The sequence below is a fragment of the Polyodon spathula genome, chromosome 3 (genome assembly GCF_017654505.1).
Source record: "Polyodon spathula isolate WHYD16114869_AA chromosome 3, ASM1765450v1, whole genome shotgun sequence".
NCBI lineage: Eukaryota > Metazoa > Chordata > Actinopteri > Acipenseriformes > Polyodontidae > Polyodon > Polyodon spathula.
The window spans coordinates 58,577,269-58,721,447 of NC_054536.1; the positions used below are offsets into that span (position 1 = coordinate 58,577,269).

The 144,179-nt window shown below is 37.9% G+C and overlaps 2 protein-coding genes and 1 long non-coding RNA gene across 5 annotated transcripts in view; 1 reads left to right on the plus strand and 2 right to left on the minus strand.

The window, feature by feature from the left end:
* Positions 1-8,537: 8,537 nt before the first annotated feature.
* Positions 8,538-102,440, minus strand: LOC121313246 (neurocalcin-delta). Of its 3 annotated transcripts, XM_041245584.1 has the most exons (6): positions 102,209-102,440; positions 94,897-95,032; positions 46,230-46,282; positions 17,908-18,304; positions 11,889-11,994; positions 8,538-10,914 (listed from the first exon to the last, which is right to left on the minus strand). In XM_041245584.1, the coding sequence occupies exons 4-6, from the start codon at positions 18,283-18,285 to the stop codon at positions 10,817-10,819; spliced, it is 582 nt and encodes a 193-aa protein (XP_041101518.1). In that variant the 5' UTR covers positions 18,286-18,304; positions 46,230-46,282; positions 94,897-95,032; positions 102,209-102,440; the 3' UTR covers positions 8,538-10,816. The 3 variants fall into 3 exon arrangements, with proteins under 3 accessions (XP_041101518.1, XP_041101519.1, XP_041101520.1); XM_041245585.1 differs by lacking the exons at positions 46,230-46,282; positions 94,897-95,032; positions 102,209-102,440 and adding exons at positions 35,034-35,140; positions 35,968-36,071; XM_041245586.1 differs by lacking the exons at positions 46,230-46,282; positions 94,897-95,032; positions 102,209-102,440 and adding an exon at positions 35,968-36,070.
* On the plus strand, positions 65,248-81,386 carry LOC121313248. Its single transcript, XR_005949958.1, has 3 exons — positions 65,248-65,389; positions 78,639-78,716; positions 80,041-81,386. It is a non-coding gene; the product is annotated as an uncharacterized LOC121313248 (long non-coding RNA).
* Positions 102,441-128,431: 25,991 nt separating the features above from the next.
* Positions 128,432-144,179, minus strand: part of LOC121313249 (E3 ubiquitin-protein ligase UBR5-like) — a 91,047-nt gene continuing 75,299 nt past the window's right edge. Inside the window, exons 49-58 of the mRNA XM_041245587.1 lie at positions 140,162-140,306; positions 139,941-140,071; positions 136,278-136,338; positions 135,160-135,338; positions 134,820-134,904; positions 131,297-131,452; positions 130,831-130,944; positions 129,735-129,879; positions 129,510-129,595; positions 128,432-129,379 (exon numbers count right to left, since the gene is read on the minus strand). Of these exons, the coding sequence (XP_041101521.1) occupies positions 129,167-129,379; positions 129,510-129,595; positions 129,735-129,879; positions 130,831-130,944; positions 131,297-131,452; positions 134,820-134,904; positions 135,160-135,338; positions 136,278-136,338; positions 139,941-140,071; positions 140,162-140,306 (1,315 nt within the window). The 3' untranslated portion in view covers positions 128,432-129,166. The remainder of the gene's footprint in view (positions 129,380-129,509; positions 129,596-129,734; positions 129,880-130,830; positions 130,945-131,296; positions 131,453-134,819; positions 134,905-135,159; positions 135,339-136,277; positions 136,339-139,940; positions 140,072-140,161; positions 140,307-144,179) is intronic.

The following is a 144,179-nucleotide window of genomic DNA, read 5'->3' on the forward strand; positions in this document are numbered from 1 at the left end:
GAAAAACGCAATTGATGGCTGAATGTAACTTGTGTTTAAACTAATATACTGTTTTCTTTAGATGTGTTTATTTATTGAGTTTGTTAATTGGGATAAGACAATAGAGATGTAACATCTCATTAATAAAGTCTTCCTAGAGGCAGAAAGCTACATTGATTGACATAAATATACATTTTCATTACAGTATCCTCCTTTGTATAACTGTTTTTCAGCATCATTCTGGATAATTATTAGTACACATCACATGGTTTAAGACCCTACTGTACAAGGCTGGAATTTTGCATTATGGTGCCATGCATAAACCATTCAAGCTTCACTCTCGTGGATTTAGTGTCACCAGAACGTCATGATAAAATAACAACCTTATCATTTGCAGCTTTATTCCTTATTTTAGCTCCATGGTAGATGGCCATAATTCAGCAAGAATATGGGATTCCTGTTATATACAGGACATTGCTTTCCTACATGGAGTTGAATTGTTTCACTAAAGCAGGTACTAAGTTCAGGAATCAAAGGGTCAATTCAGGAATTTAATCATTGAAACAAACTAGATTGCCATTGGAGTGAGAATCGAGTACCACTGCCCTGCTAACAAGAAAGTACCAGGTTTAGCAAAAGAGGAGCATCTAATAAATGTATCGTCACCAAACCTATAGTCAGGGGTGAAATTCTCAACAAACAAGTGCAGGTACTCATATGCACAGCCGGGTGTAATCATTTAAAACATGGAGACAATTTAAGTGCCAATGAAAAATAGCTTATCAATTATAACCAATTCCCCATAAACACAAGCTGAAAATACTGAAAGCTTAATGACAAGCATTAAGAAATATTACACTATGCAGTAACTGTTGTAGTGAGGGAGTTTTGCTTCAAGATATCGAAGGAGGCGAGGAACCGTCCTGTCCTTTGTGTTCATCACCAGCAACATTAAGGCACGTTTTGGCAGGATGTAAGACAGGTCTTAGCCAAGGACGGTTTACTTGGCATCATGACCAGGTGCTGCACTGTTTGGCCTTAGCATTGGTAGAGTTAACAGTGCCATGGGAGGATGCTGTGGATGAGGCGTATGAGAGGAAGAAACGGTATGCTCAACTAGCTGCTGAAGCGGAACAGTGAGGATGGAGAGGTAGAGTTTACCCAGTGGAGATGGGTTGTTGAGGATTTGTGGCACACTCTACAACCCGGTTTCTCAGAGACGTCGGATTCTGTGGTCACAAATTGTGCCGCACAGTGAAGAACTTCTCTGAAGCAGCAGAGAGGAGCAGCAATTGGCTATGGGTGAGACAGAAAGATTCTGGTTGGGGATTTCAAGCACAATAGAAAGAAAGCAACGTTGATGCACAGATAAGTCAGCTGGGCTGAGCTGAGTGGGGGACTGAGGGGGGTGATCCTGGATCCCTGGAGCCAGCATTACACTTTAGCCATCAGCACCAGGCAGAAGGATATCTACATCATCAGATGGAAAGAAACGCAAATAGATGGAGATGCAGATGGCTCACATTAGTTTACTGTAAAACTACATCTTAGTTGGTGCTTATCTTGGCAAGAGCCTTAAAATCAGCACAAAGTTTTAACATCTACTCTCATGTAATGGAAATCATTAATTTATGTTTCAAAGCACTAAATCATTTAATCATCAGACTTTCAAGCCGACCCAAGTGCTAGTCAGTCGCAATCTCTTGGTTTCAGTTTGAGCGTCTCAGGGCCAATATAAAAATGAATGATTGCTCATGCTTAATTACTTCATAACCTGGTTAAACTGCTGCCCTGAGTTTCTTCTTGGTTTGCGATACAGGAGCGTCACTATTGGGAAATAGACAGCCGATATCCAAAAGTTATGGTGGTGCCAGTTTGCAGAGTTATTGTTGTTATTATTTAAAGGCCATCTTCTCACGCAGTACAGTACACGCAACAAGATGAAAAACAGATGATCCGGATTTCAGCCGTTCATTATATTATTTGTTTCTTTTTTTATAGTTTTACATCAATGAATCATTGTCTTATCGAAGATTCAATAGTTTGACACTGTTCACCCATAGTTTTAAACCTTCAGTCATAAGAGTTCTAACATTTCTAAAATCAGACAAACCTTTCAGTAACTGTCAGTATTATTTCAGAAATCCTCTGCTCCCTCCACCTCCTCCCAATCAGAGTTTTACTTCAATTTAGACACTTTCAGAAATTTTATCCACAACTCTACATCTAGCAGTTTAAACATGGGAAAATCTCTCTATTTTATATAGTTTTTTGTTTGTTTGTTTGTTTAAAGCCACCTACCCTTTCTAACCCCCTATCATTCATCACTTGTTTGATGCTAGTCCACCCTTGACCCATAACCCCTGGTTTTATCCATTTCAGAAGCACTCTCAGCACAGCAGACACAAAGCAGGCTTCTGTTTTGCACTTCAGAAAGACTCTGTTCTGGCTCTGGATGTGGAAATGGAATGTGACCTGAAATGTTGGAACAGAGTAAGATAACAGTCCCAGATTAACATTTTTATGTCCAATTTGAGCTGCAAACAGACATACAGATTATAATAAAGTGTTATACAGCGTGGGTCCCACTGCCTATCACTAAACCAAATGACTCGTAACTTGTAACTGCCTTTAATTGAACAAAATCCAGGTCATAAAAAAAAGGTAAAACCAAAACATACTGCATCAAGTGCACTTGGAGACTTGTGTCTCCCACTCTTGGGTAAAAACCTTGACTACATCTTAAGAGGTAACACACTCTCAAGACCGTTATCTCCTGGAACACATGATAGCACACACGATATTGCGTAACGAACATCAATCAAATAAAAAAATGGACCAGAAAGCACAATTCCCTTTTGGTAAAATGTATAAGAAACTAAGTCAAGCAGGCAACAATGAAGGCTAGTTCCTTCATCAGTGTACCGATTGTATGCATTGGTATTACATGTATTTGGGGAAATTAGGAAGTGGAGAATCCATCCCCTCAACCATCATTAGTCTAAATGTCAATATGAAATTTATCAGGACTTCACATCATTTAAGTCTCTACAGTTTATCATACACAGCCACTCGAGGGAAATTCAAATAATACAGTCTTGATATGTCATATTAACATTCATCTTATTGGAACTGACTTTTTTTTTTTTAAAGGCTATAACAAGACTGACTATTTGAATAATGTAAGCTATGTGTGGAACACTAAGACAGTTTCATAGCTAGGAAAGAAGACTCACAGGCAAGGGGACAGGATTTTACACATTTCAGTGTTGGTTTATAAGAGAAAAAAATTTAAAAACTACAATCACAAAAACAGAATACCATACAAAATCTACAAAATGTAACACAAACATTTTGTTCAAAGGATAACAATAATAGTACAGTATAAATGTATACAATATTATTATGTATATTTGGCACTTAACCACATGCTACTGTGTGTAAAACAGACAAAGTTATGCCTTTAGCTTATTGGTGATGAGAATACCAGCTTAACATTTCTTTGTATTTTTTAATTAAACACCAGTTTGTTTAAAACATTCAGGAGTATAATCTTTTGATCTAACTTCACTGGATCTAAACACCGGCACTGTTTAAATAATTAATAAAAAGACCCAATGTTATGAAAGCACATACCTTACAAAAGTTTACCACAATATTTTTGCAGTTTTACCATGCTTTCCCCATGGCTATACTATGCATTTACCATAGTTTACCCTGGTTTGCCATGTTTATTCACATGCTTACCATACTTCGCTATTCTTTACAATGCTCACCTATACTTTACCATGCTTTCACTATGCTTTATTACACTTTACTTTTGTAAACTTTTTGAAGGAATGTTTTATCTCCTTAGTTTATTTCTGTCTGTAAAAATCTGATTGAAAAAATTTGAATGATTTGAATTTCATCTGTATTTAGATCGTCTCTAGATGAATTGAAACGTCCCGTGAGCCTTGGCCTTCAACCGTTACCCCTCTGACATCAGGCTAGTGTGATTCCTTACAGGAGTCAGTGATTCTGTAGCTTCAGGAAGTGGTGTTTGGAGGTGAATACAGTATCTCTCACAGGCAGTTTGGAAATAGAGATTGGTAGCTTGGGAGTGATGCTTTCATTCTACATTTAGATTATTTAGAAAAAGAATTTCTTTAATTTTCTACTGTAGTACTGTAGAGACTTTTTGGCTACCTCATAAGTAATTCTTGAACTTTCCGGTTTGTATTTTTCAAATCTAACTCCCTTTATATGTTAATTTAGTCATTGTTAAGCTGTCTCTGCATCCTAATAAAAAAGAAAACTAATTGTATTAATAATAATAGTATTAATAAAACTACTTATTAAAGACTGGGTTTAAGTTTTTTTTTTCTTTGCTACAAAGCAAGGGGATTTTAAATAATGTACTTTTTATCAGTGTACACTGTGTACTGGGAATTTTATGCTGAAAAGAAAATCTGTCAGGACAACTGCTAAACGAATGAAAATAACAAGCATGACGATAAACTGCAAGAATGAAATGCAATTATGATCAGCGATGAGCAATTAACGTCATTTGTCATGTCTGTTTGAAATACAAGTTAAGTGAAACAGAATCAGACTCAATCAAGATATGAAAGGAAAACAAGTGACATTTAACACAGGAACTTAAAGAAATTATACGCATTGAACAATTTTAAACAATAGCATCATTGTGCATTTAAAAAAAAAATGAAAATGTAATTTTTAAAAAAAATGTTGTGCTATTTGATGGAGCCCAACGTCAAAAACGGAGCTCAATGAAATCTCTTTATACCTTACTACTCTGACACTTTTAAAAAGCACAGTATATTCACACAATTATGTTGACAAATGAAAATCAAGATTCATTGCCGGTTAGACAAATCTGTGTGATATACAAATGGAAGCCTTCAAAAAAAGAAATGTATGTAACTGGGTTTGATGGACAATTTGTTTGTTTTATGTAAAACTATTTGTAACTAAAACTACTAAAATACACACTTGGTAAATATGTGGTCCACTTCTTTTGAAAGAACAATGGACCACAAAAATCTAGTTCAATTTAAGAAGACATTTTGTTCCTGTAGCGCTGCACCAATTCTCAATTACTGTAAGTCGTTCACTGCAGGGGAACAGCTTGATGCATGAAAAACAAGAACATCAAATGGGCCATTTGATAGTGTGCCCCGTCCTGTTTATCCTAGTATGGTTTTATCAATAAGAATTTCAAAGAGTCATTAGATTACTTTTTAATTTTTTTAAATTTTTTTTTATTTAATTTGTGTTCCTGTCAATTAATAAAAATCAAATGTTAAAAAGAGAGATTCTTTGTGCAACGACTGTCAGGAATGTTCCTGTTGTTTTCCGCATTCTTCTCTTCTCAATGCTTGTTTGGGATTGTTCTTCATCAATTTAAGCCTTCCAGGGTTTGTGGTAACAACTCATTATTATTCTGGAAGCAAATCCAAACAAGCACTGAACACAAGAATCTGGAAATCAAACGCATGCTACACATACATTTACACACAAGTACTGGGTGGACCAGTATTAATGACCTATATGCTTTCACGCCATAGTATTGTGAAAAGTTCCTGCAGAACATGGGTCTCTGGGGGTCTTGCCATATGGAATTTGAATACCACTCTTAAATAAAGGGCTAATGAGTGCCTTTTGCCTTTGATGTGAAATGTCTAAGAAGTACGAATTCAGTTTTATTCCTATGATTCGCCTCCTATTTGCTGGAACTATTGGACAGTATCATTTTATAATGAGTGTTTTTCTCATGACCACTAATCTAAGACAAGCATCTTTTTTTTGGTGGCTAATTCATACAGTTTTAGATCACAGCTTTCCTGGTGTATCACACGTATAATCTGATATTTATAATACATATAATTTGCCTTAAAAACAACAATATATGCAATACCCATTCTGAAAGAACACATTGATGCTCCCCCTATTATCCTTTGACATTTACAAGCAACAGTTAGTCTGACAAAAAGATCATAAAACTAAACAACAAAATGTACATCAGAAAGGAATCATTACACCGAGGTACAAAATGAATGGGGTCCACCACACAAACAGATCCATAAAAGCAATGCTAATCAAACATCCTGGTGCCCTGTTAGCATAAAATAAGATGTAGCATTTTCTTACAGAACAAAATAATGAAATTGTGACATAATGACAATTGTTAGATAGCTGTGTTGCTCTAACATAATCACAGTCTCAGCTGGATATGAAAGTAAAGCAGTAAAGCAACATCCTGTAACAGAAATACTGTATTCTAACCCAATCTGAACCCATACCTGCTCTAAGCTGCTGTGCAGCATGACACTTGCTGTTCCAAATTTGCACGAAAAGTGCACTTCAGCTACACAACAGGTAGTCAAACCACTGGGGAATTGGTAGACATCACAGAGTACCTACACAGGGTTTTTATAGGCTCATTTATATAAATATATCTATTCACTTATGCCTGAGGTTTAGGTTAATATAATGTCTTTTTGAATGTCTTAGGATACTCTTTTTTTCTTCAGAATTACTATTTTGTACCCTCCATATAAAATATACTCAACCAAAAAAGTTTTGCGCCACTTTTTGTCATTGCATAATCTTAATGCACCACAATGTCTATAACCTAACCATGCATGATTCACAGGTTCATAACCAAGGTAGTCCTGGCTGAATTGTTGTCTTGTTGACTTTCCAGACCCACCTTTATTGTCACGTGCTCAAAGCACCTGCTAATCACATGATGTATCAGTTGGCACTGCTTTGCTTTTAAAAGTGCTATTGTTTGAATCACACCTTTGGGGTCAGTTTAAAAGCAGTAGATGTTCATGTTTACGCCACGGCTAGAAGATCTTTACTAATAAATGACTGCTTCCATGCCCTAGACATGCTTCAAGTTGGTCGAAGCACACGTTATGTTGTAGGTCAGTTAAGTGTTCGCCACTCTAACACTGTAAAACTGCAGCAACAAATCAACACTATTAGAAGCATCGCTAACCATCCACGTCCCAGAGCCACCAGTGGTAGAGAAGACCAGTATCTTGTCATCTCATCCAGAAGAGAAAGGTTTGTTCTTCCTACAGTCCTAGCAGGGCGGGTACAAGCAGCGACGGGCATGCTGGTGGCATCACAGGCGGTGCAGAACCACCTCAGGCATGCAGAGCTGCAGACCAGAAGACTAGTGAGGGGGATACCACTACCTCTGAGCAAATGTACAGCAGAGATGGAGAGCAAGTCAATGGCAACATGCCCTCTTTACAGATGAATCTCGCTTGAATCTGAGCTTTGCAGGTGACTGAATGCAGACCTAGAGGAGAAGAGGCGAACGATATGACTCACAGTGTGTTCTGTGGGATTCACTCTGGTGGTAGGACACAGCTAGTGGTTATTAATGGTACCTTGAATGTACAACGATACTGCAATGTGACATTCATGTGACAGTATCAGGCATTCATGTTCCAGCTTAACAATGCTAGACCTCACACTGCCCTGTTGCAGAGAGAGAACATCAATGTCTTGCCATTGCCAGCCAGATCGACCGCCAAATTAACGGCGTCCAGTCACTTTAAGACATCCCTGAGGCGACGAGTTCAACAAAAGCATCCACATGCTTGTACACTACAAAAACTGGCTGACACACTACAACAGGAGTGGGATGCAATTCCACAAAGAACAATTCTGACAGATGGATGCCATACTCATTATTGACTGAACTTGTGAACTTTGTCTGTACTGTTCTGTTTTTGCAGCAATAAACAGGTCTCCCCAGGCCTTTTCAGCCAGATGGGCTCCCCGGCAAAGTGGCTGTCGCAGATGCTACTGTGCCTTTAACAATATGGATTGATTGCGCTTCTAGCAGACTCGATCATCTGCCCATTGATGGGTGAAAAATAAAATCTTGGAACCACATGACAGCTGTGTCACATCTTGACACAACATTTAACCAATCAGAGAGTTGAAGGGACTGGTTTTCAGTGTTAAGCACTTCGAAAGGCTAAAACGTTAAAAATGACTGCTGAAAAAAATAACTTTTATTATCAGTAAAAAAACAACGATTATTTTCAAAGCAAAAATAGTGACAATGAATGCAGCATTTTCAAAATAAGCCAGCAATCGGCACAATCCACCGCATAATGCTAGACTTGCGCGGAATACTTTATTAAAAACATTAATACGATTATTTTCGGGTATTATTATTAAGTCCATTTGTTGTCGTATTATTGTACTGTAAGGTGATATATAGTAAATAATAGCTATACATATGAACAAAAAAAAATGAAATATTCCTAATGTGATATTGTAAAAATTAGTACCCAGGTGCTTGTGGGAGATATCAGGGGTTCATGTATAGAGGCTGTACGCCTTTAAGAAGAAAGGCGTGCTGGGATATTAGCTGAATTTGTCATCTGATATACAAATACTTAAATGCAGAGGTGCTGGATTATTACACTCCGGTTTCATGCAACAGTTATGATGGTGACCAAATGTGTGTGAGTACTGTTGTGTAAAAAAAAAAAAAAAAAAGGTTAAATGTAGAACAGCGAAAAACCAAAATAGACATGCATTAACAAAATGCCCTGAAAACTTAACATAAAGAAAACAATTTAAATGAAACAGTAAGCAGAATAATAAAGATAAAAATGTTGTGAAAAGTTTTTTTTTTTTCTTTTTTGTGAACTCCAATAAACCTGCGTTATCTTTTTCAAGTGATACAGTGCCTAAATGAGCACGGTCATTTACCATAATAAAAAACAGTCATGCGCAAGCAGATACAGTCAACAAAACACAACACATTCTTCAAATTCTTTGCCGTATTACATATTTAAGTAAGGCAAGTTTATTTTTCAGTTAAAAGTGCTCCCGGCTATAATATTTTGCCGCTCGGCGGTAGAGAATTCCTGGGGAGAACCCTGAATAAAGCCTGTGTAAAACCTTTTACCATTTACAGTACATTCAACATAATTTAAGTTATTGCATCAATAACCACTTATGCTAAACTTTTTTTGTTGAGTATAGTTACCCTAATCTGTCTCGTACACCTGCTCTCCCTTCTGGTCTCGTTCGTTTCTCGTCATGAAATCAGCAGTTTACTTTATGCCCCTAAATTACATCATAATTTGTAGTTGGGAAAATAACGGTAATGGTAGTGGTGAAGGCCAGTAATTTAAACAGAAGTCTCGGTCAGCCGTCATGATGTTACAGCAGTGGGCTGTCAAATTATGAATTTACAGTGACTGAGACTACAGAACAGGTGTCTTTCAATCAGCTTGATAGAAACGAGTTTTGTGACTGCAACATGGCTGTGGCGTTTGAAACTGGGCCTCAGCTTCCCTCACATCAATTGCATTGTTGAAGGCTCAAGACTTATCCTTGCCTACTCAGACCAGAGTTGAAAAGCGATCAATACATGTTCTTGGGCTTATATTCTTCCTATTTTCAATAGCACATTCAGTTCCCATTGCCTGGAATACATAATCATGTTACAGAATAGCAACAATTTAAGCATTTAGATAGCATTATTGTGTGCTTCAATTGAAAGCACTGGGAATCAGTTTGTCATGCGGCAAAAGGCTCATCGAAAGAGTGCACTGAACCACCTTCTTCGACGCTAACAAGCCACTTCCAATAAACAACCCGGCATAGCATGAAAAGGGGCAGGTAAGGAATTCTGTTTAAAATGTCCTCCCATTCATTTCCAGCAGAGGGCCCTACTAGGTGCACATCAATCTGGTAACCCAAATCAAATGAGCCACTAACAATGTCCTTCTTTTAAGTGTTCTTAACTAGAAACAATGATATTATTGAGCCTGACTGCAGCCTTATCAGAATGCCCACCATTTGAAGTTTTGTTTTTAAGTTTTGGATCTAACCATACAGCTTAAAATGAACTTTATCTTTCGCCGAAGATCTCAAAGATCAGCAACATGTAAAACTGTCGCTCCAACAGTCGGCACTTTGACAGCTGCTGTGTGGCAGTCCAATAAAAAAAAAAAAATTAAAAAAAAAAGAAAGAAAATCCTGAAAACTGTAACGCGGTTATATTCTTACTTCAGTGTAGCCACACTGGCTACAGTATCAAAATTGCACTAGCCATAAAAAAAAAGCTACCTAAACACATTAAGCATATCATCCACAAAGACAAAATTAACTATTCAAAAGTAATACCTTGGCTAAAGCTACACTGCTTACACAAGCTACATTACAAAACACATTTTACTGGAAAAGCCAGGTAAAAAAAAAAAAAAAAAAAAAAACTTTTCATACAGCTCCTGACAGTCTGTAATCCGCTGTGCACAGAGTTTCATCTAACTTCTGCAAACCTTCAGGGTTATTTAGCCTAGGTTCCCAGCTGATTTTTTAATTTTAATTTTTCTATTGAGTTGAGTGCTTATCCAGCCTCTTTGAGACATCGCTTTCACAAAATCTGTCCATGCATGCGTATTACAGGGATACATATAAAATGTGCCCAGGAATGGTATGTACCTTCTTGTCTTACCCATGGTGTACATATGTTGTTTTTTTTTTTTCTCTGACAGAACAGGTCATTATCAACAAAACTTCTCCTGTACAAACCAAAGTAACCTAACAGTATTCTTCAGTCACACAGAATTGGTTTGGTGTTGTTTTTGAATCACCATGTATAGAAATAAAACAACTGTTGTTAAATTTGTTCCAGAGCATTAGAACAGCTGAGAAATGCCACAAGAGAAAGGCATAGTAAGCCGTACAGAGGCGACGTCGCCATTCCTGATGAAGTTTGGCAAAAAAAAAAAAAAAAAAAAAAAAAAAGAAAAAAAATTGAATACAGTCCATTATTTCCTTGGGTTTAGAATTGGCCTGCACTGCTGGGGTCACACTGGAGCAGACGGACTATGGAGGGGTCACTCTTGGCTCCTCTGATAAACTCTTCCAACGACAGCTTACCTGAAAAGCGGGGTAAAAGTATATGAAAAGTATATGCATTTAATATATTCAAACAAGGGTATTGCAACCATACAAGACAACAGGCAATGCAAAACTTTTGGAGCAGCAAACTGCCAAATGTTAATATCCAGAGAATATGGGCATCTCTTTTACCAGCCAAAAGTGAATTTGAAGTTTGTGTAGTTTTACTCAGACATTTTTTATGGATCCATTTCAACGTTATCTTCAGAATCCTGACAGAAGGTGGCACTCTTAAGCCATACTGACATTCTGACATAATGACATAATTGATCTCACACTGATGTCAACTCTACAGGTCCCGCAAGAATGCAGGTTATTTGTGACATCACAGTTAGGGGGGACTCTTCCACATGGTCTACAACTTAAACAGGCCCCAGATAATCCAAGAATAAAGTATGAAAACTGAGAGCTTCCTTTAACCGAAAGTACTAGTTATCATGTTATGAAAATACATGTGTGCTGTACCATGAGTTTCTTTAAAACAGCACATCTGAGACGTATGTAGCTAATGGAAGCGCAAAATGACTAAGACATTATTATTATTATTATTATTATTATTATTATTATTATTATTATTATTATTATTTAGCAGACACTTTTATCCAAAACGACTTACAGAGACTAAGGAGTGAGCTACACATCAACTGCTGCAGAGTCACTTCCACTAGGACCTCGGTTTTACGACACATCCAAAGGACAGCGCACAAGGTTAAGTGACTTGCTCAGGGTCACACACAGCGAGTCAGTGCAGAACTGGAATTGGAACCTGTACACTTAGTCGGCTATTAAAGAACCAAATATTTTGAAGTACTGTTGTGAAGGAAGTCATCGGCAGTTGAATATTCACTGTTGTCAGAAGTAGAACTGCATATTAGACAATGGATACTGACTTAAGTTTTATCTCAATTATTTTTTTACTTGATTTGCACCAGCTACGGAACACGGGTGCTTACCATCTCGATTGGTGTCCATCTGCCTAAAAATCTTCTCTGTTCTTTTCTCGGGAGTCGATTCATCTTCTGGCATTTTCATTACCGAGGATACCATCTTGTAAATTGCCTGTGAAAGAAGGCCACGGGAACATAAGCGAATGCTCTTCAAGTCAGCGTGTTGTGCTCCCCACATGCCCTTTATGCTAAATGTCACAAAACTAATGGGAACAAAGGAGACAGAGCAAGACGAGCAAGTCCGTGAAATGGAAACTGATCATCCCACATACTGCTCCATCGACACTGTATTTATAATTGCCATCTGCTTAACTACACAAGTGCTAGGTCACAGAAACAAGTGAAATGCTCCAAGTGTATTCAGTTTTTATGGGTCGTTATGTCACCTGGTTTTGAATTTCAATGACCAGCTTTTAGACCAAAAAAAATATCTTAATTTAGTCGTCCTATAAAATGCGATCAATAAACACAGTTTAAAAAAAGGTCTTGCAGAGCTTAAGGAAAATTCAGTGCTTGCAAAGGTACCACAAAATGTTCCTGTCAGGACAACGGAGGAAGTCCGCACCTTCGGTGACTTTTTTTTTTTAAGTAACAAAAACGCTTACTCAATGCCAAACATGAGCTAGTTAAGATTAGGGTTTCGGTGTAGAGGATTATTCATTGTTTTATTAACAATAATATGATAGCCAATCAGAGTGCAGTGTCCTGACGGGAATTTTGTGTTACCTCTGTTCGGACAGCGAGGAAAACACCCATAAACTACCAAAATGAGTAGTATATAGAGGAGCATGTGTTGTATATAGTTACAAAAAGGATTAAAAAAAGTTTGTGTTTTCATCCTAAAACTGCTTGACTTATGTTATCTATCAACCAAGTCTGCTTTCTGATGAAGTAAAAGATGAACAATGGAAGGACTAGAGTAAGCAATGGTTTAATATTCAGTAAGGTGTAAAGTGACGACACCTTGTCTGCAGCTTTACATTAACCAACACACAGTTACTTTCCAAAAACTGAAATACATATCTGTTTGAAGGAAACACATTTTTTTAAAAAAAGCTCTATGATTAAAAAGACATTAAAGATCAGGTAGAGGACATCATCTCTTTCAGGTGGTTTAACATAAAAGACATTCTTCAGCCCGTCAAAATGCCTCATACTGCAAAATGGCTTGAGTATCCTGAATGTGCACACAAAACCTCTAATTAGCCTTCATCTCTGACACTACCTGTGAAAGGCCAAACCAAGCATGGTGCCCAGGGAATTTCACTCGAAGCATTACGATGTACTTAAAAATAAAAATGGAGATGAAAGGAATTCAATTCTTAAAATGTATTCTGAAACCAAACTGTCCTGTGGGTACTAATCCTGTATCCCTAATGCACTCTTAATTAAGGGGGATATGAGATGACACACCAGTACTAATTTGGTAAATGGTTAGACTTAAAAACAGCCCAAACACTGTCCGCTGTTGGCTTTGACAGTCCTGAAGTACTTTACAAGTCAATCCCCTAAATCAGCCCTCTATGGTCAATGCACTTAACACTGTAGTTGGACATCTTCTAGAAGAACAGCCTTTTTTCATAACAGTTATAAATCAATGTGTAATTTGTCTTGACCACATTTATAAATGAGTGACTCAGAAAAAGGCCTGCAAGCTGACGTGTCTATTTATTCCTTGCATCAATTTTTGAATGTTCCTATGCTACGTTATTTTCAAGCACATTGGTGGCAAGTTTAATATTTAGCCTAGCAGGGTGAATTAAGGATTGGGGTTGGGAGTTACACAATACAATGTGATAATAAATTAATGCAGTAGGTTAATGGGGTTGATTTTAATCTTGTGAGTCTTGGGGTTGAGTCCAGCTTGCTTCAGATGTAAAACAAGTTTGATGGTTTCAAATGAGTCAGTTTATAGAGAATTATCTAATGAACATAAGTGCAAGTATAACATTCAGAGCATGTCTACCATGAATAGAGATGTATACATTATTTCCTACTGGGCAAACATGGGGATAGATAAGTATAATGTATTCTACATATCTCCTCTTCAAGTTGAAAATTGCAGGTTTGAAGGCGATCGCGGACTTAAGAAAAACGATTAATACCCACTTTGGCTTTTCCAAAAGTTCTCTTGTAGCATTAGAATTACTAAAAGAGGATAGTGCTGCTAAATGCTCAAACTGATATCTGACCCATAAACTTATATTATATTACAGTTTCATACATATACTGTAGCTGGTTATTATTTCTGTTCATTCACTGAACTTTCAAAAATACTGCAGCTCCACTTTTAGCATGTTTTAAAGGGTCATTTGTTTATTTGGCAGCATTTATGAATAAAGAAATTAATAAAAGTTTATTGAAGAGACAAAGTCATTTCAGAATATTGCTACAGTAGTTTTGGTACAGTCTTTGAACCTGTACCTCTGCAAGTGTTTTAGAGTGTAGGTATTTATTATTATTAATTATTTCTTCTAAAATAGAATTTCCCTTCTTTGGTTATTCTATTATTTGAAACCCATATAATTGCCTTCTCTTTTGCAAAGGTCCCAAATTCTAGCTCTCTCGATTTTAAAACTTTAGCCACTATAGTTCAGTATGTTTTAATTGGTAATTGTTTAATTGCTCGTTGAAGCTACATGACATGAAATGAACCAATACAGTAACTAAAGCTTGTCAGGAATATGAGTCACCAGGGGCTTACAGCAAACTTCTAGTAGTCAGTTCAACACTAAAATGAAACTTAGTTATAAAGCTAGACATACATTTTGGATGACAAGTCTTTATCACTGTATTTTTTTTTTCAGAACATAAAAGACTTTTCAAACATGTGTAAAGTTTTTTAAATAAGTTTCATTTGAGTACTACTGTATATCTTATGAACAAGTTTCCACTGTTTTTGTTTGTTTGTTTTTTGTTTTTCAAATATACACCCAGCTCCTAAATTTGTCAGGTTCCTTTGTCAGCCCATATATTAACTTGCCAAAAGACCTGTAAGCTGATGGGGATCACATATTCTACTTCTTCCTACTTTTTTTTTGTTCTACTAGCTGTGTGTGTTTATAGTTTGCTTATGGTTACTTATTGATTATTATAGTACTGGCATATCCCTTTTTTTTTTTTTTTTTTTTTAACCAGTGGGCATCTTCAGATAGTTTTTTCATGATTATCAGAGATTTCACGATTTCCTTGAAATGTTACCATGGCTGTGAAATAGAGCCCTATGAAAATCCCCATTTCTGAATTAATGTTATAAATATAAATTTAGCAAAGATCGGAATTATTTTTGCTAAAGATCACTCTTTCCAGTAAAAGAGGACAGTTCTGTTGTTATTTTTTTATTTATGGTTTTATTGTGTTTGATAATTCACTGAGGTGAAAATAGAATGGTTTTTAAAAGGCTGACATAAAAACAGAAACATTCTACAATTTTTCAGGGAAGTATTTACTGTTTTTCAGGGAAGTATTTAAATATCTGGGAACATTTGTTGTATAATAATATCTTGAAATACCAATTTTTAGACTGTAAAATGATGTGAAATAAGTCATTATTTACAGTGAAAACAAATAGAACCCAAGCTAGAACTGTTCAGGAACTCATCAGTGCAGTATTTTGTCTAGAAGTGTCTAGAAATGTCTGTTAAAAACTCTACAGATGTGGGGGCTCCCGAGTGGCGCATCCAGTAAAGGCACTCTGCATGAGTGCAGGATGTGCCCTATAGCCTGAACATTGCCAGTTCAAGTCTGGGCTATTCCACAGCCAACCATGGATGGGAGTTCCCAGGAGGAGGCACTCAATTAGCTGAGCATCACCCAGGGAGGGTCCTGCATTGTCCTCCAACACTGTAGATCTTGGGTGGCTGCATGGCAAATCCACAGTGTGTAAAGAAACAGGCAGCTGATGGCACACACTTCAAAGGACAGTGTGTATTCATCTTCACTGCTCCCAAGTCAGCACAGAGGTCAGCCTAAATAATAATTGGGCATTTCAAATTGGGAGAAAATAACAAAAATAATTTATAACAACTACATTTATTAAAAAAAAAAAAAAACTTTACAGATATTTTCTCACCATTTACAAAACAAAAATAAATTAGACAACAAGGCAAGCTTCTTGTTTTTAAAAAAAATGCCCAAAAATTAAGATGGCATACCTAATGTATAAATGTTTTTGCTGAACTGTATTTTTACAGTTTTGGCTTTCTCTTTTTACTAATTATCTGACCCTCTGGCAGGTTTATATTTAATACTTTACTTAAAACCTGCAAGTCAGCTAGTGTCTGCCAGCTCTGGTCTGTTACAAGCATACTGACATGTTTTATTGAAACACAGTCTGTGTATTAGTTTACCACTCTGGAACACAGCAGCATAACTTAAGTGCTCTGTACCACTGATGGGCTGCAATTACCTATTAATAATACCATCTGAACGACTCGCCTGGGAGAGGGTAAAGTGACTTACCCAGAGAGAATGGCATTTCACTTGTCATTTGGATTTCAGAGAATGATTTCCTCATAAATCACTTTTACTGAGGATGTCTGCCTTCACAAAGTGGGGAATTTAAGTATGAAACTGTATTTTAATGTGCAGATCTCCAAGGAGGTCTGCTGCTTATTTTTTCAGCTGACCCAAACATTCCCTTATTTAATGTCATTTTGTTGTATGTGTCAAATACACTTAAAGAAATACAAGACAAAAAAAGTTGTAAGTAACGAATTTGACTTAAGCTGAACTCATGTTACATAACATGGAATAAAAAGAGAAATAGTCATAAAATCAGAAGAGCATCAGACATTTTTCTGGATGATGACTTTTGCATCTTATGAAAGGGTCTAGAGATCAGAGTCACTACCAACCCTCCCACTCTCATTGATGGGGATATGCATGCTATTAATATTCTTGTGCTAAAGAAGACTCTGAGCAAGTTTATCACAATTGTACTAGTGGTCCTCTAGATATAGTAGGGCACAATAACCCCTAAATGGCACTTAGGCATTAAAAGCAGTATACTCACTCAGTTATCTGAAGTTGTTTTTTATAAAGGAATTATTTTTTTTGTTTTAACTTTACAAAAACATTAACATAACAGCAAACTATGCTCAATACTAAATGGAGTAATTCTACAAATCATATGCTGGCTCTTCATAGTTTTATTTGGCAGAGTGGGGGTTGTGGTTCAAAGCCAGTTAATGTTCAACTCGCTGGTGCATTCTAGTTCAAAGACTCTAATCCACACTGCCTGGGCAGAGTTTAGGTTGGAAAGGATTCAAGCTCAGAGCAAACTACATGTTTCTAAAAATAAACACTCAATTGAAATAGCTTTCTGCTGAAATTAGGTGGATGAGAACTGGCTTGCATGCAGTTTTCAACCACAAACAGCTGCCTTAAATACAAGGCCAGGTGGATTTTATAAAAAAAAAAAAGTCTCATCAAATCTGACTGGAGAAACTGGGGTTCGGGGTGGGGAGGAGTAACAATCAGCAGTGAATATACACACCTTTGTGTCAGTATACAATACAAACTGTTAGCATTGTAAAAACACTATTCTCAATGGTAATGGAAGAGGCTGTACTAATTACCTTTGGAAAATGCTATTTCTGAAATAGACAACCTATATTTAACTTTGGACGAGTTTCAACGATAAACCCAAAAGACTGGATGAGGGTGGAACTTTCTACTTCAAATGCTCAAAACTCTCTAGTAGTTTTAACATAACAATGGATCCAATACATATAGTAGACATGTTTATGTTCATTACTTGTTCAAGTTATGGCTTGTTTTATAGCTCATAAAATACATTTTAAAAAAGGGGATTGATGTGCATATATAAACATATTACTGCATTTAGGAGATCTATAAGAATGAAAAGAACCACGACTCTGGGGGAGGGTGGGATTGGCACTAGCAAAGGTTTAGGAGACAGAAAACATGGCAGACACTTCTTCACTTTTCATCAATGCTAATATTTACACCGACTTTACATTGAATACATGGCTATCGATCAACCAAGTCACAGAATCTGTACCTGAACTATCTCCAGCATTTCTGACTTGCTGATGTAGCCGTTTCCATCCAGGTCGTACATACTGAAGGCCCACTTCAGCTTCTGTTCCAGCTTTCCCCTTGAAGTCACACTGAGAGCGATGATGAACTCCCTGAAATCGATTGTTCCATCTCCATTAGCATCAAAGGTGCGGAAAACGTGCTCCGCAAATTTGGAAGCATCACCGTAAGGGAAGAAGTTCCCGTAAATTTTCTTAAACTCTTCCATTGATAAGTTGCCACTGGGGCAATCCCTAAGAAAGCCTTTGTACCACTCCTGGATTTCATGCTCTGTGAAGTCCGTGCTTTCCAATAAATCCTGCATCATTTCTGGGCGGAGCTTGCTGTTCTGCTTCCCCATCTTGACTTCTGGATTTTAACTGCAAAGAAAAAATTTGTTTTTTGTAAAGAGCAACTATCAGAACTGAACAACTATCATTCTCAAATATCTGCTTTAAAAAGGCAAAAGCATGTCTGTAAAAATCACAAAATCACAAGGGTCCGTAGTATAATGAAAAGTTAGGCCAACATGATCCACGGCTTATGTAATAGCATTTCTTAACAAAATGGCGAAAAAGATTATAACCATATGTGAATTGATAAAATAAATGTTCATTCAAAGTTGAATAATATTTTGGTAAATATTAACTGTGATGTATGTACATAGGTATAGTATAGGGGTGTCTATACTATATTCATATTGATGGGGAATATACATACTTGCTTATATGTTAGATTTCAACATTTTAATTAAACCTTTTCATATTATTATTATTATTAGCAAATGTCCTTATCCAGGGTGACTTACAATTGTTACAAAGTATCACATTACAAAACATCCATCCATCCATTGTCAATAACCTCTTAATTGCTAACCTGGCATACACAGGGTGTAAGGCAGGACTACACCCTGGATGGGACACCAATCCACTGCAGGGCACCACACACACAAGGGCATTTTAGAGTGACCAATCAACTTAACAAGCATGTATTGGACTGTGGGAGGAAACCAGAGTACCCGAAGAAAACCCACATGAACACAGGGAGAACATGCAAACTACACCCAGGCAGATTTGAACCCAGGACCCTGGCGCTGTGCAGCAACAGCACTAACCACTATGCCACCGTGCCACCCATTACAAAACATAACATTATAAAATACCACACTGTAAAATATCACATATGGATAAATCCAGCTGCAAAATATTTTATCTAACTATATTCGCAGCTGGAATTCAAACATTAGAAAAAGCTTAAGAACAGTCTATTAAGACCTGTTCAGTGACAGTCTAATAAAATATTTTGTTCAGACAATCTGGTACTTGCTAAGATGTAAGGTTTAAACAATTCTCTAAGTGGATTTTTTTTTTTTTTTTTACATGCTTGTGGTTCAATGAATTAGTCTGTTAAATATCAGCTGCAAACTGACAGACAGTAAAACTCTTTTCAACTGAAAGTCTCTTATTCTCCAGCCAGGACGATTCCTTTCTCCACTAATTAGAACATTTTCAGTTTCTGTTAAAACAAGTCCCTGTGGCAAAGTGCCCGCCCTTGTGTGTATTATATGTTGTGTGTTAATGTTGGTGAATAGTCATTGGTACACTGGATATAAACGGCTCTGTGCAACACGAGTGTTTAAAATGTATATTTGTATTTAGGCACAAGGATTCCACAGCACTTCACGTGCAAGTAAAATGTAATACTATGTGAGCATGGGGAATTGCACTTTATTAATTCACATGCAGTTGTACCGCGACTCCAACTGAATGATTGATTAGCAGTCAAGTCTCGGTACAGCTGCATAAAAGCAGCATGTTTTCGGTGAGTGGAGAACGGAATTGGAGACGGAGGTAATTGTAAAAGATAAGACAAATAGAAGCTCACCGTGTTTTGTTTAGTGATAGTCCATTTTGTAGTGTCCTGTGTTTTTGTTTGTTACCACCGTTTATTTTCTGTTCTGTTTATTTATTAAATGCTGAGCGAAAGCATTCGCTCAGTTCCACCAAACTCCACCTCTTGTTGTTTTTATTTCCTGGCTCTGGTCTGACGCCAGCCACTCCGGCCGTCTTTATGATAGTCCCTCATCAGAATCAAACACCAGCTGGATGTTCAGGACACTAGAATCAGACTGGTGCTGAAGAACTGGGTGACAACTTTTCTAACAAGCTGTTCGATTTTCATTCCAAGTCAGTCTTTTGACCTGGTTTTGAAAGGCCCATCATGTTCAGTGTTGCATAAGGGTATAGAAATTGCAGTATGTCAACTCTGGACAAAACCTATAGCTATAACATTTGGCATACTCATTTAATGTGGTGATGGAATGGAGCCAAATTCCTAATACATTAACAGGCTGTTAATGCATTGGGTTACACTGCATTTACTGCTTAATGCTTTCTGAATATGGCCATTAATCTCCTGTTGTCAGTTTCACTCAAGCTAAAATGGGTAGAAGTAGAGACTAAATACTACATACTGCTACATCTATATACTGGGTGATTCCAGCTCAAGTGGACAAACAGGGTTTACTCATCCTCTTATGTCAATTCATTATTTTTGGTTGAAAAAACCCTTGAAACAGGCTTTTGTTTGTTGTTGTACATCAATGTTACATTCAAAATAACCCCAAGCACCTAACAGCAGCATTCATGTAAATTAACTGATTTCCCTGTCTGGGGAGCAGTTGTCAGGGTAATTTGGCGGAAAAAATGTTTATATGTGCTACACACCCTGCAACCATCCCGCAGCCCGCCAGAGGCCTCCGGCCACCAGTTTGGAAACCCCTGGCTTACCCAATTGTCAAGAAACTTAACATTATTTAGCAGAAAGTATTGAGAATACAAGATTCTGGGGCTATCTGGGGGTGTGTCTGTCTGTTCATCCATCTGTCACTTACATTGTTGCCTATACCTGGAGAACCGCTTGTCCAGTTGTCATGATTTGCATAAAAAACTTGAAAATCTTGATATATATATATATATATATATATATATATATATATATATATATACTGCATCTCCATCATTTCCCTTGCCAAAATATGCTCTGTTAGCAAAAGACACTTGGCCATTAGGTTAACAATGTTGCACTTGAGACAGTTCTGGGGTAACACAAAGATAATGCAGGTCTAAGCCGAGAGTCACGGCTGATTTCTCAATCCCTTTCAAGTTAAACTGTTAGTGGGCAAACTGTCCCAATCTCTTCTCAATCAAGATTAACTGAAGAGAAAAACCAACAGGAGACCTAATTCTTACAGCAAATGTGCAGCCAGTTTTCAGATGCAGTTCACTTTCAGTGGCAGTAAACTGATACTGTACTCTGCGTCCACTTGCTGGCAATGAAAAAGAACAAAGACACCCTAAACTGTAATCACTGCTCTTTTATACACTATGGCAGGAGTGTCCAATCACAATAATTAACTACTTCAGGGTCTGGATGGAGAGTTAATTGGCTCAGTTAAACAAATTTACAACATGGTTGGAACAAAGACCACTTCAAAGTCAACACTCCAGTTCAAGGGCAGCTACCACTGCTGCCCGCCATATAGAACAAAAATACTATAGTTATATTTTAGTTTACTAAACTGTAGTTTTCCAAAAAAGACAAAATCCTCACGTAACCAACAGCCAAGCTGTGTCAAGATAATCAATATCCACTTAGCATAGTGTATAAATACAAGCCAAGCTGTGAAACTTCGTACTACCCTTAATAGGAAAGCTGCTTTGGGTTTGTGTTCCAGAGTAGCAGGACTGGGTTCTGTCAGACTGGTTAATGTGGAGGGAAAGTGTCTTTGGTGACGGTTCTGGTGAGAATATGATCCACCCTCAGTGCTGCTGACCCATGAGCAGCTTGTGGTGCTTCATGAATGTGAGCTACAGACACAGTAATTTACTCCATTTTAGACAGTAAAATCTGTCATGTAAAATATATATATATATATATATATATATATATATATATATATATATATATATATATACACACACACACACACACACACACCTATATATATATATATATATATATATATATATATATATATATATATATATATATATATATATATATATAAAAATATATTAAAAACAGTAAGGTTCCTCAAGACCAATTGGCCACTTTAAACATGCTATGCCGGTCAAGTACATATTGTTATATGTACAGTAGGACATACATCTGGAAGTTGTAAATCCTAAAGGCAGCTGGAGCTTGTGTTGAAATCCTGGGCCCTCAGTCTCTGTGCAAATAAATGGTGCTCTCAGGGATGCATTACAACAATCACACCCTTTTTTAGGCAGCCAGGGCAAAGCATATTTTATTAGTTTGCTTCTAAATTTATCCAGCACATGTAGATGATAAACACTGGGCCTTAGCACAGGACCAGTGCTTAATTTGTAAAGAAAGAAGTGCAGGGATGCAAGCAATGGCAATAATCCCATTCTTAAGAACCGCACATTCAAAATTGTAACAAGTTTATTTGAAAGTTTATTGTACTTACTAGTGTTAGATGTTTAAAATCACATTTATATACAAAATTATGTGCTGAAAAATAAAATGAATTAAAAGCAACCACAGGACACAAAACACACACACACACACACACACACACACACACACACATATATATATATATATATATATATATATATATATATATATATATATATATATATATATATATATATGCCTGCAGTCCTCGACTTACGACGCAAAAACTCTTTTGCATTATTACCCTGCTTTGACTTTATGATAATGATATCGATACGGCATTTACAACATGACGAGACCTGAGCCATGCATCATGTGCGCATGCTCGGTGTCCGAACTGCAGTACCTGCCGTGGTCGCCCAGACTTAAGTCTAGCGTTTTTTTTTTTTTTGTTGTTGTTTTTTGCCGTTAACAATGTCTGATATGAGCAATTGACTCAAAACGAAACCTAAACTGTGAACTCTGTCACATGATGATGGGCTTAACTTCAGGCGATCGTATTTCCTGCTGGGAGTACCTCATACACACATTGAACACGTCATAGGAAAGCCCCGAGTCTGTATTTTTAAACTCGCCAGGTAGGTGTCTCAGTAATATGCGCGTAATCACCAGGCTAAGTGTAAGGAATTAATTAAATGTCTGCATGAGTACAATATAACAGGTCATGTTTGTAAAATTATATTATCTGGCTGAAGAGTCAGGAACGTAACCCCAATTTATAACATGCTCCAATGGGAAAATGTGCTTCGACTTACAACGCGACTTTCAGGAACCAATTGTGTCATAAGTGCGAGGACTGCTATATATATATATATATATATATATATATATATATATATATATATATATATATATATATATGTGTGTGTGTGTGTGTGTGTGTGTGTGTGTATATATATATATATATATATATATATTATATATCTATATATATATATAATATATATATATTTCTATATATGACTATGTGTAGGCGTCTATCCCATCTATGTGTAGGCGTCTAGCCCATAGGGCAGAGTGGGCACGTGCACCCTCCACTTATTTTGCTTTGTGTATATGCACTATTATTCTATGTTTTGTTATGGTTTTGCATTCAAACGGTTTAAAATGAAATACACAAAATGGAAAGGCATTCAGAGGACTCCAGAAGACCAACATTGATTAAAAAAAAAAAATAAACTACACCCTACACAAACATTGGTTTGACCCCTGGTCCGCACTGTGTCAATATCTAAAATTATCAGCGATGTGACTGCAACAGAACCCACTAGGCAGTTTGTGGAGATTACAAAAAAAATTATATGAATTAAATTTATGCTAGGTAGGTGGCTGTTAGCTTAGTTTGTTTTTATTCTCTGTTATTTAAATTCTATTCATTGAAAAGGCAAGAGAGAACCAGGCCGGTTTTATTATTATTATTAGGCTACAGTATTTTTCTTATTAAAAACTTGTCATTGTTCTTTATTGAAATGAATGTTCAGCTTTCATATTGAAGCTTGCTGTGTACTACTCATTCAATCAAACCAAGCAGGAATTTGCTTGCCTGGTTTAAGATGTTTTTCCAGTCAAGTAAGATTATTTGTGTATATAAAAACGACAATAGAGTTGCAGTCCTTCTCTCGCAGCCAGTGTCATCTTACTTTAAAGGCATGTAGCTGAAATCGTAAAGTAAGTACGAACATCCCTGGTGGACCCTGTCTTTAGGACACAAAATAACTTGCAGAATGGATAAAACGGTGTTGAGAATTTTAAGAAAACACACTTGAGAGCAAAAAACTGTATGAAATTTGTAACTTTCATAACTGTAGAGACAGCCCCGGCAAGCCCCGGTACAAATTAAGCACTGTACAGGATGCTACTGTGGGCACATCCATTCACCCTTGCCTGTGCTTCTATGTACCTCCGACGGTTGTATCTTTTTCATGTGGCCTGCAGCGGTGTTTCAGAGGCTGATGGCAATTCCAGTCTCTCACGAGGGGGAAGCCCATTTCTACTGGTTCACAGAACTGACTTTGCCTTTCACAGCTCACATGTCAACTGAATGCATTAGAGGTACTTTGAAGATTGTGCAGAAAGAATCCAAAGGTTAAATAACTTTACTACTTACACGCTCCTGAGGGATTTACATTTTCATGTCATTTTAAGTGAATTAGACCCCCCCCAAACACCCACTTCTCTATTATTATTACGATTATAATTATTAATAATGATCTCCATGTGAACAGCCACATAGACATGTCTGTTAATGTTTCCCTTCTATATAATGTTACTGAAGCATAATGTACACTGTACTCTTCAGCCCTGGTGCAATGCTCTCTCCCTCAGCCTGGACTGTTTAGTGCAAGGAAACGTAAGGAAAGAATGATAACTTTGAGCCTACATCCTAAATATTGAATCTCTTCATACTGTAGCTTGTATCCCTGTGACGGGTTAAAATAATATATGTGACTGTTAATCTTAAGTATCCTACAGTACCTATGTATACCTATTCTTTGTTTTGGCAAATGTACTCAACACAATAAATAAAATAAAAAAAAAAAAACAGAACGCAAACCATGTAGGGACCAGAGCTGTATTTTGACATATTTTAGGAAGTTATTAAATTGAGCATTTAAAGTTTTCTTTTATAGTTATTACTTCTTCGCTACTTCTACAATATCCATATATCTGTTGCTAAGCTCTGCAAGAAATGTAGTTAAGGGCTAAGCATAGGTTTTAACAGGAATGCAAACAGGCCTTTATAATTGAGACTGTAGCCTCCCAATTAGGGAACTCTCAATCACCTCTGACTCAATTCTCTTATTATTAGCTCACCATATCCAATCACATCAGACGTGCCTAAAAACACTCTGTATGTCCCATGATATTCACACTTTAGCGAACAGTGAAGAAAACCATGTAATTATAAATAAATGACAAGTCAAACCAAACCACATTTTTTTCCATAGACATGACACAAAACAAAATTGCAAAACTACTTTGATCAAAATAGTCCCAGATGCTACATTTAACGCCAATATCAAACCAACATGTAATGTTCAAAATAATTAAAAGTATATATACAATTGCACTGGCTTTGGGTCTTCAGACTTAAGTTAAACTTCTTTGAGAAGCTTTTAAAGAAACTCTTAACTCCCCAAAGGTGAATCAGAGGCCGGACTACCATTACAATGATACAAGGAGTCATAATTTTCAGTGCAGGTCACTTTCCCTGTTTACATATCCCTCCCTTACTCTGATCAAAGATCCATTAAATCTCAATCCATTCAATATATCCATTAAAATGAATGGTCTCTCTATTGTTGTGTTGTGTTCTCTGTTGTGTCATCCAATTATGTCAGTGTAACCAGGATTTGCTGGGCACTGTGGTGTTTGGTAAAAGATTTCCAGACCTGTCTGTGCCTGAACTTGAGTGAAAGGAGAAACAGTCAGAGTATTTATTTATTTATTTGTTTAACTAAGGAATAGCCAGACAATTCCTTCAGTTAAAATGCTAATGCTCACACTCTGTATATGCTCTATGGAAAGGACAGGTTGCAAATCAATTAGGAAGTTAAGTGGAGTGAATAATTTGTTATGCAAATGACACTGTACTGAAATAAGTCCTGTAATAACAATGTATTCTTCCTGCTGCGAGTCAGAATCAGGAGAGATAGTACATCAGAGATTCTGACAGCAGGTGTTCAGTTACATTAGGAGGTGCTTCTGCATTCAGTTCACAATCTACAGTATTAAAGAAAAGAAAGAATTAGAATGTAAAACATGGCACCCCAAACTAGGATGAGGTGACCTTGTGGGGATCATTCCTCTTCAAACAGTCGACCCATTTCTGTAATATAAAATTATCCTCTTGAAGCATTCCTTTAAAATTGTGGTTCTTCCCGTCAGCATGTTGTTACTTGTTTGTTTGGTTTTTTTTAGCTTGATTAGATGCACATGGTCGAGGAAAACAAAAGAGAATAAAAAGGCACATATATGAATGCTAAATATGGGACTGGGTCATTATTACATAGTAAATGGACGCTGTAATCCTGTTATTAATATAATGGCATTTTGAATGGTTGAATTCACCGTGGTGAGGCGATTTGGATTTCCTGTGAAGCCAATTTATATGTGAGAATAACATCACCATAACTTACAGTACACTTATAAACTAGAAAGGTCTCAGTCCACCAACATCTTAAGTTAACCATTATATTGAGTTCTGGAACTATTGAAAACAAAACACTGAAATGGTAATACTAAATACTGGATGCTAGCTTTAAGTGGTCAACCCAAGTTAAGTCAGCTTAGTATGCATTGTGTTAATGAGTTTTACATTCATGGTACAGTAGCACAGAGGCTCAGTGAAAAAGAGGATATTGTCAACCTTGACTTGAAATGTTAACCTAAAACAGCATTTCCTTTTTGCATGTTAAACTTGATAAGGCAGCTGCATGATCTGCATGTGTTCTGTTAAACTGATGGAAGATTGTCAAGGACAATAATAATCACTGCATTGATGAAACTCTCCACTCCTACATACTCCATTCAATAAGCATGTCAACGATCTCCACGCTGCACCGGTAGCCTCCTTGGACACTATCCCAGAAAAGAAACTCAGGCCTACTTTCTATCTGAGACTAGAATTAGAAGTCTTTAAAAAGCAAAACACACAAGAGAATTTTCAAGAAAGACCTCAGGTAAGGTGACCATACACAGCAGTACAAAACAGTCTTGCAATGTAAAAAAAAAAACCTTGGATTGGTTGTTTGACAGGATGTGGTGATTTCAGCTCAGATCTTCATGGACATGTGTAGCCCATCCCCCATATTTTTGGGAAGGGGTGTGGGAAGTCCTTTACCTCAGCACTATGATTGTTATGGATAAAGTTCAATCTCCACCAAATCCAAATTCTCGCACTATTTAAAAAAATAAAACATTCTAGCTATTTTCTGAAGATTAGCTGTACTTATTTTGACAAGTGATGACAGGGTAGCCTAAACAAACCAGACGTGGGACAGCAATAAACCATTAAGGAGGATCCCTGCAGGTTACCCCTGTTCAGAAATGGGTGACATGAAGATAAATATTTAGAGAATCAGCTGTTCCTGAATTCCGATAAAACTAGCAAAACTTTAGTCAATGTCTGAATGAAATGTTGTTAGAAACATTTGACTGCTGTACAAAGTTTCCTTAGCATCATTCATTTCTCAGTGTTTAAAGCTATGGATGCTCCTGAACACTGACAACGGAACGGTCCCGTCAGTGTCAGTCACCTTGTCTCCATCTGATAATCTTTTAACCCTTTAGGGTCCAAACTATTTTCACCAGTTTTTTTTTTTTTTTACTGTTGTTAGATTTGTGCACATACATCTTCAACTATACAAGTTTACAGGTACATATCATGTATACATACATAACATACCAAAAACAAAACAAACAAACAAAAAAAAAAATGTAAAATTGAAACCGGTGCAAAATACCAACAACATAAATAAGAAACAAAAACACATTCAAATTATTTGTGCCACTCCATAAGGCACAGTGACAGGTCTGGTGGGGGGAATACACTGTCTGGTAAAGGGGGGTGGATGCACACAGACCACCCCCCCCCCCCCCCCACCTACGTGACAGCACCTATCTCTCCCCAGGGGGGGGGGGTGACAGGTCATCTGTTCCCCCCACACTGTCCAGTAGAAAGGGGGGTGTGGGGGTGGATGCACTGTCTATCCCCCCCCCCCCCCCCCCCCCCCCCCCCCCCCCCCCCCCCCCCCCCCCCCCCCCCCCCCCCCCCACCCCCCCCCCCCCCCCCCCCCCCCCTCCCCTGTCAGAACAGTGGTCTGTCATGTAGGTCTGGGGGGGGTGGTCTGTCCCACGTAGTGGGGGTGGGGCAACCACCCCTGTCTCTTTGTTGGGGGGAGAATGGAGATCCACCCCCCCTCTACCACCCCCCCCCCCCCCCCCCCCCCCCCCCCCCACAGTGGCCCCCCCCCCCCCCCCCCCCCCCCCCACTCTACCAGACAGTGCATCTTCATCGCAGCATACTGATAGGCTGGAATACCAGGAATAAACAAATGGGGCCTCATTGGAAAGCTCCAAGCCTCCTATTTCAAATTTCCATTGCAAACAGGGCTGTCTCGTACAATGCCTGAGTAAAAAGAGTTCAAAGTCCAGGTCGTCGGCAGGGTATTTAACATGGGCCGTACCCTAAAGTCTCCCCCTCAAAACACGGTGACAACAAAATGGATTAATTTGGGCTGGTCCGTTCCAGACAAAATCAGGGACATACTAGGTAACATACTAAGCAGTGACACTAGATAAACCATTGCAGGCAAGGCTATTTTAATACAGTACCTCCTGCTAAAGTAAGCCCTTCCAACTAAAGGTACAGTAAAAGCCACAGATTACAACGCCAACTCTTCACTGATTATCACAATACCAAAGCTCCAAGGGCCTGATAATAGGGAATGCCCATACACGCCCTCTTCCCTTGATACTTAAACGATGTCAGTGTGAATAGAAGCACCTGGTTTATATGCAGGGTTGTATTTAGATTTCAGTTTCTGGGAATTCTTTTTATTTTTATCAATCTATTAATTTAGGAACTTCCTCCAACCAACTAGATGTTTTGACATTTAAAGGAAAGAAATGGATCCTAAAGCTGACTCTCTGCCTTTCATCCTTCCCTAAAAGATCACGTCACAGAAGGCTGCAGTGCTTTTCATGGTTTTGGAACTGGGTTAGGACTCCTTATTTATATTAGGCAATGTGAATTCACACAATTCACTGATACTGGCTTGGTACAGGTTTTTATCAGAAGAGTTCTACAAATTGTTATTCATCAATACATTCCTGAACTGTAAGGTGGGGAGGGGGGCAATAAGTGGTAATTGTGATGCTCACAGCTATGTCTTTGTCTTTGCTAATACTGGCCCCTATTAACAAACATGTTTTGAGGAAAGTTTTGTTCAGGAATCTATTTTCAAAGCCCGATTTGATTAAATGCAGTTCATGACACCTGCTTTACAGACAGGAAGGGGCGTAGTTTATTCCCATTTTTCAGCACTGTTAAACCACGTAGCAGTTTTGTGAATACGGCCCACTGTTTCCAACCCCACTTTGCTATTTAAAACTATTTACATACTAACCTTACGGCTCTATCTGCACCTGTTGTTTCTCTAACTAAAGTTATCGGCACCAGTTGTCTCTCTAACTGAAAGTTAGTTGTGCAACCAAGGTTTACCACCAGATACAGAATCCTCCAGCAAGGAAATTCTCCTTTTCCAAAATTTAAAAAAATCAAAGTAATCTAAAATGTCTTTTATGTTGTTTAATAATCCTATCGTATTCCTGCTGGCAGGGCCGGACGTGAAGCAAGCAGTCTCGTGCAGGTGAGTTCATTTCTTAAGAAGAGGGGTGAAGGCAAGTTTGTTCCCAAGTGTTCCTGTGGTGGTTTGAGGTAAACAGACATCCACAAGGAATCAGATCATTAGTTATTTAAATAGAGAAGGAAATGGTTTCTCTAAAAACAGTTTTAAAAGGTTGTGCAAGAGAAATTGTATTCAACTTGGTTAAGTTCCACCAGCAATTAAACCAAATAGTAAATTACCAGCATTTGCTGTATTTTATTTATAGTGAATTTTGGCGCGTGTATCAAACTACAAACGCAGTAACAGTGTATCTGTTTATCAACCAAACAAACGTAATTTATGGGGAAATTGTGTAATTATGTTTATTAATGCCTTAAACTAACATTGACAGAACAGTTGATTTGACAGAGAACGCCCGTACAGGAAGCGGAACGTGAGTAGAGTTCCTTGCAGGTCACAGACAATTTAAGTTGGGCCAGTAATACTGTATTCTCAATTCTTAATAAAGCAAGAGCAAGGGGTCTACAGTATTTTAAATGACCTTAATGATTTTCAGAGCACCTCGTTTAACTGTGCCTTCACTGTTTGTAGTGACGTTAATAAGAACTGTAGGTCAACAAGTCATCCCTTTGGGAAAGCACTAGCAGGGTTAATATACAGTGTAGTAAAGTGCCTGAGCTATTTAGATCTACCACTGTTCAAATTTTTTTTTAAAGTTCTCCCTTTATAATTGCTACATATCATAGCGTTACACGTCCCCACGTGTTGCTACAACTGTTTATATAAAGTACCTTATGTTTTCTTTTCATTGTTATCAGCCTGACAACTTTTTACGCTTATAATGTTAGTCTGTTTCAAAGCTCTTTTCAAAAACTACGCTCTACTGCACTGGGGTTTGAGACCTGTCCTCTAATCACTGCAGGAAGAGTGAATAAAAAAATAAAAAAGTGCTTTGGCTTTTCTGTTCTGTACCACATCATGGATCATTATTGCTTTGTTACCTGTTTGACAATGCGGGCAATATTCCTTACACTATCAGTGCACTAGAGTGGACATTTTGAAAAGACCTTTGAGTGGCAACAAAAGCTCTGAATGAAAAAAAAATGACAGGTACGTTCCTTAAACAGCTGTAGCAACACGTGGGGACGTGAAATGCTATATTTTTTGGAACCCTGCTACTAACTCTTTAAAGGTCAAAATTAGTTTGATTTTAGGTTTGTACCATAAGATTGACCATTCTACACTCTAATTGTGCAATACATAATTCTAACCCTGAGATTACATATGTTTATAGTGCATTTTAAACAAACAACAACTGAGATAAAGATAACTGATCAGTTTTGTGCAATGCTAGCGTGACATCCTAGTTTTTTGCCTTTTAAAAAGCCACTTTAAAACACAGCAGCGCCGTAATTAAAATGTTATCCGAAGTTATATAACGTAATGATGTTGCTACTGTATTTGCTAATTCCAAGGATTTAACATATAGGTTTGCTGTGTAATTGTGTTAACTGTGCTTTACCCTTTTAATAGTATGGATATTCAGTACTGCAGTTACACTGAGCTCACAACCCATGGGTCACATGGCAGAGCGCTTCAGTCCTCAGTAATGGGAAGGATGTTTTCTATATAACCCCTCAGGCCTTTGAGCGTGACAGTTACATAACATACAAGAGTGTTTATTTTTTATCTAATTCAACCTACTCACCCCGCCCCAACTTCTCCCACCACCTAATCCATCTCCTGGAAGGCTGACAAGCTACAGCAACTAAAGCTTGGTTCCGAGCTACGCTGCAACACTCTTGCATTTTTGCATTAATACAATGTAATCCATTGTTACTGTACAAGCGATTTAATTCATAAGCATCTTAGGTGTTCTTGCTGGCATTTCAATAACACCTTCCTACATTTTTTAAGCTTTAGTTCAGTCACATGCACTTTTCTATCGTGTTCTCTGTACCACCAGCACGGAATGTGCATTAGCAGTGAGAATTTCAAATAAACAATATTTAAGAGATGTCAAAATGTCACTAAAGCTACTGAATGGGCAGTTAAATCTACTGTATCCAAGGCCTGGGTTAGATACAAATTATTGAGGCACCAATGCTATTGTAATGGCAGCATCATAAACTTTGTTTTTTATTGAGTCTATATTATAAATGAAAATTACCTATAGATCAAGCTGTCTTTTCACAAAAGTCGCTGTTTTAGATTCAAAACATGCAACATAGTTAGACAGAATATTTTGTACGTATTTATTTAGATTAAAACAGTTACAGTGCAGTCAAAAAACACACATAGAACTACACTTTCCTTCCCCTGCCTCAATTTTTCTCAGATACTTTGCCGTACATAATGAGTGCTTTACACAAGTTAACTATGAACTGCAAGAGCAGGGCCTCCTTATTGGGTGTATCGGGTATTCCTTAGCAAATTGCAGAAAAGAAGAAAGCTAAGTGACCTCCAGTTATTGGGGTAGAATCAGACAGGAAGTGGCAGTGGTGTGTACACACTAAGTAACCAGATGTCAATAAAGAAGGCTTGGACAGTACACACAACACATCAGCCAGCATCACTGCTGGAGGATAATTGCTCTAATTGGAGAGGCACTCGCTCCGAGTAACAGGACAAAGCAGGCAAGAAAACAATTCCTGCTATCACACTGCTACATTACACAAAGGGGGCCTCACTGTGATAAAGAGCAACCGAGACCCCAAGCACTCTCTCAGGGCTCTAAATTCCTGGGAATCTGGGGGGAAGGGCTGAAGACACAGATTTCTGCGAGGTCTTGCTCCAAATGAGGTGTCATCGCAGCCGCTTCATAGCTCCCCTCTGCAGTCACACTGGGGGAGTTCCCACTCTATGGACCAGAAGGTTGAGCATTCACTAATCTAACATGGCAGCTTGGGGCCTCTTTATTTAAAAAAGGAAATCGCATAATATTACTTAATCTATTTGAAATCCAGTATTATAAAATGCTATATGATTTATGCAGAAAATGCACATACAGTACTACTTTCCTTAGGGAAAAAAAATTGAAATTCACTATATAAAATATGAGCACAATTAAATTCTAAGTAAAATAAGTGTCAACTAAACACCTTGTGTAAACTATGGAACAACTCAGTAAACACTACATAGATTGTCAGAACACTGCAGATTTAACCCTTAAGATTCTAGCACACCTGGCAGCTCTTGTTCTATGACACCACTGCTGTGCCTTGTTGACAACAAGATGCAGAAGTAGGATACAGTCACTATATAAAATGTTAAATATGGGTAGCCACAGGCACTCCAGGCTCTAGGGAGTTAAGCAGCCCTCCATGGCCCTGGCTTTTGCTGACCTGTGACTTCTGACACCTCTGTAAAGCAGCCAACAAACACGGCTCTAATAAAACCGACAGGGCAGATGTTAGCAGCTATGACTGAGCTTCTTTTGGTTGTATAAGTTTCATTGTCAGCATGATGTGTGTGGGTGGGGGGGCAGATAAGGAATACATTTGCTTTGTGAAAAGGTCGACACAATGCTTTTTTCACAGATAGGAGCTTGATTAACAAACCCTGTGGTGCCATCTCATTTTTACTCACAAGAAAACCAGGGATGGCAATAATAATAAAATGTAGTTTTTCAATGCCCCTAAACAAGCTGGCACAATAAAGATCTTTCGGACTGCCTTTTTAAGCTAACAGCACAGGGCTTCTCTGGTGGAAACAAGACTCCCATTGCAATGGGAGTCTTAGATCCAACAGTAAAACCTTATTTTGTCACCTTGAAAGGCAGTCTTCCTAAAGCTCTTTATTGAGCTTCAGTTCTAGTTCTTAGATTTGTGAGCTAGCAAGCCTCTACACAGCTGGGTCAGGTTCTGGGTCCACAAAGGGTACTGCACGTCATAAATACATACAATGCGTCTCATAAGAATGCTCAGTCAGATTATATTCAATCCCAAATAAACGTTTGTTACATGTTATTAGCTTTAGCAACACTATCAATCAGTACCATGTTTGCACCTGTTTTCTGGTTGGTGTGGACAAAATAATGTTATAAAATGAAAATGTTACCAAGCAGTTTTTTTCTTGCTTGATAAAAATAAAAACATTAAAAACAGTAAGGTATGACAGTGCCGTCTATTGATCTGGTACCGACAGATTGCACTGTTTAATCTTTTATCATCACACCTACTGTATAAATATACACTGCAGCTAATGGGATTAGTATTGAATGACTACACACAACAGAATGTGAAATTACAGTGTGGTTCAGGACTACACACAACAACATTTGAAATGCCAGCATAGTTAACTAAGATTCCATGTACACAATTTCTTCATTTATACGATTTCTTTTGAGCCTTTGCATGGTATTTTTCAGATTCACATGTTCCACCTTTAGATCCCTGATTATAGCCAGTGTGGTAAGCCAGTTCCCTCCAACAACATGTGCACTGACAAATCCACAACAGTGGCAGTTGCACAGATAATCTCTTTTTCTCATAACAAAATGTGTTTAAATAGCAGTCCACTTTAGTTGCTTACAAAATCGCCTTTTCTTAGACAAATCCGACCCCAAACAACCTCAGGACGTCTATCCTCACCTATTTTACACTCAATATGCTTTGAAAAAAGGAGCTTATCAAACCAAACAAAATACACACAAACTAAAAACTAAACCTGCATGGTCACTGTTCTATTTGGTTGTTTTAGGACACATAACAGAAGTCCCTTATAAAAGTTTACCATAATAAACGCATAGCCAAGTCTAATAAAGCATAGTGAAAACATGGTCAAGTCGAGGAAGGTATGGAGAAGTATATTAATAAATATAGCATGGTAAAAACTGGGTGTACATACTGGGCTACACTTCTATAAGGGGTTGCATGGCCCCATAGGTAAAACAGAAGGTTAAGAATCCCCCTTTAAAATACTAGAATTCACTAGTTTCCTTTTCATTTGAATGCTTGCTTGTACTGTATTTTAATTTTTTTTAATGATTTTTTTTTATTAAGTAGACTTGTTTCAGTTAAGCACTGTTTCCTTTTTTGTTGGTTTATTGCTCAGTGGATTCAAGAAACTAAAAAAGGACTTATGAGTCAGTTACTATCCAGTCTACAGGAAACTGGGTTGGTGAAACAGACCAAAAGAGACAACTGCTCCAAAAAACATATCACCACTATATGAACACAGATAATAAGTTTCAACAGTTTATTTGAAAAATATAATATATATATATATATATATATATATATATATATATAATAATATATATTGTACTACTTACTATTTCAGGTCAAATACAAATCAAGTAGAGCTGGAGGGCTGGTTATAGGCAGTTCCTTAGCCCTATTTTCAACACAGTCCAGGCAACGCCAAATACAGTTTTCCCTTCTGCAGGAGCAATACACCACAGAGTTTAATTCTGATCCCCACAGGCTATTTGTTTATAGCAGCATTTGCTTCAGGAGCCCCGCTAATGGTGGCCAGCCCGCCTCTGAGCACTTTGTCTAAACTTGTATCAAGCTTGATTCCAACCCAGCAGGAGATCAAATAGCTACAACCTCTTTAGTTTTATTTCTGTTCAGGTTTTAACTTCTGTGAACAGGATACAATGTCTTACTACAAACAATTATGAACTCAACATTGAAAAAACTTCCACCACCTCCTGCAGTCTCTAAAGCAGTAGATCTCTGTCTGCGTTTCCTGTCTCCCTGTTTGACTCCAGGGAGATTAATTTATTATTAGCCTGTAGAAGACACGGGGAAAAAATGAAGGAGCCAAGGGAAAGCAGTGTGCTTAAATTCAGAACTTTATTTTTTCTATTTAATCTTCCTGCTTGTCTAATCCACATATCTTGGTGTCTCCCAAGTCAGTGTTTCTGTCAGTTATGCCAGTGCTGCCTGCTAGTGAGAATTGTATATCTTGGCATTGCACAGCATCTTCCCTCTTACCATCACATTAAAACTCCTGTGTTTCTTTCTCAAACAAAATATAATATTATGGGATAGAAGGTGCCCCCCACCCCACCCCTGGTTCCTTCAAATACTGTCATGCAGCTCAGTGGGGAAATGAATGGAAATTCCTCTAGCCACTCTACAACTCTCACTGCTAGAGTGGAATCAAGTTTTTTTGTTTTTTTTTACAACTAGAATATATAAAAAAAGACAACATTTGCAAGGAACACTAACCCCAGTCAGTCAGAAAAGCTGAAAGCTTACCTCACTCAGCTGAAAAAAAAAACAACCTTTAGTTCTCCATTCCCTGGTAGTTCCCAAACAACCAATAGCAGCAGCAGCAGCAAGAACACAAAAGTCCACAAGATTCTTAGAAGCCTTTGGCTCTGCGACTGAGTACCAAACTCTGCCTCCTGCTGACGTCAAAGTCCTAGTCACATGGTCAGATAAAAAGCCAAAGAGAGCCTCAGTTGCCTTGGCAACAGGAACACTGCACTATAATGATTTCAATAGGTCATCTGTCACACTGTGTGGACAGAAAAAAAAAAAAAATATATATATATATATATATATATATATATATATATATATATATATATATATATATATATATATATATATATATATATCACCAGGCTTTTTGTCAACCCAAAAAACATTACAAAAAAACTCCCAGAAGGCCCAAAGTTAGAACATGTAATGGTTCGTAAGACAGTAGTGTTTATGAAAACCAAGGCTGATTTAACGAAGCCTCTATTGTACAGCATATGCCAGAAATGTATATTTGTGTGTTTCTCTGACTGCAATAAATGTAATTCAGTTTAAACAGGATATACAACACATTAATGCACACAAAGCCATTACTGCTGTTCTGAAGATACAAAAAAACAAAAAAATAAGTAATTCTAATGCTGCTGTTCCTGGGAACACTGGCAAGATAACAGCAATAATGATACAAGGGATAATGTTTTTCTATGCAGGACTAAAACAAAAACTAAGACCAGTTTAAAAAAAAAATAATAATAACAATAACTGTACTGTACACATGACAGTTTCTAAGGGAATCAACATGTATTTTAATAATAGAGACTTTGTTTTGCTCTGTTTGAACATTTCACATCAATTCCAATGACAATACATTTCTACACAAAGCATACTTGCCAACATTTGGTAACTGTTCAGTGGGTCACTTGTCTTGGGGGGAGGGGGTGTGTGTGTCATACGCATCATACACAAGGGAGGAGTCATATGCAAAAAACACTATCATATAATAGATGTATCCCCCCCAACTCAACACGACACGACCACCATGACAGTAAAAATAGACACAATGAAGCATTCTTCCCTTTGTATAAGTTAGTGATCAGCAGATGTGTCAGCCGCACGAGGAGCTCAGCGTGTGGTTTTCACTAACTCTACTGTGCAGAATATATATATATATATATTTTCTATGGGTAAATATCGGGACTTTCTTCCTTCTTCCTATGCATCAGGACGCGGGACATTTGCTAGGAAATCAGGACTGTCCTGACCATATAGGGACTGTTGGCATGTATGCACAAGGACATATCAGGATATATATATATATATATATAATATATATATATATATATATATATATATATATATATATATATATATATATATATATATTCAGAAAAAAAGAACATCTGTGCACTGCAATGCTTAACACCAATGAGGTGCCGACCATACAAGGCAATTGTATTTAAAACAAAAGAAAATCAGTTTGGGCTTACGATCACTTCTCAAATCGACTCACCAACCGTGATTTATGGATTGAAGTACAAAAGACCAGTCGCACACTCAAATTTAGGACAAGATTTACTGTAGTCATTTAAAAAAGACTTTCTTCATTTTATTAGTTAAAACATGTTTTTTATGGCTCTATTTAATCAAACTTTCAGACATAACAAACACCCCCTGAATACAAGCTACATTCGCAAAAATGGCCTTCATTTAATAGAGCATATTGTATGCATCTCTTGACGGTTGCTGCAAGGACATGCAAGGCTGACTGAATCCCCCTCTAACCCTTGTATCTCTTTTATATGAATATAGGAGACATCATACAGTACATCAACAAAAGACAAAAGTGTAAGTACAAGATTTGTTTTTTAACTGAGAAAAAAAGTTTATGAAGTCTCTTACAGACTGGAGCAGTTCTATGGTAACTTGGAAATAATCCATTGACTATTATTGTGTCATTTCAGCCACTGATAAATTAACATGCCATTTAACTGATGGGTTCAAATTGGCCTTTGTTTTGTATCCATATGTTACAGTATGTTGAAAACAACATTAGAGATTGCACCAAAGGGAAACGCACACTTGGGTGTTATTTTCACAAAGGTATTTTTTTTTTTTAACAAAGAATTTGGATATTAACCAGCAAAAGACAAAGACATCACAAACACACACATACACCTATATTTAGTAATGTAATTTCAAACGTTCATCCAAGGTTTGAGTAACCTCCCAACATTAAGATACACCAAAAACTTGGTTAGTCTTAGTACAGATCACTATTGTGGGGCTACTGAAATACAGCAGTATCAAAGCTATAACTGGCGACCCAAGTACAGTATGGGTATTTTCCTCATCCATTTATAACTCAACTGTCTCTGAGGGGTGTCAAGATCAGGTTTGTGGAGTGATGCACAGAATGCTACAACTTTTTTTCCACTCATTTTGGAATGCCTCATTTAAATACGATCTGAGATTTCTGTGAATAGACTCGAGGCCCTCCCTGTCAGGGAGGTTATGGAGTAAATGAAAGGTCAAACAAAGCTTTCAGTAGCAAAAACACACCCATGGAATAACAAACGTGTATACAACTAAAGGAACATATAGGAATGTAAAGGAGTTTACAGGCATGTGGGTGGGGAAGGAAAGTGTATAACACTGGAAAAAAAAATAAACCAGTTGCAAAACTTTATCTAGCCCCTTTAAATGGTGTTTTATTTTTCCAGAAGAATGAGCAAGGGTGTGACTCATGAATCCTCCGAAACGACAGCAGGAATGGATAAGAAAAGGGTGCATTAAGCACTAGTTTTGTTAGATGGGCATATGAGCAGCTGAGTAAATTGGAGGACATGCAGAAACTGGAAACAATGCATGCCATCGTTTCTACTCCACACCATACAGATGACAGCAGTTGAACAAGAATAGTTCAGCAGCATGTCGCAGGCGCAAGGCAGACACAGGGGACCTTGTGCCTATGCTTTGGAGCAGTCCAGTTTTTGAAAGAACTTCTGGAATTACATATTGTTGGAAATCTCCAAAATGTTAGAATTTCAAATTCCATCAGATCCCAGAATATCGATTCTGGGGGGTGCATTATGGTTGAACCAACTGAGCAGTACACCAAAAAGAAGTACAGTTTACTACTTGCAATGGCAGCTGCTAAGAAAATGTACTCATGTTTATGGAAGTCAGAGCATCCCCTCAAACTCAATGGCTGATAGATTGATCATATTGTATCCCTGAAAAAACTCTGTAGAACATTAAAAAAATCCCTTAAGATATTTTAAAAAGAATGGGGCCTTTTTATTAAATACCTCCCCAGTGTAATCACTCCATCAAGTGAGGCAGATGGGAACATATCTGACAAATGCAAATTTTTTCAATCTTTTTTTTAACTGTTTTACATTGCAATGTACAGTGGCTCTCGAAAGTATTCCCCCCCCGGACTTTTCCACATTTCATTGTGCTTCAACATGGAATCAAAATGGATTTAATTAGGAGTTTTTGCCACTGATCAACACAAAAAAAGTCCATAATGTCAAAGTGAAAACTAAAATCTACAAATTTGTCTAAATTAATTACAAATACAAAACAGAAAATAATTGATTGCATAAGTATTCACCCCCTTGAGTCAATATTTGGTAGAGGCACCCTCGGCAGCAATTACAGCCATGAGTCTATTTGGATAAGTCTCTACCAGCTTTGCACATTTGGACACTGCAATTTTTGCCCATTCTTCTTTGCAAAATTGCTCAAGCTCCATCAAGTTGGAAGGGGACCTTTGGTGAAAAGCAATTCTCAATTGGATTGAGGTCCAGGCTTTGGCTAGGCCACTCCAGGACATTGACCTTTTTGTTTTTAAGCCACTCCAGTGTGGCTTTGGCTGTATGTTTGGGGTCATTGTCCTGTTGGAAGATGAATCTTCTCCCAAGTCCCAGGTCTATTGCAGACTTCAGCAGGTTTTCCTCCAGTATTTCTCTGTACTTTGCTGCATCCATTTTGCCCTCTATCTTCACAAGCTTTCCAGGCCCTGACGCAGAGAAGCATCCCCATTGCATGATGCTGCCACCACCATGCTTCACGGTAGGGATGGTGTGTGGTGTTATGCTTGCGCCAAACATAGTGCTTAGCGTTGAGGCCAAAAAGCTCTATTTTGTCTCATCAGACCATAGAGTCTTCTTCCACTTGGTCTCACAGTCTCCAACATGCCTTCTGGCAAACTCTAGCTGAGTTTTGATGTGAGTTTTTTTTTCAACAATGGCTTTCTTTTTGCCATTCTCCCATAAGGGCCAGTTTTGTGAAGCAACCAGGCTATTGTTGCTGTATGAAGCTGTGGAAGACTGTAACTCCTTTAGAGTTGCCACAGGCCTCTTGGTGGCCTCCCTGACTAGTGCCCTTCTCGCTCGGATACTCAGTTTTTGAGGACGGCCTGTTCTAGACAGATTCACAGTTGTACCATATTCTCTCCATTTCTTAATAATGGACTTTACTGTGCTCCGGGGGATATTCAATGCCTTGGAAATGTTCTTATATCCTACCCCTGAAGAACCCCTGTGCTTTTGAAGTTCCTTATTCCTAATTTGCTTTGAATGTTCCTTCGTCTTCATGATGTAGTTTTTGTTAGGAAATGTACTAACCAACTGTGGGACCTTCCAGAGACAGGTGTAGTTAACCTGAAATCATGTGAAACACCTTAATTGCACACAGGTGGACTCCATTCAACTAATTATGCGACTTCTAAAGACAATTGGTTGCACCAGAGCTTATTTAGGTGTGTCACAGAAAAGGGGGTGAAAACTTATGCAATCAATTATTTTCTGTTTTATATTTGTAAAATTTAGAATAATTTGTAGATTTTATTTTTCACTTTGACATTATGGACATTTTTGTGTTGATCAGTGGCAAAAACTCCTAATTAAATCCATTTTGATTCCATGCTGTAACACAATGAAATGTGGAAAAGTCCAAGGGGGGGTGAATACTTTTGAGAGCCACTGTATACCGGAAGATCCTTGGGACTCATACACAAACATAATTAAGATCTGTGTTCTAAAATGCAACACAGTCAATGTATGAAAGGCGCTATATGTAAATACATTTGATCTTTTACATATGCATATGTCTATATGTGTGTGTGGGGAGGAGTGACCTATCACTCTATTGTATTTTTGTTTGTATCACAAACAAAAAACAATAAAGAGATCATTTAAAAAATAAAATGAGAAACTGCAGTTAGGAAAAAAAAAGTGCTCTGAGACAAAAGCTTAGTAAATCTGTCACTTAATGCTAATGTCTTTCAATAAGAATTTCCAATCACACTTGTGAAGGGTAATTTCAGGATCTTATTCTTAATTATTGAGTTTCACAGTATAGAGCCTTGTTCCAAGCAGTCCAAGCAATTCAGTCGAATAACTATGGACTTGCTTCAAACAGGATCCTGGATTGGAATTGCAACAAGCGAGTACCACTGCATAAGAGGAAACTGTACATGAAAGGTACCACCAATGTTTCATTCTTTAGTCTTATAGGTGTCCGATTCCAGGGAGATAAGACATTTCAAACCTTAACCGGTATTAATATCTTAAACCTGGAAAAAAAAAAAAAAGTTTTTTTTTTTTACAGAAACAACCCAATAGCCATCCAGCTAATTCTAAATAAACAGTAACATGTAGCAACACTGGCCCTATCATTAGGTAATGACAGCATTAAGGCAGTTAATTGTCCCTAGGGAGAAGCCAAGGGTGCCTAATGGACCCGATATGCCATTACCTAACTCAAGCACCACAAAACAGTGTCAGGCGCAACAGGAGAAGAGAAAAACACATGTAAGTGCTTCTAAATTTCCTGAATATAACACATTAGCACAGATACTGAGAAGCTGCTAACAAAATGGTCAAATTATCATGCCACACAAATGTGTTATTTAGGTTTTACACGCTGGCACAAAAGGAGCTGGACTTCAACTCCATACTCAGAGAAAGGCCTTTGCTGCTAACAGCGGCTTAGTTGATTACCCAACAGTTCTGTACATCTGTGCAGGAACTGAAAATGTCAGGTTCCAGAAAAGTAGACCCCTTCCCAGGTTATGGCACCAAAACTTACATAATGTAAGACTCCTTTGGATTCCTGCCTAGCTTAGATTAATGGAAGTGAAGGGCATTTGCCAACCCCCCCCCCCCCCAATAATGATTCAACACGCAGCACAATTATCACCCAAGCACATACTGTAAATATGAGTCACACAAAAAAAATAAAAAATAACTGTGACAGAAATACAATGAGTTCTGGTGATAAATCTCCCTCCCGACCTGTGAGGGTGCTAAAGAACGGGAGGAGAAGTATCTGGAAGGGCTGGCCTGACAGTTTGTTTCCGGGACCGGGAAGTGGGTCAGCCTGGAAAGAAGCGAGACTCTGTTGTAAGACCGTATTGACCTGAAAGGTAAATGAGGGGCAGCTGCAAGTAATAAGGCAGCTGCAACCGTCTACCTAGATGTGATGCGGGAGTACATATAGGGGCCAGAGTAACGCTGATCTTTTCCTTCGTTTGGGTTGAACGGTGGGAGAGAGAAGGACTAAGAGAGGAGCTCTCAGAGTGAAAACGAAAGCGTTATACGTGTTGTATGTTATTTCTGTCTGTCTGTAACTGCCTGTTCTTTGTCGCACCAATAGCCAGTTAAAGCACACCTCTGCAGCTGTCGCAACAAAAGCACTATCCGGAGCACCACTGCACAGAGCACCTGCACGTTTTCATTCACCCAGGACCGTGACCGTGCCTTTGTTTGTGTTCAGGACTGTGCCTTGTTTGTCATCATCCCCGTGCTTTACACATTGTTGTGTATTGCCAGGGATTTATTATTTGACGGTCACCAGACCTGGAAAAAGACACAATAAACACTTATTCACCGAACCACCGTTGTCTGATTATCAGTCCTGCACCGCATTCCCCTTACCAGCCACTTTGCCACAATAACATAAGCATCTTCCACATTAAGTGTCCACCTCACTGGTGAGTCATATCTAAACACTTATACTACGTCAGAGCTCCCCCCAGTCCCCCTATACTCCTGTTTGATCAATTAACAACTATTAGAATAGCCCAACTTCCACACCATCTTCATGTTACAAGTTCCTCTGTCTTTGTGCTTGTGTGGAAATTAAAGAGTACTTAAAATAAAGTAGAACATGCACACCTGTGAATGAACTGCTGATAAATTACAGGCAACAAATGAGGACAGCCTTAATAAACACACTTTGTCATTTCTGTAGATTCATGCAATGGTATACACTTCATGGCAACTGATTATCTAAATAATTGTTGTCCCTGTATGTACCTAGACGTGCTTTAAGTTCGGCTGATTCTGGTCTTCTGTCCCTCCCAAAGATTAAGACAAAAAGACAAAAAGACAAAGGAGAAAGCTTTCAGTTACAATGCTCCCAGACTGTGGAATAAACTACCGCCTGACACTTCTTCTGAGCCACTTAACATTTTTAAATCAACATTAAAAACTCACTTTTTTTAGACTAGCACTTTATACCAAATTTTAAATGTGTTCTTTCTTATCCTTATTTCTCTATTAATACTGCTGTTTTTTATTGTTGTTTTGATTAATTTTACTGAGGCTTTTTTATGTTCATGTTTTTTAATTGTTTTAATTAATTTTAACTTTAGTTTTTATTGACTTGTAAAACACTTTGAGATACTGCAGTATGAAATGATATAAATAAATAACCCTACTTACCTGTGTATGCTGTGCCTTTTGTTATCTGATGTAATTTTATATCTTAACACCCACCTACTACTATCCATGGGAAATAAACGTGCATGGTATACCATATACAACATGCTGTCACACTACTGCAATCGAATTGGATGCTGTAACAGCTGCTTGATCGTACTTATCTTACCATCGAGTCCAGAGAGTACTGACTGTAATCTGGGACTCGAGCACTTAATCACTCACTCCTAAACTAGTCACCCAACATACTTCATAAAACACATAACACGGTTTCTCATTCATGATTTATCCAGTGTACAATGGGGTTTTACTTTGATGTATTCTGTCTAAGGCATTTGTAAATCAAAGGGAAGGTTGACTGTCTTGCTTGCCCGAAACTCCCTGGTGCTGGCACATAACTAATTTTTTTTTAATATTGAGCACTATAGTGTTAGTTAGTGCATAAGGTTTTCTTCCTAAAAGCCATTTTTAGCAATCAGCTCTTCAAGAACCCTCATTACCTTGATTACTGAAGACGGAATTCATGGTTTCAAAAGCAATGCTAAATAAAGTTTATGGAAACACAAACTCCCTTCTTCCCTTCCCCCTCCTCTTCCCTCTCCCCCTCTGCCTCCGCCACCACCTGAGTCTTCCTGTCTGCATTCAAATAACCTCAGGAAGTGGGAAAATAACCAAGGAAGCTATATAATCCGTGTGGAGCAGCCATTCAATCAAATTACATTTCTAGCTCTACATTTTCAAACAGCATTGGATAGCGAGTTACGTGCTTTGATGCCTGGTTGAAGTTTCCAATAATAATAATAATAATAATAATAATAATAATAATAATAATAGTAAAGTCTAATTTATTTCACACTCCATTGCCTGATATTAATATTGTTTTCAGTTAATTATTTTTAGGTTTCTCCTCTTTGACTGTCTCATAGCAAGACATTCCCAGTTACACAGAATTCTGTATCCCCGCATGATTCCGTACCTGTGCAGTTTTTCAAAGCTGGGTGTGGATGCGCAATATTCCTGTGCCAGAGTCCCACTGTGTTCTCAAGCACTGCCACTGAGTTCTGCTGCAGTTTGCAACCAATATTAAAAACAAGACCAAACTAATTCTGTAGCAAAATGAAACAGCACATTTAATACCACTGACTTTCTACAGTACGCTCAGCCTCCTGCGTTGCTCAATACACAAAACCCTTGACTAAAAGTGGCCTTATAAAACTGTATTGTTCTTTTAAAACACATTTAAATTTTATTACATGTACATACTGTTCCAAAACATCAAGTGTTCGCATATAGCGATCTTGACCTATGCAGGTGTCAAATGTAAGGGGATACAGAATTCTACGGAGATACAGGAATCCGCGGCCGCCTCCCCTCTTCCTACGGAGACCCACTGAAGATGTAGCTGGTGCCGGCTGCTGCCTCCTCGGTCACTGTCATTCTGACAAGTGAGAACCGGACTACCTGTCCTTTGGAGTGCCAATATACTAAAAGAGGGTGTGTAATGCATGCAGCATTTTGCATGCTATGATGACTGGCAAATGAATCATTTAGCTCGCCTTATTCATACACATTATTGTATTAGTGAATAGAGCGGGCACACCTTCCTTTTTATGCATAATATGGGTTTCTCTTACCATGCAGTATTTCAGGTAATTTATCACTGTTTAGTGCATGAGGCCCGATATGTTTAAACTGTTTTTAGGTTCACATGTTTCATCAGGTTTTGCCACTTAGCACACAAAATAATCTTAAGTGGTTAAGATACTATCCTTGATTTATAAGAGCTGCAATATTGAAGGGGTGTATCAGGTCCATTTTAGGCAGCTAGGTTAATGATAAAAAAAAGAAATTGAAGGGGTAGAAATCTGTATATGGTAATGTTCAGTATATAACGTGCAACCTATATATCTCACAACAGACATGGATGAGCTGCTGTGTTACGTGGGCACCTCTTGTTTAACGTGTACATCTTTTATAAATCACTTGCATACCATCTCCATCAGAACCACTGCACACTTAATATAGCACTAAGAAACTCTCTTGTAAAAGGATGCGGATGATACTCTTACAATTACGGTAAGCCTAAACTCATGGTTTTGCGACCTGTCCATTACATTTTTTGCAGAACATTTCTCCCAACTTACCCATTCCAAAGGCTAAAAACCAGCACATAATACAAACAAACTCATAACTACAAAAACATAAAAAATACAAGTTTATGAATTATTGTTGGGACTGAAAGGGTAGTTATAAAGTCATTTTGCACTTTGTACTGTTGCAGTGGAAAAAACAGACACTATCTGAACTGAACAGTGCCACCCATCAACATGTCCCTGTGGAAATGCCTGACTACAGAACAGAATGATAGAACTTTGAAGATGCATGCACTTTAAAATTATCATTCATGACTACATTAGCACTATACGTTCATTTCTACACTCTTGTAAGAGAAAGGCAAAAAATAAAAAATAATAACAATTAAAATAAAACAGCAGCAGTATTCAGATTGCAGAAATGGTTCCTCACCTGCTTCAGCTGCTCACAGGGGTGCTAATTAAAAACTGTGCGACTCTGGTAATCTGCAAAGAAAATGAGCAGATAATTAACATAACAGGTCATCTAATTAATAAGCAATTACTAGCATGGTTTATTCAATCAGGCTTAGATTGTTATTCATAGATTAACAATGAAACAGATCTATGAAATTTCTAATTGAAGGTGTGTGACAGGGTACACCACACCCCTGTGTGTATTTTGTGTTGTTTTGTATTGTATTTGTCGTATTATGATTTAGAGGTATTGCTTAGTGTGTAAAAACACAATGTTATATTGTTCATTATTTTACTGCATGGATGGGGTTAAAATTCCCCATCCATGCTAAAACTTGTGCAGAATGTGACCATCTCCAGATTGATTGATTTATTACTAATCTGGAGACGGTCACATGTATATAAACCTGCAGCTTAGGCTGATCCAGGTTGGTGTGTTCAGAGGTTGAATGGGAGTTGTGAGTAGGACAGAAACCTAAAGTGAAACATAAGAACATTAGAAAGTCTACAAATGAGAGGAGGCCATTTGGTCCATCTTGCTTGTTTGGTTGTTAGTAGCTCATTGATCCCAGAATCTCATCAAGCAGCTTCTTGAAGGATCCCAGGGTTCCAGCTTCAGTTCCAGTTTTGTGATCGAAATGTTTCTTCTGAAGCGCTGTGGCTAGCTTCAAGATGAAATCTCTCTTACCTTGTACAAAATGAAGGAATTGATGGCTGCCAGGTCCAGTATATATATATATATATATATATATATATATATATATATATATATATATATATATATATATATATATATATATATACACACACACTGCCACACTATTGTGGGGCTGTGTGGCAAAGTGGCTTGCAGTGTACAGGTGCAGGAGTGATGAAATGAAGAGGCAGACAACAAGAATCCAAAGTGTAAAGAGGTTTAATTATAATCCAGGTCTGGTGACTGTAAATAATAAAATCCCACGCAATACACAGCAATGTGTATTGCACTGTTTTAAATAAAGGGTTTGCAGTCCCAAATAATAAACACAGTCAATTTACACACACAAAGTACAAACACGGTCACCAGTCCCAGGTGCGTGCTGTAGTGCTCGTGGTGCATGTACAATAAGTCGTGATACAGGTGCAGTGCTGTTCCGGATTCATGCTGGCCCTTGGTGACAGCTCCGGAAAATGTTAGCTGTCTACTAATAATAACAAGAAACAGTTCGAGACCAAATCATCAAACACTCACGATATGATTTCACAACGAGTTCACAAACACAGGTCCTTCTGGGTTGTTCCTTAACCGAAACAAAGAAACAGTTGACGTCGTTTCGTCCCCTTTTTGTACCATCACACATGATCCCTTGGTAAACGACTGCAGCCGCTCCTCCAATCCGCAGCTGCCACATCGTTTCCCTTCCAGGTCGATGAGTTAGTGCACTGAAGCTCCACCCCCTTTCTAGATGACCGACTTCCTTTTAACCCTGGGAATTAATTGTCAAGCCAACCAGTCCAGGGTAATCTATTCCCGTTACTTAGTGCCCTCACAGGTAGGGAGGGAGATTTACCACCAAGAACCATACTGTTTCTGTCACAGGCTGTCATAATAATTGCATATACAGCAATCTACCCATTAATAAAAAACTATATAAATTGTATTTCAAGCTTCTCTTCTATTCCATCACAATTAATTCCCAAAATTTGGTTGCACTTGGTCCCTTTGTATATATGACCAATTTGTTAAAAAAAATGTCCATGTTCCCTACATGTTGAAGTTTCATTGTGTCAGATTTGAGCTGGCCTTGCTATAATATTTTTTTCCAAAAAATAAATATTTTATTTTATAATAAATATTTCGTTTTTATAAAAAGCGTCTCTCTTTTTCTGTACTTTTTTAAAAATCTGTATTGAACAGGGTGAGTTTCAGACTATTTCACCTTTTTTTTAAATGAAAGCCTAGTGTGTGCACATTCATTTCATATATAACATATACCTGTAAACTTTACAGTTAAAGAGATATTGCCACAAATCTAACAATAAAAAAACAGGCGATAATAGCTTGGACTCTATTAAAGTATTTTTTGTATAAACCTCCCAATTTAAAAATGTAATTCTATTGTAGTGATCCGTGTAGTTGTATGTGTAATTCCCACTGTAATTGTGTTCCCCTTCCGCTCTATATTTCTCACCACTGGTTTGTTTACCTCTGTCTGTGTCTTCCTAGCCTGTGTGGGGGCATGTTCTGTGTCTCCCGTGATTGGCTGTTGTCTGTCTGTCCTTATTGGCTGTTGTTTGTCTGTGCCCATTGGGCCTAGAGGGAGGCTGAGGGCCAATGGGATGTGCGGCCAATAAGGGGGCAGGGATAAGATGAAAAGAAGGCGCTGCGACGCCATTTTGTGTTGCTGTTGGTCTTGTAAACTCAGTAGCTGGCACAGCTGTGGGCTCTATGTGTGACAGAAAGGCCTGCTGAATAAAAGTCTGTCTCGTTTTCTGCCTCCTGTTGAAATGCTATTTTTGCATGTCATTTTATTTTGTTTTATAGGTTACATTTCATTTTATTTCGCATTTGCGAAAAACACGGTTTTCTATATATGAACACAGAGCAGGCCCTAGCTGACGGCATCCCATCATTAGGCAGTAAAGTCAGTAAAGTTCTCATCACCATGACAATGTGGCCTGTTTAAAGCAAGTTTGGTTAGAATGCACATATTTTCAGACTGTACTGTACTGTTTACTCTGGTATTCTGGGAGGGGTATTGCCTCTTCATATTGGGATGTGCACAAAGAGATGGTTTCAATTAGGTGGTTTCAATTAGGCTTGCACATATACGTAATTATTGTCAATATTGGCTCTTTTTTGGTAGGCATTGGCACCAATCACATTTTTGCTTCTATACCAGATAATACAGCTTCTCAAATAGAAGAATGCTGGGGAAGTCAAGGTTCATACCTTTTAAATACTACACAAAATCCAGGAAATACAAGATATAATTACACATTTTAATTATCTAGTGGTCTCAAAGCATCCTGCTCATGTCTTTGAATCCACGATAAACAGCAGCAAACAACACATCTTGTGACTTTACTAGAGATGCAACGGTTATGATTTTCCCAAAACTGAAACCAAACACTTGCATACAATTCCAAACAGAACGATACCAAAAAAAATGATAAAACCCAAACAAAACTGTTTTTTTTTTAATTTGTTTTTTTTCTACAATGAAAAAACATTGGCAGTCTCAGCAGTAAGCTGTTGTCTTTTTTGGGAGTTCATCGCACACTTTGCTGTATTAGACAGTTCATATTAACACCCCTTAATAATTAGAATATGGTAACATGACTTGAACAGTTACATGCAAGACTATTTAAATAAATTGTTTGTTGAGGTCCTGAACCATTGTGAAAATTGAACAAGCAGGATACTGCAGACAAATATCTGGAAGCTGCTTAAATTAGAAGTGTTTCCTCATCAGAAACCATTTGAAATACTCCCACACATTCCAATCACTTGAAGATAACATGTTGATTACGTTATTGCAATTGCAGTTCAACTCAGTCATGATTTGCCACTTGCAACCGACCACAGCTACATTGGGAGTACCAAGAAAATAGCGCATACAAATGTTTAATGCCTCAATTAATTATTATATTCTTTCTACCTTGTCTAATTGTATAATACATTAATATGAATGATACAATAACCCTGTATTGAGCTTATTTATCACAGTTAAAAAAACCTTTTTAAAAAAAAACACATGTGTAATAATGGTATGTCCCATATCCTTGGTTGCTCAAATGTACTTTAGGTTTTTCGGTTTTAATCTTTCATTATGGTTTTACCAAAAACTGTCTGCATTTCTTTATCAGCTGAAAGACTTGATAAGCACCCATACCAATCACAGCCGACTTGCATCCCTAGAATCTACAGTAGGCTTTCAACTAGACTTGCACGCCTGAAAAGACACCGCAGAGCAGAAGACACAGTGTCTTTTAAAAGAAGCAAAATGCTACTCAGCTGGAACATTACCTGAGCATCACATCTCTGCAGAACTGCGAGAAGTCATTTCTCACCCCGGTTTCACAGACTACAGAAAGAACATTACACAGCTGGTAAAGAGATGCTCCAGCAGAACTAGGATAATTCATTGTGAAATAGGCAGTAACTCAATCTATTACATATGAAAACAAATCTATTTTGCAGAACAACTTTATTAAATTGCAATCTGATGTACTGTGCATGCAAACAAATATATACAAAAATAATCTACATGTAATGCCTCAAATATAACCAGTGGGCACACAGATGAATGGACACACCAACCAAGTATTACAGAATCTCACCAACTGGCTAGTTACGCCTGCACCAACCTTTTGCTGCATGGCCCACAATAATGATTAAAGGAAGCATGGCCTTCCTGCCATATTGGACTATGTAAACCAGCAGGATAAAAAATAACCATCAAATGTGTATTAAATTATCTTTAGTATTACACATAAATCAAAACTTGTATATATGTCATGTATTAACTGGTTACTGATATCAATTATAAAAATATTATTCTGTACAGCTATGTTTATCACCTTTGATTACAAAAGTAATTTTTCACTCGTCAGTTTTTCAAACAAATTTCTCTTTTATTTTTTAATAGCCAGTAGGAGTCACAGATTGTATTTGTTTATATACTGTGTTCTGCGTGGAATAGCAGATGAATTGGAAAGTGGCAGATGCAGTTGCATTATGAAATCAGGGACCACATGGGATGAAATATGTATTTGACTTCCTCTCCAATTGGCCTGATGGGTTTTTCTCATGGGGTGGGTAGGAGTACCACACCCACTTCCTGTCGCCTATGCTCCATAAATACATTACTGACATTAACTGGTAAACAGCAGGGACCTACCGCATGAGAGCATCCTATTCTTTTATTAGCAGCACATGGTTTACAAAACTGAAACAGAAGAACCATAAAGCCCAGAATACACTGTAATATGAAAAAGCAGCATGAGCCTCATGCATATTTATGAGAGGAGCAAACCTCTCATGCACCTTTCCAAAAACAAGAACAAGTGTGGTGATGCAGCACATTGAATAGATAATGCCTTTATATTCCCCAACGATGACACACAGCATCTACCAAAAATGGATCTTACATTTTCTTATGGTGCCTCTAGGCAAGTAAATACTAGATTACAGGCTTCTGGCAAGCATGAGACATACTGTACAGCATTTTAAAACACGCCCTAGGTTTTTTCTTTACTTCCCTTATAAAAGTGTATATCACAGTATTTTTGCAGTTTTACCATGCTTTTTCCCCCCATAGTTATAGTGTCCATTTACCCTGGTTTATGGTGTTTTTATAATATGCTTTACTATACCTTCCTGGTCTTTACAATGCTTACCTATGCTTTAACTTTGCTTTATTACAATTTGCTATGCTTTTACTATAGGGAACTATTATAAACATCTGTCAGCCACACAAATGGCATAGCTTTACAGTACAAGGGTGTCTGAACCTAGAACACTGTACGTTTTCAAAACCCTTTCTGAATTTCATTTATTTTGTATAAACCTGAAAATACTAAATATATTTAAAAAAAAAAAAAAAAAAAAAAAAAAGCTGACAGTAGACAGCTGATCCCTCCAATACAGTTTATTCTATGACTTATTTTACTGTGACGCCCAAGCCTCATTCAGAGGACGTGATCTTCTTAAAATATTACTATCTTTAGGATGCCAACTACATGGAAACGAAATAACATTTTGAAGTTCTATGTTTTTCTTTTTTTTACCAGATCTGCTCTTGTAAATGCCCTAGGAGTCATAAATTGGAATGAATTGGGTGGCTATGACAAGAGTGAGGGCTTTTACTTTTCTAATAAATATATCTTGGAAGCGTGGCATTTTAGTGCCTGGGACAGGCAATTATATTTGCGTCCCCCCCCATCACCCACCCATTTTTGTTCACTCCCACCCATACTGCAATGACTTAATGGCATGAAGCATATTCAGAAATACATAAAATCATATTTCCATCTATACAGTTAGCAAAAAGAAAATTAATTATTGTCACTTTTCAGTAATGAGTCAATCTGTAACTAAATTATATTATAGAAAAAAATGACCTGATGAAAACACAGCTTGAAATGCTGACAGGGTGACCCATTTACAGAGGAACGCTCCTAGCCTTAACACTCGCAACTTACAGCATCAACGTTTATTGTCAAGCTTCCACCCGAGTCAGCGACTTTTGTCAGCCAGTTCGGCCACAGTTGAAAAAGTTTACGTGCTTCCTCGTCTCTCTATCTCTTCTGTTTCCTGAATTCGGCTCCAGGTGGCTTCTTTCGAGGCATCTTGGGTATTTATTTATTTAGTTTTCTCTCTGTACCAGGTTAGTGGTCATTAACCCTTTGTGGTCCATTCCCTTTCCTATCCGACATCATCAAAAAGACGTAAAGCACAGGTCTCGAGTCGTTTTTTTCTCCGGAAAAAGCCGAGAAAACCTTTCAATGGCCGGGTGAGACCGATAGGAACTGAATGAAGCCGAAAAAATTAAAAAATAAATAAAAATGGGTGTATCTGAGCAATACAGATAGCCCCATGCACCACAGAGATAACACGGACACAAACAAAGGAGGTAGCTGCTTCCGTATCCAGCGCTCAAAGAATATCACTGACATTGGCAGAGCTTTTTAAGATGTTATAGTAATAAAATAATGACTTGGATCGCATTATTGAGTTTGGTGATAAAACGAGTGCTCAAGAGAGTATTCATCAGTATGCATGTCAATAAAAAGGTATGTGAAAAATAGAGCGAACAAGGGGTGGGGCTTGGCTGGAGATGAGTGCTAATGTCCTTTTGCTATGCAGGGCCTTTTAAACATGTTTTACTCTGAAAAAAAAAAAAATTTTAACAGCGCATGTAAAGTAAACAGCGCGTGTGAAAATAAATTGGACCTGACGCGCCTGAAAAGCACTGAATAAATGGAACGCTAAGGGTTAAGACCGTTGCTAAGGAAGTGACGCATTTCCTTTTCTAGTGTAGAGGCACGTGCGATCTTCAGACTATGCTAGGGGGCTCTGACACCTGACAACACTGAGAGCCCCAAAATAAAATTATTACTCAAGTGGCAATGCATTTCAGTCATTTTTCTGCCCCACTGAGCTTTGCGCCCAGGCTGGCTGCCCCTCTCACCCCGCGTTAGTTACGGCTCTGCTTGGAAGCTCTGACTACAGTATTTTCTCACTAGTTGTGATGAGTCACCTTAAAAAGTCAACTTATAAACATCAGACATGGTCATTTTTAGTACCATATGTGGCACATCCCATTCCCATCTCATCCAAAGAACAGGTACAGTATTCCTAAACTGCCTTGCCAATGTGCCCAAGGGGCCAACGGCTACAAGTAAAAGCAGAAGTTTGTGATCTTCTGGTCCTTAGCCAACTTCCTCATGCAGGAAGTTAGACATGAAAGGAACATGCTGGTAAGCTTTATTGATCAGGGAGAAATTAGATGATAATTAATGTTAAAAATACTTTAATCAGTAAACAAACATTAATACAAGTACATCGGGTATGCTAGGCAACATCGATATTCAGGTGCTTTTTTCTTAATTACCTTTAGTAGGAATAAATCCTTAAAGGAACCAAACGCTGTACTAAAGCCACTCTTTCAACACCACATCAATATTGCATTGTGGTGAAAGATATCACATCTGAAACTAATTACAGTAAGCACCCTTTAATTAGGTACTTGTCACTAATATGAATGGCTGCTAATGGATGTATTAAGGTATAATACCAAGGCAAAAGTTTTAATGTTTGTCCTTCAACATCAAAATGTTTTGCTTCTGATCTTTTTAGAAGTGAGTTTGTTGAAACTTTGATTAAAGTTGTAAATACATCATTATTAAAGGTTGACAGATATGAGGGTTTCATTCATGTATTAGTAACAGTTCATTGAGGTTCATTCGTTGAGGTTTAATTTCTGATAAATTAAATAAACAAACAAACAAATAAATAAATAAATAACCTACGTGGAATTCTAATTGAATTATAATCTGATTGGTTTTCCATCAATGGGATTAGTAACATTACTTTTCAATTAACCTGGTTTACTACTGTAAATGTTTTACACATTTAGGATTAAATGGAGACAAACAAAGTCTATCGTTCACATGACAGGAATCTACACAAATTTCAGTACAGAAGGCACATTATTTTTATAGATGTCAATGAAAACAAATCTTCCAAAAGTAAAGAATGTCACACATGTATCTGCTGAAGGGTAGCTCTATAGACCTGGCATTTCCAAGACTAAAAGACCATGTGAGCATTACTGTTGGTTGTAAAGAGGATATCAGCACCGTTTTAAAACAAAAAAAATATTTATTTGTTTATTGGAAAAATGTAAAATATGCCTCTCATTTTTGAGTGATGTAGATTGTGGCAGGCCTGATGCAAACACAGTTGAATATATAGCCTGGAATCACTGTAGACATACATAAATCTATTAATTTATACAGCAAATATTTCTTTAAAACAAATATTTATGTACTGTTTTTCAAGGTTGGTCTAACAAACTACAACCAATATAGATCACAGTCATAGAAGCATAACATACACATCAAGTCGAGTGACAAAAGGCACGTTCTACAGTCAGATATGTTTACAGCATGAAAGCTTCCTCTCGGAGATCAATTTTGACACCGTTGTCATTCAGTCAAGCTAAGAGCATCATGGACTGTGTGAAGGGATTGTCATGTGTCTTGTGGGGCGGGAGGGCAGGACTAGGTTTAGATCATCAAACTAATTTCGGTTCCACCCAGCCCCCACATAAGCTACACAAAGATCTATCTTAACCAACATCTAACAAACGATTCCATCCTTTTAAAAGTTGGTGTCCGAGGTTAATCCCCCCCTCCCTCCCCCATGAAGCAACAGAGGATTCCAAAACGCTGAAGGCTATGCAAATTTTCCAAGAAACATGCGATGACTGAACTTCCTTGTAACAAGCTTACAAGTTTCAGAAGGTCTTTTTTTTTTCTTTTTTAATTTTCTGACCTGGTTGCGCTGTAAACAAAAATGAGAATATAACAATGGCACGTCCCTGACAGTGTAATTTCTGTAGGCATACTAGAGCCCCTCATTCAGATAAAGGCCAAGCGTGCGTCATTACCTTGAATCTTCCATTATTATTAACAAAATAGATTTTAGAAATCTTCATGGCAGCATGTTTTATTTGCTAAAGATCTGAGTGTTTTCATCACAGAAGTGGTAATCTGTGTTGTAAGTGCTTGTCCTTTGTCATTTTGATCTGCAGTCTATTTCCAGATAAGCCCCTGTCAATAGAAACCATTTATTTCCAGCCTCCATGATAGATTCTGCATTTCACATCAGCACAAAAAATAGCAATAACTCTCTTAATGATTTGTTCATAGATAATAACTTTGCATAATTTGATCAACTCTCTCAAAAATTCAATCTACCATGAACCTACTTCTTTCATTATTTACAGATCCGGAACTTTGCGAGTATTAAAACCTTTAAAAACTTACCCCAGCTGCCCCAAAAACCATTTTATACCTGAGAATCCTGTTTTTGTTTTTTTGTTTTTTTAAATCCCCACTACTTCACCTATCTAATGTTAAATTGGCCAGAATCTGTCCAGGACTGGATCCAACCTGTGACAGATGCAAACAAGCTCCAGCCTCTCTTATTCCTGTGTAGTGGTCCGGTCCCATGTTGGCTCCTCCCATCCTACTCATTGTGATATATAGAGTGATATACTCCCGTCCAAGATACAACTAGACGCCTTGGCGTTCAAAGCTTCACTAGCTAGACGTCTCTTTATGTTTGGTTGGAAACAAGCAACCACACCCTCATATGTCCACTGGATCAGGGATCGTGCGCAACTCTTTAATGTGAAGTAAAAAGGTCTACAATTGAATTACATTGTATAGATTACATAAGGATTTAACCAAATCTAAGTGGAATTTCTCACAAAATTTCTGACGAAAGGAGACGCATTAATTACCTGCTTGCAAATCTCCATTTTAAACAAATGGCCTTTTTTTTTTTTTAAATGACCCCTTTAACTAAAAATCTTTTTTTCCCTGGACCAGAAACGTTTTCTATACTTCCACTAACAAATGGAAAGCAACTTCAGCTGAATTTGATTTTAAAAAAAGATTTAGACTGAAAAAGCATATGAGGAGACGCATTCAGACTGCACTAGACAGTCTCACTGGCAGTCTGAGTGAGGGGGTGACTGTATTTTAAGTCATGGCTCAAATGTCAGTGCAGAGGTGGCTGTTTTATTTTCTCCAGGTTTTACACACCAAAGCATCACACAAATAAATTCATTAGATGCAGTATGTCACCCAACTCCGATTATCACTTTGTATCTACTACTATATCTTTACCCACCAAAACACATTCAAAGTCATACTGGCATTTTAACACAAAACTACTGTTAGACAAACAATTCACCAATTATTTTAAATTATTTGGGGAGAATTGGAGAAAAGACAAAAATAAGTATGCCAGTTTGAGGCAGTGGTGGGATATCGGAAAGGTCCAAATTAAAGTTTTTTGTCAGCAATACACCCAGAGTGTCACCGGGTCAGTAGATGCAGTGGTCAGTGAGTTAGGGAGTGAGATTGTGGAGTTTGAGAGGCAGTTGGTTGTTCAGCGCATTGAGGAGGTGTACCGGGGCCTGCAGGAGAGATAGCAGTGCCTGGGCAGCCTGCTGGAGGAGAAGGTGAAGGGCTCTCTGCTCAGAGCCTGTTTCACTGAGCTTAGACATGGATGCTCCTACAGCCTTCTTCTTCAGCCTAGAGAGGAAGACAGCGGAGCGCAAGCAGATGAGCTGTCTGAGGCTGCCCTGCGGGAGAGAGGTCTCCAGCCCTGCGGCAGTGGATTTCTACAGTGGTCTCTTTAAGGCTGAGAACTGTGACACGGGAGAGATGGAGAGACTGCATCGGGGGCTCCCCAGTCTGAGTGAGGAGGTTTGGCGCAGGCTGGACACTCCGCTGACCTTCCAGGAGCTCACTTCCGCTGTCATGCAGCTCTCCAATCAGAAATCGCCCGGGATCGACGGGCTACAAGCTGAATTTTATAAATGATTCTGGGACTGTATTGGACAGGATTTTTATAAGGTCCTTCAGGAATGCAACCGGGATGGAGAGCTGCCTCTGAGCTGCCGCAGGGCAGTAATCACGATGCTACCCAAGAAAGGAGACCTCTGTAACCTTAAGAACTGGCACCCGTCTCATTGTTGTGCTCAGACTACAAAATCTTTTCCAAGGCACTGGCAAATAGGCTGCGGACACAAATAGGATCAGTGGTGCATAAAGATCAATCCTATTTGTGCATAAGGATCAATCCTACCAGACCGATCCATTTTTGATAATCTGTTTTTAATAAGAGACCTTTTTAATGTGTCAAAACTTTTTAATATTGACGTTGGTTTAGTTTCAATTGACCAGGAAAAAGCTTTGGATAGAGCTGACCATGAGTATTTGTTTCATACACCAAAGGCATTTGGTTTTGGCCCTGTTTTTATTTCTAATATTAGACTCCTCTATAAGAATGTTTTTAGCCTGGTAAAAGTAAACAATGATCTCGTGTCCCTTTCCCTGTGCAGCGGGGGATACGGCAGGGCTGCTCCCTCTCAGCGATGCTCTACTCCCTCTCTATAGAGCCTTTCCTGCATCAGCTGAGGGAGAAGCTAACAGGGCTGGCTGTACTAGCTGCACCCAACAGCGCCCCCATCAGGTCATCTGCGTATGCTGATGACCTTAATGTTTTCATTACTAATGACAGGGACATCACTGTGCTGGAATCCTGCATTAAGAATTATGAAAAGGCCACCTCAGTTCGGGTCAACTGGGCAAAAAGTACAGCTTTTCTGTCTGGTAGCTGGGAGAGAGTAACTCCCCCATCACTGCCCCCAGCGCTGACCAGGGAAAACACTGGGGTTAAGATATTGGGAGTGTTTTTTCGGAAAGAAGCGTTTATGCAACAGAACTGGAAGGGATTGGGGGATAAAGTGAAAGGGAGGTTGCAGAGCTGGAAGTGGCTCCTTTCACGACTCTCATTTAGGGGGAGGGACCTTGTTATTAACAATCTGGTGGCATCTATGCTCTGGCATAAGCTGGTGTGTCTGAACCCTCCGCTGGGTCTGTTAAATGAGATTCAGAAGTGTCTGGTCCAGTTTTTCTGGAGTGGGCATCACTGACTGTGTTTGATTCCATTGCCAACTCAAAAGTGTCGCTGCCTTTTCAGAACATCTACAGCAGTTAAAGAAAATAAATACTTTTATGTGTGTTATCATATTGTCACAATAATACATGGAACCTGCATATTCTATTTATAGAATCTGTGGTTTTATTGAATGCTGTATTGCTTAAGCATTGTGAAATTGTTAATAAGTTGAAATTGAGTCTCATTATGCTTCCTCTATATATATTCCCTGTCTGAGTCTGTTAGGTAAACCCTGTGTTACTATGTGAGGTGGGGGGGCAGGGGCTGATTGACATCCCCAGCAGGGTGGCAGTGTTCAGGCTACAGGCTGCCCACAAGCTGCTCTGTGCCCCAGAGATGAGCTGGAGAGGCCTGGCTCACTCATTCCTGCACAGAGCGGGAGGGCTGGGGCTCGACAAGCACCTGTTTTTAATACCCCCTGAACACTCAATGATAGTGGGCTATAAAAACCTGCATGGAGGATTTTAAAAAACACTAGATCAGAAGAGTTGCTGTGCACTAAATGGGTTTTTGAAGAGCCTCTGTTTTTTAATCCCATTTTTAAATGTAAAAGTTTGTTATATGTCTTCAGTGTTTTATAAAGCAGGTTTTACTAAGCTTGCCCAGCTGATTGATTTAGTCTGTTTAAATGGAAATCCAGTAGGGAGTTGGCTACATCACTACAGATCAAATCAGTGCGGTCTGTAGAAAAGATCCTTAGTGATTTACAGGCCTCTCTTTTTCCAGCTATGTCCCAATTCTTGACTAGTCTTTTAACAGAGTGCTTGGTTCCAGAGCAGGAGCCCCTGTTCCCCACAGTGCTGGTCTCCCCCTCAGTGCCAGAGGAGGAGGAATCAACTGGCAAAATACTGCTTTTGAAGAAAGTGGCAGAGGTGGCTTTCCATACGGCAGAGAAAAAGCAGCTGTATGAAATGTGTATTAAAAACGTCATTATAATCAGCTGAAGGACCTGGGGGACACTAAGTGGAGAGCTCACCTCAGTGTTCTGATGATGAATCCCCTGTCTTGAGAGTTTTATATAAACTACCCCTGCCCAAGCACTCTGGAGACCTGCAGTGGAGAGTGCTGCACGGAATTATAGCTTTAAACCGGTACTTGAGCCGTGTGGAGACGGGGGTCAGTGATCAGTGCCCCTTCTGTTCCACAGTGGAGACAGTTTTCCACTTGCTTTCAGACTGCCACCGGCTGCAGCCTTATTTTTTTTAGTTTTTTAGAAAACCTACTGGCTTCCTTGGGAGTTGTTTTTACAAAACAGCTTTGTTTTTAACATTAAATATAGGGTTTTTTTTTCTTTAAATTGGCCATTTTAAAATCCCGAAAGAGCAAGATTTTAGCCACTGGTTTTAGTAATGCTGTAAGCGTTTTTAGAATCCTGATGGTCTCCAGGATTAAGATTGATTTTCATTATTATTAAATGGTGCAGGACTTGTACAGTTTTAAAGAGCGTTGGTGTATTGGAGCTTGGGTGTGCGACGTGAGCGAGGAGGGGGAGCTCACTGTGTTCCTATAAAGGTAAAAAAAAAAAAAAAACTTTAAAAGTGATCTGAATGGACCATGATAGTGTTGCTATTGTTTTGAAATTGTTGCTTGTGGCTAAATGTATTTTTTGTTATTTTTTGGATATAATAAAGGGATTTTAAAACTCTCTCTCTATCTCTTTCTTTTTCTTACTATGTTCTTTCTTGTATCAGGTGCATTGTTGGCTTTGTAAATTTATATATACTGTAGATATATATATGATTTAGTTTATTCTTTTTTTCTGAAAACTGAAAAATAAAATTAAAAAAATGTAATTAGGCTTGTTCTTTTTCAAAACTTTTTTGGGGCTCACAACACTAATACCTTTTAGAGTAACATATTTATTTTTGAGATAACTGTGAAACCTGTTAATTGTGCAACTAGTTGCAGGGGTTTTGCTACTAAAGCAAAGGAAACCTAGCAACAGGTGTCAATCACACTTGACACTTTTCTATTGTTTAACACCCCAATGTCAAATCGAACTGTGTTTTGTATTTGCTCTTATTAGGGCTGAAGTCATTCTATTTTGTATCTTGCTCTTAATTGTAATTCTTGATATGTATTTTTTGTATACAACTGTAAGACACCATGGGTAAGAGCATCTGCTAAGAAATAAATAATAATAATAATAATAATAATAATAATAATAAAAATAATAATAATATCCTTCAGTATTGAAAGGTGCTGTATAAATGCTAACCAACATGAGTTACACACATCATGAACATCAAGACCCCACTATAAGACAGGACTGAGCAGTAACATTATGACGCTGTAGATTGGAAGACTCATCTCCTCCATTGAAGGAATGCTGCATTATCCTCTTATTATGAACCTTTCACCAAATCCGTTCATTCTTGATTCTACTTTGCAGATTAATGAACCAAGTACAGAACTGAAAACAATCTCTTTAAAATGAACTGGAGGCGTATATCATTTACCAAGCAGAAAGAATGTGCATTGAGCGCTGACGTTTTTCATTCTCGCTCTCATTTCTTTCTTTTTAATCCAGCGGCCCACTTGTAATTTTCCTTTTTCATGGCTGCTTTAAAAGCAACATGACCTCACTTGACAAACATTGCTGTGCAATATGCAAAGACAGCTCCCCACGTTTGCATAGTCCCAGGACTGCCGATTCAGAGGCATCCATGTGCCCAGCACTTCATCTGATGCTAATCCTTTGCTATTCCTGCTTTGCATTTTCTGCACTGCTAATAAATAAGTAAACCATTTTAAAAAGGATTAATCTTTTTTTACACAAGCAACACCCCCCTGCCCCCCCCACACACACACTGCTCAGCAACATGTATGAATGTTTACTTATTAAAATGTCATTTTAAAACTGCTGTGTTAAAGAATTAGTTATTTTTCCTATGTAATGAATGGCTGCTCCCAGCTTGCATATCTGGTTATACTACTATTAGCCACTGCTGCATCCAATTTCCTGTTCAAACAGAAAGGTGCAAAAATTTGCACTGGACTTTCCCTGTAATAATATCTTTAAAGATGTTACAAAAAAGTTTACACAAATATACAGTTGCATAACTTTCTGTTATTGTTCTATACACCCCCCCTTAAATGATGGCTTTAAAGTGATTTCACTGTATGCACATGTAAATATGCAAGTTTCACTCAGACTCATCACTTCATACATCATTTCTCCGATTGTACAAGTCCTAGAGTGATCGGCATAATTGAAATGTGGAATTCTGGCAATGTTGCCCCGCCCCAGTGTGTATTTCTGTGTTGTATGTTGTGTGTAGTGTGTTAATGTTGGTGTATAGTCATTGGTACATGGGATGTAATATGGGTTACGAGCACAAGTGTTTAAAATGTATATTTGTATTTAGGCACGAGGATTGCACAGCACTTCACATGCAGGTAAAATGTAGTAATACGTGAGCACGGGGAATTGCACTTTTAATTCACATGCAGTTGTACAGAGACTCCAGTTGAATGACTGATTAGCAATCGAGTCTCGGTACAGCTGCACAAAAGCAGCATGTTTTCACTCACTCACCCACTACAGCCGTCTTTGTGACAGGAGTCCATTTTAAATTTCAAAGAATAAAGCAGAATTTCTTCAAGTAAACACTTTACATAAGCTGAGAACAAACCACTAGCCCGCAATAATATTTTTTACACTTTAATATCAGGGTGTGTGTCATTGCCAGTTTTTAATGTTTTCTTTCTTCTTTCATTTTATGTCACTCAGAAATGATCAGTATTTAATTAATGGCATTCTATTTTAATATTTAGGTGTAAAAGATGGATCATATATATGATGAGAAGCAATTTAAAGCTTAACTCCTCATATGAAAAACTACTTAAAGGAGGTTATATCTTGTCAAACCAGCAGCCCATTATGCAAATGGTATGTTAGCTAAATATTGCTTTTAATGTAAAAACGTAATTCTTAATGTTACATTAAATCAGATCTGTGATTTATTTTTTGTAATTAACTAATAACATAAAGTCATTGTTATTTGATGTACAGTAAATAGACTTGTTAAAGATATTAATGAAGAAAATGTTTGTTGACCAGATTATTTTTTTTTCAGCTGGGCTTTAGTATTCATAAATTTGATAATACGATATTGCAATATATATATATATATATATATATATATATATATATATATATATATATATATATATATATATATATATATATAGTAAACGATCCTCGCACTCACGGAGTTCGTTGCCCCTTAATAGACCCAGGACACAAAAATTGATTTTTTACGGCGCTGACGCACACTTTTTAATAAACTCAGAAATGAAAACAAAACAAACACCTAGCTCCCTCTTGGAGCTCTGACTAAACATAAACTGGTTCCTCACTAAACCACAGGACGGCTAAGCCATTTACCTGTCACACAAAAACTCAAACTCGCGTTCCACACAATACCTTCCTTTGATACAACTGCTCTCACATACACACAGTCGGGCTCTTTCCTCAGCAGCAGCCTCAAACAGACTGGCTGCCTCTCTTAAATACACTGCACCTGGCTCTAATTTACAATTACCACCAGGTGCAGGGGATTACTAAACAATAAAACAATTACACAATTAAACCCCATAACACCCAAATGTGCATTCTCACAAGGTTTTTAGCAGGGAAGGATTTTAACCCCCTCCCTGGTACCTTACAATATATATATATATCAGTACCATTCAAAAGTTTGAGTACACCTGCTTGAAACCAGGTTTTTCATGATTATCTGTGCTTTTAACTGTATAAATTGTCTATAAACACTTAACATTTCATTATATGATACGTGTACTTATATAAGTTGATAATCATAAGTGAATTGCATTCAAAAAATTAATTTTTAAATGAAAATGTAAATGCGTGAATTCAGTCCGAAATGTGTATAACACAGTGTTAGAACACTGGCCTAAGATGTTCTTTGAGTTAACTACCATGTTACCTAATTAACCTTTTGTCACCAATTATTCTTAACAGGTAAGGGTCCATGATTACTATAAATATAGGTAGCATAGGCACAAGTTTGTCATTCCTGAATGTAAGGGAGCAGAAAATGGTAAAATACACTCAGTTAAGCAAAGAAAAATGACTGTAATTACTTTAAGAAATGAAGGTCAATCTTTAAGACAAATTGCAAGAACTTTGCTGTGTCCAAGACCATCAAACGATTTGAAGAAAATGGCACTCATGAGGACCGAACAAGGTCAGGCAGGCCAAGGTTGACCTCAGAATAAGAGAACAAGTTCATTCGAGTCACAAGTCTGTGAAACTAGCGATTAACTGCGCCTGAAATACTAGTTCAGCTAAATGCTACTAGAAGTACAGATGTTTCAACATCAGCTGTTCAGAGGAGACTGCGTGAAGCTAGCCTAACTGGAAGAATTGCTGCAAAGATACCATTGTTAAGAGTGCAGAATAAGAGGAAGAGACTTGCCTGGGCCAAAAAACACAGAAATTGGATGTTTGAGGAGTGGAAGTCGGTTTTATGGACCGATGAGTCAAAATGTGAAATATTTGGGTCCAACCACCAAGTATTTGTAAGACGCAGGGAGGGTGATCGCATGAAACTAAACGGAACTAACTGGACAGAAGAGTCAAAGCAAAGCTACTCACAAGTGAGTCGGCAGGGGGGTTCTCTCTAGACGCACGTTAAATGTGGATGCGTTATCGGATCCAATGTGTAACAGCCTTGACTGTTGGGAAGGATATACTGTATATAATCAAAATAATGAATGCTTGTTAGTACTCTGATTTGGCTTGCTAAATGTCAAATTATTAGTATGATTATTATTTATTACGATTTGTCAGATAAAAGGCACATACGGAAATAATGTGACACAGAATTATATTTATACTTTTATGGAACTGCACTCAGAATGGAAGAGCTGCTGGGATATTCAGTAATCCTTGATTTGTAGCAGGTGTTTCTTATTAATATACATTTTTTCAATGCCACACAGTAGCAATTTTATGGTATATACTAAATCTAGGCCAGCCAGAGTTGTCTTTTCTTTTTTGGAGTGCTCACAGAACATTCTTAAGCATTTCACTTAAAACTGGATGTGGCAGAGCAGGGCTCTACCCTTGGAAATACTGGCAGGAATGGAGTTAAATTCTCCTCCCTGCCCAGGTTGATTGCCCCAGGTGGGTGCAATCAACTAATGTAATTATTCAATTATCATTTAGCCACCTGGCATAAAAGGAGGCCTCAGCCTCCCAGTAAGGAGGAGTGAGCTGAGGAAGTAAGTTGGTGGGTTTTTGTGTGTGATTTTTGAATTTTGATAAATCCAGTGAAGGCATTTCCCAGCCTGGAAATTGTTAGTTGTTTTTTATCTTTCTTTTTGTGTTTTAAATCGCTTTGTTTGGCCCTTGTGCCCTTTCATTTTTGTGTTTATTTATAATATAGTTATTTTTTTTGAACTGCAGACTGTCTCTGGGCCTGTATCCACTCGCCAGCCTGCCACACTGGACATTAAGGTGCCCTGGCTTGTTAATTTCTGACAGCCAGACAATTTCCAGACTGGTGGCAACCCTAGTCTGAGAACATACTGATTAACTAATTACAACATGTAAAGGTCTCTGCATATATAAACCTTCTTGATCTCCACTTTTCCTTTAGCACTGAAAGATGTTATTAATTGAAGTGCTGGTTGCATATTGCAAAATATTGCATCACACCATACTTAATGCTCTTAGAGGTGCCGTGAGTCAGCATTTACACGCAGAGCAGCTGAAGATTCAACTACTTCCGGATTAGATACAGTCTGTGCGCAGTGAAGTATAGTGTTTCAGTTTTGAGGTGGCTGATGATGGAATAGTAAAACAATATAACCTTGTTTTTCTCCATGGATATTGTGAAGCAAAGCACCATTAAGTTAAAGTAAGTATTGATTCATATGTAAATATCTGTTAATGTCTATAGATGTATATATGTTTGATATTGTAATTGTGTTATTTCTGTGCTTTGGAAGACTTCAATATTATCAATATCGATACACAATTTTTATTGTTGCCTATCAGTACTTTTACTACTAGTAAAAAAAAAAAAAAAATTACAAACTTATTTCTAAAGTATCCAGTAGACGGCACTATTTCAAACAAAGGTATTTACTGCAAAAACAAAGCCAGTGTGCAGAAGAAACCACAGGTTTTGAATAAACAACGTATTTGTTCACCAGTGATGAAGACATGTAACTGTTTAGGAGAACACTGTCATTAATGTGCCAAACTAATTGGATCCCACTGTACAGCCCAAATAAATCTTGTGCAAGGTTTAACAAGGCCCCACAACGCATTACCTTTTTGGTATCAGTTCTTGATCTTGAATTGTGCTGAACCAACTGGATAATGAAACGATACTGTACAACAGATGGGTTAATAATTACACGGAGAACTAAGTGTTCCTCCACACAGGATCACAAAGCACCTTAAAAACTTAATTACTGAGCATTGGTGAAATACTGCCAACCCTGTAGTGGACCACGGCAGCCATTTTGTGCTTGCTGGTTAATGACATAAATTGGTGTCCCGCATTATTTTGCTGCTTTTTGGGGGGGGGGGGTTTGTTAAAGAAAGTGGATTTGACCCGACAAGGTCACCTGAATTCATTCCACTTCAATTAAATATATCCTTGCAGTATAGTATTTCATAAAAACATTATGGGTTGCTGCATCAGCAACATAGCATCCTGTTCTATCTTTATGGTGACATGTTTTTCATATGATACAAAGAAAAGACGTCAGATGCCTGAATCAGTATCAGCGTCTACTATACTGTACATTAAATACAGTATATCTATTCCACATTTCCTCCAGAATACAGTGCTTAGGACCAGAAAAGGTGCATAGCCTGTCAGAAATGTAACATCTCTCTCTACTTGCTTTGAAGCACAGTGAATGTGCAGAAAGCTAGCACACCCACATGGTGCAATGAAAATGTAATAAAACAGTGACTTGCTTTAGTTTCTTTCTTTTATATAGCACCTTTCATAGTGGACCACCACCACAAAGCGCTTTACAAGATACGAGATTAGGGTGTGTGAACTATGCATCAGCTGCAGAGGCACTTACAGCAACGTCTCACCTGGTTAAGTGACTTGCTCAGGGTGACACAGTTTGAGTCAATGGCTGAGCTGGGAGTTAATCCGGGGACCTCTTAGTTACAAGCCTGTTTCTTTAACCACTGGACCACACAGCCAGCCGTCTAGGTTATCACACAGCATAGTGTGTTCCTATTACTGCCTCCCACTTTGCAGAATTGACCAATTCAGACACCATAATCATTTTAGTTTTATTTACATTCCTGGGTTGAAGAGCAACATCATGCTTTTTTGCCTTTGAATAAATATGCCTGCAGAGAACACACAAGGCTGTTGAAACTGCACTTCAGAAGTTTGTGCAGTCTGTAAAACATCTTCATCAGGCTTGAAAGGTAATTTATGCCAGTGAAGAAAGAATCTGCATCTGCATCCAGCGTTGCTCTCTGTCAAGGCTAAACTCTTTACATGCACTGTTACAGCTCTCAAAGACCTTTTCAATGGAAATCTTTCCAAATCAAGGTTGCCTCTAGGTGGCAAAATATATATTTTTTTAAAACAGCTATCATTAAAGATCGAAAGCTGAATAAGCAAAATCGTAATTAATTTATCTCCATGGATTTCAACAGCATCATGCAAGCACGGGGGCTCATGACAAGCAGGGTCTTGCACGCTGCCCCACATTTTGTATTTTATCAAGACTTTTTCATTGGTGTTGTATTTGCCGTCAGAATTTCTGCCCACTCAACCCTCAGCTGCTTTCATCATATGCAGTCATTCAGCTGGCTCCTTTTGTTTTTGGAGCGTCTCCGTGGAGATACACACAATTAGGTTTGCGCTAATGGTGAGTGATGGGGAGAGGGAGAGAGGAGAGGGGGAAGGTGGAGATTGGAGGAAGGTGATACACCCAGGGCGAGAAACGCATCGTAAGTTATTATTATCAGTCTTCTCTGGCTCTGGGCATTAAGTGTTTTTTTCATTAACTTAGCGATTGTGAACGTGTTTTACACATCTGAAGGGTTATTATAGGTTTACTGTCATCAGAGAAACATCCCCAGGCATCGTCTGTGTGCTTGATTTTACTCGGCGTCTCATACTGCACAAGAAGTGATAGGATTCTGCTTGACTAAATAGATTTTTAATGACAACACATATTTTTGTGCATTTTGCACACTGGTAAAAGTCTTTATTTTTAACAACATATCGAGACCTGTTGACTCAGGTCTATCTGGCGAGGCAGTAACAAGGTTATCAATACTGTTATGACTGCTATGATTCCATTTGTAATGTGTGTTTGAAAATCAGGCAGCTGTAATGCGGAGGTGCTCAAAATGAAAGGGTAAAGATAATACTCTACCGGTAATAATAATAATACAAAATTTAAAAAGGTTTAGCCCTCTGGCTAAGCAAGTTCACATATTCTGTTTATGGCCTTTTTTTCTTGATTAACACTCAACATACAGTCTCAGGAGTTCACTCACATTTTTTTTTTTTTTTTTTTTTTTTAAAACAGTGGGTATAACAACACCTGATGTGCAGTTCAATGTATCAAACAACGACAACGGACAAAGGAGCATAGCTTAATGTAGCACGATTTATAGAGGAACCAGGTTAATATAAAATGCAGGTGCAAAACATAGAAGCTCAAGCTCATAATCCACAATAGATGAATGGGATTCAGAGAATCTGAAGGTATCACTGGTGGCTGAGGGACACCATTGACTTCAATCTCATCTGAGGAGTGTCCCCAGCGTTTCTTGGTTCTTTTTTAAATGTAAAATCAGACACATTTTACACTAGTAATGGTCCAGATGAGTTACTACTGTATGATACAGGGATGGAAATAAGACTCAATACTATTGCACAGTAGTTTGACTCATTCCTGGTGTTACTATGAGTTTAATAGAAGGCACCTGACCTTGTTACCAATACACTGTGGCTAATCAAGCTCATACTAAAACCTGGAATGGGTGAAACTGCTATGCAATAGGAGTCTTATTTCCATCCCTGTGATGTGTTCAAACTATAAAATCATGTTTATTCATGCATTGAAAATACAAATCTGCATGTATCTATAAATTGTTTGCATTGACGTATAGCTACGTAGGTCAGCGAATGAGATTTGTATTGTGTAGCTCAGCGAGCATAAAAATGAACACAGATCGGATGTTACTGTAAACTCTCGCTTAAGCTCTTCACATACATGCAGCGCTTGTTAATTTATTGTTTTAAACAAAAAAGTGGGCTTGCACCTTTAAATATATTAATACTTACATTTTATTTCTTGCAACTTTTTTTTCATACAGTGTAGTGTACCCAAGTAGTCTTTTGAGGACCAGGGTGTCCTTTGCTCACCGCGCACCAGTGACCCCTGTAGTCTGGCCGGGCGCCTGTGGGCTTGCCTGTCAGCTGCCCAGGAGCTGCGTTGTCCTCCTGTGCTGTAGCTCTTGGGCGGCTGCATGGTGAATCCGCTGTGTGTAATGAAGCGGTTGGCTGACAGCACACGCTTCAGAGAACAGCATGTGTTCATCTTCACTGCTCCGGAGTCAGCGCAGGGGTGGTAGAGGTGAGCTGAGCCTAAATAATAATTGGGGATTTTAAATTGGGAGAAAATAACAAAAAAAATTGGCAACGACTAAATTAAAAAAAAAAAAAAAAACTACTATATTCCAATGTCTCACAACTGCTCTGTGCCGTTCTGGAATATCTCTCATTTTGTGCCAAAGCACTATTTTTTTGTGAAACACAAATTTTGCGAGGGGATTGCGTGAAGATTGAAGATCGGGCCCAATTTCTTTTGTTTCTCCGTTCAATGATTTATTTTATCCCGCAGAGGGCGCTGTTGTCCGTGGCCCGACTACCATCGATGACAGACAGGATCGCGGGAATACCAATGCTGGTAAACAATCAAAGTGCGGGCGCACTCGCAGGTGCTCATGAGAATAATCCAAAACAAAAGGTGAAAGAAAAAGGGAAAATAAAACGGTAATAAAACTACAAAATAAATGTGCTGCACTTGTCAGAGTCACCCCTGCCTCTCAGCCACTCAGTGGAAGAGCCCACACAACCTCTCTCCCACCTCTCCGTGTCACTGCCATGACCGACAGGTGAATATTGCAAGGCTGCTGCCCTTTATCTGCAGCACTCTGAACGCACCAGAAGAGTCAGCACAGACCTCTTCCCTGTTACAGATGCATTTGTAAATTCTGTTTGCTTCTAATCTTGCTCTTGTGCTACACACCAAATGTGAATGTCCTGTCACTATTGATACTGAAGCTAGCTAAACTATCATACTCTAAGAACTTTTAAAATCGGCCTTTACTTAACAGGCCTTATTTTGTTCAACCATAGATAAAGCTTTTAAGAAACTAAGGCCCTGTCCACACTATGCCATTAAACTGTGCTAGTTGCTTTTAAACTAGCTTTAAAGTGCTAAATACAGATCGTATCTACACTACAGAGCATTTAATACCGTACTCAAGATCTGGAATCTAGACCACCGCAGGTGGTAGTCTTACAGGTTCTAAATTTGATCACATCAAGTTAGTCAGAAGTGTTGACAGTGGAATACCGAACAACATTATTTGTGTATCCTCCAATGTCCCAAAATGCTCTTTGATTTGTTTGGTTGTGTGTAGGCGATACAACAGGGAGGTAGCAAGTTAGTCATGTTTAATCCATCAGCACATAAGAGCTCATAGCTTGCAAGTGTGACAGGCATATTATCAAATGGCTGGATAATGAACCTCTGGCTTCGGTTTGGCACACACAAAGGAAACAGAGAATACTTTAAAACTAAAAGGAACTGACTGAAAAGAGTTGATAAATACTGTATACAGAAACTGAGTTTAAAACAAGTTTGCCCCCATTAATATAAACGTAGAAAGAACTTGCAGCCAGGAGAGGTAAAATATGTAGTACTTTCATAAAATAAATTGGAACGTTTCCCACCATTAAAAGGAGTTATAACCAAGGATTTTTTTTGGATTATTTTATTTTTGATTATTTTCTGCATATTTTTTTTCAAGCACCAACAGTCTGGTCAAAGTGCCTCAATCCAAGTGGTGACTGATGTAAATGGTCTAAATACATCTGCATTCAATCATCCGACCGTCCCTGGCATTGTACATTATACCATCTGCACATAATCTTTGCACAAAAATGGGTAGGATTGAATTAATCCAAATGGAATAGAAAGGTACTTTAATCAAAGTTTACAGTACTGTAGGGTTAAAGCAAAGCATTATTAGGATTTGAAAAGTGTAGTGAACGCATGGCAAACCACAGGCAAATATGGTGAACCGCTACGGTAAAGCATGTAAAAAACACATGTACAGGGGAAGCATATGAAAAGCTGTGTTAACTGCATACAGTACAAGTCAAGACTTGACATTTTATACCTCTTGATAAATCAAGACAACTGACCTTGATAACTGACTTATAAAACAACCTGTGTTTAGAAGACCCAGCACCCCTGGTAAAGTGGGAGAATCCATGCTCTGTGGGGAGTCAGGTGGTGCTCAGGTGAGGTCACTTGAGATTTAAAGGTTGTACACTGCTAGTAGCAGACTATCATTGCAGATGTAGGTTTCATTTAGTGTGCAAAAGTGTTCAGTTTTTCTCTTCAATTTATCTACCACAACAGCTCATTTTTGGAGAATTGAAGACGAGTTGGTATCCTCTGATCCCACCTCCATGCCGATTTCCTTTTTACACCCAGGCACTTGATGTCAACAAGCTTCTGGCCCCTGGAGGACAAAGGCCAGCCCCCCACGTGTCCGCTTAAGAGCACTGGGCGCCTGACCAGTAGGGGGCGCTGTAGTGCGGTTAGATGACATAGTCCCTGGCGATTTTGCTTTCCCAACCCATGGAAAATGCACTACAAAGATGGGGATGTAAGAATGTTTTAAAATCCCTGAAACAGGGCCTTCACCTAACCATCTTTCCAATTTTTGGATCTCAATTTAATAGAGAGCCTAAAGCAAAGTATGGAATAAAATTTAGTATAGTCATCTCCCTGGCACAGAGTTTAATGAAGTCCCGTTCCAGTTCAAATATATACCCTTAGTAAGAGATACCACCATTCTACCTCAATAAAGCCTTTTGCTTTGTTGTCAGGTTGGATAAATATGCATAAATTCAATAAATACTGCTATTGAAATGTAGCTTGTGGGTTTTCACAGAAATATCTAAAAACAAAAAAGTCTTAGAACAACAATAAGGAATAAAGGTTAAGCTTTGCATCAAACTGTATTTGATAAACGTATGATCTCCTGTCATTACCTTGGCTATTCAAAAGCTGTCAAACACTTGTGGTCTCAGCATCAGAGATTTACATTGATAAAACACATCATGGGAATAAGGTCTGTCATATTGTGGGTTGGGGCTATAGTCATTATGGGGGTTGGGGTTGGCAGAGAAGAAATATCTATACATTTGAAAAAAGATTTCATTTACAAACCAAAAAGGAAACAAAATCAGAAACCATGCCAGCATGAAAGCTATATATTACTGGATATGCCAATGGCCACATTACCACCTTCAGTGTGGGCTCATTAGTAACCTAAACCAGTTCATAATCTCTGGCAGTTCCCTCTGTGTGTATTATTTTCTAAGTAACCAAAATACATCTTTGGAATAGCACTATCATGAAAGTGCAATAACAAGCTACAATTAGAGCTCAAAACCCAATTACAGCTAGACACTGTAGCTCCAGCTAGGGGGGTCTTCTGTTTGATGCAGCGCTTTCTAGAAGTATGTGGTTAACAAGGTTTTTACTCACATTTATAAGAACCATTTTATATCCATCTTTTGCAATGCAACTGCAGTGTGTGTATATATATATATATATATATATATATATATATATATATATATATATATATATATATATATATACATATATACACATATATATATTGTGTGTGCAGGTATATATATATATGTTATATATGATATAATATATATACACAATATGTATACACACTCATTCATTACTCATATATATATATATATATATATATATATATATATATATATATATATATATATATATATATATACACACATATACATACATACATACATACATACATGGATGAAGGCTATATTTGCATCCTGAGCCATTCTAAAAAAAGGCATAATGCCACAATAGTGACTTCAAAAAGTGATAATTCCTCTAGAGGAAAATATACTTGAACTTTGACCCATTCGACTCCGAGAACGTCACTTTCAATTCAAACACAAAATGTCACGTTTTCAATTACTCAGCAACATCCACAGTAAAGAACTGTTCATTAATGATCAACATAATGAGAATAAGTTAAAAAAAAAAAAAAAAAAAAAAAAAAAAAAAAAAAAGATGTAAAGTTGGTACATTCGTATCTCAGAGAAACTGGAGAAACGGATAACATATAACGTCTGTACAGCACTGAAGCACTACGTTTAAAAAAAAAAACGAACTGTACTTCTGAACCTAACATTAGCATCACGAACATTAGTATCCATGTAGTATAAAAAATGATTGACGGGCCTCTTCAGTGAGTTACATGAAAACAATTCCATCTCAGGTTTCTTTGGCATCCCTGAAAAATCGTCTCCTCTTTTAAAATATGCTAAACATCTTAATAAGCAAGACATCTCACAAGTAGAATGGTACCCCAAAATGTTCTCCCAAGGAAAGCAGTACAACTGGGGATGGGGAGTTTGTTGCTGGACAACTTCACACAGACTACTCAATAAATACCCTGAATAGATAAAATTATCTCCTCTTTGAAAATATACTAAGGATTCTAATAAGCAATCCTCATGCAATATTCAATGTAGTGTTGTCCTTATATACTTTTCTGTGTCATACCATATTTTTAATTTCCCTTCAAAGTTTCAATACTGCATACTCATTTAATATAATATATGTGGATGATGGGTCTTCAAAGCATTAGTGACCACCTTCAATAAAGTATGACCTTTGACATTTTGAAGGCATTTGATCCTTACTGTGAAAGATTCGGCAACTAAGAAATAAACCCTACTGAGAGCAAAGTTTGGTTCCCAGGGTGATCTAAACACAAAACAGTAAAATATTGTGCACTTCCATACACTGCACAGGCCTCAAATGAGCAGTTTTGAAAGAAACAGGGCAAACACATATTTGGATCTTAACACTAGAAGTCCCGCGGCGGTCATTTTGTCGTTTTTTGGTTTTAAAATGTAATTTTCTCCAGTCGTGTAACACATATGTCTGTTCAGTTGTTTATTGATTTACATTTTCTTGTTTTGATTTGTAAAATAAATGATTTGTAAAACAAAAAACAAAAAAAAAAGAATTAGTGTTTTGAATACAGCCGTCAGAAAGACGGGGCTTCTAGGTGTTAGTATATCTACGGTCCTGCTAGTGTTAACACCTAATATCTGGTATGTTAACTACAACATGCATTTCTTTTAAAGCAGCACAGCTGAGACCTTTGTAGTTAATGGAAGTGCAAAAGAGGCTTAGAATTATTTTGATAGCAACAACCACTTTAAAAGGCATACCGAGTTGTTCTTGAAATTTGAGGTTTTACCGACAAAATATGTAAGATAAATTTCTGAATGTGCAGTGGGTGGCCATAGTATGCTTTAGAGCACCAATATTCTTTGTTTAACACAGGGGTTCTCAAACGTTTTTTGCTGGACCCCCTTTTGGAAACGTTTCAGGCTGTGACAACCCCCACCCCGCGGTGTGATATCAGATGAAATTACTAGTCCCCAACCTTTGCTGGCCCACCAACAACATCATACTTTGCTCTGCCTATCAGCCTGAAGAAACATGCGTTTGTGGGAAGCACAATATGAGTGAACTGCTCTCAAAAATAAGAACTCTGCAATGGCATAATCTGAAGCAAAACTTCATTAAATGAAGTGGGGGGAAAATAATAGCAATAAAGTTTAGATTTAAGAAACTGACTGTGACTAGAAATAAGAATGCTGTCAACAATAAATTAATGAATTAAAATGATCGCCAACCAATAAACCAGAAATGTAGTATGCTGTGCACAAGAACAAAACGTACCCCATATTCATTTCTATATGCGTCATATCATATGTTACTTGAATTAAACTGGCGGTAAAAAAAGTAAACAAATTACTTTTATAACAAATACGATGTATATACAGACGGATCGCTTCCACTGACCTTCCCACTAAACACATTATTTTTGAAACTTGTCACTCAAACTGCTTGTAGTGTGAGGTGGGCGGGGAGAAGCGCCGTTGTTAAGGGATGTGCGCTTAAGTACAGCTCTAGTTGAGTAAAACAAAAGAAAATAAAAAGTTAATTAGCTGACCAGTTAAACACATGGGGGGAGCTGGCTTCATAATGCATCATTTACTGTTAGGGATTAAGTGTATATATGCGCTGCAATGACATCTCAAACTGCAGTTACAATGTAGCATAGAAAACACTTGCCTGAAAAAAAAAAAAAAGAAAATGTAGTATATATTTCAAATAGTTACTATTTAAGAATTACAGCGCTTTCTCATTTTAATGCAGTGGTTGGAAAGTTTGGAGACCTCAGAAACTGAATTTTACTGTATTGCAAAGCTGAAGAAATGTAAATGGTTATGGCCATTGAGTTCTGGTCACCCAGTGCTGTGGATCATAGTCTACAGTATTTAATTTACATGCAGTGGCTATGTGGGCACATGAGCCTCCATCACTCACTCCTCTTAGAGGTACACTGTGACTCATGCAAGTATAACTGTACAAAGAAGACATAATTTATGGTTACAAATCACCTGCATCCATCCACTTTCTTCTGTACAAAAGCAATAATAACAGGATAGCACAAAGACTGTAATTAGGGATATTATAAATCATCAGAAACACAATTGTAGCCTTTTTTTTAATAAAATGTGAAAGCTCACAAATGCAGCCTTCAAAGTGCTGGAGCAGTAAGGAACAATTTTTTTTTTGAATAGTTCCAAAAGATTATGCATTATTTCATTTAAAAAGAATGCTAAAATTGAATAGAATACAACTTGTAACAGGAAATGTAGTTATGTTTTATAAAAGTTTCTTTCATAATGTACTGTAGAACTATTGTACAGGTTGAGGCCACTTTATATGAAAGATGCTGAAAAGGTAGAATCATATTCTCCCCAGTGTCTTCAGAGCCCTTTTGGGGTCAAGGGTTTTGATGGGATGATGTTTAATGAGGTGTTTAAGAGGTGGCAGGGGCAAATCAGCCACTAAGATACCGATCAATCAGATATGCTTGTAATAGAATGAATTGAACAACTGACAAAGGTCTTTTTCAAAAAACGTTGGTTCATTGAGGATACAAGGTGTTCAAATAAAGCCCAATCTGAAAAGTATTTAAACTGAAACTTGAGGCGACAAAGCACCTAGGCTTTGATAAAGAAAGAACAGGGCCAGCAGAACTGCTGTCACATTGTAAGCTTGCTTCATATCTTATCTGAATTTGCAAAAGGCAAATGTGAAGATAAACCTACTGCAACTTACACTTGCTGTGCGATCACAGATACTGTAGGTCCCTCTGCCATTCCAAATGAAAAAGAACGTGAAGCAATTTAGTGCCTGTGGGCATCAAATGATTGCAATTATGTTTGAGAGTGCTTGACATGTAATGGAGTAGTGCTTTTCAACTCCTCTTCAATTACATCTGACACTGCGGTACAGGTATGGAAAACTGCACAAAAAACTGACACTAAATCAACTTGTAGCCATTTGACAGTCAACTGCATCAGGAAGCTATGTCTCATATCTTTCAACTTTAAAAGAGTTCTCCCATCAAAGACAAAAAATTAATCTTGGTCCACAGGCTGTACTGTATCAAAGTCTTTTCAGGTGTTTGCTAAAGAATCAGCTTTAGGCTTTGTCTGCAGAGCCTAGTATGGTAAGGAATGGAACAGATCTTGGCAACATTTTTGAAGAAAGGTATTCAGAGATTTAGATTTATGCTAGCAAAAACACATTCAAATTTATTCCTGATTGATAATTGTATATATTAATGACTCACTAAAATTTTACCCCCCCCCCCCCCCCCCCCCCCCCCCCCCTGGCCCCCCCCCCCCCCCCCCCCCCCCCCCCCCCCCCCCCCCCCCCCCCCGAAATGATATCTCAAGTCCTGTTAAAATGCAGACACGGTTATTGTCGTCACAGTCTAGATTTCCTTGTCTATTTCAAACAAATGTTAGATGTCACTAACCCCAATGATCACTTATCTTGGACCACCTTACCGTAGGTAACATTAGGAGCAAACAGGGTGTGTGAACCTTACCATTAATGTATGCCAAAAGGGCTGACCGGGTATATCTTCCTGTGAATCCTAATATGAGATTTGAAACAGTTATAAACAGGGGTTCACATAACTGGTACGCTGCTACGCAGGTACGCATGGACACCAATTAAAAAAAAAAAACAAAAAAAAAACACACACAACACAAAGGAGTACCTTCAGTACATTTAACAGGAAAACATTTTTCATAAAGGCAGCAAGGGTGCTCACGACTGCAAGGTGACCCATACCTTCTCAGGTCTCATGGTCTCTAGGCTCTGTTAACGATCTCCGGGTAACTGAGCTGATTGTAATTAAATACCAGTCCCCACATCTCACTTAAGACCAGAGGGTTTCAATTTATCCATAGTGCCTCCCTGCTAGAGCTATCATTGGCTGCTTCAAGTTTTTATTTAAAAAAAAAAATGGTGTGGGATAGGTGGAACCACTCCAGTACATAACATCAATCATTTTCTTTTAATGGGCACTTGAAACAACCAATGACAGCAGCGATCTCTATTAAGCCGTCCATTCAGAGAAGAGGGATGCAGTTATGGGGAGTGGCATTGTGGAAGCTTACGCTTCGCTTCCCAAACTGAGCATGGATGAGAGGAGGAGTCGATGTTTGAAAGCTGTTACATTAAAATATGAGTTTAAAAAAATACATTTACTTAACCATTTTACTTAAAATAATATATTTTTCCCCTCAGTTATATCCTTATTTAAATACTATTGTGACGTCATGCTAACATGTTCAACAACAATAATAAAATGACAAAATGTTTGGGGTTTTTTTTGTGACTCCCCATGGCGGCAATATGGTGATAGCATATTGAAATAAATGGAGAATGTGTGATTTGTTAAAAATTGTAATAACCAGCAATCCGGACTCCAACTTAAACATTCATAAACTATTGTTGTGGTCTCTGACATGGCCATCCCAATTGTTTGGCCTGTTGGAGGAAGAGGTGGAGCTAGACAGAGACTTGGATGATGACCCTTAATTTTGAGTACCAAACCATTTCTGCTGGTACTCTGCTGATAAGTTATGTGAACCCGATTATAAATCATGTATGAGAAATGAATCCCTGTCAAAACTCCAGTATATCTTATCCTGTGTACAGATGTTATCTCACACAGAGAACTTTGACACAGTTTGAAATACACATATCTATATATAAATATTATATATATATATATATATATATATATATATTATGTGTGTGTGCCTTTGTGTGTGTTTATGTTTAAGTATTTAGTATTGCCTGGCTACAATGTCAGTTTTGAGATTGATAACAAGTTACTACATTTTGTGTACAACATACTAACTTAAAGTACAAATAACTCTGAATCCGATTTGAACTACAGTCAAACCCATTTACTACGTACCAGGGATATAACATACACACTGATATAAAGAACCAGTATCATGAAACCAAATAAAATAGTTTTAAATCCTGTTTAAAATTCTCCTTTTAGTACGTACTCTGATAGTGCATACTTCCTGTTATTACGAATGAACCGCGATGGCACGCAGTGGTCTGTGCTGCGCATATTGCGTACTTGTAGGCCAACTTCTTGACCTTGCTTTCTATTACTGTAATTTATGCAGTATCATCATGGCCAGCGCTAAACGATCGTCAATTTCACTTAAGGACAAACTGTACATTATTGGAGAAATCTTAAAGGGATGAAAACAGTCAGAATGATGTTGTCACAGAAATGTACTGTATCCCAGAAACCACTGTAATGTATACACGTTTTCCTTTCTTTTTTCCCCCCTCGTAAATGTTGTTGTTTATTTTCATTGAACACAGGAGCAGAATGGAGGAGCTACGAGAAAGTGCCTAGAAAAGGGGAATCATTTTTATGAGGGAAAAAACGCCCACGCCAAGGTAAATAAATTAGGTGAGCATTTGCACAAAGGGAAAACCTGGAGTGGATAAGACGTTCTTTAATTTAATTAAAAGTCGAAATAAAGCCCTTTAACTTGCTAATAACTTGGTTCTACAACGCTAACCTGGCCAGGGCCTAAAAATCTTCTTAAAATAGCGTACAGGCAATGATTACTGTACTGTACCTGAACTGACTGTTTGTATGGTAATGTTTATTGACTTTTGTATTATTTGTATTATTATCAGTGTTATTATTTCTATAATGTATTAGTACTGTACTGTATTTGTTATTAATTTGTTTATTTTACTAATTACAGTACAGTATTATTCAGTACATTAGTTACATTTTTTTTGTTATTTATCTTTATCCATGGGAACAAAGAATTACTGTATTAATTAAAATACAGAATGTTAATGTATAGTAATGTACATTACATTGTTTTACATTGTTTCTTCTGTAATAAACCTTTATACTACATACATTGTATATGTACATTAACTACTACTGTACTAGGTTTAGATTTTTATGCTGATTTGGCAGGTATGTGCATGTATCTGGTTAAATCATATCTCGGTTATAATATACTGTTTTTATGGTCCCAAGGCAGTATGTTGTGTCAGAGTTTCACTGTACTTTTACCAGACCCTGTTTCTTGTTTGGTTTATCAAACACACATTCTCCATGCCGAATAAATAGAGTCAGACTTTGCACTGGTGCAAACAGAACAAACATCCATTGCATTGAATTGCTTCACTGTATTGAATTGCATTGAGTGCTGAAAACATACGTCTCTTTATTACTATCCTACCAAACATCCTGATGAGCCGGAGGTTATTAAAAAAGAAAAATGACAAATGCAGTTTCTGTTCAGTTTTTCAGTGTCAATTTTGCAGAACTAAAACAAACTAACCAGTCATACAAACGAGCATCTGAAGTAAATGGAAAACAGATATGCTCTGAACCATATCGATTTTCAACAAGGTTGTTTAACATTCCTAAATGTTGACGTTTCGCTCTCCTGCCTACAGTACGTGTTTTATTTTTATTTCTGAGCATGATCTGTGTTGTCTACTCTTGCCATTGACACCACCCAAGAAGACAACCTTTACTAAACAACTTTATTTACTTCAAACTATATCACGCATTATCATAGACAATGTCTGGAAATAATATTACAATCAATTGAAATGCACAACGAAATCAGACAAATGAATGATGTTCACAGTTTGAGATAAAGTTTGCGACTACACCAAGAGCTGTTTATAAAATCAAATGAACAGGGATAAATGAGACGGCAGGCTGATGTCTTCTGTTTCTTCACAGAGCACCTGCATACACTGTCCTGCTGTGGAGGAATGAAGACTCAACTACCCTCTCACCTCTGTGAGACTGCAAGCAAGGGTGAAGATTAGCCATCGTAAAAACACAGTAAAGCACCATGAAGAAAACAGTACAGAGAAAAATGTTAGGACATGGGCAATAGAAAATACAGTGCTGGAATAGTAAAGCTACCTGGTGAATTTGCATGGTCGTTTGACAAACATTTAGATGAGACACAATCAGTACTACTTTTACAAACTACAGTTTAAAATGACTTCAAGCCTACAAAATATGGAATCGTTTTTTTTTCTTTTTTCTTACAGTTACTATATCCAGAAAAGAAGTGGAAATGCTTTAAGAAACACAAAGGCATAAGCAAAACCTTTAAACACTAAGGGCCTTGTTTTCTGACATTAGTACCATTTCTGACTTATTCAAAATGCTAATATCCTTTTCAGCCACCTACAAAGGTCAGTCTGCATGCTTGAATTAGTGCTATTAACACATTTTCTTAATGCTTTGAGTACAATTGGCGCATTTCCGTGTTCATTATATAATTTGCGCAATCTATGAAGGTGTAGGACACTTATTAGTACCTTCTCAGTGCAGCGTTATTAAAATCAGGAGAGGTCAGCTTTAAAAAAAATTGGGGTGTTAACCCCATTCTTATAAATGGGAGTAGCAAGAAGGTGTCTGCCGTTCTTTGTTTACATACAGTAGAAGGTGTCAGAAAGCAAGAATTAGGCAGGGGAAATCCTGTCAGACCTCAAATAAAATGGTCAGTTTTCCCAGATGAAATGTTTGTTAAAAGATTTCACTTCACACATCTGGCAATGTCAGAATTATGTGAGGCGCTCAGACCTGAACTGGAACCTACTTCTAAATGATCACACGCAATACCAGCTGGTTACGTATTATAATCATATTACACTCTGAGACTGCAACCATGCACCCACCCAATGTATACACATGTCTTGGTCCAGAACCTTCTTAAATAAAAGCAAAAGTGTGCTTGCATTATGTATACCCTATTATATAGAGCTGTAGCCAAGAAATTCACAAACATTTCTAGAAATTTCTCTAAAGAATTTTAGGAAAAATCTTTTGTAGCAAAAGTTAAGTCAATATGGGAAAAAGTAAAGAAATCTGAAGACCTTAGGCAGAAAATTATTTAATGTCATAAAACTAGAGAAGGATCCCTGAAGATTTCCAAGCATTTGAGTATCCCAATTTCAACTACTGTTTCTATTATCAATAAGTACAAGAATCATGGTTCTGTCACAACGCTCCCTGAGTCTGGAAGAAAGAAGGTTCTTTCACCAAGAACAAGTAGAAGAATTGTGAGGAAGGTTAATAACAACCTGAGATTTGCTGCGAAAGATATTCAAAGTGAATTGGCTGCAAATGGGACTGGGGTTTCCATTTCATCCATGGGTCAATAATTGCCTAGTGAAGGTCTCAATGATCATAGGCCAAGGAAAAAGCCACTCTTAGAAAAACGTCAAAAGGACAAACATTTAAAGTTTGCAAAACAGCATCTGAATGAAGTGTATGAGCTTTGGTCAAAGGTTTTGTGGAGTGATGAAAAAAATTGTTGTTTGGAGAAAGTTTGATGAGGCGTACAAAGAAAAGAACACCATACCTACTGTCAAGCATGGAGGTGGTCCTTCTAAGGGGCTGTTTTTCCTCTAATGGCACAGGAAATTTAGTTCCAATACATGGTAAAATGGATTCCATAGCATACTAAAAGATACTGGCCAATCATCTGAAACCCTCCGCTACAAAACTCGGTTTAACCCTTTGTGGTCCTATGTCGGACCTGGTCCGACATTACAAAAGATGTCAAGCACAGGTGTCTAGTGGTGTTTTTTTTTTCTCTGAAAAAAGCAGAGAAAACCTTTCAATGTCCGAGTGAGACTGACAGAAGCCAAAAAAAAAAAGAGGCGGATCTAAACAATACGCAGTCCCTTCACCACAGACATGAACAAACAAGATAGCTGCTTCCGCATCCACTGCTCAAAGAATATCACAGATATTTGCCAAGCTTTCTGAGATGTTATAAAATAATGACTTGTATAGCATTATTGAGGAGTTTTTAGATAAAATGAGTGATTAGGAGATGATTTATCAGTATGCACGACTATGGAGAGGTATGTGATAAAGTGAACAAGAGGTGGGGCAGGGCTGGAGATGCAGTACTGGGTGTCCTGTTAAATAAACTGTATGTGAAAATAAGTTGGACCTGACGTGCCTAACAGGCGGCGCTGAATAAATGGACCACTAAGGGTTAAAGCGCAACTGGACGTTCCAACAAGACAACGTTCCAAAGCACACGTAAAAAATCTACTTCGGAATGGTTAAAGAAGAATAAGACCAAGGTTCTGGAATGGCCGAGTCAAAAAATCCTACTGAGAATCAATTGAAGTTGTGAATTGACGAAGGCTGTGCACACCAAGAGAAGTCCTCGGAATTTGAATGAACTGGAACAATTTTGCGTTGAAGAATGGTCAAAAATCACTAAAGAATCACGCCAAAAACTCATTTACAAATAATCTAACCATTTAAAAGAGGTTATTATTGTTAAAGGTGCCTCAGTTAGCTATTAATTTAATTTTCCCTGTCAGGGTATAAATGCTTCTGAATTAGCATTTTTGGAGTTTTGCAAAAAAAAAATTCTGAAATAAATAATCTATTTCTTGTAACTTTTTTCCTCATCCACAAAAGCAAAACTTTTGTTACAAAAGATTATTCCAAAAATTCTTAGTTTTTGAGAAATTTCCATTGGGGTGCGTAAACCTTTGACTACAACTATATAGTATAGTATTCAATCAGTGCCCCATCCGGGCAGTTTTGTCTTGGTAATAATTAGGGCTATTTTTCGGTTTTTATTAATTTCATTTTTCAATGCTTACTTTTAGCTATTAGAGTTTTATGTAAATCGTTTTTTTTTTTTTTTTTTTTGGGGGGGGGGGGGGGGTTCACTTTTCATATATTGTATGAAATTATTTTTTTGTTTACTTTCCAAAATTCTTGGGTGTTTTGTCACAATATGTATAGTAACTCGACAGTACTTGCACGCTTCAATTGTACCTTCTTTCCTTTGCCGTCTTCCACAACAAAATCCTTATGATCACGGGGATATTTTTCTGGGGTTTTTGTGTGTTTCGGCATTTATTTACATTTCGCCACAATTTGTAATTCTGTTTTAAATTCAGTGTTAAATACTCCCTATCAAACTGTAATATATCTTTAAATCTCAAGAGTAAGAACAATCTTCAGTTTTTTAATTGTAATCTCATTTTAAATCTTGCAAGTGTGTTAGAATCCTTCAATAGAAATGTAGGAATTTGCTGCCACTCAGTAGTTGGGGTGGGCTTAAAGTATTCAGAACAAATCAATGCGAGCTACAAGTCAGGAAGGAGGGAAATTGCCTAACTGCACTGTAGGTTTTAATTTTTTTTTTTTCACAGGGAAAAGGGTCAAATCAACATGAATTGAGTAGCCATTTCCAGTGTTTTTCCGGTGTTTGTTGGATATACACCAATTTCAATTTTTTTCTTTTCATTTTTTATAGTTTATCGTTTAAAAGCGAAAAATCAGAAGCCCTAATAATTACAGTGCTCCCTCGCTATAAGGCTCTTGGTTATAATGTGCCTCGGATGTAATGCTCCTACAGCATGTCCCCCAATTCCCTATACTGGTGATTCATGCAATATTTCTATCATAAATACAGTACCGATGTTGTTCAAACTAAAAACAACTTCTCAGTCTAACTTCCGTTTCTGTCTCTCCCTTTTGATACAGTATCTGAACTGAAGAAAAGCTGCACTGGCAATTTATAACACAGACATCTTTTTCAGCATTCATTTTATAACTAAATAAATATTAGGCCTATTATGTGGTTATCTTTCCTAATGTATTTACTTTTTTGCTGCGAGAGGATCTGCAGCTTTCTCCAGAAGACGAGATGCTTCAGCTTTGCTTCAGCCCTGCCCCGGCAGCCGAACCTGAGGCGAGCCCGTTCCCTCTTCCCCTCTCCCGACCCGCTCTCCTTCTCGCACTTGGTTTGCTTGTGTCGATTCGAACTGAACTCCCGACCCCCATTTAGCCAGACTACTTATAGTTTAAAAACTGCTAATTAAAATGATCCACGAGTGGGAATGTTACCTTTTTTTTTTTTTGGAAAAAATATAGCATTAATTACATGGTGCTTTATGCATGATTAATTCACGGAAAGTTATATTTTTGCTTCACTATATGTGCATTATAGAGAGGGGATTATTTTATTTAGTATTTTAGTCAGATGTGTGTTGTTGAGTCCCGCGGTGCCCCCACCCCATCCCCGTTTATAACGCTTGTGGTTTATCATGCTCTTATTGTCCTGAGACCCGTGTTATAGCGAGGGAGCACTGTATACAGAAAAGTATCTAAATAGTCTTAGTGTCTGATACAGAAGTAGTAATACAAATTGTGTATATGGACCTCTGTCCAAGTTATCTTAAACTGGTATCGTGGTCTGCCAATTTGTGTGGATCCTTCTAAGACTACCATCCAAGGTTTCCATTAAAGAAAGATAATACATTTTACAAAATCAAACCTTAAACATTTTGAATGCATTTACATACCTGTTTACAAAAAATGTTACCAATGCATTGTGTACACACCTTGTACGAGTGAGATATGTGAATAATCCACAAACAGCCCTCAAGTATGCACATTAGACATCAGGTTTAATTAAGCCTGGGAATAGGGAGTGCTTTTGCAACCCTCCAGTTAATTAAACAATACATCTCTTGCCTCTTATAGGTCTCCACGAAATCTATTAGGGAAACAAATTGATGTAATTTCTGGTTCCCCAGTGATTGTGAGCCACGCAGCCATGTAATGGATAAAGAGGAAAACCTGTTTTCAAGGCACTGCTGTAGCTGAACAGCAAACACCTTCACATCCTTTAGATGACAAAAAAAAGTGACAAAACAGTGCAGCTTCCTCAGGTCTCCGCTGATTCCCCGTGCAGTTGGTTTGAACTGTTGTTGTGATACCCAGGCCTTGACCTTAAAATACTGTAGGCTCTGCAGTCTCTTAAATACCTACAGTTCAATCTCAGTCCTGTAAGCCAATACTCTCACTTGACAACCAAAACTCCTGACCTAATATCAAGCCTAGGGTTTCCAAGCACATGATCGTCGATCTGTATATTAATGTCCAGGTCATAAAATGCATTTTTGCCGTGCCATCTAATTTTAAGTGGCATAAATCAGTTAAAGGCGTTTTGAAAGGAATTTGCTGGTTTCAAGCTAGCCATCTGTGGATAGCAGTGTAAGAAATAATAACACACAATACAAATGGAACACACAGGCTTTTTCTGACAAACATGGACCCTGTGTGGTGCAGTGGACACATTGTTCTGTTCCAGCTACATTGCACAAGCTCTTATTGTTTCAACAGCCGTTTGTTCCTTTCCATTATGCAACCCTTGCTTATGTGCCCCTTTAAATGGCTAACCAATTTGCATGTAACCAGGTCAAAGGCAGATAGGTAAGTAATATTGCTTCAAGTAATTAACATTAGCTGTTTTTAAGTAACATTATAAAAGGTGGTGGCACGAAGTGCCAGTCAAAGAGCCTCTCTACCAAAGAGCCGGGAGTCCAACAAGTTGAGCCCTGCGTGGAGAGGCTGTTGGAGAAAATCCAAACCTAGCAGCGCTCTAGAAGACGCTAACTAAGACAGGTCTGTACACTCCCCCCACTGCTCCTGCTCCCACTACTACTGTGCCTATCTGTCTCACCTGTCTTGCTATGACTGTCTCTCACATCCCTGTTATTCTGTCCTCTCACTCCTGTCTTCTCTCCTTTCTCCACTGCTGCTCCCTCTAACCTCATCCCTCTACCTCTCACCCCCTACCACTCTCTCCCCTCCTGCACTCTGGTGCCCTCTGGAACTGACACTCTTCTGCTAACAAAGATGATTTAATCTCTGCCTTTGCCTCCCACCTCTCTCAATTTCCTTGCTCTCTCCTGATAACACTGTAACTCCTGCTGCCCTGTCCTCTCTTTATGTCCTGTCTCATACTCCGTGTCTCACTGGATAGGGAGGTGGGACTGGTCTTATCCTCTCTTCCTCACTCTTTTCTGTCCCCTCTGACATCTCCAAACTGTCTGTTAACACCTTTGAGTTTCACGCTGTCCAACTAACTCTTCCCTGTCAACTCCTGCTAACTGTACTGTACCATCCCCCTTGACCTCTCACTCACTTGATGAACTCAACTATCTCCTCTCCTCCCTCCCCTCCCAGGATTCCTTCCTCTCCTCCATTCTTTCAACATCTCTCTCTCCAACCCCTCCTACCCACAAAGCTGGCCATCAACTGGACCTCACCTACTCCAGGGCCTGCTACCCCTCCACCCTCTGTCACCCCTATGGACCTCTCTAATCACTATTTCATCTCTGTCTCTCCCCTCTCTCCCTACTCCACCTACCCCCACTGTCACCGCCGTAACCTCCATTCTCTTTTCCCCTCTGTCCTTGCCTCCACCACTCTCTCACCTCCCTCCTATCTACTCCTCCCAACTCTCTGTAGACTCTGCTACCTCCACCCTATTCTCCTCCCTCACCTCCTACCTCAACTCCCTCTGTCCCCCCATCTCCCATCCTGCCCACCTCTCTCCTCCCCAACCCTGGATCTCTGTGCTCCACTCAGCAAGAACCAAACTGCACTCTGCTGAAAAGAAATGGAAGAGAACCAAACTCCCTGCTGCTCTTTACCGCCTCTACTCTCTACTCTGGTAAATGCTCCAATCTAAGATCCAATCCTCCTCAAAAAACCTAGTCATTGTATTTTGTGTCTTGCTCTTAATTGTACTGTAATTCTTGATATGTATTTTTTGTATACAACTAAGTCACCCTGGGTAACGGCATCTGCTAAGAAATAAACAAATAAATAATAAATAATAAAGAAGTGAGATATCATTGAAACTGTCTGTAAACATTCCGTGATTTTCCTCTGTTTAAGCTCTGAATCAACACAGGGTTAATGAACTTAAAGTGATGCTGTACATAGCTGGTTTACATCAGCAGTTTGCAATAACTAATCTTGTTGTTCGACTTTGCAATGCGTGGGTATGGCACTTTGCTGTCTGAGAATTTAGCAAAACTCATATCAAGTTGTTCTTAAATGTAACTTGTTATCTGGGTTTCTGCTGACCTTGGTGAAGTGAAGACAGTTATTTGACTAGATGATTTACTTTATAAAGCAATTTTCTAAAAAGTCTTTTTTTGTCAGCCATTTTATGTCTGCACGGGTTTGTATTTTTATTTGTAATTTACCATCTGAAGGGTACATATTTTTAACCAGATTTTTAGTAGTACATTAGTCTCCGCGTACAGAAACATCTTTGGCTTAAGGAACACTCTTATGGTGAAAGAATTTTCCCATTGTAAATGCTCAGCCTAAAGGAACAGGAACTTTGCTTAAAAGAACACCTTTTTGGCACTGATAGCGATTCATTGCTAACCGATTCAAAACTGATACAGTACTGCTTTGTAATCTCATCATCATCAAACTCAACTGCACACTGGCCCAGTCCAGAGTCTATTTCTTTTTTTTTTTCTGAGAGCACTTTAATGACTAGACAATCAAAACGCAAATTCGCAAATCACAGTTGACAGATTTGCTCAGGCAATAGGTCAATGTTCAGTTCATGTGACTGGTTTGCTGGGCGATGTGATACTAAAAGGTGTAATTCCGTGAGCCCGAACAGAACTGGACAACCTGATCTGACTAAACCGTTCCACGTTCCTGTGTTGTGCTTGTTTGTTGAACAGCCCGGTCTGCTCAAGGAGCAGTTCCACACAGTGAAACAGTGTGGAACCCTGCAGGTAAAGTCTATGGCCAAAAGTTTTGCATCAACTACATTTCTTTTTGGATTGAGACATAACAAATAAAAAAAAAACATAGATTAGCATAATTTAGATGTTTTATTTATCATCATGTAGTCAAATAAACTATATAATGATATCGCAAAAGTCTACCGGAAACCACAATAGTTGTTCAGTAGTATTTAAGGCATGTTGGATTTAGAAATGTCACATTTCTTAATTGTCAGTTTTTCGTTAAGTATGGAAAACTACAAAGTGGAATGTTATTCAATATGTTAACATAGCAGATATTTCACAGGCTTCATTCGAATGTGACGCAAACTTATTTAATTATATAGGGAGATGCGAAACTTTTGGCCATAGCTGTACTGCTAAATCACTATATTCTAATCGATAAAGTACAACTGTACATGCAGTACTAGCAAAATACAATAAATGTAGCCTCGATTCACGATGGTCTGTACTGTATAGCAAGATTTTTTTTATATATCAGACCCATAATATAAATGTTATGGTTTATTATATATGATGTAACTACTGCTTGGAACTTTGTCTAAAAAAAATGATTTCATAAAAAGGCTAAAACCTGTTCCACAGTAAACAAGCTAAACATGTCAGAGTCTGTTCACGAAATTCCACCTTAACGAATGGATGGCCAAAATTCAGCATAAAACAAATACAAGCTTTTGGGATATTAATTTGTTAAGTGTTTTCATAGAACGATGTTTTCGCTTATGAGTTGTAACGAATGTATTTGTACTGTGGCTAGGTTTTGAGATGCATACATGTGTGTTTTTTTCTAGAAACATTTTCATACTAGCGTTTGTACTAGATAAAATCTAATTGATGCATATGAGTAATAAGTTTTGTGACTAATTTGAAGCTATTAATATGTTTCAATATTAACTAAATCACTGGTTATCTTCATTTTGCAGTACTTTCACCTTTACCCTGATGACAACGAAGTGTCCAATAGTTCAGATTTCAGCTTCATGTTGACAGAATGAACACACAAAACCTGTCATCCAAGTTTCAGGCTGTATTTACATATCTTCAGTTGCTTAAGTGAAAATACTTGAGACATTGGCTGCTGTGATGCCACATCCTGTTTACGAAGAGGTGTTGTCCGCTCCAGCAGGGTATCAATACACTTTAGGAAACCAGCACTTATAATAGGACCTCAGTTTTATGTCTCATCCAAAGGACGGAGCACAAGCAGGTTAACTGACTTGCTCAGGGTCGCATACAGTGAGTCAGTGGCTGAGCTGGGATTGAACCAGGAACCTCCTTGTATCAAGCCCTTTTCTCTAACCACTGGACCTTGGAGCAGTGCTGTATTACTATAACCCTGAAGTGATCGGTAAACTTTGATTGATTTAAGACGGAGAAAAAAAAGTTCGCAACCTATGTGTCTCCACCATGTCTACCTTTCATTTGGATCCTGGATCAAGAAGGTACAATTCACTAGCAATATAATAACCCTCATTCCCCTAAATGGAGGAAGATGATAAACTAAAGCAGGCCTTTGTTTTGTTCTTTCTGTGCTTTTATTATATCCATAATATATTTAGATTTTTTTTAAAACAGCTCGGGGAGGTAAAACAGCCCCGTTTAAAGGTCTCACACAGAAACATTCTGCAATGGAAAAATGCATAACGATATCTCCTCTCATGACTGAAATTTCAGAAAGCATGAAAGAAATGATCCATTTAGGATTCACAGGAAGGTCACCATGATAACTCAGCAAAACAAACAGATAAAGAAAAGTCTGCTGTTGAGTCACTAGTAAGTATTGGTACATATATAAATCCATGGAATTCAAAAGATATTCAATTTTTGGTGAATATTGTTACTGGACAGATGGAGCAGATTCACAAGATGTGCTCAATGCAAAGCAAAAAGGGATAGAAGCATTGAAAAAAGTAAAAGAAACAGGCACTGACACAATTAAGAATATAAAGATAATGCCATTATTCTCCAAAATGAAAAAAGTCACAACTGACAAGCAAGTCAAACAGATACAGTGCCGAGAAAAAGTTTGTGAATCCCAATGATAATTATGGAAATTCCATAGTTTTGCCATGACAGCCTTCTTGAATCAGCCATTTCTTAAACATCCAATAGGGTTTATATTAACTAATTCCATGTGTTTTGAAACAAAATGATTTATGAATTAGACAAACAATGAGTAATTAATATTCAGGGTATGTGAAAAAGTAAGTGAACCCCTGGTTTTATCAGTTCAATTAAAGGGATAACTACAATCATATGTTTAAATAATTAGGTAGATCTTCAGGGATGAATATGGGAGGCCCCATCTTGTATAAAGATCAGAAACTTTGTGAGTTTGGTCTTCACCATACAGGTGTGTGGAAACACGTCATTTCTAAGGATTTGGGGCTCCAACAATCCACTGTAAGACAAATAGTCTACAAATGGAGAAAGTTCAAGACCACAGTCACTCTACCCAGGAGCGGTCATCCTACCAAAATCTCTTCAAGAACAAACCGGAATATCATCAAGGAAGTCACAAAGAACCCCAGAGTAACATCCAAGGATCTGCAGGCCACTCTTACCTTGGCTAATGTGAGTTTTCATGACTCAACTATCAGAAAAAGACTGAATAAGAATGGTGTTCATGGAAGGATAGCCAGGAGGAAACCACTGCTCTCTAAAAAGAACATTGCTGCCCATCTGAAGTTCGCCAAAGAGCACATAGATGATCCACAAGACTTCTGGAACAATGTTCCCTCAACAGATGAGTCAAAGGTAGAACTTTTTGGTCTCTGAGAAACGTTATGTTTGGCTTAAACGAAACACTTGTTCGAACAGAAGAACCTCACCCCAACAGTCAAGCATAATGGTGGGAGTGTGATGGTTTGGGGCTGCTTTGCTGCCTCAGGACCTGGATGGCTTGCCATCATTGACACAACCATGAATTCTGCATTGTATCAGAAGATTCTAGAGGAGAATGTCAGGCCATCTGACCTGGAACTGAAGCTGAACTGAAAGTGGGTCATGCAGCAAGACAATGATCCTATACATACAAGCAGATCTACAAAAGAATGGCTGCAGAAGACAGAAGAAGAAATTGCACATTTTAGAATGGCCTAGTCAAAGTCAGGACCTAAACCCCATCAAAATGTTGCGGCAGCACCTGAAGCAAGCTGTCCATGCAAGGAGCCCTCAAATGTCACTGAGTTGAAGCAGTTCTGTAAGGAGGAATGGACCAAAATTCCTCCAAACAGAAGTGACTGACCAACAGTTAGAGGAAACACTTAGTTGAAGTCATTGTTGCTCAAGGGGGTGCCACCAGTTACTGAATCTAAAGGTTCACATACTTTTTCACGCATGGATATTGAATGTTGAATCATTTGTGGATAAATAAATGTTGAAAAAGTATCATGTTTTTGTGTCATTTGCTTAATCAGGTTATTTTTACCTATTAGGACTTAGTTTAAGATCTAATAACAGTTTAGGTTTGAAATTTGTGAAAATCCTAAGGGGTTCACAAACTTTTTCTCGGCATTGTACATGCAGATGAAAGCAATGTTATAAGGCCTCTCTATTTTGCACAAAATATGGATGAGAAGAGTAAGCTTGAATTTAACAAGAATGGGCAACATATCCACCTTCCCACTTTGAAGAAGATCAAACAATGGTGACTGGATTTGCTATGCAGAAGGTCCAAAAAAGTGATTTTTTGATACCACTTCACAATGCCATTGATATTCTGTGGGAACAAGATTCTTTACAAGAATGCCCATCATCAACATGGTATATCATTGATGCAATTTAGATGCAATCAAAGAGAGACCAGCAGGTTGCAATTGTATTCATATAGTTATGATGTACCGCTATGATATAGACATAACCTCCTCTCTTAACCCTTTGCCGCCTAATCAGAATTCCCATATTTGGATATGCACATGAACATGTTGTGTTTTATTGCTTGTTGTTCAGTAACTTTAAATCAGAATTTAAAACCCAATATATTAATAGAAAGGTCTGAAGTTGCTGTTTCCAATGATATAATTTGTTAACTAGTGGAATATAAAAAAAATTATATAAGCCACGCCCCCCCATAAAAAAAAATCGAACAAAAAGTTCAATACAACCACAAGTAGTACAAACAAGTATGAAAACAAGCTATTTTATGTAAAGCAGAATAACGTAGCCTACATGATGGGACCACGGCAAGTAAAAAATAAAGAAAAAGTATATATTCAGTAGAAGAAGTCGATAGAAAAAAATAACTATATGATGATAAAGCACTACATGTAATACAAAGTAAATACAAAGCAATTTTTGCATGTAAAATGCAAGTTGTTGCAGTCAGTGCAAGCAAATAATGTACCGTCATCGTCAAACACAGGCAGCTTGTCTATTTTCAAGTGTCTATATAGAAAAAAAAGAAAATATATATATATATATATATATATATAACACAAAAACATTCAATATTACATATTGAATCTAAATACGTATTGAATTACAAGTTGAGAAGATAATTACCTTCAAAGGTACCTTCAAAAACTGCCATAGATGAGAAGTCTGTGTTGCCTTCGTGCTGTGTTTACATGGCATATCTCGAACTTCCTCTGTAACTCGGTTTCAAAAGTCGGCGCTGCCGATCGCATTTCCTGTACATGACTTTCTTGAAGTGTATCATTAAAAATACACAGAGGGAAACATTGGGTTTTTTGTTTCTAGGGCCTAGGTATACTCAGTAACAAGCCTCAGAAAGACTAATTTGATTACCTCATGGCTTATTATTGCTGTGAGACGTCACAGAAGACAGGGAGTTTTTTCAGTTCTCAGGCACCAAAATTAGAATGGTCCAGCGGCAAAGGGCTAAGGGGGAAGAAAGAGCTCACCCAAACTCAAAATCAGGAGTCTCTACGGCACGAGAATATGTCCCAATTGATGACTTGCAAGTACCTGATTGGAAGGTGTACAACAATGACCGTTAAACCAATTTAAAATGTTTGTGAACTGTAAACAGTATGGAGCACATACTTTTTAGTTTTACCTTAATATTAGGCAGAATTATATACGCAATTTTTCGCTGGATAGGCTAAACTTTGCAACTTGATATAATACATTTTGCAAGAGCAAATCCACCCCTGTTTGTGATGCTCACATTCAAATGTGAAGATGTACAATGTTGTGAAATGGATTTACAAATTGGAGGCTAAACATCTAAGCCATCTGACTAAACGTATATTCGATTACATGACTCCCCTCATTCAGCATGTGTTAGGTCAGTTTCCATCACCACCAGGCAGATTACTCACAGGAAAAGTATGACCTCAAGATTCTTATATTTGAATATGAGCTTTGTATTGAACACATGTGCAATTGTGTGTCATCAGCAAAGAAAAACAAACTCGTGGGTGACCTTGCCAAACCAATTTAAAAGGTGGAATCAGTCCCAATATAGGATTGTGACTTCTACTGACTAAAAACACATAAGCAATCCAAATGGTTAGTGGTTCAAAACAAAAGTCCACGATTAGGTCAGGGAGAATGTCAAGAATTACATGAAAAAAATGTTAGGATGTACCCCAGTGCCCCACTACTGTACTAATACTTGACTGAAGAAAAAGCCATTCGCTGGGAAATGCAGCAGTTGATTTGTTGTTATGCCAAGGCTAAAACTAGGTTAAAAGGGAACAGTTTGAGAAAATGACTTAGAATCCAATTAGCCAGATAAAATCTAAGAGCCTGAATCCATATGCTGTCTTGACTTTAGAAGAGAGAGATTGATAGTAAAAGCAGACCTTTTCTTGATCAATGCACTATGTACTGCCAGGTATTGTAAATGGATTACAGAGTGAGGCCACCTTTTATTTTTAGGTAAAATGGCATCAAGTAAACCAGAACACTGGCTTCATTCAAACATTGGATGAGCCACCTTAGAACTGACAAAAACTGTGAAATAAGTGTTTTACTGTAAATTTCACATCCATTACCAGGTTTGCGCTACCTACAGCTAATCAGCACTGCATTTAAAAGGCTGTGCCATTAAAGGGTGAACAGCATCCCTACTGTCTTGTGCACATTCTTGCAAAATCTTTTGACATTCAAAGGAAAAATAAAAATAGATGCTTTGATGATCCCGACAAGTTGTCAAGAGCTTACCCAGTGTCAACAAAAAGTTTTATAAGAAATTGTTCTGTATTCTCCCCTATCTCGTCGTGCTCATTATTGCTTGCTAAGAGAATGCTTTCTTGTGTGGCAATTTGTTTCCCGATTCCAGACTGTCACATTTACACTCTGTTTATTCTCACCTTCTTTGTGTTATAAATGCATAAACACATGTGTGGCCAACAGAGCTAAAGAGGTACAAGGTCCATTTTTTAATTTAAGTACAATACCCAATCAACAATAAACCTACCCACCACATAATACAAGGTAGGAGTCTTGTCTGTCGGTTCAGTTATTTTGTGGCAATGGCACAGCACACAATTAGAATATTAAATGGGGGTGTACATAAATCCTGCGGCCTGTAAGCAACAAAACCTGATTTCAAACAAAAGGAGTGTTTCCCTAGAGGCAAGAACTAAAAACACTTTAGTTTCCACACTTAGAACATAATTGATCGTATTGGTGGCTAACAGGGCCATCAAGAAACATGGTTCCTGCTAGTTCACTTACAATCTGAAACTCTTTTATGGAAACATTTGTAACCTGGCCTGGGTACTACTACAAGTAAAATGGAATCAGTGTTCTTGTTGCTGAATTATCAAAATGGGGATTTAAGCAATTACCTGTTACTCTAATGTGTCATTACGACCAACCTGTGCCTTTATAATATGGTAGGCTAATTTGCTAGTATCTTCCTTGCTTTTAGATTCAGTGAGTTATCCAACATTAACAATAACACTGCTGTGGGTGGACGGACAAACGCAGGCAAACACACACACACACACACACACACACACACACACACCAGAGTTGAAAGAATATATCTGCTGACCTGGCTCAGCAGAACTGTTCCTTCAGCTAGGCAGTAAGATTGTTGCTTTGATCTTCCTGGTTTCAATTCCAGCTGCTGGCACTCAACCTCCCTCAGATGATGATATCAACTCAGAAGAAATCGTCTCCCCGCCAGCCTGATGGGTTGGAAATACAGTATGGTAGTAGGTCAGCCTGGTACTGGTTAAGGTGTTGATTTGGATAATGATTATTTTATGTGTGGTCACTAAACCAGAAATCCACAACTCAGACATTTCATGGGGTCTTGTAAGTCGTCGTATTGGACTTAGAATCGAACTGCAATTGGTGTTTTTTTCCCTACAGCAAAAAAGATGCTAACAACGATATGGTGTAAACAGCTTTTGGAATCTAGCCCCATAGTTCTAGCAATGCACAATGGTTCTTTCTTTACTTAATGAGTCTTAACAAGTGCAAAACACTTACATGGGTGTCTCAGATATGCACAGAAGATATTACTTCATGCAACATGGTACAGATCATAATTTGTGTCACAAAAAGAATTAAAAAATTGCTTTTCTTTGTCTATTTTCACTCTAATTAAAATAATAATTTAAAAAAAAAATGATTTCCTTATTCAATGCTCAGAGGACAACCAGAGGGAAATGTGGTATAAGCTGCATCCTGTGGTTTGGGAAACATGCAGTCATTTCTAAGAAGCTGAAATTTATCATGGCAGCTATTTAAAAATGGAATGAACATCTCCAGTTGGGTTATAAAAGGTCTGCCTAAAGAAAGATGCAATGCCTTATTTGTTCCAGCTGCAAAGACAGGAGTGTCCTCAAATGGTAAGAAAGAAAAAAGACACAGAATGTCAAAATGGACAAAATCAAAGTCATGATCAGTTCTGTAGCGAAAACACAAGTTGGGTTGTAGACATTCACAAAGTAGAAACCAGGAGTAAGACATGCATGTTTTAACACTGGTGCAAACCTGAGTAAGACATGCATGTTTTAACACTGGTGCAAACCTCAGCAAGACATGCATGTTTTAACATTTAATTTTTAGGATCAAGTAAAAAAAATTAAAAAAGGCACTTGCTATCAGTAGATGGTGCTTATACAAAAACACTTTGGCTAATCTACTGTTACATATTAGTGACACAATAAAATGTTAGAAAACTACACCTGAAGCAATTTACAAAAATAGCATGTGGCACTTGAATTGCTTGTGAATGGCACGGGATGAACAGGTACAAAATAACTCGTAATAACACTTTATTAAAATAAACAGTTCTAGTAATTTAGAGTTTAAATGTTTTCCAGTTTTCATTTTGAAAAAAAAAATTTCAGGTTTAATATTGACATAAGCCTTAATGTTTACACAGGAGTACCAGGAGGTGGACAGCTTAATGTCGTTTATTTCACATTCTGTATTAAATACAGATTCTTTGCAATACAAAAAATGGTGTTTATAAATATTGGCAATATAAGGCCTTGTCAATAATTAAGGAACCGTCTCAGTTAAATATTGGTCACAATCATTAACTTTGTGCAGTTGAAAAAAAAAAAAAAATCGTGTTGATTTGCGATCCGCCAACTCAGAGACACACTTGGTCGCACACTCTGTCAATTTCTGATTTAAAAAATATAGTTTATTAAAACAGACATTATTTTCAAGACAAAAAAGGAACCACGATGCGTTTCAACACAATGTGTCTTCGCCAAGTAGTTAATTATTATGACTTTTCAAGGGAACCATCCTAGCTTATATACAGATATTATTCAATCATTCAATTAATTACACTTATCTAGACATGAATTATTAATTATTAATTAGCACTCAACATGACACCACTATTCACTAATGATTAAGACTATATTAGTTAACATTCTAATGATCACAATTAAGTTAGAAATTGACATCCAATGTTTAAAATCTAATTAATGATTAGTTCTTAGTCAATCAAAACAGTATTAATTAAATATCTCAATTACATGCATCTTTTACTGAGCCTAAAACGAATGCTGTGCATAAAAACAGATCATAATTCATTTTCGGAACGGCATTCCGCCTCTTCAGTATTCCAATCTTGGTCTTCTGATTGAAAGTAGGATTCCGGTCCTGGTCTTGTGATTGAAAGTCAAATTCCGTTCCTGGTCTTCTGCTAGAAAGTAAAAACTACTAATCACAGAGCGCCCACTAGTATACAGTGACATCAACTGTTTATGTTACACGCAGAATACATAGTAAAATGACGTGCCAAAGTTTAAGTTAGAATTTTGATGGTTATAGATGTGTATGTCCTCTGTTGTACCACGCTGCTACTCCAGTCCAGAACACAAGAAAACCAAGTTAGAACACACACCGAATTAAAATTCACTCACTAGCACCTCTCTAACTTCGTACTTTTTGTAACAAGTGAAACAGCGACACATTTTGCTTTTTGTTTACACGCTATTTTGTAGCGATGAGGTGCACTGATGGAAATAGGAATACAAAACAATTCAATGATATGACGACGGTCCCGGAAAAAAATTAATAAACCAATCAGTGTCCCTCAAGACACTCTCACGATGACAAGTCGCTTTTTTTTACAAAACAGTACTGTGTCTGTTATGAAGGAATGTCTATCGGTGCCTTGAAGATGTTCTTTTAAGCGAAGTTCCTGTTCCTTTAGTTGGAGAAAAATCAGTTTTCACCACAAGGGTGTTCCCTTAGTCGAAGTGTTCTCTTAGGAGGTGTTCCTATATACACAGAAACTACTGTAATATATAAGGCCAGGGCTTCTCAAACTCTGTCCTGGGGACACCTTGTGTCTGCTGGTTTTCATTCCAACTGAGCTCTCAATTACTTAACCTTACCCTTAATTGAACTGATAATTTGCTTAATTAGACCTTTTTACTTATTTGCAGCTCTTAAACAGTTGCAGATTTCAAGTTTGCTAAACATTTTTCAAGTAACTTGAACTCTGCAACTGTTTAAGAGCTGAAAACAATTAAAATGTCTAATTAAGCAAATGATTAGTTTTGCATTTCAAAGGTGGCAACGCTACTATTTATGAAGGCTTTTATTTATTTATTTATTTATTGTCCTGTGGCTGCCTTGAATATTTTTTTTTTTTTTGCACGTACTACTACTGTATATATGAATGCTGTAGAATACGTGGTTGTAAACATCTAACACTAGTATATACAATACTCAAATACATGATCTTGAATGTGCGGTTCTTATGGACGATATTACTATCATTGCTTGCACCCCGCAACCTTTCTTTACACATTAAGAACTGCATGCATATATATATATATTATTTTAAGAAAAGAGTTAGAAGGGGGAGGGCGGCAAATTTTTGTTTGTCTAGGGCGGCAAAAATCCTTGTGACACGAGTGTCATTGTGAAAGGGGCTAACTACAACAACGTTTGTTAAATTCTTATTTTACGCATGCACGCTTAAAAATGCAGCACAACTTAAATTGTTCACGTAATCAAAAAATAAATTTAAAAAATGATGTCATAAAAATATTAAATGTCCGGTTACAAAATTCTGTGAAACTTGAATATATTACTTAACAAAAGACGGCATAGTAATATATTGCTGCTTCAAAATGCCGCTGAATGCACCCGTAACAATGCAGATTAAGTAAGATAAACACAAATTACAAAAGCCCATTGTGAAGTACATTGTGTAATAATAATAATAATAATAATGTATTGACTCAGCAGTCTGCACTATGTGGACTTGTTTTGCTGTTCAGACGCAGAGAGTGTTGCGCGGGGCAGGCAAACACAATGGAGTCTTTAAAAAAATCATCACAGTAATATTCTACTCACAGTTCGTCGTTGGATTTAACTTAACGTCAAGTCTGTTCTGCTGCTCACAACTCTGCTATGCCATTGTTGTCTACATATATATTTTTTAAAAAATCCAAACGCCGCTCTTTTGAGACATATTTACTGCATTATTATTAGTATAGTAGCGCACCTGACCAAACATTATATTCTGTGCTGAAAGAGAAAGAAATTCAAGTATGAATATCAGTGTACATTATCGGCTAAAATAACAAAAACTGCGATAACCGATTGTGTTTTTTTCCTTATATTGGTGCCATGCGAACAAGCTACTGATTACACTGTAACAAACAGTATAATTGTAAATCTCGAAAAACTACTCACTTCTAAATCTTTTGTAGTCATCTTTGTATTACTTTAGTATAAATACATGTTAATTTGGATTCATATGTTGTTTTTTTCTGACTTTATGTGAACGAAAAGACACACATTTGCCCATTTTCCCATTGGAAATAGTGATATTTTGAAATATCACTGTCCTGGTCACAAAAGCAAAGTTTGTGGGGAATAATTGCCATTTTCTATATTTTTGAGGCATAAGCAACTAGGAAATAACACTTACTACCCAGGAACAAAAATTGTGTTACATAGTGTTAATATCAGTCACGTGGGGATTTCTATTATACATTCTGTTGACTACGTTTCGAAGAAAGTAAACGAGAGAGGAGAGAGAGAGAGAAAGAGAGAGAGAGAGATATGAGATGGTCGAATCAGTTTTGACGACAAAAAAATATAACTACACCGTCCAGGTGATTGACAGTTAGTTAACCAGTCACCCCCCCCCCCCCCCCCGCCTGCCGACGGTGGTCCACCTTTGTGTCATACCTGGTGCCCCGGCTAGCCCACAATTGGGTTAAATACAATGGTTCTTCATTTCTATTTTTGTGCTGAGGTACAAATGGCAATCCTTTTCTCCAAGTCTCTGCAACTGTGTGCTGCTTAGGCAGAACTCTCAGTGAAAGCTCAAGCTGCCTCTGGAGTTTAATTCAGTGGGACAGGTAGGTTACTCCCCACACTTGACTTAACCATGGGACAGATATTTATGCATCTAAAGGAAGCCTTGGGCAACAGGGCTCACAAATAACTTGTTTACACCAGCCACTTTAAAGCAAGCTTAGCTTTAAGGCAGCTTAGCTCTCAGGACAGGTTTGTGTGTGTGTGTGTGTGTGTGTGTGTGTGTGTGTGTGTGTGTGTGTGTGTGTGTGTGTTTGTGTGTAAATCCAGCAGCCCTAGTTCCAGATTTCACAAATGCGGTGGCTTTGGTCTGTTTTGTTTTTTGCTCTACCGTGAACGCATCTATCTGAGTCAGCTCATGCAGAGACATGCTGTGAGCAACTCCCCCAATGTCAATGTCACTCAGCTGTCTCCTTAGGCAAGGGAGCACTGGCAACTTTATCTTTAGGGTTAGAATGCATATAACTGCATAAAAAAAACATGCATTGAACTAATTGTTTGCAACACTTAAACCAAAATTGACATTTTTCCACTTTGATAATGGTGTTGCATTTACTTGTCATTGCTCAAGACTGCAGCAACCAGCTATAAAGGACAAAGCACTGCACTTGTAATCATTCTACTTTGCTGTCTGCCTCTGTGAGCGAGCCTGCATATTATAATCCCCTGAGGAAACCTCTGGGAAATAAACATCACATTTCGGTTCTGTAGATTGAAGAGGGAAAACCTCATTCATTAAATTGAATAAAAAAGAAGAAAATGGGTTTTGGATAATAACTCCTTTCATCCCAATTGTAGTTTACTATTGTCATTTTGCGCAGTACTTTAGTATTGAATGTGAACACAAGCTTTCTTTTTATTTATTTATTTGTTTCACTGACAGATTTCTGCTCTGCAAGGGTCAAGTTTCATTATACTTTTATTTGTAATAAATCCAGGCAGCAATGTATCTGCTATGCTTCGCCATGGGGAATAAATAAATAAATAAAGTCTTGTTCTTAAAGCAGCCTTGTATCGGTTTCCTCGGATTCAGTCAATCAGAATCAAGGTTTATAACATAGTGTAGCAGGTGCACCACGGAGCATGAGACCAGGTAGCGTCCAGATGACTCTGCCCTGCACAGTATTCAGAGTAAATTAGTGCTGCATGAAGACATATTTGAGAAACTGAGGACCCAATCCAGAATCAACACGATGGGTTGACATAAAAACGAAATACCTTTAAACAGTGCTCTACCTCTTGCACTGTACTGGAAAAAAAATGTGCAATTGAGAGAGAACGACCTACAAATATATACACTGTAGAACCAATATATATAGTTTTAAAGAAATGAATAACTACTAGCAGGTGAAACTACCCATGAGAAATCAGCGAGCACTGTCAGCTATGAAGATTGTTGTCTTTTGAATACCACACACAGTGCACTTCTTCAGTCTCCTAACAAGTGGCTGCAGAAAATGCATGTTAAAACAAGTTAGGTAAAATATTGCTGTAGAAATATAATCAATTATATTTTAGTTTTTAGCACCAAAATAAATGTCATTTTTTATCAGCATATTTTATGAGATGCACAATATAACCTATTTTATGCCTATTACATACAGTAGATGTACAGTACTCAAACATGTTTGAGAATGTTTGAGTGTCTGACAATGTGCATATTATACATAGGAGCATATGTGTGTGTGTGTGTGTGTGTGTGTGTGTGTGTGTGTACATGTGTATGTACAATAAGCCTGCAATAAAAACATTTTAAATGTGGAATGTACCATTTTCCTATCATTTATTTTTACTATCTGTTTGTTTTACACTTGGATACTTTAGAAATGTTTCCTGGGCAGGTGAAGACTGCATACACATGGGACTGCACCCACAAATTTCCAGACATGTCGAGAATACTGACCTCTCTGGTCATATTGTAGATGATGCTGGGCAACCCAATTAATATAAAACACTCACACACTTAAAGTGGTTGCAGCTAACAAAACACTCATAAACTAATATGTAATTCTATTCGCCACTTCAGTGCCTTATTTCATAAACTAATCAAGTGTTTCCCTAATTGACTGGCATGCTTTGCTGTCAATAATATGCTTTGACCCTGAAGACACTGCTAATTTAAAAGCAGCTGGAGTAAAGTGTAGAAATAATCTATTACAATCAAGTAGAGTGTCCTGTTTCAGAAGTTTGATGGTGCACAATATTTTTGTTTGTTTGTTTGTTTTGTTCTTAACCACAACCGGTTGCTCTTATTTTACAGTACACAGTGTTGCATTGAAAATAATATAATCGCAATGTGTTACTTTACTCCAACACTCCATTCTCCCGTAAATAAAATCTGAAGGTGGCACTTGCTTTATACAAAAATCATATACGCTACTACTTTCGCTTCTGCACTGCACGACTGATAACTGTTGCAATGCCTGTTCTCAGTGCTACTCCGAATCTCCCCTCAGCATCCGCTTTCTGCAATGCCAACCACACGAGCAAAATATTTTAAAAAAAGCAATAAATACAGAACTTAAAGGGGTTTTAAACGCACAACTTACTGTGAACAATTTCACTCTGCGAAAAGGCAAAGCGAATCTGAGGGTGCAAAATGTGTTCCTGTAGAGGCGGCAGCTAATGTTTCTTAACTGAAAAAGTCACTCCGATGAATACGCGGCTCTCAGGCTGCTGCTTTGCAAAGAGAACAATATGCAAGAAGCTGCTATTGACGTCACGATGTAGCCAAGAAGGAGGGTTCAAACTGATCTGAAATGAAACTGCATTTAAAGGAGAGAGAGAGAGAGAGAGAGAGAGAGAGAGAGAGAGAGAGAGAGAGAGAGAGAGAGAGAGAGAGAGAGAGAGAGAGAGAGAGAGAGAGAGAGTAAACGGTGGGAAGGCCTATTTATTTGTACTGTCATAATGAACGGCGTTGTGATTCGTTCAAAAACGAGTATTCAGACAGACAAACATTGCTACTCATCATTGTTCCTTCTGCGTTCATATTCTGTGTATTAGCCTGCAGCATACTATATATATATATATAGATATAGATATAATATATATATATATATATATATATATATATATATATATATATGTTGTATTTACATCAATTTGAATATACTGTGAACTGTCGGTGTCAGTAAGTTTGACATACATACCTATGGAGGTTGCAGTTGCAACAGTTTGAAGCTGGTCAAGCTTGTTTCGGTGATTGCAATACTGCTTCAATAAAAAAAAAACAGAGAAATGTAAATGTCCTTTAAATTGAACAGACAGTTGACAAGGACATTCTCCGGTGTTCCTTTCTGACAGATTTGAAAGCAGTAGTCAATTTCAGTGAATTACCTGAAGCTTTCCATTGCTTCTGAGAGCCAAGCGCAAGTTATTTCAGAGCCCAGAGTGTATTAGAAACATGCATGTTGTAATACAGAATGCTTATTCTGAACATGTTTACACTCATTTATTTACAGTTCAGTACAGTTTACAATATCAAATCAACACTTTACTACATGCTTATTAACATCAGTAGATAAACAAATCCAATGATTTAATCGTATTCAATGCTCATAAAACCAGTTAGACCGTCAAAGACCACCCCGGGGTTTAAGAAACATTTGTTTTATACATTTGTGTTAATTTTGGTCACATACATATATAGCCATTGAATATTGTGTATACCAGTGTAGTACATGTACTTAAGATCACAGTTAAGTAAGGTACCGTGTATTTCTCAGTCTAGCATTCCGTGTTACACTCAACTGTAGGATTCCCCGTCCAGTCAAAGCAATCATGAAACACCGCTCCACCTAGTGATCACTTTCTATTAGTGCTGTGCAAGGAATCCGTGTCCACGGAGGGATTTTTAGTTTTTGTTTAGTTCGGAGGTTTTATTATTATTATTATTATTATATTATTATTATTATTATTATTATTATTATTTGGTAAAATCGGTTATTTTCAATTATTAAAAATAAACACCACGAAACACATCAATTGCCGAAGAAATAAAGCTTATTGAATACAAGACCCTTAAATAACAAAGAATTAGAGGGCAAACACTAACACACTACTCCAGAGCAATACTGCAAAACAAGTTTAATGCTAACAGGAGAGTTTAACCAATTGACTTATTAGCCTTTTAGCAGTAACTGCTTCTTATGTATTATTAATTTTATTTTATTAATTGTAACATCGATGTTGAATTATGCATTTTGTAAATATAAATGCTAATCTAACTTTCAAATAATTACTGGTCCTGGATTTGTTGGTCCTAAACATTAACAAAAATAATCTTACAATGAGTTGTTGTTTTTTTCAGCCCACCGGTCACAAGTCACTCTAAAGAGTGTATGCGATTATGTAGGTCCACAATAATTGATGATTGGTCAGTAGCAGTCCTTGCACGCTGCCCGCCTTGTGAAAGCTGTTTTCTTTATATAGTAAGAGAGTAGTGAAGGATTGACATTATTTAAAATATATTCCCAAATCCCAGGTTTATAGGTTTAAATTAAAAAAAAAAAAAGAAAAACAACAATTTACTAAATAGGTCTTCGGGGGTGTTTTTTTTTTTTTTTTTTTTTTGCTTGCTTGTTTGTTTTCTTATCGATTAAAACTCAAAACATCACAAGCCATAGTTATTGCATACTGTTTTCAGGCAAGGAAGATGCTGCAATGCTCACAAGTTCATGCTAAGGAACATTATTGAGCAATGCAGCGAATGGAAGCAAGGCCTTCATATGAACTTTGCTGATTTTGAAAAAGGCCTTCAACAGTACTAGAAGGTCATGCAGTTATGTGATGCCAGGAAAACCGACAAGGATCATCAAGCAAGTCTATGCCAACTTCAAGTGCACTGTTGGAAATAACACTGGTACATTCTACAAGGTAAAGTCTGGCGTTGGACAAGGATCCGTGATGTCGGCATTCCTATTCAATTTGCCTATCAACTGGGTCATGAGGAGAACAACTGAAGACCAAAACTTAGGCATAAGATGGATGCCATTTTCCACCCTTGAGAATCTAGACCAGTGGCCTCAATGTCGGGCACCATGGCCTGGCCGGGCACGACATTGAGGCCACAGGAAAATCAAGCGGCAGCTGTTTTTAAATTATGGGTCGTGAACATATTTCTGGCGGGTCGTAACGTGGGAAAATAAAGAAAGTTTTAAACACGTTTTCCAACAAAAAGAGCCACAGCAGTCTATTTACAGCGCTGCTCGCTTATGTTGTTCTGTACGTACAAAACATTTCTTTTTTTTTCTGAATGGGTTTTGCGGTACGATCAACCAATTGAATATCTGCATTGTCTCTTCGGTAGCCCAATCATAAGTTAGCTGGGTGGGACATAAACTGTGTCTGTTTCAGGTGCAGGTATCGATTGTAAGTTTACCCAATAGGAGAGTCAAATATCTGTCAAGTTTTACGCAGCTGTCCAATCATAAACAAGCAGAGGCCGTCCACGATATTTTGCATGGAAGTGAAGGCGAGTGAGTAGCCAATGGGAAAGTAAAAGATCTGACAGCTGTCCAATCATTCGTGAGCAGAGGTGGGCTATTAATAGGCTGGGTAAGCACTGAATTTCACCGACTGTTACTGAGAAAAATAATACATTTCAGTATTTAGAATTTAATTTTCTCAATATATATTTTTATTTCACCAGACACGTGAAATACCGTAGTAGATTTAGTTACGAATCCACTTTCACTGAATAATTGTACTGCAGATGAGCGATCTTTAACGCAGGAGTAGTGTTGACAAATTTGTCAAATTGAAACAAAGCAAGACGCTATCTATCTATTTTAGTTTATTCACGGTTATCTGTGTAAACATGCTATTTAAATATATTTGCATTGCATATTTTATGTAAATTATTTAAAGAATAAGCGCAGCACGCATAATTACTACCTGAGACTTGGCCTTATTAGAGTGAGCCCACTAATATATATATATATATATATATATATATATATATATATATATATATATATATATATAAAATCGCGAGAAGGCAATGTGTAAGATAAGAACCTGTGCAATAGTTAGCGTGCCCGCAAACAGATCAGATCAGTTTGTGCCTGTGGCCAAATTACTTTGAGGACCACTGATCTAGACTATGCAGATGTGTGGCAGTGTGCTCTGCCCCTGTATCTACTTTATGTTATGTGTTGCTTGTAGTGTATTAATGTTGGTGTATAGGTATTGGTGCATGGGATATAAATGGATCTGTATTGTATTTAGACATGAGGATGTCACAATCACTTCACATGCAGATTAAAAGGGGTATTTGTATGTGAGCACAGGGAAGTGCACAAATTAGTTCACATGCAGATGTACCGAGATTCCAAATTGAATGATTGATTAACAATTGAGTCTCGGTACACCTGCATAAAAGATGCAGTGTTTCACTCTGGGTTGTGTGTTTGGTGAGTGGAGAACAGGGATGGAGAGGAGAGAATTAAAATTAACAATTAAACTCGTGCTGGAAGGACTAGTATGATACTTGTGATGATATCAAACTACTCTCGCATACTAGGGACCACATGCAACAGGAGACGCACCTTTACATTTCATCAGCTCGGTTAGGACTGACGATTAACACCAGCAAAACAAGTAATGACAGTCAACATCGTGAACTTACAACAGATTACTATTGAAACAAAAGAGCTGGACAATACTGACTCCTTCACATATCTGGAAGCATAATTACTCGAGGAGGAGGAACAGACCAGGACATTGAATCTAGACTAGAGAAAGAAAGAGCCATCATCTTCCATCTGAGATCCATCTGGAAATCAGCATCATATAGCAGATTCGTCAAGCTCAAAGTATACCATAGCTGTGTCCTGTCTGTGTTCCTATAGGCCTCTGAGAGCTGGACAATAACGGACTATGACATTACAAAACTACCAAGCTTCCACGATACATGTGTCCAACAAATGAAACGTATATTCTGGCCATTACCAACATCAAACTATAAAAGGGCCAACATGGACCGCATGAAAACCATCATCAAGAGACACAGATGGCTTTGGCAAGGCCACATACTGAGAAGAAATGTCAATGACATTGCCAGGACAGCCTTGAGATGGACACCAGAGGGGCAAAGGAAAAGAGGAAGGCCAAAAGCAACATGGAGAAGAAAATTGAATTGACAACAGAAACCCTGATGTGGGGCACAGCTGAGAAAATTGCTTACGCCCGACAGAGATGGAGAACAATTGTTGCTGCCTAATGTGCCACCCAGCACAAAATAGGATTAACTAACTAACTTTTCAGAATAAGTCAAAATAAGCAATGTTGCACCTGGAAACAGACTGCAGAACAACCTACTATGTGCAGCATGTATGCATTTCATTATTATTCAGAAAGATTAGGCTCCATACACATGGCAAGTAGTTTGTACTTCCAGTGTACATCTTTAAAAAAACAAGATTATCTGTACCTTCATATATTGGCAATCCTGCATATTATTGAACTTACTGGCCAGTACTCACGCACTTCCAGCATAACCTTGGTGCCAAAATCCCAAATTACCTTAATAAATTGTTAATTACCTTTACTAGTACTTATGATCTTAGATCACAGGCTGCTCTAAGTTTCATCATTCCTAATGTTTGTATGGAATTTGGAAAAACACATTCTGTTTTCTTGCACTATGGTCTTGGAATAAATGTCAGGGTGAACTAAAATTCAGCATTGTGAGGCTGTGAGGTCCAGTGGTTAAAGAAACAGGCTTGTAACCAGCAGGTCTCCATTCAGTTCCCAGCTCAGCCACTGACTCAGTGTGTGACTCTGAGCAAGTCATTTAACCCCCTTGTGCTCCGTCTTTCAGGTGAGACGTTGTAAATGACTTTGCAGCTGATGCATGGTTCACACACCCTAGTCTCATATCTTGTAAAGTGCTTTTGTGATAGTGGTCCCCTATGAAGGCGTGATGTTGGTTTCTACCCGAAAGAATGCACAAAGTCCTTTTCTTCAATTAATAACAGGTTTATTATAATAAATTCAGGGAATCGTGTCCCAAGTACAGAACAGACAGATTTCTTCTTCTTACAACGTTACAAGATGTTAAATACCCCTTAACACAGGACAGTTCCCCTCCCCTGTCTCTGGCATTTAGCTAATGGTAAAGCAACCTGTTAATGGGTGTGTGCCCCTCACCCAGCTAAAGCCTGAATTTCCAAGGTATGTTTTGAAATTCAAAGTAACCAGATCTTATCCTGTTTCTCCAGACAGACGGGGTGTTGGAGGTGTGTGAGACTACAGGGGGGAGAGATAGTTAAGCATGTATTTCTCTAACAAGAGAATTGTAAAATGGTTAAGAATGTCCGTCCATGTTGTTGCATGATCTGAGTGAGATACTTAAACATGAAGGAACAGAAACGTTCAGGTTTCTTAATGCACACAGTAAGTGAAAGTAGTGTGTGTACCCCGATTGAGATGTGTTCAAAAGATGTGATATGTGTTTGAGGTAGTCTTGTAAATGGCTCGTCAGCAAAAAATTATTATTAAACAGACAGATCATTTAAACCAAGCAGAATAATATCTGCTGCTGTTTCTCTTTTCCGTATTACAACAAGGCACTATATAAAAATAGATTAGAATATTATTTTGATATTTCTAAAATTGACATCTATGTACTATAACTGGGACAGCCATTTACACAGTGTGTGTTATACATTAGACATTGCCAAAGTGCATTCTAAAATATGTCGGTGCTTTGAGTCCATTTGTGACTAAGTACTTGGGAAAATGTCAGCCCTGAAACTGGACTTGTCTACATGGCGAGACAAGAAAAACTGCTACAATTATGAGATTACAGGGCTGATGGAATTTAATTTCTCTCAAGAGACATGACCTTCAACTTGCAAAAATGAACCAGAGGCCACACTTAACCCATGATAACTGGTTAACTGATGATAACAAGATTGAATAATCTCTAATTATTACCAAAAATAACATTTAATCTCATTTGCTAAATTATCTTCTGAGACATCTTCATAACTATTTTATGAAGGTAGGTACATTCTTCTCAACATGTTTTATCTTGTAGACTTAACTCCACTGCCAACATAGGCTATAGAGCACTACTAATGCAGAAATTCAGGAGCAAACCATTGACTTTTTTTGCTTACTTGTCAGCATTTTGGGGTGTTTAGGAAGGCTCAGGTCCATTTTGTTCCAGGTCAAACCCCAGTAGCTCATGTTTGCTCTGTCTAGAGGCATGAAAATCCATTCTCCATACAAACGTTTACAAAAATCTAATGAATGCCATGCTTGGCTTCCTAAAATGTGCATTTAGAAGAAAGAATCATTTTGAAGACTAATCTTTTTTGTGATAATGAAAATAGTGTATTCCAGTCCCTCTAATAGCTGTTCAGAAAGCAGCAGCTGTTTTACAAACAAATGCTGTATAAGCACCCCCTATTTACGGAGATCCTTAAAAACACAATTTTTTTATGTTTCGTTATGGAGGACAGTGTGTGTATCCAAAATAATGTTGAACAAACCTGTGAACTTAAGTTCCAATGAGTCTGGTATTAGAAGTCGGATTATATGAGGAGTCAGTAGAGCCCTTAATGTCTAAAGCATGTGCTGCTGTCTCCCGTCAAACAAGTGTCATCACCTAATCCTGTTTTACATTTGGCTGCGTTACTGTGACTTCAGAACACACACTAACACAAAGCACCAAATTCTTTCACCCACCATCTCATCTAGTTGGATTGCAGTAGGTCACTCTTAAAAGTGAAAACCCATGAAAAGAATACTAAATCCAGTGGATAACATCATCTTATGACTGACAAGACTATCAGAATGAGAAAAGGAATCAGGAGAAAGTTCATACACAACACAATGCATTATAACCCATATGTGGCAAAGTGGTGAATACGTGCAGGTGAGTACGGTGCAGAGCGGATTAATTATACAGATGAATGATTTACAGGCACAAGGATGTTTATTAATGATTATAATGTCCAGATGGCCTTATGGCAAAACCTGCAAACAATAATAATGATGGAAGTGGTACAGCGGCATGTATCACTCCTGTTTGTAATCCCATGGGTTTGACCTGCAACCAAAAAAAGTCCTGTCTTTCCTCACCCACACAAAACACAAATACGGACCCAGTTCCTACAGTGCGTGTATTAAGTGTTCATGGTGCAAAGACAGTTCCAAAGTGAAAAGTGAGAGTTGGGTTTAAGCTGGCCTGCGGCTACAGCTCTGTATCGTGCAAGTATTCTTTAAAGACAAACGACACAAAACAAACTGTTACGAGACAAACGAACACAGAACAATCACGGTTTCTATTTCACAATTGTACGGGCTCCTAGGTTTGTTTACTAACCATCTGCAAAGGAACTGATCACTGAAGCTACGCCACCCCTATTTATACCCTCGCCCATGACCCCCGGTCAACAAGCGCATCTGCTCCTCCAATCCTCGGATGCCAGCCGTCTACCGTCTGGGGCAGTGAGCTTGGGTGCCTTAGCTCTACCCTTTTCCTAAATGACCGACTTCCACCTACCCTACGGAATAAATTGTCTTGCCTTTTGCTTAAGGTTACTCTGTTCCTTCTTTCTAGTGCCCTCACAGGTCGAGAAGGAGATCTAACACCAAGCGTCATTCGATCTCTCTCACATATCCCACCGCTCAGAGTGGAGCCAAAGGAACACTCAGCTAAATCTACCTTTCCCATTACTCCCCCCTCCCTGCACGGTGTACTATGTGGTACATGAAAGGCTGCAATGCCAGATACTACCGAGTTATTCGGGCATTGCTGTCCTTCATTGTGCTTAACCACTGAGTGGGGCATGGTCAGTGACGAGATCAAATGAGTGCTCCAGCAGGTAGTATCTTAAAGAGTGAGTAGCCCATTTAATGGCCAAACACTCATTTTTGACAACTGAGTAGTTGCGCTCCCAAGGGAGCATTTTTTTACTAATGTACAGTACGGGATTTTCTACTCCATTTACCCTTTGGGACAAAACTGCACCCAAGCCCACATTTGATGCATTGGTGTGGAGGAAGAATCTCTTGGTGAAGTCTGGAATAATGAGAGCAAGGGCCTGGCACAGTTTCTGCTTGACAGTATCAAACGCCCCCTGACATTCTGCTGACCACTTAATTAAATTTGGTGCGCTCTTTCTGGTGAGGTCAATTAAGGCATTGACCACTGTGGCATACTCGGGGATAAAGTGGCGGTAATAACCGGCCAACCCCAATAGAGATCTCACCTGAGTCTTGGTTTTGGGGATTGTTGCGTTCACCAAGGCCTGGACCTTGCTGACAAAGGGTTTCACCCTCCTATTCCCCATTAGAAACCCCAAGTATTGTGTCTCTTTTTTTGCAAACGCACATTTTCGGGGGTTGGCTGTTAGCCGGGCTGCCCTTAGAGACTGAAGGACACTGTGATCCTAGCCAAATGCTCTCGCCAGGTGGAGCTGTAAATGACCACATCGTCAATATACTCTGCCGCATATTCATGATGTGGACGTAAAACCTGGTCCATGAGTCTCTGAAAGGCAGCGGGCGCATAATGTAGCCCAAACAGCATGGTTGTGAAATGGAACAGCCCCTCTGGCATTGAAAATGCAGTTTTCTCTCTGGATCTACGAATTAACGGGATCTGCCAGTATCCTTTCGTCAGGTCCAGAGTGGAAATAAACCCTGCATTCCCCAGTCTATCGAGAAGTTCGTCGACCCGAGGCATGGGATACACATCAAACTTGGCAATGGCGTTTACCTTATGGAAACGCACACAAAAACGGTTGGTGCCGTCCTTGTTGGCCACTATGACAATCGGACTGCACCACTCGCTCCTGGAAGGTTCAGTCACCCAAGTTCGAGCATGTCCCATACCTCTTTGCGAATGCCATCTCGTCGACTTTCTGGGATCCGGTATGGTCTCTCTCGCACCGTGACACCAGGCGGAGTGATAATGTCATATGCAGCAAGGTTAGTTCTACCGGGCACGTTAGAAAAAACATCACTAAATTCTTCAATTAACATGCGCAGCTCACGTTGCTGATCAGGAAGTAAATGTTCCCCCATTTAAATATTCTTTGTGCTAGAGGTTTCTAGCTCGGGGCCCAGATCATCCTCTATATTGCCAGGGGCTATAAATAAGACCTCCCTTGCCTGCCAGGGCTTTAATAAATTTATATGATAAATTAATTTTTCATTATGGTGATCGGGCTGTCTAATTTCATAATTCACCTTTCCTTTAGCCCGAATCACTTCATATGGCCCCTGCCATTTAGCACATAGTTTGGATTCTGTCGAGAGAAGCAGCAGCATTACCTTGTCTCCAAGTCGAAAGGTTCGAATCAATGCATTTTGATTGTAGTGCTGCTGTTGTCGGTGCTGAGCCGCTTTGAGATTGTCCTGGGCCAAACGACCAACAAAATCTAGGCGCTCTCTAAGTAGAAGCACATGCTGCACTACATTTTTAGATGAGCCTTTGTGCTCCTCCCATCCCTCTCTCAACAGATCGAGAATGACGCAAGGCTGTCGGCCATACAAGAGCTCGAAGAGGGAGAATCCTGTCGAACTCTGTGGCACCTCTCTCACTGCGAAACGGAAGTAGAGAAGCAGCTATGCCCAATGTTTTTGCTCTTGATTTACAAATCATCTCAGCATCACCTTCAGGGTCTGATTAAAGCGTTCCGCAAAACCGTCCATCTGTGAATGATAAACAGACGTTCTGATGGGACGTATTTTTAGTATTTTATATACCTGCTGTAACGTGTTTGACAAGAAATTAGTTCCATGATCAGTCAATATCTCCTTGGGGATCCCTACTCTTACCATAATCTGCACTAGTTCTTTGGCTATCGCTGCGACACTAGTGGACCTCAATGGAACTGCCTCCGGGTGTTGTGTTGCGTAATCTACCACCACTAATATATGCGTATACCCAGAGTCAGAAGGTAGCAAAGGGCCGACTATGTCTATTGCGATGACAGTCTGGGCATGTGGCTACATATTTCTATAAAGTCCTAGCCAAAACAATCGAGCCATAGTATAGAGGTTTGCTCAAAGGAAACCTTGTAGTTTGAGTGAATGCAAGTGCTGCTGTTTCAAGGTAAACTGATCTTTGTGGAAGGATTAATATCCTCAGAGAAGGAATGATTTGGGATGCTAAAAAAAAAAGAAAACTCACAAAATTTGTGAGCAAAGGTGGGGTTTTCTGTAAGTGAGGATTTTTTTTTTAACTTCAAAGTGTTATGTAAATATATTAGTTTTAGATTCTGGTGGTCTAATGTTTGAGATATATACGCTAATTTTAAAGAAAGCTAAATGTTAAGGTACATTTCAGGAAGGGAAAAAATATTTGAACAGTATAAAGCTAACCAGAATCTACACGACAATAACTGAACTGCTCCTTCCTACACAAAGTTAGTTTCATACAATTGTATGAAACTAACTTTTCCTGCTTCTGCACTTGATTCAACTTTTTAGCTACAGAAATTGGAAAGTGCTGCCATGAAATAGCACCTGTAGTTCATTACACGGTGTGTTGTGTAGGTTTTAATGTAGGGTTAATTTCAGTGGAGACTTCCTTTACTGATGGAATCAGCTGGAATGTGGCAACAAGTTGATTACAGTCCAGGCAATGCGTAGTCTTGTAACAAATGAAACACACAATGTCAGTGTTGACACCTAAAACCCACAAAAATCACAGGATAGAACAGGCTTCATTTCAAACTACAGCCACATTAAAATGCCGACCAGGTACAAAATTATATATTCACATAAAATAATACAAGATCTTTGTGAGGGATACAAACTTCAAAGGCTAAGGAATTATTTCAGACAAATGCAGCCAAGAGATTATAGGGTAGCAGCCGATACAAATCTCTGACTCATAGGAAATCTTATCAAGGCTAATTTTAATCCTTCATTTTTTATTGATTTCTTTTTAAATTATTATTACATGCCTGAGGTTTTGTCAGCAAATCAACAATAAAGAAACCTGAGACTTTTTTTTTTTTTTTTAACATAGTGATGATGCAGTTAGGCATTATTTTCCTAAATAAAAAAATATAATAATATAATAATAATAATAATAATAATAATAATAATAAATAATAATAATAATAATAATAATAATTATAATAACAACAACAATCTTAATGAAACATGTTACAGCATAACTTTAACCAAAAATATATATTTTTAAGATAACTGCAGAACACTGTTTGTACACCCCTGCCACATAAGGCCAACATGGCCACAGGACTCTCATTAGTGAGCTACTTGCATTGGCCTCAAACATCCTGAAATGAAATACTGTATTCGCAAAACTGCTACAGTAAACAAAAGACATGTTTCTTTTTTTTATATATATATACAAAATAAAAAGACATTACAGTGTCAGTCTAATCTATTTATCTAAATGGTAGCAACCCTAAATACTGCACTGATGCTGTTTAAATTATTAGTATAGTGTGGTGGATGGTGATGAAGTGGTAGAAATGAGTTTGGTATAAGATGTTAGCATCTACAATGCAATTCCCACCAGTTAAGCAGAGGTGTGTGATAGAACAGGTACTTGATGGTTGAGAGGAGGCTCTTGTTAACTCCCAAGCACTAATGATGAACTCTGGTAGTCCACTACTGTAGAAGCGTTATTGTTGCCCTCACAGTCGGTTCATGAATTAGGAAACTAGTGGGTGCAAGCCCACCGAGTAACTGTGAGCTAGAAAGATGCTCGAAAGAGGAGACTGACAAACCCACAAAAACAAAACCTGCAACTATAATCTCAACCCTGCACTAGATCCATGATTGGGTGGTTGCTATGAAACATGATTGGGTGGCTGAAACACACAAACAAAATTACTGAAGACTTTTATCCGGAGCAATTAGTGTATTAGTGTGTAAAGGATTTGTTTTCTCCAATCCTCAGCCAGTCTCTAGACTGTGAAGGAATACGTTCTCTCAGTACTGCATATTCTATGGGACCTATTAGAGAATGAACAAACTGATCATTTCAGAAAACCCAAACTATCAAACTGTTGGAGGATTGAATACAGTATACAGTTCTAGATTGTGGAGAGGTTCAGGAAAACTCTTAAAAGTTGACAAAATAAAACTAATAAGCACATTTAAAGATAAAATAATAAAATATATTTTAAAAAACAAGCAACTAAAATCTGTATTTTTAAAAATCTGCGTTTAATGTGAAAGTACAGTCCATTGTTTTAGACATCACCCCCATTCTTTGGTACTCTGCTATCCACTTTTTAAAGACGTTTCTTTTATGCTTCTAGAGAGATTCACTCCATGAAATCAAATGGATTTCCTGTTTTAAATACCTAGAAATACTGGTATTAGCATACTGGTATTAACATAGACAGATATGACTGTTCAGAGTAGTCAAGTTTAATTTCATGGTACAATACAATGTTAGCCTTGGCCAGGGATAAAAATGGTGAAGTATGGTACATTATGCTCCACAATAAAATTGAGGTCAATGTGATCTGCAGTTTAGTTAACCTGTCCTGCATCTTCTGCACACTATAGATCGTTATCTATTAAAGTACAGTGTATTGGGGTGTGCTCTATTAGAGTCCGCAGTTTTAAAGAGGTTGGAGGGGCTTTAACTGTCACACTTTCAGCACCCAGCAATATTAAATCCTTTCCCCTGGCAATTATGACATATATGACAAATTAGGGGCAGCCATATACCTCACGTGTATAAAAAAAAAAGCAAACTTCAAAGAAATAAAAACTAAAACCAAAATAAAACAATAATTTGAACACCAGCTTTAAAATACTACATTGCATATAGGCTATCCTTTTCATTAAAATGTAAACAAACAGAAATAATCTAACTGAAGGTTCAAGATGCTACTGGCTCATTTTCCTATCTGGGGAGTGGGTGAAAGCCAGACCGATACAAAACTGTCTAGACAGGGCACTCAAATATTGCAAAAGAGCTTGAAAACTATTACTGTACAATTACTCAAGTCACTATAGTGTACAGAGTAGTGAAAAAGTATTTGTCCCATCTGATTTTCTGCATTTTTGCATATTTTTGACACTGAATGTTATCGGATCTTCAACCAAAATCTAATATTAGACAAAAGGGACCCTGTGAACAAATACCACAAAATGTTGATACTTATTTCATTTATCTATTAAAAAGTTATGCAACACCCAATGCTCCCATGTGAAAAAGTAATCACCCCCTTAGACTCAATAACTGGTTGCACCACCTTTCGCAGCCATAACTGTAACCAAACGCTTCCTGTAGTTATTGATCAGTCCCTCACAGCACTGTGGAGGAATTTTGGCCCAGTCCTTCATGCAGAACTGTTTCAACTCAATGACATGTGTGGGTTTTAAAGCATAAACTGCTCGTTTCAGGTCTGGGCTTTGACTAGGCCATTCCAAAACTTCAAATTTCCTGTTCTTCAACCATTCTGATGTAGACTTGCTTGTGTGTGTCGGATCATTGTCTTGCTGCATGACCCAGTTGCGCTTCAGCTTCAGCTCACGGATGGATGGCCTGACATTCTCCTGTAGAATTCTCTAATAGAGAGCAGAATTCATGGTTCCTTCAATGACGACAAGTTGTCCAGGTCCTGATGCAGCAATGCTTGACTGTTGGTATGAGGTACTTATTGTGGAATGCAGTGTTTGGTTTTCGCCAGACATAACGGGGCCCATGTTGGCCAAAAAATTCCACTTTTGGCTGATCTGTCCATAGAACATTGTTCCAGAACTCTTAAGGATCATCCAGGTGCTTTTTGGCAAACTTGAGACAAGCATTCATGTTCTTCTTAGTGAACAGTGGTTTCCGCCTTGCTACTCTGCCATGAATCACATTTTTGCCCAGTGTCTTTCTGATGGTGGAGTCATGAACACTAACCTTAGCTGAGGCGAAAGAGGCCTGCAGATCCCTGGATGTTTTTTCTAGGGTTTTTTGTGACTTCCTGGATGATTTTACTCCTTGCTCTTGGAGAGATTTTGGCAGGAAGGCCAGTCCTGGGAAGATTCACTACTGTGCCAAACTTTCTCCATTTGGACAATATGGCTCTGACTGTGGTTTGGTGGAGCCCCAGAGCCTTAGAAATGGCTTTATAACCCTTTCCAGACTGATAGGCATCAACAACTATTTTCCCCAGAGGTCTTCAAGAATTTCTTTTAATCGTGGCATAAGGTGCCTCTAGAATCTGTGTGCTGACAATTTCACTCTGATAGTAAGGGCCACAGTTAGTCAGATTTATATTGGGCAAGGCTGGCCCAAATCAGGCCTGATTGTTAACCAAAGTATTCAAACAGCTGACCCTAACTATCCCTTTAATTGGGTTGGGTTAACTAGGGAGGCAATAACTTTTTCACACCTGAAGATTGCATGTTTGATTACCTTGAACACCAAACTAATGAAAGAAGCACCAAACTTTGATGTCATTTTTTTCTCTCAGACCCCCGCTATATACTAACACAACCCACGAAAAGATCTAACCAAATTCATTGTGAAAAATGTGCAAAAATACAGAAAATCAGACAATGGGGAAATACTTTTTCATGACACTGTATATATTAAAAAGATTGATCAATTCTATTTTTTTTAATCAATCAGAATGATCACAGACCAAGAAAAACCTGACTGGATGGGGCACTAAATCAATGAGAATCGTCTTTCAAACTATACCACATGATTAGAAAAGTATGAAAGCTCATATATTTCTTTGTTAATATGTGGATGCCTGCTCTTTCATTTCATTCAATTGTATTACTTTTTTTATTTTTGTGAAAAGGAATGTGCGATATGTTTTACGATACAGGTAGGCCTTGTTTTGTTTGTCAAACTATTACTAGCAAATCTAGACTTTTTCTGATCTCATTGCCCCATTCCCTACCTGCATGATATAGTAGGGTACTGAAATGTGATAAATCATTAATAAAAGAAAACGCTTCCTTGTGTGAAATTCAATTTTAGATGCAACGCTAATAACTTTGTTTTTGAAATTGTAGGTCTTCACTGGCTTAATTAGGTTACAGTTTATTCATTTGTCTTGTCTTGTCTTGTATAGTACAGTACATTTACATTTTGGTATCCTCCAGTACCTTGTATTACTTTTTAATGTTGACCCAGATCTGCCCAAAAGGCTATGGACACATTAGATACATCCACACATGTTATGACTAACGTGCATAACATATACTGTATGACTTTGATGTTCTACAGCCCGATTACACCGCAAGAGCTGTGCCATCTTCAGACTATATAAACCCTTGTGTTTTCAATTATCATTGGGCTTCAGTGCATTATGAAGTTCATTGCTCTTAATTTTCATTTTTCCACCTTTGTAACTAATCAGCCCTGACCTTTGAGCAGTCCATATTTGTCAGCAGGTGGTCTGCTACAAACTCAATGTACTGCTTCATCAGGGTGCACTTCATTCCCGTGAGGTTTACGGGCAGACTGTTCGAAACTCCTGGAAAAGAACTAAAACATAACGCATAACACACAACACATTGACCATCACATGTCGTTGTAGCTTCAGAAGGGGTCCTAATATCAAAGTTCTGTGCATGAAAGTAACAGAATTGTAATATACAGAGGAGAATCTTAACCTTCTATGGCCAAATGTTACCTCAAAGTAACTTACCAGTTTTTGCTCCTTTGCACACACAACAAGCAACATAAACCATAAAGCAATCTCTTTTTTTAAGGGTGGAAGCCAAATAAACCAATTGTAGACTTACATTTGGTCATATGACTAGTATTTCCTTTCTTCAACACCTTTTAAAACCAGGATATAACACATGTGTGATGGCCATTAGAGCGCTCTTAAAAATCGCTCTAAAATAACAATGTTCACAGCTTTTTCTTCAATAAAAAATTGATTCACAATCTTGGGTAAGTTAAGAATTATTTTTCATCACTTTACCTCATTTTCACATAATATATTTTATGATAAATTAATGAAATAATTATGTTGTCTCAAAGCAACATTGAACCACAATGGAATCTCAATAAGCAACATTGAACCACAATGTTATCTCAATTTCCAATTTGTTTTTGCTTACACGTGGTCATATTCTAAACCAGCCTATTATTACCATCATTAATATAACTATCATTGTTATTACTGTAATATCATGAATAAAATATTGTTCATATATTGTAATATTATACTGTAATATTGAATATTATATCAAAGCTGATCAGCACTGCATTATCATATCATCGATGCTGTGCCATATAATTCAGTATTATAATGCTGTTTTATATTTTCTATGTTTAGAAAAATGAATACATTCAAAGTAACCCCAATGGATGACATGCTCTGTGTAGATGAACAAATTGTGCCCTTTAAAGCCAAAGTGCAATGAAGCAGTACAACCCAAAAAAGACCAAACGCTGGGGGTACAAAGTGTTTGTACTGTCCGAGAGCAATGGGATCATGAACAATTTTGACATCTACATGGCATCCATTTCTCTACTTGATGGGATGCCAGATATTGGTGCAAGTGGGAATGTAGCAAGTGCCTCTACGAAAAAAAAAAGATCCACAGTGTGGGGACAGTTAGACAAAATCGTCTGGCTGGATGCACCTTCATGAATGACAAGGAAATGAAGAAGAAAGGAAGGGGAACCTTTGAAGAGAAAGAGGCAAAACACAATGGTGTGTACTTCAGGGCAGTCAAATGGTTTGACAACCATCCAGTGACTCTCCTGAGTATCTATGCAGCAGCCAGCCCAGCTTCCACAGTGGAGAGATGGGACAAGAACAGAAAGGAAGCTATTCAAGTGACATGTCCCAGTATTGCTAAATTGTACAACCAGAGCATGGGTGGACCTCTTGGATTCGCTCATCGCACTGTACCGGACCAAGGTTAGATCGAAGAAGTGGCACCATTGCATTGTCTTCCACATGATGGATTTCATACTTGTGCAGGCTGTACCAGAGAGATTGCATTGATTGTGACATCCAAAAGAAAAAGCAGCTCAGTTTACTGGAGTTTTAAACTGAGGTAGCAAAGCTGTCTCTACAAGCAGAACAAAATCAACCTGAAGCGGAAAGGAAGACCATCCCACTGTGTTGAGGCAAGTCTGGCCAAAAAAAGGAAGAGGGGCTGTGGGTCCAGTGCACCGACACCTGTCCATAAGGACAATACAGACCACTGGCCTGTTTGGGCAGAAACCAGATCTAGATGTAAATACCCAGGCTGCAAAGGGATCATCAAGGTGCAATGTGTGAAGTGTGGTGTTTTCCTGTTTCACTGCTGAGAAGAACTGTTTTGTGGACTTTCACAAGCAGTCAGCTGGACAGAACGCATTTCAGCAGGATCACTGGACAAATGTAGATTTTGTTTGTTTTGGATTTATTTTTTAACTCAAGATGTTGCATTATGATTACTTGTTTTTAAATCTGAGTAAAAATTAACATTTTGTTCCAAGAAGAAAATGTAATATCATGCATGAATAAAATAAAAAAAGTTTGATTTTCAAAAAAATGTGTTCCTTTCATTTGTTCTATAGAGGTTCAGTGTTGCCTCAAGGTAACAAACCCCAATGTACCCCCCAAAAATTTTGGGGGGGATTTTAATTTTGGTAAGGCTAAGTTGGACCATTTTAAGTGCTAAAAACGAATGAAGCATTTTTTTTTTCAACAATGTTTTCACAAAATGGGCAATAGACCATTCTCCTTGTCTCTTGGTTTCTGGCAACAAACTCCCCCACTGACAAAGAATGCTTTTAGAGTCGTAAACTAAATGCTAAATACTGGACAGACTTATCTTCACGATCGCTTAATGACTTTATCGGCACCACAAGCCAAACAATTCTAGGTGCCTCCTGACACGAAATCAAAGGCTCCAATACACAAACCAGTCGTTGAACTGTGATAATCTGGAGATCCAGCCTGCAGTCAGCTGGGACAGATACCGTTTTCGGACACTAATACGAGATAACTATTCAAGTGTTTGCCTTTATGTGGGAATCCGCTGCGTGAGATGTCTAAAATCCTGAAAGTACTTGCAAACAAATCTCTAACTTAGACCCGATTGATCACCGGAGAAAGAGTCAACATAAATTGAAGTACAGTATACTCAATTTATTGAGCTAGCAGTGCTGGAGTTTGCGGTGGAATATCCCAGACATAACCGGACGAAGAGTGCACGCTTGTTCATTGCAAAGACATTTCTTCGTACCCTGACGGGGAGACGAAGCGACAGGAAGGCAGACCCCGGAACTTATCTTTCCTTGCCAGCTGGAGAGCTTCGAGCGCCTGTATTGTTGAAGAAACGGAACAGCTGGAGGAGGCAACGCAAATCCGTAAAGTGTTCAATCCTCTTTTAATCCTTTTATGAACTGAAGAATAAGCAGACCTTAAAGTAAAATTCATGTTTTAATGAAAAGTATTATTGTTTTCAATTCCTGCTTTGAGTTAATGAACACTATAGTATTTGTTTGTATGTGATTTATACAAATTGATGTGAGTTTCATAAGGCAATTCTGCATTTAGAAGCTAAAATCCAAATTTAGCTGTTTTAATAACACTATGTAACACAATTTTTGTTCCTGGGTAGTAAGTGTTATTTCCTAATTGCTTATGCCTCAAAAGTATAGAAAATGGCTATTATTCCCCTGACCAGTTGTGACCAGTTCAGTGATATTTTGAAATGTACCTATTTCCAATGAGAAAACGGGTGAATTTGTGTCTTTTCGTTCACATAAAGTCAGAAAAAAGCAACATATGAATCCAAATTAACATGTATTTATACTAAAGTAATACAAAAATGACTACAAAAGATTTAGAAGTGAGTAGTTTTTCGAGATTTACGATTCTACTGTAAATCACTTTCACGAATCAGCCCCCAAATGTAGTCTCCCATCATGTTCTCGTTATACTGTCCTTGGTAGCGACGTTCAAAGTCCAGTATATCCTGGTGGAAGCGCTCGCCTTGCTCCTCCGAGTACGCTCCCATGTTCTCCTTGAATTTATCAAGATGAGCATCAAGGATATGGACTTTAAGGGACATCCTACAGCCCATTGTGCCGTAGTTCTTCACCAGCGTCTCAACCAGCTCCACATAGTTTTCAGCCTTGTGATTTCCCAGGAAGCCCCGAACCATTGCGACAAAGCTGTTCCAAGCCGCTTTCTCCTTACTAGTGAGCTTCTTGGGGAATTCATTGCACTCCAGGATCTTCTTTATCTGTGGTCTGACGAAGACACCGGCTTTGACCTTTGCCTCAGACAGCTTAGGGAAGAAGTCTTGAAGGTACTTGAAGGCTGCTGACTCCTTATCTAGAGCTCTGACAAATTGTTTCATAAGGCCCAATTTGATGTGCAGTGGTGACATCAGCACCTTCCGGGGGTCCACCAGTGGCTCCCACTTGACGTTGTTCCTCCCCACAGAGAACTCGGTCCGCTGTGGCCAGTCCCGCCTGTGGTAGTGCGCCTTGGTGTCCCTGCTGTCTAATCAAGTTGTTGAGGTCTTTTTGGTTGGGGTAGTATGGGTTTCTCTCCTCAGCTCGACCTCTGAAATTGTCATCTGGATCTACAACGTCTTCCTCGCTCTCTGACTTGCTGCTCTCTTCTAAAGATGGCTGCTCTCTCTCCGGAGGAGTGGGTACGGGGAGCTCATGGCAGTGTGGCACCGGGGCGATGGATGAAGGAAGGTCCGGATACGTGATAGCAGGTGCATTCTTGCCAGTCCGACGTTTGGAAGGGTCCACCACGCAGAAGTAGCAGTTGCTTGAGTGGTCAGTGGGTTCCCGCCAAATTTTTGGGATAGCGAACTTCATGGCTCTCTTTTCCCCTCTGTACCATCCTACAAAAATACAATTATTTCACCCATGACTAATGTGTAAGAGATTCTCACAACATTTTTCATATATATTTTGTCAATAACATTGAAAATTGTAAAACATTTTAAAATTAAAAACTTTTACAATTTTAAAATTTTTAACACATTTTATAACATATAATTCTGAGCAACAATTGTCCATCTTACCTTCCAGAGTTTTTTTGCAGTGCTCGCAGGTGAAATGAGGTGCCCAGGGTTTGTCTTGATCCCCGACAGGCATGCCGAAATATGCCTTGTAGGCCTCACACATCTTAGCAGATGCTTCCACGGAGTACTTTTTCGCTCTTGTCTTGATAAATTGGCCGCAGAAATGAGCAAAATGCGTCTGCCGGATGCTTGCAGCCTCTTGATGCCATCTCAGAAAAATGGAGATATGTATCCACATAGGTAGCTGGAACTAAACTGAACTGGTGGGCTTAAGGCCCCTGTATTTATACTACTATTTATATTACTGGAAAGTTCTAGAAAGTTCTAGAAGTTACTCCCAAGTTTACTCAGCACTGAATCTATCTAGAATGTTCTGGAAAATAGGTAAATTTCAAAATATCACTGTCCTGCTCACAAAAGCAAAGTTTGTGGGGAATAATAGCCATTTTCTATACTTTTGAGGCATAAGCAATTAGGAAATAACGCTTACTACCCAGGAACCAAAAAAAAAAATAAAATAAAAAAAAATAATAATAATTGTTACACGGTGTAATAGGTAATTTTTGATAGGTTGTCTGGACGTAAAGAGCGTCTTTATCTCGCAAAAGTGAGAATTGCCTTCTGAACCAAAACTATAGCCTATATATGAGACTGATTTAATAGTGCTTTGATTACCAAATATTAACAGAAGTAAATATTTCTGTTACTAACGATATCCCTGTTGAGACTAATCTTTGTCTTAAATAGCTGTCAGGAATTCAGTTGCAACCTTTTTACATTTTCTGAAAATTTTTATTTAATTAATAATACACAGCTATCAAAGTTCATAAAAATTCCCTAACGTACATTTTTTACGTTTTGGATGAAATCTGGACTCTCTCAAGCCAATTGTATTAATTAAGTTGTTAGGGTCATTATATGTGCGCTGTCCCTTTAAAAAAAAATAATGGCACCTATAATGCACAGTAGATTTGTCGTGCTGAAGGAAAATAACATGGAATATCTTAAGAAAAGAAAAGGCGCTTCTACTTTTCTTAAATTATTATTTTCCACGAGGGAAGATGCTCAAATACTGTGATATCAAGACGTGAAGGTATCCATAATATATTCATAATATATCAATAATTTACATGACGTCGTATAACATCGTTTAACGTTGTATTATTTCTGGGCCAACCCACGGATTACAAATAACCAATACACGCCGCTGTATTGCTGCATTACCACTGTTATTATTTACTGTTGTTTTGCCATCAGACCACTGGATTAAAAAAAAAACAAAAAACATTAAAACAACATTGCACCTGGATTCTAATTGTCTGTCTGTGTATAGATCACCTGCACAATGCTAACCACTTTACCACAATGACATAAGTTTTTTAGTTCAGTTGAAAAACAAAACTCCTCAGGAATAGTATGTCTTTCTGCTGCTGGAAAACAAACAGTAATGATAACATTGTGCGGCTACAATGCACAATAATGCTTTTGATGTATCTGTCCTGAACATGCTTATATAACTCCTGACTGTTACTGTATCATTATGGTACAACAATATTATTCAGTCTGGCATGTAGAATGCAATTTATGGCAAACTGTGCTCAGATTACAGTAGTGTTTCATTTTAAACTTGCCTCAGTCCCTTTACACAACAGTAGTAGCTTACATCAACCGCCAGGGCGGCCTCAGGTGAGCGCCCTGCATCGAGTTAGGTACTAACGGGGCCCACGGGTGACTCACAAAAGCAGGTGTGTTCGGGTCGGAATGTGAACTTTTTTGCAGTTTATGGTTTGGGTCGTATCAAAAAAAAAAAAAAAAAAAAAAAAAAAATTTAGGTCTGAATTTGAATAACCAAAAACTTTTTCTGTCCTTTCAGTGTATTCGTCTGTAACCCTTTCCCAATTAACGTATTAAAAGGTAAATGTACCAGTATGTCCTGCACTAAAGCAGGAGATGATTAAGGAGGAGTCAGCTGACTAATCAGTGTTGTTCTTCCCACTCGTTTGATATGTTGCAAGATCTTTTTATCACATCTGCAGCTTCTGCTTGGTGCAAATGCCTGTGGACGAGGTGAAACAAAAGATAGCACAGGGTTTATATCATGTAGTGGATAATAGTTCGAGAGGTAAATCACAAGTGTGGAATTCTATTGGAATGAGCAAATGAACATGTGACTGGATCCGTTGCTTGTAAAACATGTCATTATGTTTTTGTAAATGACAGCCACAAAACTGGTACATCATCTCTGCGAAAGCACTGGTGTAGCTCCCTTCCAACTGGTTGCACGAAAGGAAGAAACAGGTATTTTATAGTAAAGTAGCGATAGTTAATATGTTACAATGTTAAAATATATGCAGACCACTACAAAAAGCTACCATGTTGTATAGCCTATTGTGTAAACTCAATCCGTGGAGAATGGTAGCGATATCTGTGTGTGAATTTGAGAGCGTGAGACAGTTAGTTGATGCAGGCAGTAGGTAAAGGACAAACATTTGCAGGTTTGGGTCAAGTCGCGAGTAAGAAGGCGGCCTTGCAGCTGGTTGTGGGTCCAGGGCGGAAGCGTGTCGTAAAAATCAGACCCGCCCAATATTCATTGTGTGGTCTGCAAGCTTTTGCTCTGAGCACTAGTAGCCCCTTATTGGCCCAGGAGACTCTGGTTGTCAACCCTGATGTAGCTCCTGAACGGCCAGCTGTAGAGAATGGCCAAGCACCACGACCTGCTCAGTCAGGCATAGGGTACATTCTGGCATCTCGACCCATCGAGCCTGCAGCTCTGGGTCTGGCCCCATGAACAGCTGCATTAGCGCCGTCTGGGACTTTCCAACAGGGTCTTTGAAACTGCAGAATGCCACACCATCCACACGTTCGGAGTACAGGTACAAGTGGAGTGTTTTCCCAGACGTGGTGGCTGCCTCGTGGGTTTGACCCCACAACCTGTCCCATGGCAGTTATATTGCAATTTTTGATGAGGGGAAATCCCATTTTACATTAAAGGTCTGTTTGGGAGCTATTTCAGCTTGCCATGTCAAGACAGAGTCGATCTCCCCAGGAGCTCACTTCCGGCCACCTATGAAGGACATTGTTCCTTGCTAGAGGCTAAATGTAGTGCTTAATGCACTCACGAAGCCTCCATTTGAGCTCCTACATTCAGCTGAGCTGAAAGTTAACATTTAAAGCGGCTTTCTTACACGCTATCATCTCCGTGAAACGGGCGAGTGAGATGCATGCATCTTTTATTGAAAAAGTCGTCTTAATATTTACAGAGGCCAGGACTAAGGTTATGCTCTGTACCAATCCTGCCTTTTTGCCAAAGACAAACTCGGCATTCCATGTCAACCAGTCTGTGGAACTGGAGGCTTTCCATCCATCTCCTTTCCTGTCTGACAGAGAGCGACAGCTCCATATGCTCTGCCCAATGTGGGCCCTGGCCTACAACGTTAACAGGACAAAAAGTTGGAGGCAGCCCAAACTATTTTTTGTCTGCTACTTGGCTTTGGTCTGCTCACCCATACCCATGTTTAAATTCCATACTTGAAAAGAGGCAAATACCCATACAGTAATGGTTACATTTCTGTTTCAGGGAACCAGTGTTATGATAATAATTAGTCTTGCTACTATTTGATTTTAATTTTTTTGCCAAATGATGATTAATATCAACGTTTATTTTTCTCGATCTTTATTTTTCAATTGAAGCAGAGAATGGGTGAAATTGACCTTTATGTTTATATATAAAAACTAAAATAAAAAACTTTCTATGCCATTGAGAAACGTCTCATTTAACAAAACCCCTTTATCATATTCAACATGCAACAAAACCATGGTTACCAACATTCTAATTGGAAAAAACGTTTCTTGCCACTCCTGCTTCAGCATCATTAAGTGTTTTCTTCTTAAACCCCATTTTCAAATCAAACTAGCAACACTCACCGTATTTGCCTTTAGCAAAAGCTTACCTACACCTTAATCCGCTATTTTCAAAAGTAGGCGCTTTGAATGACAGTCGCTGTAGCTGGCAAATGAAAGTGCAGCAGGGGCAGGTCTTGATGGTTGACAGTAATTTAAACGAATGAGAGCATTCTAGTGCTGCTTCAGTCAACGAGATCTGTCATAACCGGATGAAAAGACTGACAGTGAAACTAAAGTAGCCTATTAAGCGACCCCTAGCCATTCAGAGTGGAATGGAGACGGGACAGACAGCAAGTATAAAAACTACACAAACTAGAAATGACTTCTAAATTATTATTTTGGCAAATGATTTACCGACATTTATCCTACATAAATTTATTTTGGTCGAACTCTGTTTTTGGTTTTTTGTGAATTTCACATTTTACCGATTACAATAGCAAGCCTAACAATAATCCAATGTTTCATACATTTGTATTCTCATAGAAGCCGCTATCACATCACACCTCTCACTGCTTTTTCACAAATTGCTATTTGTTGATGTTTAGTTATATTCTTTGAGACCAGTAATGAACTTTGTGAACTCTACATTGCCCAAATTAAACAAACCCGTTTACACTCAGTAAATCTAACAAATACCTCGAGCAGTCACTTACATTGTTTGACTTTTTATTGACATGCATACACTCTTGTGGAAATGCAGGATTTATTGCATGAAGGTTTAAGCTCACATACCAATGTAATATGACCTACTGTATATACAGTTCCAGTTGTTTCATGTATCTGACATTTATAAATCCAGTTTATAGGTCTACGTTTCAAAGAAACATCAATTCATAAGGTGTTGTTGCTTTAACTCTCCACACTGAGCAATTCTGTAAAAAATAAAGATATTCCCTACTAGTTGTTTAAAAATGTGTCAATTAAAGAGTTGTCTTGTATTTAATGCCATAGGCTTATTTTTCACTTGTACTTCAACATATATTTAAAACATTTCTCCATACCTATATTTTTTTTTTTTTAATTCACTCAATTTGTATTTCAAAACAAGCTTTTATGTTATATCTTTTTGTTGAATAAGGGACAAAAGATTTATAGCCTAGAAAAGACATTCCAGTCCTTATTTTATTAACCCCTGTCCATGTCCTGACATTCTTAACACTAACAGAAGAGCTCTCCGGGACCAGAGAATGAGAGAGGACCAATAATGTAAGACTACACAGAGACTAGTCTAAACACACTTCAGATATTTAACACACATTTTTGTGAAATTAGTCAACCAAATACAGTGGGATAGTTTGTATTGGAAATAAAAGATCAGTACATTAAAAGAATGCTATTCTTAGCAGCTCAGCATTATTGTTGAAATACAGACCGTACAAGTGGGTATTTCTATCTATCTAAAAACAGCCTTAAACCTGGAATAAATCTGTTTCATAATAAAATCAATTGTAAAATACCTTCAATGCACCATTGTAAAGGAGTAAATAACCAGTTGATGCCCCCCTCCCCTCCACTTTTTGAAATATGTAGCTGCACAACCATTGGAACACATTAATTCCCTCAACTAAACAAACTAAAAATACTTGCATTAATATACATTCTAGATCACCTGTACAGCCACAGTACTGTACGATGTTACACTGCATTTCCACAGCATATTAGTTTTGATTCCAGTTTCTCAAAGTTGAGAAGCAGCATATTTTGCCACCCAAAAGTGATTAAGCGTTCCATCTTAACTTGTATATAATCTCAAGCTTTATTCCGAAACGTTTTTAGAAATCAGAAGCCAGATAAGCCGTGTTGTGTTCGAGTTATTTGATATCTACAGTATGTACAGAACAGTATGCATCTTTTAAAGGTTGCCTTAAGTAGCAAGCTTATTAAGGACCAACATGTTTTTATTACATTTTATTTATTTATTTATTTATTTTACACAGTACTTTGGGAGGGGGGTGGGAGGGTATTCAAAGCTAACTTATGAAAAAAAAATGCCACAAAAAATGTACTATTGTACTTTTTCAGTAAAAAAAAACATTAATTATTTTGTTTTTTACTAGTCTTAATATCCTAAAATACATATCTAAAACCACTGCAGATTAAATGAGTGCATTTATAGTTGCAGGAAATACATTACAACAAATCAAATCTGGAAGTTCAACCAGGACAGAAACATAAGACATGTTTTTCATCAAGTTTATTTTGAAATTCTCTACTTCCTCTATACAAGATAAACTCACGAAACCTTCCAGAAAGGCAGCAGTGAAGTTCCAGAAATATTAAGTATTTTGTTTTTGGGCAAAAACATAAAATATAATAAAATAATATAATAAAATAAAGAAATTATAATCACAGTGTAAATTACACATTTTTGCTGTCATCTTTGGCTGGGGTCAGGCCAACAGTTTACTGTCTAGCCAAATACCTGGGAGGTTACAGTCAAAACTGGTAGAGCCAAGATAAGTGGGCTTTTATCTTTACAAACCCAATGCAGGAATGTATGCTTATTCAGAAAAGAGTACTACCAGGGATTGACAGCTTCAACTTCCATAACATTGTGTAGACAAATAAAAAAAAGAATAATCTACAAAACTGTAACTAGTAATATTACACAACAGTAAACATATGTCTTTGTCATTCTACACAAAACCGAAGTTCTTGGTTTTAATGGCTAGTAACAGTTTTTGTTTGAGAATCTGTTTGGAGGAATAGAGTGGCACATAGAGGCGGGAGATACAAGTATTTGCAGTTGGCAAGTGCTGGTCATCCGGGGGTCGAATTGTGATGGATGGCATGGGCTGGAATCCCTCCTCACTAGCAGGCAACGATGGGCTTGATGTCCAGAAGTAAACCTAAAACGAATGAAAAGGGGCACATTTAATTTCCTTTATCTACCGTGAAACAAAAAACACAGAATCTGTACATTTAAATTCCACAGATTTTAGGTTCTAGGAACCAAACAAAATAACAACAACAACTCACCAGGTCTTGTCTTTCAGCCATGCTCATCTTCTCTACAATGGACCAAAACCAACGCTTGAACTGCAAAAGCTTCTCAGCATTTTCTCCTGTTGGAGGCACAAAGAAAAGCAAAGTTGAACATTTCAAATGCATTTTCCTCAGGATTAAACAAACGGATCACAAATGTTTTTAAACACACTCTGAAACAAATATCACACCCAGTCATAAGAATTAACAGCTACATACCGGATTCATCGTTAAAGGAAGTAAAGCTGATGAGCATCTGCACGTTCACTTCTCCACAGCCATTCACCAGTAGCCTGAAATCCTCAGCTGTAAGGTCTTCAAGGGAGTTTTTAGGAAGTACATCCAGCAGTCCTTTCCTCATTGCCTGAAGTGGAGAATAGGAAGGTGTTTCACTCTTCAATTCACTTACTTAACAAGCACTGTGTTATTTATTAATTAGTTAACCCTGTTTACAAAATGCCATTAAAAAAATACATACATAATTTCTGTTTAACATTGCATGTGGCCAGGACAAAATGGGACTGCAAGATGAGGCTTAATTTCATGAAATTATAATTTCATGCATTTGACAATTATCACCAAGGCTGTATTTTTTTCATGCTAACAAATGGCTTTTCACAGTTTCAAAATAGGAATTCCAAGACATTTCACGATTGTCACATTCAAAACACTTTCTCCAGGGTTGATATACAGCAAATGTTCCTAAATATTTAAATACTTAACTCAAACAGTAAATGCTAAATTGTAGAAGATTTTGTTTCATATGTTCAAAGGACATTCTATTTTTACCATCAGTTCATTATCAAACAAAAGTCTACTTGTTCTGTACAGTGCTATCTTTAGCAGAAATATTTCAGATATTCAATGAAGCTGGTGTCTTTTTCATTGAAGCATTTTAAAGAAATCATGCAGCTCTGTGCAGCGTGTTCAATCATTTACCAGAAGCAAAGTAAACTGGCTGCCAGGTTCCTACATGCGGTGTAACAGATAGTGTGTCAATAAGGCAAAGGTTTGTTGTAATTACTATAAAAGGGCTAAAAAATATATTTATACTATTCTTTCAGGAATGGGAATTTTCACAGGGAAGTACATATTACACGATAACGGGTACATTTTGTGGAAATTGTGAAATCCGTGAAAAAAAAAAATTGCCTTAATTCTCATTAGTACCTTAGCAAAGATCAATTAGTTTTAGTGTGTTTAATGAGTTTTCTAGGTTTCTTGAACAACTAAATTCCAAGTCAATTAGAAGTATACTTCATTGCACCACAAACTACTGAAGATCAGCACATTATTTTGTGACAAAAACACTTACATGGAGAGGCTGCTCTGCAACCACCAACATCCGGTGTTCTGCATATTTCCGGACATATTCATATACATTCAGAGGAGTAACTGGTATATTTACACCACCGGATACAAGTTCCACCTGGGGGAACAAAAACGTAAATTGTATTCCTATTTTCTGACAAAAGTAAATCAGTTTTTTTTTTTTTTAAACTAGGTATTCACTAGCTTGGTTTCATGCTTTAATTTAAAAACAGAAGCATTACGAACTGGGTCCTGCTGGTATAACACATTGCCACCTTTTCTTTATGAAGACCTTGGAAGATACAAATAATGCACGCATTCAAATAAACTGTTGACACAATCTCTGTCCATTACAAAGTGAGAAGCACAATATAGAAAATGATGTTAAAATACAATTATAGTACTGATAGTAAATATCCCTACTAAAGTAGAACTAAAAACTGTTTGTATAGCAAATCTGTTAGTTTTACCTGTCCTCCCCCCTCCTCTTTACAGAGGTCAACTGCGAATGCCAGATCCATTGCAGCAAAGACTGCTTCCGCATCCCCACTCTGAGAAGCCAGGATTAGTTGCCGTAAACTCTCATACATCACGGGATCAAAGAAAGCAAAATCGTGCCAATTAACCTAAAAAAAATGAAATAAAATTAGAACACATTATCAAGTAAAATTAACAAATCGGGAAACAAATTAACCACCAAGGCTACCGCCATAGCAGAACATTCCCCTTTTCCTTCAGGTTTAACCCTTTGCAGTCGTCAGGTCCAATTTATTTTCACACGCGCTCCCCTAAAAGGCAACGTATGACAAAAGGATATCAGTACTGAATCTCCAGTCAACCCCCACCCCTTGTTCGCTGTATTTCACATCTCTTTATAGATGTGCATACTGATAAATCCTCTCCTGATCACTTATCACCAAACTCCTCAATAATGTGATCCAACTCATTATTTTATTACTATAACATCTCAAAAAGCTCTAAAAATGTCTGTGATATTCTTTGAGCACTGGATGCGGAAGCAGCTATCTCCTTTGTTTGTGTCCGTGTTACCTCTGTGGTGCTTAGGGCTACTGTATTGCTCAGATATGCCCTTTTTTTCAGGCTTCATTCGGCTCCTATCGGTCTCACTCAGCCATTGAAAGGCTTTCTCCTGAGAAAAACGACTAGACCTGTGCTTGACGTCTTTTTGATGATGTCGCACCGGAAAGGGAAAATTGTAATGTTGGACCTGGTCCGACATAGGACCGCAAAGGGTTATAGAACATTGTTTTTGCATCTGTTAACTTAATTTCATTCATTCTAGCTGCTGAAACAGAGAGAGGAGAGTTACTGATAGCAAGTTCCTGAAGTATCCAAATCACTTTTAATGAAACTTTTGAACAAATATGTTCCACTCACCTTTTTACATATACACATTTAACATAACAGGATTCAATTCCTACCGTCAGCACTTAAGTGTTATGTTAGACAAAGTTAACGTGCGTAGATAAAATCAATGCTTACCTTTCTATCTAGTACCACCTTAATAACAGCACGGGATGTGACGGTATAAAATATGGTAACCGTCAAAAAATATATCACGGTTATCGTCATACCACGGTATAATGTATTTTTTTGTTATCCGTTTTTACATGGCTATTTAAAGAAATACACCGGTTAAGTCATTTAACAAAAAAAAAAATATAACTAAAGTTTTAAAACAAATCTTAATGTTAAATTGCTGTAGTTAAATTTCTGCAACAAAACTTGTTGAGAAAAACTTTCCATTAATTTGAAAAACAAAATATTACAGCACAATGTCTATTTAATTATACCATACTAATGAACTGGTCTGGCTTTGAAATCTATTTGCAAATTAAAAAGGTGCTATACATTGTACAACAAATCAGATTACAAAGGCAGAGGGTTTTTTTAATAAATTTGCACACACCTAACATACATAATGGAATACTGAACATGTAAATAAATTAAATTTGTTCATGTATTTACAGCAAGTTATTTTAACAAGGAAGTTCGCTAGTCAGTGTATTGTTAACAGCAACACGACTGAGTTAAATGGAACAGCAAGGCGGACATGTGGCAAATATGAAGATTTACATTTTAAATCCACAATGTTTATTAGGCAGTCAGACTGTCTAGATCTGACTAAAAGAATTCACAATTCAAATTTCCTCTTGTGGAGGTATTTAATCACAATGCTGTATGTTCTACTTCGTAAAGATTATATTGATTCCACAAAAAACAAGTAATACAGAACCTCGGTCAAAACGCACTGTGTGCAAAAGGCAAAATAAAAACTAGGTTGCACAGTGGGGTAGGGTATCTAGACAATGTGGGGAAGCTATAAAAAAGGCTAACAAGATGCTCGGATACATTGTGAAAAGTGTTGAATTTAAATCAAGGGAAGTAATGTTAAAACTGTACAATGCACTAGTAAGACCTCATCTTGAATATTGTGTTCAGTTCTGGTCACCTCGCTATAAAAAAGATATTGCTGCTCTAGAAAGAGTGCAAAGAAGAGCGACCAGAATTATTCCGGGCTTAAAAGGCATGTCATATGCAGACAGGCTAAAAGAATTGAATCTGTTCAGTCTTGAACAAAGAAGACTACGTGGCGACCTAATTCAAGCATTCAAAATTCTAAAAGGTATTGACAGTGTCGACCCAAGGGACTTTTTCAGCCTGAAAAAAGAAACAAGGACCAGGGGTCACAAATGGAGTTTAGAAAAAGGGGCATTCAGAACAGAAAATAGGAGACACTTTTTTACACAGAGAATTGTGAGGGTCTGGAATCAACTCCCCAGTAATGTTGTTGAAGCTGACACCCTGGGATCCTTCAAGAAGCTGCTTGATGAGATTTTGGGATCAATAAGCTACTAACAACCAAACGAGCAAGATGGGCCGAATGGCCTCCTCTCGTTTGTAAACTTTCTTATGTTCTTATCTACAGTAATACAGTACAGTTTACACATGCTAGGTAAAAACAGAATTTGATATTTTCCCAGGACATTTGGCAGCTTACTTAAATATACATAAATCAAGTTGTGTACTTATTGTTCATAAGCCACTTCTCTCACGTGATTTGTTAAGAATATAGCTGTATTTTCTTTATGATGCAGTAGAAATACAGTACGATCTTGGCAAAACCGAACATGCAACGCTATTGTTTTGTTTAGCAGTGGAACAAATTACACAGCTTCAATTAAAATGTATTCTATACACGTAACAGAATTTAAAAATGACAATACAGAAACTATCAGCAAATGAAACCACCATTAATGAGGTGTGAAAAATAAAAACATGCATTACTACACTTTCTTCAAATTAGTGTTCAAACTATTTTCTTGGAGGGATCTGCTGTTTGCACAAAATCTCACCCGGAGTTTATGTTGTACTGTAATCCTAGAGTTTATGCACATGCTGCGGTAGCCCCAGAGTCTCTCAGCTACTACGAGAAATAGTTAAAATAGTTTTATTCTCAATTGTTTTAAATGTGGCATCCTATAAGTTAGAGATTTATTTTTTAGGTTTGCCACCCGACATCACGTCAGCATAATACAGTAAATGTCGTCTCTCGCAGCAGATGCTGATACGACCAGCAATAGTTTGGAACCATGGACGCCTGCCCTTGCATAGTATTGCTTAGTGCCAATTGGTTGAAATGCTAAATGCCAGCACCCGCTCAGCAATTGGCTGAAACAGTTGCTGCATCACTGTCTTGCTCATTCATAAACTAAAATTATTGAGAAACAAACAAACAAAACCCCAAAATGCCAGTGCGGCTCACCGATGGTCAAACAGTGAATGAGGAAACACGGCAATACCGTGAACTCAGTAATCATGGTATAGAAAAGTGGTTGTGGTTTCAAAACCATGGCAGTTTATACCACGGTTTACGATAAAACCAGTATACCGTGACATCCCTAGTCAGCACTTACAAGATAAGTATAATGTTAGACAAAGTTAATGTGTATAGATAAAATCAATGCTTACCTTTCTACCTAATAACACCTTGATAACATGCCTATTTAATGTTATAGGGCACAGTTCATTCTGAAGCAGGCATAACCCAAGTATTCTGAAAGGAAAGAACAAAATCATATCTTTACAATTTCCATTTAGCCGCTTAGTTGATTTGTGACACACTGACTATTAGCAGGCAACAGCTGCCTGGGTTTATTTTACAATTAAAATGATCTACCACCACCACCTACTATATAAAATACTAGGTATACTACAGCCAATATTGCAAAGAGAAAGATAATGTTAGTTCCTATATTTATACAGGGAAACTAATGACAAGATTTATTATGGCACAGGAAGCAATCTATACCTGCCAATGTTTCGGAAGCAATTAAGCCGTGCCTCTGTGCTCTTGCCTGGCCGCGGTGAATAGAAGCCTCGTTTTCCAGGTTGATAGAAAAGTGGTGCATTGTCATCACCATCTTCTGTATCATCCAGTTCCATATCCACCACACTGCGACTGGAGCCATGTCGTTTTCTGCTCTCTTGCTGCAATATATTCCAAGACAGTTCATTCATTCATCACATGATAAAATGTGTTACAAATAAAGGTCTGATTACACTGGGTGTGGTAGCAGAAAGCGTAAAACCGTGCAGCATAAAAAATAGAATCTACTGTTTTGAATGGGTGCAATTACACTGAGTGTGGAATGGAAAAGTGGCACAGCGGGAAACTTCACGGGATAGAAACCAGGGCGATTTTTTGATAATACCGCATGGCAAATTTCCATCTAGACCAATCAACTGAAGTTGTTGTGTGACGTTATCTGCACTATGTACAATGAGAGATGGTGAACGAAAGACTGGTTTTCAGGGTGCAAAAATGCCCTCAACTTTATGTCATGTCCCGTCCGTATTATAAGGATACGCTAAAGCACCAATACACCTGGGAAGCCATAGCTGCCAAATTAGACATGTCAAGTTAAAACTATTTGCATTTGAAGAGCAAAAGTAAACATACACTATATAGCGTACTGTATGCCATAGACCTCCAAGCAAAGCACTTCAAAGTTGAAATAATGACAGGCTTCTTGCAGCATTTCATGGAGGTTTTTAAATTTTACTAATATAAATATAATGGTCACTAGAGAATGCTACACAGGTGAAGCGCTGCATTTTTTTTTTTTTTTTTTTTTTTTTTTTTAATTACATACACACACATAGCACCACAAATATATTTAACCTTTATTTCTTGACATTCAAATTAATTTTTCTCAACATTAACATGTGAGAATACATTTACATATACAGCGAGGTTTCTCGCCGACCAGTGTAATATGAAAAAGCGCATGGTTTACCGCTTACTGCTCCCAGTGTAAATCAGACTAAGTCTAAATGTTAGATGACAATATTTATTTAATATGTATATGGTTCAAATTTAATATTGGTAAGGAAAGATATTCCAATTCATATTGTTTGTTCACTTGCCTGTGTCTTGTCAGAAGCATCAATCAAGCCAAGGTCCAATATACTGTCAGCACCATTTTCCCTGTAAAAGACATTTGATAAATATTTCAGAATGTAGCTTACACTAGACAGAAATACTCAGATGCAGACCAATTACTCAACGTTAATGTGGAACAGATGCAGGTTATATATAATATATATATAATATATAATATATATCTTAATAACAATTATAATATCAATTGTGAGTCTTTGCGGTGCCAAATATATATATATATATATATATATATATATATATATATATATATATATATATATATATAAAAAAAATGACACATTAACACTAGAAACGCCACGGTAATCATTGACGGTTTTCACTTTTAAAATTTTAATTACTGTGTGTGTTAAAGATCCACTGTTATATGTTCTTGACTTTTCCTAAATACATATATTAAATATCTGATGATGTTTGAAAGTCAGAATCACAAAAATAAAGATATAAGCACTTTTACTTAGAACTGCCAAAATTAGTCATTTTTACAGCTTGTTACAATACATGCTTTTATTTCAATATAACCTACAATACGTTATTTTTTTATATATATATATATGTGTACAAGCCAGTTTGTTATCTCTACCTCCGCTGAGCAGTATGCATTTGAACAAAACATTGCTCTTGAAGTCTGTATGTGTTATCCAAATCTATTATAATCTTATCAGTTCCTTGGAGAACTGCCATCTGGCTGTCTACATGAGCATATAGTCTGCTGTCATACAATATCACTATTACAATAATTTTTCAAAAAACCTTGATATTTTTGCGTTTGGATTTGAGAACAACTACAGATATCTGCATTGGCAGCTGGAAGTTAGAACGACTTCATTGAAAACAGCATTGCCTGTTTCAAGCTAAACATAAAACAATACATTGACAAGCAGTTGTTTCCGACAAAAGCACGGTGTCGCTGGACACAATACACGTCAAACAAGCCTGTCAAATTTGGGATCAAGTTTTGGCTGACAACAGACCCTACCCCTACCTGTGCAAAGACTAAACTCGCCCAGCCCATCAGAGACTGGGTGGCAATGTGGTACTTAGGCTGCTGTACCCGTGCTTAAGAAAAGGGATGAATGTTACCAATGACATTTTTTATTTATTTCACTAATTAAAAAAACAGTTTAAAAAAAAAAAAAACAGCCTGGTTGGAACAGTAAACAAAGAAAGGAGAGTTAACATCATCCGAGCAAAACTTAGTACTCCGTGAAAGCAATCACCGATGTCCAGTTGCTTTATTTTACAATGTACTGGACTTGGCAGCCTTCAATTCCTTCGTTTTGTACAATGAATGCACAGGGGGAAATATCATATTATGATGCTAGCCACGGAGCTTTGGCAGAAACATTTCAATCAGAAAGCTGCAAAGCAGCAGGGAACCGCAGCTCGACCTGGATACAGTGTGCATCAAGAGAAACACGCAACAGAAAACAATGACGGGTAACTAAATGCAATAAAAATAAAATGTCTGATACCTGTGCCCAGTGTGAAAGAGCAGTATGTGGTAAATGCACACGACAAGCTGATAAGCGTTACATCTATGTGGATCGTGCTAATATGGGGGCTACTTTTAGTTTCCTTGAATGTGCATTCCTGTTACTCAATGTAAACAGATTTATTTTCTTTTTTTATAATTTCGATTTTACAATTCTGTATGTCGGCGTACATATAACGAGTTTACAGTTGGTTACACTATTTTCTTTTGAAATGTTTATTATAGTTTTCATTTTTTGAAGTTGTGCTATGCAGTAGGCTAATGTGAAAAAGCACCTTATGTTTTTTGTAATTACTTTGTTTTTCAATTTTGTATGTATATAGCAGTTTACACTATCTCTTGAAATGTTTATTCTATTATAGTTTTGTATTTTTTTACCTCATTTATTACATGCACGAATTTCAAAAATAAAGCATTTGTTTATTTTTTAATTTAAATAGTGTTTCTGCTATGCAAATGTTAGATATGATGTTCATAAATAAATCTTTTGAGTTGTATCTGATAGTTTGCATTTCATTTTTATGTCGAAGCTGTTTAAAATGTACCCATCAAAATGATTACCGCTGTCTGTTTTAGGTAGTAGCATACACCCGGCGGTTCTAGCGTTAAGCAAATATGAATTCAGTATCTAATATCTTCAATTGAAGGTTTTGACAACATAACAGCAGCCCAACAACCAATTAGGAGAAAAACAGTTGTGTAACAAATGTGAAGCCAATAGCATTTGGTTATCATCCATAAAACTACAAAGTCACAGCTCAAAACAAAGGTTACCATTATATTCTGGCCTGGAGTTTCCATAATAATGATAGAACTACATATACTGATGCACAAAAGAAACATACCACTTGGGTCTAATGGATTTAATCAAATATCTTAAAAGTAGATCTCAAACAAAAAACACAGAAAATGTGAACAAAAATACGGATCAAAGAATCATAAGTTCAGCTGACGAAGGTTGGCTGGGTCCAGTTGTCTCTCTGGCGATTTGGTCACACAGATGTTCTATTGGTCAGGAGAAAAAGCTAGCCACAGCAAGACCTCAACGTTGTTTTCTTGAAGTCGTGCAATTGTCATCCTAGCACTGTGTGGTCCTGCATTATCCTGCTAAAAATAATTGACACTTCCGGATTGGCTTGCAGGAACGGAAAAACTGTTGCCTCAAGGACTCTGTCAATGTATCGCTGAGCAGTAAGGTTGCCCTCAATCTGCACCAAAGGTGTTCTTGTGTTAAAAGGAGATTCCTCCCCACATCACACTTCCACCGCCCCACTCTGTCAAGGGCGAAACGGCACTCACCGGTGAATAAAACACTCCACCACTCTCTCAGCCGCAACCTCAGGTGTTCTCTGGCTCACAGAAGACAGTGATTTCGTCTCTCAGCTGTCAACATGTTACCCCTGAACGGCCTCCGAGCATGCAAATCATTTTCATGCAGACGGCGAGCTACAGTCATTCTGCTGATGCGCAGGTTATTTCTTCCTGGAATTTCTCATGCTGTAGCCGCTGCAGTCTGAAAACATTTATGTAGATGGATCAGTCGGATGTGACAGTCCTGGGCCAGTGTGGTGACCCTCTGCCTTCCAGGACATGGCCTGTCCCTCCCAGAGGCTGCTTCCTGGTTTCTCGGAAATAGTCTGCTGATTGTTGAAGCAGATCATCTCATTCTCTGGGCAACTTCTCTCACAGACTGGCCGCCACCAAATCATGCCGACAGCAACCAGGCGATATTCATTACTCAAGGGGGCATGGTCGCTGTTCTTGTGTTAATTAAAATCATGTCTTTGCGAATGGCTATTTATACAGATTCTTAAATCAACTCATTTTGGCAATTTTAACTCAACTCAAAATACCACTGAGCACCTGGGGTTTTCTGAAGCCACATGACTTGAGCTCAGTATTTTGTTATCCCAAGGCACAATACTACTCAAATAATCAACTATTGATGTAAAACTTATTGTTGCATTTTCACTGTGTATCAGTGTGTGTATCTATATGTGTGTGTGTGTGTGTGTGTGTGTGTGTGTGTGTGTGTGTGTGTATATATATATATATATATATATATATATATATATATATATATATATATATATATACATATATTTTTTTTTTTTTTGCTGAAATTTTTTTTTACCTTCCATGTGCAATAATAAGTTCCATTGCCTCATCCACACGGGCGCGTAGGGAATCTTCACTAGCAAGAAGCAACAAAAGCTGTGCAGGGGAGAGTTCCAACAACATTCCTGTGATTTTACTAGCAAATGCCTAAAATTAAAAAAGGAAGTGTCAATACTTTATTCCATTTTAATAACACACCAATAAAATTGGTAACATTTCTATAGTAGTAAACCTTACCGGTTGCATGGCTTGAACTCGTGGGTAAAGCCTCTCCCCAAGTGCCTGTCGATGTGCTGGGAGCGGGTCAGGGTCATCACTAGGATTGCCTTCTAATGCTGGTCTGAAGGGCCGGGTGTCTATTGACAGCTGCCTCCTTGAATCCCTACAACAGCACCACAATTGCTTTTGTCACAAAAACTGCCACCGTTAAGGACGACATAAAATAAATAGGGCTGTTGTGATTAACAGATTAAAAATCAGACCAATTAACTACAGATAGCAGATTTTTTTTTTTATTATTATTTTTTAACAATTTATAAATTGTGCAGAACTTTCTTGAATATAAATTAAAATCAACCAATAGAATATCTGCATGTTCTCCATGGCAGTGCAATCATAAGTGAGCCGAGGCGAGACAAACGAAGGTCTTGGGTAAGTTCAACCAATGGCAGAGTCAAAGGTCTGCTCTGGATTTGTAGCTATTCAACCATTAGTGAGCAGAGGCAGGACAAATATGCTATGGTAAGAGGTGTAGGAATAACTGAATTTTACGCGACAAAATTCTTATTATAGAGACCGTTAGTGAGAATTATATGGAGAACTTAAGTAATATTTCAAATTACTTTTTACAAATAAATAATTGTCAGGACAGACGAGATATCGTAGTCATTTTGGTTACGAATCAATTTTCAAGCAGAACTTTCCCTCAGAAAAAATTGGAGTGTTAAAAAAGGGAGGTATACACCACGAATACCTGAATTGACACAGGAAGGAAAGGGATACACTCGCCACTTCCAAAATTCAAATTATTAAAAAGGTGTCCCTGGCTTACCAGTAGCTGTCAATTTCTGTTCAGTACAGAAAAGACAACAGGGCTACAGCAATCTAGAATGTCTAAAAAAGTCAGCTAAAAAAAGGCCGCAGGACGACTCAAACGTACAAATAAAAATGAAAGACAGAATAATCTTGAACTTTAACGGTATTATATATTCTCAATCACAAAGTTTACTTATTTAATCTTTGTTTAGCAGCTCAAAGTGAATGGCTAATGAAGAAAAAACAAACAAAAAAACCACAGACTATCACGTCCACTTTTTCCACCTGCACACATGCACGATTTCGATTGCGTGGATTTCCACTTTGATATATAGGTGAAGCAGGTGTCTGACGATTGTGCCTAAAAAATGGTCTGTGCTGGTCATGATCTTTGCTGTTTTCAACTTGTCATATCAGTAAAGCACAGTGTTTCTGCGTTTTTTATAAGTATAAATGCTCTGGTAAACAAATATTCATCATACTTTGACAGTTTTTGTTTATTACCAAGGATGCATTTTATTAACAGTAATAGCGGCTGGTTGAATATGTGTTCGGTGTTTGACACATTTCTTACTTGTAATATAAAAACTAAGGAAAACACAAAAGTCAGAAAGTGCAAAGCAACAGTTATACAGTCCCCCTTTGGATCATTTTTAGTTAGTAAATAATTAGTTTTATCTTGGTTAATGTTTTTGACATTGTAAACATTTTAAATGGCACACAATTATGCTGAGGTGGGAAGTAAACAGTAACGTGATAAACATTTACTGTGCAGACTATATTGTATTATTTATAATGACTTTTCCCAATAGAAAGCAAAATATTCCTAAATACTACCTTTTTAATTCTTTGCATTCAAGTTTTAAGAATGAAGCCTACTGTTTGGTTTTCTGTCTCAATTTGTCAGTCCCAGACTGTTGTGTAAAATGATATATTAAATAAAAAATGGGAGAAAAAAAAAATGTGTTAACCAGATTATTCTGCCTTTTATTGCAACTGTGGTACCACTGACTGAGTGAAAATTGTAAAGGGTACTTCAGCTGAAACCTACCGACAGTAGGGGTACAGTTTCAAAAAAATGTTGAAAACCCCTGAATTAAGAAAAGCAAAGTGTTAAGAACATAAGAAAGTTTACAAACGAGAGGAGGCCATTCGGCCCATCTTGCTCGTTTGGTTTTTAGTAGTTTACTGATCCCAGAATCTCATCAAGCAGCTTCTTGAAGGATCCCAGGGTGTCAGCTTCAACAACATTACTGGGGAGTTGATTCCAGACCCTCACAATTCTCTGTGTAAAAAAGTGTCTCCTATTTTCTCTTCTGAATGCCCCTTTGTCTAATCTCCATTTGTGACCCCTGGTCCTTGTTTCTTTTTTCAGGCTGAAAAAGTCCCTTGGGTCGACACTGTCAATACCTTTTAGAATTTTGAATGCTTGAATTAGGTCGCCACGTAGTCTTCTTTGTTCAACACTGAACAGATTCAATTCTTTTAGCCTGTCTGTATATGACATGCCTTTTAAGCCTGGAATAATTCTGGTCGCTCTTCTTTGCACTCTTTCTAGAGCAGCAATATCTTTTTTATAGCGAGGTGACCAGAACTGCACACAATATTCAAGATGAGGTCTTACTAGTGCATTGTACAGTTTTAACATTACTTCCCTTGATTTAAATTCGACACTTTTCACAATGTATCCGAGCATCTTGTTAGCCTTTTTTATAGCTTCCCCACATTGTCTAGATGACATTTCTGAGTCAACAAAAAAAAAAACTCCTAGGTCTTTTTCATAGAGTCCTTCTCCAATTTCAGTATCTCCCATATGATATTTATAACGTACATTTTTATTTCCTGCGTGCAGTACCTTACACTTTTCTCTATTAAATGTCATTTGCCATGTGTCTGCCCAGTTCTGAATCTTGTCTAGATCATTTTGAATGACCTTTGCTGCTACAACAGTGTTTGCCACTCCTCCTACTTTTGTGTCGTCTGCAAATTTAACAAGTTTGCTTACTATACTATTACTATTAGGAATAGCAGAGGACCTAACACTGATCCCTGTGGTACACCACTGGTTACCACACTCCATTCTGAGGATTCTCCTATAATCAGTACTTTCTGTTTTCTACATGTTAACCACACCCTAATCCATCTACATGTGTTTCCTTGAATCCCAACTGCGTTCAGTTTGAGAATTTATCTTTTGTGCGGGACTTTGTCAAAAGCTTTCTGGAAATCTAAATAAACCATGTCATATGCTTTGCAATTATCCATTATCGATGTTGCATCCTCAAAAAAATCAAGCAAGTTAGTTAGACACGATCTCCCTTTCCTAAAACCATGTTGACTGTCTCCCAGGACCCTGTTACCATATAGGTAATTTTCCATTTTGGATCTTATTATAGTTTCCATAAGTTTGCATATAATAGAAGTCAGGCTTACTGGTCTGTAGTTACCTGGTTCAGTTTTGTTTCCCTTTTTGTGGATCGGTATTACGTTTGCAATTTTCCAGTCTGTCGGTACCACCCCTGTGTCAAGAGACTGCTGCATGATCTTGGTTAGCGGTTTGTAAATTACTTCTTTCATTTCTTTGAGTACTACTGGGAGAATCTCATCCGGCCCAGGGGATTTGTTTATTTTAAGAGCTCCTAGTCCCTTTAACACTTCTGCCTCAGTTATGCTAAAGTTATTTAAAACTGGATAGGAACTGGATGACATGTGGGGCATGTTGTCAGTATCTTCCTTTGTAAAAACTTGTGAAAAGTAATCATTTAATATATTTGCTATTTTTTTTTTCTTCATCTACGATTTTGCCATTTGTATCTCTTAAACATTTAATCTCCTCTTTGAATGTTCTCTTGCTGTTGTAATATTGGAAAAACATTTTGGAATTGGTTTTAGCTCCCTTAGCAATGTTCATTTCTATTTCTCTCTTGGCCTTTCTAACTTCCTTTTTGACTTGCATTTGCAGTTCCGCGTACTCTTTCTGTGTACTTTCTTTTTGGTCCCTTTTTAATCCTCTGTAAAGTGCCTTTTTTCGCTGAATATTTTTTTAAATTGATCTATTAAACCATTTTGGCAATTTAGTTTTACATTTAGATTTGTCTACTTTAGGGATGTAATTGTTTTGCGCCTCTACTACTACATTTTTGAAGAATAACCATCCTTCTTCTGTGGGTGTTTTCTCTATTTTACTCCAATCTACTTCTGTTAGTCTCTGTTTCATACC

Bases quoted from the DNA above. Each gene is read 5' to 3' on its own strand.
- LOC121313246 (XM_041245584.1), bottom strand. From the start codon at position 18,285: ATGGGGAAGCAGAACAGCAAGCTCCGCCCAGAAATGATGCAGGATTTA. The intron at 11,995-17,907 runs GTACAGATTCTG...CTTCTTTCACAG, and splicing joins AAATGCTGGAGATAGTTCAG to GCAATTTACAAGATGGTATC. The intron at 10,915-11,888 runs GTAAGCACCCGT...CCCGCTTTTCAG, and splicing joins GATGGACACCAATCGAGATG to GTAAGCTGTCGTTGGAAGAG.